Here is a 135,429-nt window from a genome sequence, read left to right on the forward strand (position 1 = left end):
GCCCAGAGGTGTCGCACACCACATCTCGACTTCGCCGAGCAGCAGCGCAGAGCAAACAGAAACATCGTCAGGTGGGAAGGTGTGGTCGGCCACGACAAACACCGGATTAAATTGTGGTACATAGTTCAGCGAAAGGGTTTCTAGGTCAGGGCAAAATGCCATCAGAGGAGGTTTGCTGAGCTGTTTTCACTGGTAGTCAGCACTCAGACAAGTACCCTGTATTTGGAGCGATAGTGGGCATGGAATTTACAGCAAGTCCTTTATCACATCAGTATCTTGTTTTGGCAGTGGGACAAATAGTGTTTAGAAAACAACCTGTTATCAAGTCAATCAACAGCAATCTTTCCAGCTCGAAAAGAGGAGCGGTTCACCGCTCCACGGGCGACACTAGGTCTCTCTGTGACCGGCTTGGCCGAAGAGAGGCAACCGTGCCCAGCAGCACGCCTAACACCCCTGTAGCACGCAGCACACGAGCGCAGAATCCAAACCAAGAGGCGCAGGCCGCTAGACACGGTCTCTGTCCACACGTTATCCAGACACACTTCATCCGACATCAATGAGGATTGCTGTGAAAAACCATGCAAACGTCTTTGATTAAAGGATGTGACTTACCATCAAATGATAAGATCCACACCATCTACTGTCACAACAAAGCCTGATCCATCATTTAGGATCCCAATCATCCAGGCCACACACTGTTCTCCCCCCACACACTATGCAAGTGGTACCTCATCATTAAAGCACAGACCACTAGGCTAGAATAACCTCTACCCTACAGCGGTGCACATGCTTAACAGCTGACTGCGCAATGCCTCAGAATTCCATGCACCTCTGCACTCTGCACTTTTTACTTTTTAGTTTGTACCACACATTGTCCTGTGTGTTCATGGGTCTTTACTGCCTATTGTATGATATTGTGTTTTGTTGTATATTATTATTATCATTCACAGTTTTGTTATGTACTGTGCACACTTTGTGAAAGTGTTGTCTATTGTACTGTGCAGGGGAGAACAGCGCGAATACGAATCCCAATGTACATGTACATATTGCAAATAAACTCCTCTCTCCCTCGATCGCTCCAAAAACCCTCTTTACTCGCTTCGCCCAAACACGGCAGTGCGTTAAGATTAAGGCCAGCCAAGGGCATGTGCAGAGAAACAGGCACATATGGGATCTGTTTAAAAATAAAACTGACAGGAGAAACCCAGTGACGTGCTTATGAAGACACCCCCCAGTCTACAGACACAGCCATCCACAAGCGGGAGTCGTGTGCAGATGTGTTTAAGACGCAGACGTGTGTCTGAGTGTGTGAGGGCAGGCGTCTCTTGTCTTCCCCAGCGCCCTGCAGGCTGTGGACGTCAGCTCAGATGACATCCTGTCCCCGAGATAAACATCGCGTAGTTGATCTGAGCAGCAGAAACAGGCACCTGCTGGAACGGCCTGTGTGTGCGCTCAGCCCCTTATCACAGCTTGTCATGGTGCGTTTGAAGTGTTTGTACAACTTTCCCAGGGTTTCTCCCTGCTTATATTGTGCTTTTACTTTGCCCTGCCATGGCTGTCCCAAGTGTGAGCCATAATTCACCACCCCCTCTGCCATTTCCCACATTTCCTCAGTCCTTGTTCTATTTAAGACTTTCTTCTTTTTTTTCTTGGTCATGATCGTCTAGTCCCGGTTTCCAATCCTAGTCTTCGTCCTGTGTGGACAGGTTAAAGGAACTGATCCTGTTTTACCTTGAGCAGGAGAGACTCTGAGAGGACCCGACACAAGTTTTCAAGCCTTAAAGGTTTAATGACAGAATGAAACTAGATGATGGCTGCAGGCCTTGCAGTGAAACGGGGTCACCAGGATGCATGGATTCATTGTGAGGATATGCATTAAAAAAGGACTGAATACAGGACATGCTTGTCTGCACAAAGGGTAGTGGGTGTCTGAAAAAGGTTACCCAGCCAAGTAGTTAAAGATGAACTCTAGGATTGTTCCAGACTTGACATAATCTGAGGATGAGATCTGCATAACATTTATCTACTAGATCAAATGAGCAAGACGGACTGACTCTTTTTATTTGTAACCGCTCTTAACTTCCTGTTTCTCGTGCTATATTTATTTCTATTTCAATTCTTGTTTTTACTTTCAGGCAGCCTGAATGGTTGTTTACTCTTCCAGAGCCGGCAGACTGATGGGGATTTAGAAAACAGAGTCAGATTTAGAAAGTGTTGATTAACAGCTGCTCGCTACAGCGCTGGGCTGCTCTGTAAATCCACAGGTCTGTCTCTTGCCCAGAGGTTTGAAAGAACTGGGATATAATGAACAGAAAAGTAACAGCCTGAGGGGTGACCTTACTAGAGCTCCATTAACTTATCTACTTATTACGATATTTGCTATTCATAATTAGCATTAAGCATGCTCAGACATTCTTAGATGAAACAATACACTGTATACTATACTAACATACCTGGGTGACTTTGCACTTTTAAATGGATTACGAAATGTTCTCTCTGTAGGACAGGAAAGCCAATAGAAACCTCCCAGCCACCAGCATTGCATACATGAGGTTTTAACTAAAAAAAATAGTGCAATTAGAAAAAATATTTAAAAAACCAAAATGAAAATAAGTAAATCTTGAAATCACACACTTTGAATATCCTCTTTATCCTCAGAGGGTTGGAGTGAGACAGCCTAAACCTAAACGCCTACACGCCTATCTTAGGACACACACGTGGAGGGAATTAGAGACACCAGTTCACCTAGCTGAGGTGGGAAGAGCTGCAGCACTCAGAGACCACCATGAGGACACTGGGAGAACATGCAAACTCCATATAGAAGTCCAAGATCCTGTCTGTATCCATCCCGTGGTTCGTGGAAGATAAAAACAGGGGAATGTGACAGAAAAACAGTGGATGGGTTTCCTCTCTGTAGCTGTTCCCCATCACTCGCTCAGCACAGACCTCGGCCAGCCTGCAGAGCTGCAGCTGTGGGATTTCGGCCGCTGCTTGAGAAAGAAGAGTGTTGTGCTGCTGTCAAGTGGCACTTCTGAAGCAACGAATAAGACATCATTCATGACACAAGCCGAAGTTACACACAGCCTCTCACAGGGCAGGCTGATAGCTACCTCTGTAATCCTTCAGCCACAAGCAATGCAGGAATTTTAGTTTTCAAATGACTATGTAATCCATCTGTAAAGAGATGACATGCCATCCATAAAACGTCACACCACGCTCAGCCTCGGAGGCCTGCTTCTTGCTCACATTTCCAGATTTTACTGCAAACAGTTTTGTTTGTTTGTTCATACTTTTGGCATGGGAGACTGCTTCGCAAGGCTAACCTTAGCCCTGAATGAGCAGAGTTCAAGCACATGACACTTTGACAGCTCTGCTGCCCTCACTGCCGAACGTGCAGTGCTCTCCTTCAAGGATGTCAGACTCCAGCACCCTAAAATTCTTCAGTATGAAGGGAAAGGTTATATTGATGGATGTTACAGCAGTGATGTTGCTGTACTGGTTTGCTAGCATTGTGTGGTCGGTCAACACAGCATTACCAGAATTAAAATCCATTGCATTCCTGTTTTTGCATGGGTTAATTACTATTTTCCCACTCTGTGCTGCCGCTTGGTCTGCTCTACAGCACAGACGGGCATCACAAGTGTGAGCAGAGAAGGAACCCAGGCATCAGCCTTTCACCTTCAGAGCCCCTTAAACTGATCTGCCACTGTGTACAAAGGAGACTCCTTCTGCTGGTGTTTTTAAAGCTAGATTAAAAATGTATTTTAATATTTTAATAACATTTAGAACTTTGCTATTGCTATCCATTATCTTTTTCTTTTGGTTACTTATCTTTCCATTTTGACGGATTATCCCTTTTTTACAATCTTGTCTTCCAGTTCTCATATTCCATGTTTCTGTTCAGCACTTCTGAAGGGATGTTTTGTGAAAGGCACAATGCAAAAAAACACTGAAAGCAAAAACCACTGGGCCACTTCTCCTCCTGCTGTCCCATTAAAAATCGCTCACTCTCTGTGTTCACAGTTTCTCACCCCCAGAGCTGGAGGTCCTGACAGAAAATCCCCTATTTCTCTGTTAATGCTTGTCCTGATCTTTGGGATATATCCTGCCAAGCCCTCTCAAGGCTAGCAAATTATTCCCCTTTCTCCCAAAACAATCCACTCCCAGCTTCTAGAGTAATCCAGGGGAAGAGGTTGGGGATTCCCCACGCACAGCAGCTATGCAAATGAGGTCAAAGTCTGTGCGGCTCTGACAGAACCCACACCACTGCCTGGAGCTGGACAGGATATTGGGAAAGAGAACCCGTCTATTCAGAGGCCTCCTCTTGAACTCAGAGCACTGCATTCCGATACTGCTGCAGGCATCAACAAGGTGTTGGTCCCAGCTGTGCCAGGCTGGAAGGGTACAGTGGAATTGGTTTATAGGTGGAGATGCAGGGCAACACCTGCTCAGAGACATTCATGCTCATGCACTGGGCCCAAAACCAGTTGATCCAACTCATCACACCATTCAGAACCAGCATAGAACCTCATCCCACCTGCGTGTCCAGAGCTGTTTCAAGAGCTGTGAGTAGTTCAGACAGCAGGACAGCAGGCCTGGGGAGCCCTGTGTGTGGTTCCGATGGGTCCTGCTCTGGTTCAGTATCCCATTTTAACCCCAAAGATAAACAAGGGAGAGATGTGGCACAGTTTTTCGGGGAGCACTGTCTGTTAATGAGCATCTTTCCCAGGACATCTGGATGCCTTTGCACATTTGCAGGCACACAAGAGTACACCGTCCATAGAGTACTGAACAACCTGCAGCTTCTCCTATACAAACCATTACAGAAGGGCTATCAACACCTGCTCGGCTAATTAATTGATAATTAGTAGGATCGATTTCCCGGTGAAGGGACCGGAGGTGTTACTGCAGCACAGCAGTGGATCTGATTGAAAACTGATCCTCACAGGTAATGAAAGAAAAATCCCAAACTGAAAGTCACCGCGACAGGTGCTCTAACAAACACATTAAAACCTCCAAAGTTATTACTGTTAACAGAGACTCACTGAGCGCAGCTTACAGTGTTAGTACTATGAACAAAGAGAGAATTTTGAAACCACAGGCGCAAACCACAGCAACACTCCTTAAGAAGGAAGAAATAACGGGAAAGAGGTGTGCAGGCAGGTGAGGGCTGATGGAACAGGGGAGACTCTGGTCGGGGAGTGGACTGCACAGGCTGAGGGGTCAGCTCTGAACGAGACATGTTTTGCAAAACGACCCAACAGCGCCGTTTCACCCATGACAGGGCTGAAGGAGGTTCTGATTTCACAGAGGTGTGTGCCAGCAGGGTGACACTACAGTTAACTCCTTCCAGGTTGGACAGCGCTGGCTGGTAGGTTTTTTAACAAAATCCAACAGTAAAAGAAAGTGCAATCTAAGCTGGGCGAGGGTAGCTTTCCGTTTCTGATGGACAGGTGGTCTACACAGTTCAGGAAGATTTTAGATTTGCATGAATTGTGCAAGCTGTTTTTGGCACAAATGATTAATGCATTAGGCAAAAAATCAAACCACTGGTTCTGGGACATAAACCGCCTTTGCATACCTCTCCAAGTGGAATTACGAGTAGATTTAGTTTGTCATTTTTTCCTCTCCGGCATACTTTTAAACCTGTTGAACAATCTCCCGCTCTGGTTTTCAATCTGCGTCCCTCCTGATTAATGTGGCATGACCTCGCTGACATGTTTGTGTTGGTAATATTCAGGGAACTGGCAAGGGCATGATTTTTAAACAGCGATAAGCACATACCAGTGAGCAGCTCTAAAGTCATTAGCCTCCAGCTGCATCAGTGTTTGCTGTGCTCAAAGGCCACGTCCCTCACAATCGAATACTCACTGATACTAAAAATGGTCCGACAAGCAAGATCTTGGAGACCACTAGCCTGGATCGGAACTAACGAGAGCAGAGGCCTAGCCTGGCATGACCCAGTCTTAATGGGGTGGAGATTAGAGAAACACAGGCACAGCAGGTCTAGGGTTTTCACAATGCGTCGGTCTAGTATCGCTGAGAAAGGATCAAACACTCAACGAAGGCAGCCGAGAGAAATATAATAAACCTTTATTTGTCCTGCGGTCTATGTCTCTTAAAGTTCTTGTTAAAAATAAGAACTGTGAAACACAAAAAAAACATTCATAGTGACACCTAGCCTCTGAAACATGATCCCAATCACAGAGGGACACCTGGCAGGAGTAATTGCCCAGCTGAGAGCTGACTAACACTGAAATGTCACCCGCTGGTACACATGGAAAGCTTTCTTGTTTTATAGCCACACAAGAAAGAAATCTTTGAAAAAGCCCTTAAACAAGAAATCATTAGACAACCTTTCCGAAGTCTAATTATTTTGCGACAAAGTATTTTTGAAATGTCTTCCAGCCTCTCCCAACGACAGAGGCTCCCTGTCACCCTCAGTCACGCAAGCAGGTGTCTCTGCAGCTCTGTCTGGATGCCTGTGGGCTCCTGTTTGCTTGTGTGGTGTCTGTTTTCAGCAGGCCTCTTGAACAGCTCTGTTGTCTGCGCTGTGTCACGGGGGGGGCAGCGTGCGTCTGATGTTTGTGCCATGCTGAACAGTTTCCAGGGCTGGCAGGGCACAGCGCCGTATTGTGTGAAACTGCTCAGGTGGCCATCAAATAAAACTGTTGTGCCGCTGTTCCAGTAACGGCAAACAATCCCTCCAAGAGAACAATGGCAAACACAGGCAGTGGACTTTGGAGCCCTGGAACAGGCTCGCTTTTCCGAGAAATCGATTCAGCGATTGTCTTTTTTTTTTTTGAGCCTGTGCAAATAAGGGCTCAACAATTCCCCCTGTGCTTGCAGCTGAGGGTCACGTCTCTCGTGTTGATGATGATGGCACAGGCGGACTCAGACCTGCAGACAGCGTCCCGACGCCAATCGCCACAGACCCCACGCAGGGGGGTGTGGCACAGGGCTCCCCAGTCCTGCTGCCTGAACTGCAGACAGGGGGGTGTGGCACAGGGCTCCCCAGTCCTGCTGCCTGAACTGCAGACAGGGGGGTGTGGCACAGGGCTCCCCAGTCCTGCTGCCTGAACTGCAGACAGGGGGGTGTGGCACAGGGCTCCCCAGTCCTGCTGCCTGAACTGCAGACAGGGGGGTGTGGCACAGGGCTCCCCAGTCCTGCTGCCTGAACTGCAGACAGGGGGGTGTGGCACAGGGCTCCCCAGTCCTGCTGCCTGAACTGCAGACAGGGGGGTGTGGCACAGGGCTCCCCAGTCCTGCTGCCTGAACTGCAGACAGGGGGGTGTGGCACAGGGCTCCCCAGTCCTGCTGTAATGGCACCGGGCTCCTCAATCCTGCTGTCCTGCTGCTTGAACTGCACACAGAGGGCTGTAGCACAGGGCTCCCAGGTTCTTCTACATGTGGCCCTGAAGTCTGCAGGCATTCCTTGTGACCAGGACTCCAGCACGACCTTTATTTGCTTGAACCCTTCATTTGCTCTAATGAGAACGTCTGCACACACTTCTGCTGCTGAGAAGTGGTTAATTTTATCTTCCCTGCACACTACTTAAAACTATGTGCACAAGTGGATAAGGGACAAGCAAACATAATGTTGTGCTGTAGAACTTTCTAATGAGGCATGTTGTGAAAGGCATTAATTTACAGTGTTCCCAGAAACCATATTTCAGTAATACCTCTGATATCCATCATCACCTTTGGCACTGTCTTCTTATCTCTTGCGTGAACAACTAGTGCTCATTACCCAACAGGTTTTATAAGTGTCTTTAAATCTACAAAGACTTAACGGTTTTAACAGGAAAAGGGTTACATTAAACATATAATTAGTCAAATTGTGTAATTAAGAGCATGGGTGGAAAGCAAGCCAAAGAATGAGAATAGGAGAGGAGCAACCACTGCTCTATGTCAGAGCAACGTGAGGCTGAACTAAGTAGTCGGTGCTCATCAAGGATATGAGCTTGTCTGCACTCTGCTGCCCCCTACAGACCGACTCCGAGTGAATATATCCAAACACGCAACGATTCTGCATTTGCCCCATGCAGGTTCCAGGTTGTGCCACTCTTAAATGGGCCGTTCTCCCAAGAAACATCTGGGGTATGGTATGGAGAGACAAAATCGCTTTTATAGTTTAAGAAACGGCACCTTGGAAAATGAAGGACAAGTGGACATTATTGGACATTTAAGAACATCGTTATTATTTGACAGGCTCAATCTCTTTCACTGTGAGACTTGTCTTTCCAGTTCTCCCAGTTATCAGACAGCCAGGTAAACCCCCAGGCAAATTCGCATGTTGCTCCCCAATTTACTACGCACACATTTTTAAACCTCCACAAATGTCGGAACACCAGTATGTTAGGCTGCACGGATAATTATGCCACACTTTCATATAATTGAATTAGCAGTTTAAATTGTTATACATTGCTGTCGGAATTTTAATGCTGTACTTTTGTTTTCTAACACCTTCACGCTCTGAGGTGAAATAAGTCAGAGCGCCGCTACAGCAATCGCGTAGCCTAACATCAGTCTAAATCAACTTCAATTTGCGGTGACATTAATGAGGAAAAAGATCTGAAATCACTGAACAACTGATTAAAAACGTTATTTACACACACTCTCAAAGCACCTTTCTTCTTGTCTTCTGGAGAACCATCAAAATCCTAGGACTTATGAAGCAAGTCTCAGTCGTTAATAATGCTAACGCTTTACATTTTCCTCCTTCTCCGTTGATCGGGGGTCATTTTTCTCACGTTCTATCAAGGAGCTCGACAGAACGGCTCTGTTGAGAGTGATACGGATTTACAGTACAAACTTTGTACGGTCCACATATGTACAAGCAGGCCTCAGGGACATTGTCTCTGTATTTCGGAATATATTTTCAATATTCTACCCATAGACGAATGTCGAGAATCTTCAAAGAAATAATCTCTGGACCAAAGCTTTTTACTCTTAATTCTCCGTAGGATTCGTTGTGGTTCAGTTATGCTGGCAGTCACAGACGTATTAACACTCACAGTGTTTAGACACTGAACACTTCTCGACGAATTCAGTCTGTGAGCTGCCCATTCATTTCCCTTGTTGTCTGTATGAGACACTGTTTCTAGTTGAAGCCCACAGTGAACAAAGTGACCAATACACTGTGTGTTTCTCGCTGTAGCTAATAAAGAACCGGAAGTGGCGCAGCCTTCATGGCGGGCTTCACCAGCAGCACGCAGGTCAGTTCGCAGGTTTACGTAAATAAAACGCAGCTCGGTTCTAATCAATCTATCCATCCATTATCTAAATGCCTCTGCTAACTCAGTGTTACAGGGGTGTCAGACCCTGTCTCCACAAACAACAGGCACAAGGTGGGGTACACCCTGGACAGGGCACTAGTCCAACGTAGTCCATCATGCATAAACACAGACACACACACACTCACACCAGGCCCAGTTTTCCCAGTAACCAATTAACCTACCAGTGTGTTATCGGACTATGAGAGGAAACCCACTGAACAAGGGCAGGGGAGAACAGACAAACTCCACACAGATACCACTCTAGCAATGCTAACCACTGCACCACCGTGCCACCCCTAGCTTGGTTCTAATGACATGCCAAAAATCAAATCTGGAAAGATTTTAAATAAGTCAAAAGACTTTCTTTAAAATAAAAAAATATATTTTATTATAAAATTAAAAATAAACTATTAGCACATCCGACAGGGCCACTCCTAAACCTATGAGCCCTAGGGACATGCCTTTGTGGAGGCAGGATTCACAGAAGCGAGTTTCCTTGTGCCAGTAAGCAGCAGCTTGAGACAAAGAGAGGGGAGTTGTGAGATCAGAAAGCAGGGTGTAACACACTACACTCAGCTCAGGCGATTTTCAGAGCACTACACCAAAACTGTGCCCCCTGGACAAGGAACACACCTCCCTGCTCCAAATGCAGGCTGTCATCACCTGTCAAACTCACAAAGATGGTTGAAAATAAATCTCCCCTCTTTTCTCTTTGCGTTATTCCCAGAGCCCTCCTTTCCTAATGTGAGCTGGCTGCTGCGCCAATGGGGTACAGTTCCCAAGAGAGGGCGCTGTGGAAAGGGTCTTCCCGGGGCTCCTGAGCACAGACCTGCATTTAAGTAGAAGTTGAAACTCGAATCCAGACGTCTGCTCAGAGTTTAACTCTTGGGGGTTCCTGTAAAAACCACACCAGAGCCAAAACATTCCCCCCCAATGGAACAAACTGATTTGGTGAAACTCGAGCGAGAGGCGCTAACCAGCTCTCCTTCAGCTGGCAGGCTGGCACACACCCGCTGTGGCTCAGCGCCCCCTCTTGTGCTGTAGAGGACCCCCGTGCTAGAAGGGGTCAGCAGATGGTGAAGGAGTGAAACTCAGCGGGCAGGCCAGCATGGGGCCAGCTGGCACCTGCTTCTCCACGTGGGCACCCCTGAAGCCCAGAACACATGCAGAGATGATTCCATACCCGGAACTCTATCATGTGAGCTGGCTGCTTCTGGGTTTCCGGGAACAAGGAAAGATTTCCAGGAGAAGACCCTGTCACGATCATAATCCCTCCTCTTAAGGGTGCTCTGGATCTTTCACATTTTTGTTGCTGGAAAACCTGTTTCCTCTGGGTTTTGGTCCAGCTAGACTCTTAATTACCAAACCTAATTGATCCCTTTAATTGAGCCACATATTTTATTAGACTTTTATGACCTATTTTCTCCACACTCAGCCCTGCGTTTCAAAAACACTTTCCTGCAGGCGTGTTGTGGCCAAGAGCTGTGAGAACGCAGCTCAGTCTCTCGCCCCAGGTGGGTTCTTCGCTTCTGAGCACCTCCTAACGCATGAGGAAGTGATGATGCCCAACCTCAGTGATGGCACAGTACCGGGCATTCCCTGGACCAGCGCTCTCAGTTCAGACACCTTGAACTCTGAAACCTAGTGATGATGGCAGTGCAATCGGGTATCAAGATGCCACAAGCGGTGCCCTTATGGGGTGTGGCCGTAGAGTCCAGTCCCTGCCTGACTGCTGCTCTCCAGGGCGCCTGGTATGCTGCCGTGCAGCAGTCGCTCTTCTGGTTACTGAAAACCTGCCGCCTACTTCTTGCCACCTGTGGGGAGATGCTTCAGTATCTCAGGAATGAGGACCAGAGCTTTACTGGAAAACCAAGAGAACTGGTTCAGCTTGCCAGCCACCTTCCTTCCAGGACATTTTTTTTTTAATCAGCTGATCAGATTAGGTCCCTGAGAAACTCATTGAACTCCAGCACTTTCGGCTGAGCTCCTATCTCAAGTGGAATTAATTTTTGCTTGCCGACAGGAGAGTCAAGCCTTCAGCCCTGGAGCATGCCGGATATTCCCAGAGGATAGCTGCTCAGGCCTCATGGTCACAGGAGGTGTCTAAAATCCATAGGCTCTTCCAGCAGGAAAGCTTCCCAGGCCAAAGATAACAGCAGATCTCTCTCCCTGCCGCTTATCAAGCTTGTGATCTGCAGGAGATTCATGGTCTTTCCTCCCCAGGCCCATTGTTGCTCGGTGCTCCTGGCAGAACCTGGCACATCCTCACTGAAGTGGTTCAACAGTCAGCTGTGGCAAACGCGCACTGCACTGCTGGACTGACTTGCCTTGAGTGTGTTCTGCCCTGCCACGCTCTCACGTGCTTCGTACCCCGTCACTTCAGGCCTGCGGACAGCTCCACTGCACTCCGCACTGCTGTCCTGCTGCCCCCAGGGCTGAGAAAAGCCCACGGTGAGAAACGGCCATTCTAAGGAAACTGAGAGGATTTGGGGTGTCTGTCCCCAAAGAGGTAAGACCCGGTGTAGCGGAGCTAGTTTGGACACAGTGACGTCATCGCCCTCCCTGCGTGTAGCAGGGACCTCAGCCGCCTGGGCTGAAGGAGGTCTCCTTTAGCTCATGTGGCTGATTCCCTGTTGTGTTATGCCAGAGACCTAGCTTCGCACCCACGAGCCCGCCGCTCCACCCCGCCGGTCACACCTGCAGGGCTACTTGCCCCAGGACTGCAGTCGCAAATTGTGAGAGGGAACCATTTCCCCCCAAAATAACTAAATCGACATCATCTGACTCAACAGCCGGCAACACCAGCAATAACAACCCCCCTCGGAGTGCCCCTTGGACTTCGTCAGTGCGCTAATACTGAGACACAACAATTTTTACACACGGGAATTCTATCGCTTATGTATGGATACACATGTAAAGGACCATGTAATGGTGAATTATTTACTCCGACATGTGACTGTGTTTACTCGAGTGTCCGTAAGCACCAAGCCCTTGTCGGGCGGGAAGATGTTCAACTAGGGCTCATATTTACAAAAACACTAAAGCTTCCGCTTGCCTCACTGGACGGACAAGCCCCTCAGAGGAATATTTTTTTTCTTTCACGTGTTTTGCCATTACAGCTGAGACTATAAACATGAAATGGAAAATGCGGCCACGAGCCGAGGAATGCGCGCAGGGCTGCAGGCGGTTATATAACTCATCACAGCAGCCGGTCGGACCGGCTGGACTGAGAGCGGGAAGCGAGGACAAAGCCGGGGTAGAGTTAAGGAAAACAAAGCCGATTCGTGTCGCGTAGTGCCAATTTTATGTAATACAAGAACAGTGGAAGGAGTCTGACGGCATTCCCACCTCGTTAGGTATTTAATTAAAGCCTAATCTAATGTTGAAATAGCCTTTTCTGGCAACTGTACAAATACTTTTCTGTAGCGGATGAATAAGAGCTTTAAAATTATAAACACCGGGGCTGTCCGGTTCAGGTCCTGGAGGGCTCGTGTGTCTACAGATTTATTTTTTTATTCTGAAGAGCTGGACAGTGAGCGGATTTAGCTCTTTTTTAGAGGAGGCTCGGTTGAAATGAAAGCTTGCAGACGCACTGGCCCCTGGTCCAGGATGCGACAGAGAGGTCGAGTTCATTCTTAAGACAAGCTAACAAAGTGCCTATAGTCGTCGTAAAGGAAAATTTGACATAAACAAGAAACATATAAAGTACTGCTTTTCACGTAATGATAGGGCAAAAAAGCAAGAGCAAGAACAATAACAACGTAAAACAGTTATGTTTCTCGCGCTCATGCCAAGCTAGACTTACCCTGACCTCCTAAACCACAGTACAGGTGTTCGAAGTCCTCGTCACTTCCAGCTTCGTTCTTTGCTGACCCCTTGCGGCCCTGTATGAGAGCTGCAGCCCGGTCGACAGATTGCTGTACTAGAACCAGCATCGCAGACGGGGGGGGGAAATCTGTGGAAAACGGGTCCGCGGGAGTAAAGGAATTCATTGAGACGTGTCTGTCTGCTACAACTGGGAGACCCCAGGATCACACTTCTACAGACGGGCATCTTCCCAAGGAGTCTAAACCTCTGGCTTCAGTGCACAGGTGTTACAACCTTGCTTTCAGATTCCTCTGAAACCCCCCTGCGGAACTTCGGAAAATGTTTTGACGGGCATTCCCAGCTGGAGCACTCTGAGTGAAGGAGCTCTCCCAGGGTGGTCACACGCTGGAATCGAACCCACAACCTTCCAGTTCTAAGACCAGAGCCCCTGACTGCTAAAAGCCCGAATGGAGACGGGGGGCTGAGTTTGACTCAAGAGCCATGTTTAATAATAGAACAGTGTTTAAAAACAGCACCTTCTGTAACAGGCCAGACCCCTGGGACTGAGACACACCCGAGCTCGGGTCCCAGGACGTCTCCTGATTCTGTTCATAGCAACTGATGGCCCTCCTGCTGCACCGGTCTGGCAAGGAATCAGACCTGCTAGAGTTGCACAACCGCTGGGATGACATCACTGCCGCCCTGGCACACGAGGAGGAGTCACGTACTGTTTACTCTTGTGTTCAGAGTGAATTTAATTTAAGACGTGAGAGGTTCCTCTGTGGTTTACAGATGACTGATATGGAGGTCTTTCGTTTTATGACCGGCTGGGCATGTGAGACCAGAATAATGGAAGAAGGACGCACTCACTTGAATGTGTGTCAATCTCTTCACTCTGATGTGAATATATACCCTTTTGATTTCAGGCCACAAGGCAATAAAGGCTGAAAACTGTGAAAGATGGTGCAACACATACTGTATATGCAACTGGAACACAACATCCAGAAACAAATGATCTTTTGTGTAGCCAGGGGTGTCAGTTTCAGCTACATGTCTGAGTGGCTTGTTCCACACTCCCACAACCCTTTGTGTAAGAAACACCTCCTGTTCCCAATTTCTAAATGCCGGTATAGGTTCTAGGTATTTTATCAACAAAAAACATTATTAAAACATTCTCAAAAAGGTATCAAAATAAATTTAAAATATAGGGACCAACTGAAAGGGCATCACAGCAAGGGTGTGTGCAATGTTTGAATAAACCCACAAGAATTACGCAGAGAGAGCTCACATCGACCCACTCAGTATCCACAGCACTGGCGACACTGGTTGCCTCGATAAATCCTTAATCACTTCCCAGTGTGGAAACCGTAGCGACCCTTTGCCTCCACCTGCTGCCCTGTCTGTGTCAGTGCACTCGCGGGGAAAGCCGGGATGATGGCGCGGGTGCGTGACAGTGCAGGTGAACGCGCCCAGCGCAGGTGAACGCGCCCAGCAATTCCGGGTGCCGCGCTCTGCCAACAGTATCCCCGGCTGCTGGAGGATCCAAGAAAGATTTTATGTTACAAAAATATAGTTTTTGTTGGGTTGTAAGGAGCGAATTGAAAGAGTTAAAAACGAACAGAATTCATTTTTGGTCTGAAAGGCCAGACACAGGTTATAGCATCTTTATCTTGTGATACAAGTATTCTAAGTCCTAGAAGTGGGCTGGCAGTTTCAGGACCCAGGATTAAAACTAGTTGGACGTACCTTTAGGACTGAAAACAACACTTTCCACAAAGGGTTGTAGGTGTCTCGAACAAGACGGGCAGCTGTTTCCTGAAGCCCTTGCGAGGGACAAAAATAAAACTGCGCACAAGGGCATCCTTTCTCACGTATAAACCGTCTCACCTTCTTAGTTCAGCTTGTGAATAAAACGTTTGCTAGCTTGGTTGACTGATGCTTTTATCCAAAGCAACACCCATTCGGCCATTTAGTAACACACTGTTCCAGCTGCGGTGATCAAGGGAACGTTTCCGCAGGTCCTTCGGGGTGTCTAACACTGCCCTAGGCTAGGACTGCTAGCCCTTCATGTGCTCATCTATGGAAAGCATGTTGCACTCGTGTGCTTTTTGGACACTGCATTAATATACTGTGGTACTTTCAATCTGCATATACCTATGCGCAATTTGCACACATTTTATTGTTAACAGTGACTATGAGCATATTTTGCACACACCTCTTTTTATTTTGTATTGCTGTACTTATTTTAATTTTGAGTTTATTCTGATGTCTGTTTTTGCTCGTCTTGGGCTGGGCTGCTGGGCCCCTCAACTGAACTGTCCCCCCTCAGTTGTGGACAAAACTGATTTTTGTACAGTTTCGCTTACTTAACTTGCGCCCTAAAAATAGTTGTACTTTGTCAATGGTCAGATAACTACACTCAGCCCGAATTCACAGTTACTACATCGGACTGATTCATGTGCAGGAGGGCTGTTCGTCCAGGAACGGCACATATTACATAGTGTCAACATTATTACGATCTTCTTTGTTCAGGGTGACCGATTTCTTGCAGTAGTTTATCCTTATACGTACAATCGTCATATAACTAGGGTTGTAGTTATAGAAGTTTGTGCTTTCTGTTGGTTTTACAACTATTGTTTCTTAACGATTCAGAACCTCGTAACCGTCGATGTCGCTGCAAAACTGAGCTCATATGGTCTTTTGTCGCTCCAGGCAATAATAACCGCGAGAGTGCTGATGAACGTGAAACTGTACATCATCGCTAAATACCAGATTGCTCGTCGTTATCTTCTATCATGAAGCACTAATCAGTGGCATGGTTGCTAGATTTCACTTGGGTAGTTGCAACGGCTCCGTTTCAACCGAAATATCACCGCCCCCCTACAGATTTTTCCCCTGGCGCCGGCCCTGTGGGGCAGCACATCCGCGGGTTCTCCTCTACACGACAAGCACGATATAAAGAGCTACAGAATGCAAGAGATTGTGAATATTAGAATCACAGACTAGCAAAAAACCAGTGGGACATGGGACATTTGTGTCCCCAACGTCTGCAGTGGGCCGGAGCTCCTTGGGTCTTGGGGTGTCTCACTTTGGGGGGGTCAGAGGTCGTCTGTACCTCACTGACACTTGTGGATTAGATCCGCAAAGGTAAAGGTCAACAAACTTGATGTGACATTAGTTAATATAACAAGAGTAGCGCTGGAAACGCAACGCACATCAACAAATGCAAGTGTTATTGTTCGTCCACAAGGTGGCCCAGATGCTGTACGAACTTTCTTCTTTTTCTCGGGTTTTTGGCTGATGAGAGTTCACGGGCTTTTTCTACGCCCCCTTGTTTCTTTTAAAGAAGGGGAGCCAGTCACGCGCGCTGATGACTGCGGCGCAGTCGGGACAGAGGATGGACACCAGGAGAAAATAATCCAGCAGCAGCATCTCTCCCGGGGAAGACGCGTGCCTTTTTTTTTAAAAGACGAATCCATGCTGTCCTGAAGCTTGCGATCTTCCTTAATGTCTTTTATAGCAGTGATTGCGTCCGAGTATTACCTGTGGTGACTCTTTATTTTCTCCAATAAACACAATGATTCCGACGGTAACGTTGATGTTGCTGCTCTGGACAGGCGTTTCCGAGCCCAGGGACGTGGCTGAGAAGTGGGGTGCAGATGCGCCGCCCGTGGGAGAAGAGCCTGAGGAACAGGGGCTCGCAGGTGCTGTGTCGCCTGTCGCGCTGGATGGATCGTCTCCGGCGGCTCACATACCAGAGGATTCGCACAAGCGGGAATCCATCCCGGTACAGCCCGACTCGAGCCTCGGGAGAGCCGGGAAGAGAGTGCCGCGGGGCGCCAAGGATGGGAGCTCGAGAAAGCGGGATCAGCAGTTCCCCTTCAGCTACAGGAACCCGCGCCCCTTCGACCCCAATGACTTCTTCACCACCCCTAAAACCCAGCAGCTGTCCAGCACCTTTCGGCCGGCGGTGAGCGGGGCGGGCACGCCTTTAGACCTCTTCAAGGACGGCTCCCCGGAGGCCGAAGTCTCCGGGAACATCACCTCCGCCGAGAAAGGGACGACCCGTATCCACAACCCCCTGTACCCCGTGACGGACAGCTCGTACAGCGCCTACGCCGTCATGTTCCTGTCGCTGATTGTCTTCGCCGTGGGCATCGTGGGAAACCTGGCGGTGATGTGCGTCGTCTGGCACAACTACTACATGAAGAGCGCCTGGAACTGCATCTTAGCCAGCCTGGCGTTTTGGGATTTCCTGGTGCTGTTCTTCTGCTTGCCCGTGGTCATCTTTAACGAGATCACCAAGAAGAGGCTCCTCGGAGACCTGTCCTGCAAGACCGTGCCGTATCTCGAGGTGAGTGCCCGGGTCATGGCTGCACTGGCGCGTTGCCTTTGACTTCTCTCATCTCGGGCGTGTGTTCCAACACTCTTATTTTACCCGTGAATTACTCAAATCATCGTGGTTTGATCCAAAGGTAGATCAATTTGCAGCGGCACTACATTCAAATCTAGTTTGTGCAGTCTTTTGAAAGTGCTGTTAAATGAGAAAAAACAATTAACCAGGAGTTTTGGAAACGGCAATTGGCGTTTTCGTAATAATAGGCAGGACGGGGACCAAAACGCACGATTTCTGTTGCTGCGTGGATACCTTTACATTGGCTGAATTATCAGGGAGACACAGAGGTGAAACTCAGGTCTTTCTTTATGAAACGTGAGGCTGCTGAAAGGCAGAGATGAGAACCCCTGTCCGGGACTCCTCCCGCCGCCTGCTGCTCACAGCTCCTAATTCCACTCTGTGAAGCATCGAGGTCAAAGCCGTGTCTCCTTCGAGGGAGGGGTGTAGCTTGAAGATGAGTGAGAGTCTAAGGCGCCCCCGCGCTGTCCTGCCTTTCCCACCCTGCTGCAAGCCTGCTCTGGCTTTCTCAAACGGTTTCCTCCTTCCATCGCCAGATGACCTCCCTGGGAGTGACCACCTTCAGCCTGTGCGCCCTGGGGATCGACCGGTTCCACGCCGCCACCAGCACCCAGCCCAAGACCCGGCCCGTGGAGCAGTGCCAGTCCATCCTGGCCAAGCTGGCGGTCATCTGGGTGGGCTCCATGATCCTGGCCGTGCCCGAGCTGCTGCTGTGGCAGCTGAGCCAGGACGCCTCCCCCGTGACGGGCGCGCTGGCCGACTCGTGCACCATGAAGCCCTCCGCCAGCCTGCCGGAGTCCGTCTACTCCCTGGTGCTGACCTACCACGACGCCCGCATGTGGTGGTACTTCGGCTGCTACTTCTGCCTGCCCATGCTGTTCACCCTGACATGCCAGCTCATCACCAGGCGCATCAGCGGCACGGCCCGCAAGCAGGAGAGCCGGGGGTCCCCCAGGAAGGGGGGGCCGTGCGACGGGCAGCTGAACTGCACGGTGGTGGCACTGGCGGTGGTGTACGGCGCCTGCGTGCTGCCCGAGAACGTCTGCAGCATCGTGCTGGCCTACCTCTCCTCCGAGGTGTCCCGGCACACCGCCGCCCTCCTGGCCTTGGTCAACCAGTTCTTCCTCTTCGTCAAGTCGGCGGTGACGCCGGTGCTGCTGCTGTGCCTGTGCAGGGCGCTGGGCCAGGCCTTCATGGACTGCTGCTGCTGCTGCTGCGAGGACTGCGGCCCGCCGGAGCGCGGCGCCGCCCGGCCCGGCGATGGCAAGCTCAAGACCACCGAGGTGTCCTCCTCCATCTTCTTCGACAAGCCCAGGGACACCGCCTCGGTGCTGGCGCTCGGCACGCCCTGCTGAGGCCCGCCGCGCCACGCCGCTCGCTGTGCACCTGGGCATGCTGGGACCTGCGCACGGGGCTTCCCTGTAGCTTTCTCACGGACTTAACCTCCCTCTCTCCTGCTTGGCTTCACCACTGTTTCTTGCAGCATGAATTTCTGGGCGCGCTGCTCAGGGCTGAGAGCTGCGGGCTCAGTCCCCACTCAACACACTGCTGTCAATCCTGAGCAGAGCGGTGGTGCAGCCCGTTCGGAGTGGACTGCTTCTACAGGGCCTTACGGCAGTGCCACAGTAACTCATGAACACTCATTGGGGGGGGGCACAGCTGCCTGGTACAAGGCTGGAAATGGACAGAGGTTTGGGTTAGCAGTCTGGTCAGGATTCAGGATGCTGCGTGTGCGGTCTTCCTGAGTACACACGTGTGCTTCTGAGCCACGCACTGAGACCCCGCAAGGCCACTGTGTCATTTCCAACCATCTCACTCCAAGAGCTATGACAGAAACGTTCGTTTGCCATCTCCCCAGCCACCAATCTGTCCCCCCTGCTGGCGGTGGAGAGTAGCGGTTTTGAGAGTAGGGGCAGTTTCATTGCCCTCTTCACTCTGAACCTGTTTCTCCTTCTTCCACTGCCCACTTCTCAAAAATATGGCGCCACCAGGACCCACCAGGGTCTGTAGAAGAAGAGTTTGCTATTTTAATAACCCAGAAAGAGCTAAAACGGAAGAGGGCCAGACAGAGGCAGAACTGAAACTTGAGTGATTTTAAACTCCTGTTTCAAGGGCTTCTGTCTTTTTGATGCTGTTGTAATCAGTACTTGACACATAGCCATTAAGCATTTGTGCCACTTCCCACAATTCTGTAGTGCAGCCCAGACAAGAAGCACAACTGGACTGAACCATCTGAACTTCCCAGCCTCAGCCTGTCCACTCGGGGGGGTCCGGTCACCCCACCTTCCCAGGCCAAACAAACTGTAAGTGCTCAGCAAACACCGACACACCCACCCCAGCAGGAGGAATCCTGGAATTGTACCTTTTGTTTTAGCTGCAGGCTCTTTATCATTCGTCCGTTTGACTGGTGATAAACTGTGCCTCTGCCCAGCTGCTCCAGCGTGAAGCCTGCAGTCAAAACCAGCTCCCAGGTGCACCTCTTTGGATATATTGACAGCAGCAGGCCCAGGTCAGCAAGCAACGCCACAGCCCAGACAGCACCCGCGGGCACTGAGTTTGTTCCGATCGTGCTTCCTGCTCTCCTCGCCCCACCCCGGGGACAGCCATGGCGCCTGAGGTTCCACACTTGCCCACCAACTTTTAAAGTCTGGGAAATATCTTGAACTGCCTTGCATTTTAAATCTGCTGAAATTTGTGCCCCATGGCATTTTGTACAAAGTCTCCAAATACGGGGTATGTTCCTGCCTCACCCCCGTACGAGATAGCCACACAGTTCGCAGAGGGCGGTGTGTGCTTAATGTCTCAGCTGCAGCTCTGGGCTGGAGATGCCAGGCCAGACCAGACCCAACAGGAGATTGTGATAATACTGTATTTACCTTGAAAGGCTTTGGATTTTGTTAACATTTCTGTCTTCCTTTTATTTCAACTAAGCACTACGTAGATTAGAACTCGATATAAAAGTAGCAAAAGATATATATTTTTCTTTTCCATTTTCTACGGGAGCTGGTTATGTGTTGGTATGTGTTGTAAGGGGAGTGGGGTTTAATTTTGTGAATCGGTAAGTTTTTGTTGTAAATATATTTTGCAGTTTAACAACATGCTAGGTATTACGGCTGCTCCTCTCTCTTTTTTACATTTCTCTGAAAATTGGGATACGGGGATGAAAAGCCTTTCTGTCAGACGATACAACAGCTATAACTGTGACAATTAAAAGTTCTTTCAATCCTCTCCTCACATGTTCTCAATGAAGTATTTGTGGGTTGCATATTGGTATTTAAATACTGTAGGAGTACACACTCAGAAAAATATGTTTAAACAAAAGTTCCTTTTGTTTTTCTTATGAATTCTTGCTGCAGCCTAGCTAATAGTTTGAGCGATGTTATTAACAGGGACACCTGGTACTTGGCCCGTGTTGCGTCAATGTATACAGGCGCCCAGGGGCTGCTGGGAATTCAGAGGGAAGGACACACCAGACTGCAGAGCGAGCGCTCAGGTATTAGGTCTTGTCCAGGACGCTGTGAATTGCCTCTCAGTGCGCCGCTCAGATGGTTGTACACCCACAGAGCCCTGTCTGCTCCAGCCAGGGAACTGCTTTCACAGCGCCTGCATTGTCCCCCCACCCCATCCTGGGGCCTCTCTCTGAATATCAGCCCCTGGGGACGAGAACGGGGTTGCTAGGTTACCCCTCTCTGAAATTCACGCTCGTCTCAGAGAGACTGGGCAAGCACCCCGAAAGACTCTGGACCTGTTGCCAGGCAACTGGGACTTCTATTGTCCTGGGGAAAGGAACTGTGAGCTGAGGAGACTGACACCCTGCAACCCCTTATTCTTTACAGGGCTCAGAAACTCATTACTGTCATTACTGCTCGTTAACAGTCACTATCAGTCCAGCTCCCAGATGGGCTGTTTGCTCCATTTCCTTCCCTGCTCAAAAACAGGACAAAATAAAGCCACATTTTCTTCATATTTTCTCAACATATCCATAAATCCAAACTGTGAAAAACAACAACTTGTGACTGTATGTGCTTTGCTTCTCATTGAAATACAGTTAAGGTAGGACCCCAAGAGACCCCAGGATCCCAGCATTCCAGGTCTGCTCCGAGGATCCCTTGCTCACTAAATTACTGGCTAAAGTCCATGGGAAGCTGAGCTGACTGGGGCAATAGTTGGTTCAATTAAGTGATCAAGTTCTTGGTTAGAATTATTAGCAGACATCTGTATATAGACTTATAAATATATACAACAGGCTGGAGTACTGGTTTAGGTCGCTGGAGCCCACACTGTGGTCTGGAGCCCTAACTCAGGTCAGCGAAGCCCATACCGTGGTCTGTGGTCTGGAGCCCATGCTGTGGTGTAAAGTCTTCCTCAGTGAGGTCATGTTACTCAAACCAGCCACACTGCAGCACAGACACTGAACTGCTAATATTCAGCCAGCTCTCCTGCAGAGCCTCCTGCTGTCTGTTGCCACAGGGCCAGCTGAGGGTCACTGTCACTCCTGCCCCTCTCCCGGCACCAGCACAGCAGCCGGCTGAACTGGACAGCCAACAGCCCAAGAGCACGAGCAGGTAAGAAAGTGCAGTGTCCAGTCAGGGCATCTTCCCCTTCTATACTGTACAGGAGAGGCCACACTCAGCCCCCTGCGTTTGCTACCCAATTCCTCGCCTCCACTTCTCTCTGAAATCCCTGTGCTCCAAACACCTCTGCTGTTGTCTCTCTCGGGCTGTCTCACCTGGCCCTACCCCGCCCTGCTGTTGTCTCTCACGGGCTGTCTCACCTGTCCCTACCCCGCCCTGCTGTCTCTCTCGGGCTGTCTCACCTGTCCCTACCCCGCCCTGCTGTTGTCTCTCTCTGGGGCTGTCTCACCTGGCCCTACCCCCCCCTGCTGTTGTCTCTCTCGGACTGTCTCACCTGGCCCTACCCCACCCTGCTGTCTCTCTCGGGCTGTCTCACCTGGCCCTACCCCGCCCTGCTGTTGTCTCTCTCTGGGGCTGTCTCACCTGGCCCTACCCCACCCTGCTGTTGTCTGGGTTTCACACAGGACCCCTTTGTACAGAGCTCACTCAGGGCGGAGTAATAGGTCCTGAAAGTCCCACAGTCCTGGGGCAGCTCTTCTTCCGCCCATGAATAGGAGCCTTGCTTGTTTCCCTTGAGAGAGCTCCAGCACTAAGACAATGTTTGTCTTGTGTTTTTGTGAGTGGGGGGGGGGGAAAGAGTGGGGTTTTTTGGGGGGGAGGGGCTGGGATTTGCTGGCAAGCAGTGAAGAATGGATCTCGGTGTTGCCATGGCGAGGGTTCGAGGGCCAGGCCAGGCTCCCTGAAGTATGCAAACAACACTGAAAGGGGCTCCCACACTGCACAATGGCCTGGAGGGGGGGGGCGCAGACGAAGTTTCAGATTCGCTCTTCCACTGCGATTGGCATCGGCAGGAAGTGTTCAGCCAGTTCCTGAGGCCTGCTGTCAGGGAGAAAGGCCCTTTTCAGCGCCCACAGTCAGCGTCTGCGCCCCTGGCTTAATCTTACATTCACTGCAGCGTCTCAACAGAGCAGTCAGCTGGGAAAACTGACACATATCCTTTCAGCGCTGTTAATGTAGCCCCATTGTTCCCTGCTCCGGGCCCTGGGAACACCTCCAGACAACCAGCAGCCCCCTCCCGGAAGAACCGTGACCTTTTCAGTGGTGATAATCATGTATCTGCAGTAATGCAGACTAACGCATCGGTGGACAGGAGAAAATAAGTGCCTTTGCAGTTTCTGGCTTCGTCATCGGAACCAGACCAGGCTCGTTAAAGTGTCCCCTTCTCCTCCACAGCCCGGCCCGATTCTCCAGAACCAGCAGCCCTGGCGCCTTGCCATTGCTGGGCCGGTCCCTGTCTCGGGGGGGGGGGGGGGGAGATGGAGCTTTGCTGTTCTCTTCACCAGGGCAAAACAAACAAGCTAGACGGCAGCAGCGCCGAGTCTCCGCAGGACAGTAGGACAGCCTGCCGCGGCTTGGCTCTGCCCAGTTCTGAAGTCAGAAGCTGCTCGAAGTCAGGCAGGCGGGCCGGGGGAGCCAGGAAGACCACCTCCGAAGGACGGATGGCATAGCCCAGCTCCCTGCGATAGGGAGGCACACGGCCAGTCTTTGGGGCTGCATGTTCGGAGTTTCCACATCAGGAACCAAAGCTGGCTGAGAGCTCTGTGCTCACACAGTTCTCAAAAGGCCCCATAACCAGTGGAATAGCTCGGCCACTGCTCTGCTCCTTCTGGATCCCTAAACAGTTAAAAAGTACTGGACTGGTGTAATTATGAAGCAAACAGTTCACTGATAGCTTTTAACCAGCTCATTTTGGATTCGGGCAACATAACTGGTACTAAATTCCCACTGTAGAACACACGTACAGTACAGTGCCTTCAGAAAGTATTCAGACCTCTCCACTTTTTCCACCCTTTGTTGTGTTGTAGACTTATTTCAAAACAGATTGAATTGATTCTTTTTTTGCCAATGATTGACACATAATACCCCATAATGACAAAGTGAAAACATGTTTGTAGGAATTTTTGCCAATTTATTAAAAATAGAAAACTGAAATCTCTCATTTACATAAGTATTCAGACCCTTTACTATGACAGTCCAGATTGAGCTCATTTGCATCCTATTTCCATTGATCATCTTTGAGACGTCTCTAGAACTTGATTGTAGTTCACCTGTTGCAAATTCACTTGATTGGACATGATTTAGAATGGCACACACCTGCATTCTCACAGTTCTCAGTGCATGGCAGAGTAAAAACCAAGCCATGAAGTCCAAGGAACTCTCTGCAGACCTCTGAGATAGGATTGTATCAATGCACAGATCTTGAAAAGGGTATAAAAAAATTGGCAATACATTGAAGGTTCCCAGGAGCACAGTGGCCTCCACCATCGTCAAATGGAAGAAGTTTGGTACCACCAAGACTCTTCCTAGACCTGATTGTCCAGCCAAGTTGAGTATCTGGGCAAGAAGGGCCTTAGTCAGGGAGGTGACCAAGAACCCAATGGCCACTCTAACAGAGCTTCAGAGTTCCAGTGTAAAGATGGGAGAACCTGCCGGAAGGACAACCATCTCTGCAGCACTCCATCAATCAGGTCTCTATGGCAGAGTGGCTAGACGGAAGCCACTCCTGAGCAAAAGGCATATGATGACCCACATAGAGTTTGGCAAACGGCACCTAAAGAGCTCTGAGAGCATGAGGAAAAAGATTCTCTGGTCTGATGAGACAACAATTGAACTCCATGTCTAGCGAAGACCAGGTACCGCTCATCACCTGACTAGTACCATCCCTACGGTGAAGCCTGGTGGTGGCAGCATCATGCCGTGGGGATGCTTCTCAGCGGCAGGGACTGGGAAACGGGTCAGGATGCAAAAGGCCGTCCTACAAAGTACTGAATAAGAGGTCTGAATACTTACGTAAATCAGAGATTTCAGTTTTTTATCTTTAATAAATTTGCAAAAATTCCTAAAAATATGTTTTCACTTTGTCATTATGGGGTATTGGGTGTCGATTAATGGCAAAAGAGAATCAATTCAATCCATTTTGGAAATGTCTACAACACAACAAAGTGTTAAAAAAGTGGAGGGGTCTGAATACTTTCTGAAGGCACTGCAGCTGAAAAAACTAACATTTGGCATCTTATTTACAACACGCAAAACTGAAATATACACAAGACAGTTCATGAACAGATCCAGCTCAGACAGCTGTGTCAATCTGACAGCCAGGCTTAGTGCTCTTCCACCTTTAAACAGCTGGTAAACAAAGAGATTTAAGAAATGCCACCGCGGTTCACAAGGACCTCCTGATACACAGCACCTTAAAATCATTTGTCGGAAGTGGAATTCACAAAGTCAGGAAAAGATTCTTCAAAGGCAGCACTTTTCTTTAAAAACGCCTGCGTTTCAGCAGTGCAACGGGAAACAATGAAACTACTGTGTTTAATTTTCAGGATTTTGGACAAACCAGAAGAGCCCGCCTGAACTTGTTGAAGCCCCAGAATGCAGCCAGGAGCTCCTGGTCTCTGAAGGCAGAATCACAGCCCTGATCTGAGCTCCTCCCTCTCTCCCAACCACGACAATCACACTGCACCTACTGTCCCCTATACGGATAAAAGGAAAGATCAGGAAAAACGGTCTCTTATTTTCACAGCAACTGGAGAACAAAACAGCTCTCTGTTCATTAGCCCTGCTACCCTTTCCCTTAGCATCTGCTGCCCTCTAGTGGCACACACAAAGATTGCACAAACAGAGCCTGCTTGTGCTGCCTACACAGGCGGAGCTGTACACAATATAGTGATACTGTATTGAGACAGAAAGGAGTCTGTTGTACTGTGTGGGAAATCATTTATTTACCATTTTTAATTATTTCAAGATAACAATAGCAACAGTACAGTTACCACTGGCAGGACAATATAAACAGGAGTTAAAACAAACTGGCTTTTTTTCATTTTTTTGCTTTTTTTCTTCAAATATGTAATTACAGAAACACTCAATGCCATTTCTCTCGCTATATCAGACCGTGTTACTGAATTAAAAAGAGATGTTCTTTCATCTTAAAAACCAACATAATCAAAGCCAATAAAATGAAACTGCAGGGAACATTTATCACTGAAATCCATGAACATGTTTAAAAAGAAAACCTGCAGCAGCCAAAAGAGGCGCGACTGCTTTCAGACCAGGGCACAGCCCAGAGTGATGCATGCTGGGGGAATCCAATGGCACCTCTGACCCCTGCCTGCCGCCAAACTGGGGATACGGGGACAACAATCCAATTGTCCGACAGGAACTTGGAGAAAACCTTAGACAAAGCAATCCGAAGGCAGGGGAATGAAACTGGGAGGGAACGCGTCCAGGAAAGATGGTTTGTCTTTGCCAAACGCTTCATGGAAACGTCTTTGTTTCTGAGCTGGAGATCAGTTACTCGCCAGCAGCACTCTAATTCCCTGCCCCAAGAGTGGTCAGTGCAATACCTCTTCTAGCCCTGCATGGGGCAGTGCGGTCCGCGTGTCGACACGGGGCTGGGGCCATCAGAAACTGGGCGGCAGGCCTGGACGATGGGCATGGTGCACAGCAAACCCACTGTAACACTGCGCTGCAGCGGAGCCCCCCAGTCAGGCTTGTCAAGGGAGCATGCATGAAGAACATACAGGTCAGTCTGACACCCCGCTTCCTCGCCCCCTCCCCTGCTTAACAGGCCCAGGTGGGGTGCTCTTCATCACAAAGCTCCAGGCAGCTCTAGCGCCACCTGGAGGGCTGGGCGCTAGTGGCCCTTGATCAGGTGGCTCAAGCGCCATCCCTGCTGCGCGCGCCAGAGAGGACCAGCACGAGCTGCAGAGAAGGGACTCATCTGTGTAAGATCACAAGCTCCCCTCCTCATTCTCCTCAGTCCAGGCCACTGTAAAGATGGCGGAGCATCAGGCCAACAGGACAGGGAGCTGACCCCAGCCCTCTGTCCGAGCGGGAGCGAGTGTCGGCACGCCGTCAGCCATTTGACACGTTCAAGCACCCCAGCGCACTCGCACACGTGCTCACTCTCACAGGAACTGCAGGGACCCCCAGGCCAAGAGAGACTGGCAGAGTACAGCAAGCACAAGGTTTTCTGTGTAACACAAAGTATTAATATTTCTTCTTTTACAGCTATTTGGTTTAAAGTTTGCTATGTACAAGAAAGTCCATCAAAAACCATATAACAATTATCAAACATAACAAAAAAAAAAGAATGTACACATGAATTACTTTACTCGTGATAACAATGTACCATTCTTCCGTACCTACAAAAGGAAATTCGACTGCGCGTGTCCTGCGGAGTCAGGGCAGCGGACATTTCCGAAGTGTTTAACGTGCAAAAATAAACGAGATACAAAAAAAGGCAACAGAAAGACAACAGAGGGCAAGAAGGCCCAGTTCCTGCTGCCCTCGGCTCCGAGTCGGGAAGATCCCTGCCAGGCTCGGACCGGTGTCTCGCAGCAGGGCTGCGCCGAGTGTTCCCAGAGAGGAACGTCGATTTCCCGTGATCTCCTCTGCCGAAACCAGGACAGGTTCGCTCTCCCTGCCTGACACATTTCCCACCCCCACCCCTCTTCAGGATCGAAGCACCAGCCTGGTTTTGGAAGAGCAGCTCACACTGCAGAGGTGTTAAAACATCACCAGCTGTCGGGATTCGTCCCGATGCCGACGGACAAGGGGGAGCTGGAGAGGACAGGCGAGCACGGAAAAGGAAAAGGAAAACCTGAATTCGACCAGCAGCCTGGGAATACGAACTGGACTGGTTTTTATACTAGTAAACAAGACGCTGGCCATGGCAGGAGCTGGAATAGTACAATGTTCAAGAAATGTACCCTTGTAACAGCTTGTATGCTCCTAGACACAGACTTATTACTGCGATTCACCCAACCCAACTTGATTTAGTGTTCAGTGCTCCAGCTGCAGTCTGCTGGCCTTCAGGAATTGAGATGATTCTGCTTCGGACTCGCTCAGCTGCCCGGGCCGGCCCCAGTCCGAGAGGCGGAGGAGCTCGGAGAGCATGGGTTCGATATGGGTGGAACCCCTCAACGCGAGAAAACAACCTCGACATAAATCTGCCTCGAAAATGAAAATACAAAGAACCCTTCCTGGAATTTGAGATATGCTCATCCTGCAGAGCGTGCACAGGAATCAGATCCGCTGGACCAGGTCTTAACTGATCACTTGGTTGTGTTATTAATAAAAGACAGTGGCAGCAGACAGAAGCGTGACCATAGAGCCCAGGAACAGAACAGGAGACTCCAGGCTCAATACGGGTACATATGGAACAGCATCCTGTTTCTTACAGCTTCTAGAGCTTCTGCATCAGGACCAAGCAACAACTACCTAGACCACAGATTTCCAGCACCTGGAATCCACAGACATCCTGTGTCTCAGTCATAAACACTTCCACACCTGGGAGAATGGTGTACCTGATGTAATGAGGGTGAATTAAGGTTAAGCTAGTCTGCTGCCTTGAGCTGGTGATGATGTCAAGAAAGATGCAGCAGTCGCTGAGCTGCGAGGACTGGCACTCCTCCTGCGCAGACTGCCCGTTTCCTGGCAGCTGGGCATCACAGTGGCATCAGCACCGGGAGAGAAAGCAGCCTGCTGCCCGCTCTGGCTCAGGGGCCCACCTGGGTCGAAGGCCAGAGGACCGGCTTGCTGACGGACGGCAATCTTAACCCCACCTATCAATGCTTACTGCAAAAGAATGCTTTCACAAAGGCCTGGAAGTAAATGCACCTAAACCTTCACAACAGGACCAGGACAAAGACAATACCGCAGAGAGAAGCTTGTACTGGGTCAGGGCCAGGGAAAGGCCCTGTGACCCGGAGAACTGCACATGCTGCCCAGCACAGAGCCTCTGCAATCAGGCCAGGCGAGAGAAATCCAACACATCACAGAAAACCTCTCCAGCTTCACCTGAACGCTGCATGTGCAGACACGTGTGTGTGTGTGTGTGTGTGTGTGTGTGTGTGTGTGTGTGTGCCCAACAACCCGCCCACGTGCTCTCCTGTCTCCATGGGCCAAAACCCTGAACACCACATGGCTGGAAGCTTCAGAGTGCAAGACGGGATCAGGAATCTGCCTTGCACATGGCTATCGGGCATCAAAGACTGTCCTGTGCACAGCAGCAGTGGAGCAGAGGCAGCACAGGAGAATAAATACTGTGCAAGGTTAACTATTCCCTTCCTTCTCAATGAACTAGAGATCGCTCTAAGCATGAGAGTCAACAGCACTGAGGATCAGCAGAGAGTCCCTCCAGAGACTCCTCAGTCACACAGCGAAAGACAGCGCACAGGCTCTCCAAGAAACAGCTGCTGGGCGGTCGATCACATTCCCTTCCCACTCACCTACAGCCACAGAACTGTTTGTGGCTCATAAAGCAAAACGTACCATCAAAGTAACTGCTTCATAAAACCGCCACATTGTAAACATTAATTTACACCCATCAGAGGGGCGTTCAAGCTCTGTATGGATACAGTTGCTGGCAAACTCCTAGTAAACTTAATTAACTGATGAAAACAAATAATACGCTTAAAATGTGGGCGACAAGTGCATTATCTCTAATGAGACTTCTAAGTGGTCAGGCCCCGAAGCTCCAGCAATAAACCTTAAATTCCGATAGGCTGAGAGAGATCCGTCCAATGAGAGCAGGATCTAATCACCTGATCACTCAGCTGCTTGATGATGTAATCACCTGCGCGATGATCTAATCTGCTGATCACTCAGTCCACCGGCTCTGGCACAGACATGACTAGCCACCCTCAGACAGCAGGAGTCATCGAGCAGCTCACAAGCGTCATGGAGTCTCCTGCAGGAACGCAGGTCCTGTTTCTACAGCCCCCCTAACCCCCGCCACCAACCCCAGCTCACTCTCATCCTCACCCAACACGCCTCTCTTTCCAGCTGCACCTTGTCTGTCTGTTGTCCTCTCTTTCTAAAGACCTGGGCTTACAAACCAGGGGAAAAGATATATTTACAATTCTTTCTTCACGACGGCTGCGTCACCACTGACCACAGCTCCCATCTTCCTCGACTTCCACACCCGTGGGCTTGTGTTTAACAATACGACGAGAACCGTGACAATAAAAAAAATTAGCAAAGCAATTTCTTCAGTTGACACTTTAACTGATCAAGGTAATATAATACTTAGAATAAAAAGCAGAATATTAAAAAATTAACAGTGCAAATAATGTTGCTCCAACCCTCTTTGTAAGAACTGAGACCTTGGCAGAGGAGAGGGGAAGGGAGGGGCTGCTTTCAGGAGGAAAAGTTTTCAAGAACGAAGACAGACGGAGGGGGCGGGGCAGCGGTTACGGGATGATGTCACCAGGGGCGTCTCTCCGCGGGGTCTCAGCTTCTCCGGGTTCGGGAGTGCTGGATCAGCCACTGTAGTGTGATGTCTGCAGAGAGACAGCGAGCATGAGTGTGGGAGAAGGAAGGCAGAGAAGAAAGAAGAGTCGAAGCTGGGACAGGGGACGGAGCCTCACCAATGTTGTCCTTCTCCTTACAGGAGATGGAGTAGCAGCAGATTTCTCTGTCCTGGATGGCGGAGAGATTCCTGTCACAGAGAGAAAGAGAGAGTAGGATCAGAGGAGTCGGAGACTAACTGGTGCTGAAAAATGACAAAAAAAACAATAAAAAAGACCAACAGCGATACGGAGTTGATTTACAAAACAGACGCATACAAACGCAATATCCGGTCGGAGGCAATAACTTTGTAACGGGTGAGATGCGTCAGTACAGGCACTAAATAAGTGCTGAAGATCCGTGGAAGAGTCTGACACTATGCCCACAGCGATCTTAAATTTATGAAGCAGTGGAAACAAGAGAGGAGTCGAGTAGGGCTGAGGTTTAAAAGATCAAGCAGTGCAAAGCCATACGACTCCAGCCCCTGCTCACAACACAGGCTCGGGATGTACTGCTTGATTGCTTGGATGCTATTAAATGCCCGCCGCAGTTGGACTGGTCAACAGCACCTGGCCTTGATGGCAGAAAATTACTGGAGCAGATTCCGGTCCGTCTCGGGCCCAGGTTGGACCCAGTCAGAACCAGCTGGCAGCCACGTTCAGTACGTCAAGAGGTCCACGGAGATCCAAGTGAGCACATTTAAGAGTTTCAAACCCTCCCCCCTCCCACTCCATACCCCTACTCCCACAGCACAAACACCAAGAACAGCCGAAACGCCAGTGCTCACATTCTCTCGATGAGCTCCTTCTCGTCCAAGGCGCCAGTGAGGTCTCTCTTGTTCCCAAGGACGAGGACCTGGAAGGGCAAAACAGCACGGATCAGAACTCTCCTGCAGGGCTCACGGCATCCTGCCACCCAGTCTCTCAGCTGGCCTGCTGCCTGCACATGATCACCTCCACCAGCTGGATCCCCCTTCACTGCCCGGCAGGAGTTCAGTCTCCCCTTGCCATACTCAGCTGTGACTGTCTCACAGTCCGGTCCAGTCCCCCCTGGTAGTGCTACCACACTTACTGTTTGTAACAGTGGTAAGTGTCCCTGTGGATTTCTGCACATCTACAGTTGTTCCCCCTGTTAATCCCCACAGGGATCACTCCCCATATGGCTTGTGGGATGTTTCCATCACCTAAGAGGACATCTGTGCGCCGCCTCTCCCCACACCCCCTGCAGCTGATTGGACACCTGACATCTCGGAGCAGAGGCTCAAGGGAGAAAAGGAGAGGGGCCTGAGCCCACATGCTGCTGCTGTGTACGTCCCTGCACTTATCACTCAAGAGAGGGCCTGCTGGCCACTGCGGCACACACTTGGAACAGGCTGCCTGGCTGGCTGGCTAACTGATCTGTCAGAGGGCAGTTTAAATTCACTGGTTCAGATCCAGGGGTGGCCTGAGCACTTCAAACCGCTCACTTCCCAGGCCTCACATCCTGTACTAGTATGTCTTGTATTAGATACTGTTTTAATTCTAAAGGGTTGGGCGTTTCGGCTGTCATTTGATCAGTTTTTATTTTACTGTCCTTGCATGCGATTGTGGGTTTTTATGCCTACGATCCCCATGACCTCATGCTGGTGAGATCGAGGAAGTGCAGGCAGGGAGTGCTGTGTGAGAGCCAGGACAGTTGATTATTCCCACCTTGCCCGTAACATAACATAACATCACTTTATTAGCCCTATACAATTTCTTGCATTAGGAATTCGTCTTTTCACATACCCCAGCTTGCTCTCCGTGAGACACACAGACACACATACAGGGAGAGAGAAGCCTGGGGTCAGAGCGCAGGGTCAGCCATTGTACAGCGCACCTGGAGCAGCTGGGGTTAAGGGCCTTGCTCAGGGGCCCAATGGAGTAGGATTCCTCTGCCGGCTGCGGGATTTGAATCGGCAACCTTCCAGCCACAGGCGCAGATCCTTAGCCACAGAGCCATCGCTCCGCCCAGTGGCTCCACTCACAGCTGGGCGGTGACATGACCCAGGCTCGAACCTGCGTTCATGCTTTTTCAGCCGTGAGCCACCTGGGGGAGCCCAGGTGCCAGTTTTCTGCTCATCGTCTTAAGCACTGGTAATGATGGGGTGATAACAGTGTTGTAACTCTAGGTTCCTGCAGAGACCCGATGGCATTAGAGACTCGGGGTTCCGTGCACTACGGACACACTACCACCCTGTTGGCACAAGGTGCCCACCAGCAGACACAGCTCAGCTCCTGCCAGGCCCCAGCCTGCGAGCCGTGCAGAGTCCAGAAGACCCTCTGTGGGTGAGTGTGCCTGTCCTGGGGGCCCTCCAGACGTCGGCAGAGCACAGCAGCGAGGGGTGAAGGTGAAAACCACTTCTGAACAGTGCAGCCAGGACTTACCGGAATGCCCTGGAGCTGAGGTTTGTCCAGCAGGTTGTGCAGCTCGTTCTTAGAGGCTTCGATCTTCTCAGGATCCGCCGCGTCTACCATGTACCTTCACAGACACAGAGGACACCAAAATCAGTCCCCTGTCAAGAAGTCACCTAACACGCACACGGGTATAGACTCCTAGAGGCAGCGTGAGCTCCCCCTGCTGCTGAATCAGTGCCGGTGCAGGACAGGACAGCTAGCAGGGCAGGGATTTAGCACGACGGCACAAGGATGCAGTGGACACCTGGGAACTCACAGCGTCTGGGAACCAGTCCGGATGATGCAAACCAAATGCCTTCTTTTTAAAATCACTCGCAAAATGGAAACGAGCTGTGTGCTCAATTCGTTGCGGTGGGGGGCGGAGAGCCAGAGAAGGTACTCACACGATGGCGCTGACCCCACGGCAGTAACGCTCCCACATGCTCCGGAATCGAGGCTGACCGCCAATATCCCAGAGCTGCACGACAAACACGGGCATCAGGAACACTGTCCCCGGGGACCCCCGATACCCCACGCCCAACAGAGGACACTCATGGCTCTTGCCTGCTTCTCACTACTTGTTGTAGGCTGCGCTTAAGCTTCAGACTGGGCCTGTTTTAAATCTGTGTAACACTAGAAATTATAATTACAATTGCGGAAAATGTGATAGACATTTTCATTGCATTAAGATTAGGCTACAGTAATCTTACTGGAGTATCCACTGGAGTCTAAAATGAAACAAGCCTCCGCCTGTCCTGCAGTGAGCTCAGTAAAGCTACTCTGCCTCAGCACATACAGTAACTCCAGTCCTGGGCACTCTGCACTGGCTCCCTGTGAGATTTAGAGAGCACTTCAAGGTTCTGCTGCTTGCATACACACCACTGCAGGGTCCAACTCCAAGACTTCTCAAGGACATGAGTGCAGTTCTTCATGCCTTCTTATTCTCCCCAAGAACAGGCGCACTCAGTAAGCTACCAGCCTTCCCACGACTCTTAGACACTCTACAGCTGTGCACACCTCTAACGATATTGTTAGTACAAATTTTAATGGAGAAATTTGCTCCCATACTTATATATATTTTCTTCTGCTCTGAGATTTACATGTATTACTGTACAGTGACCAGACCCACTCCACACACACACAGAAGACCCACATGCTTGCCTGCTGACCTTAATGGTGACGTTTCCTTTGGTGATCTTCCTCATGTTGAAGCCCACAGTGGGGATCATGTCCTCACTGAACTGGCCCGACTGCAGAGAGGACAGAGGAGAGAGCAGGAGGCACAAGCAGGGAGAGGAGAAAAGAGAAAGAGAGTTAATTATTTGTAAAATCCCACCACAATAAGCAAACAAGTCATTCAAAAATATGAGGAGCAGCGCTGTGAATCAGCTGGGACTGTCCAGGTCTTTCCCAAAGACTGAGGCCCTGCCAGGGAAACCGCTTGCGATGTACAAAGTGCCCGTCGCTACCGTGTTGTAGAAGTGGTGGTACAAAGAACAGAGCAGGTTTGTATTTTGAGGAAAAAAATAAAACTAAACAGAGGAAGAAAAGGATGTGTTCTCATCCTCAACTTAACAGAATCCCAACAGTCACAAATAATAAACCCAACGTTGTGAGCGCAGAGACAGTCTGTTCTATGTCCTGATGGGGCTGTCTGAGGAGCTGAAGGCCAGGAGGATCCTCCTCAGCAGAGCTCTGGGGCCCAGGTGCAGCTGCACGAATGCAGGGATGCACTGCTGGAAAACTGCAACCGAGCCCTTAAATGAATCAGCTCTCAGTGCAGACGCTGGCATACACACAGGCACTCCGTCGGTGCCATTGAAGAAAAGCACAATCCACTACTTTCACAAGCCATTCCACACCCCTCTGGTCAAAAATACTGTCCTGCTGCACCAGCATCTCCACCCTGCGATCTTCTGCATCGGAACGTCCCTCCCTCTCTCTCTCTAACCCACCTCCCACCAGAGTCGGCGCCTCTCCCTGCCCAGGGTGGCCACTGGCTGATCAGGATGCCCAGCCATGTGACAAGGAGACGGGGCTCCTACCCTGCACTAGCTGGAGCCACTAACACACGAAGCACACAGGCCTGAGACAGACCCCCCCCCGGGTTCCCCTAAACACAGCCCGCCCCCCCCCCCCCCCCACCAATGAAAACTGGGCTGTGCACCTCCTCTCGCACAAACAAAGAATACTACAGCAGTGCACAAACTGGGGCCGGCTGCCCACGCTGCTCTGGTCTCCAGCTCGGGTGCGAGAGCGGTCTTTACTCCCGGGGCCTGATACACGCCAATGAAGACTGGGCCCGAAGCCCAGAGACGTGAGCTAGCTGCCGAGACCAGGACCACCTCAGCCTCCAAGCCATTAAATCAAGAGCTGCTGTTCAAGGCAAATATGTTTGCCTTGAAGACTGGAATGGTCTGCCCTGTGCCGACACACCCTGCCGCGTCTGCAGTCAGTGAACAGCTGCCGGCCAGCTGCCCCCCACCAGCCCACAGCAGGGGCCGACGCTGCAGGCCTGGTGGGGGTGGGGGCACGGAGCTGAGCAGTAGTGAGGCCAGGGACCCCAGGACAGCGCTCAGGCAATTCCAAACCAGGGGTGGAAAGGACACAGCACACCTCCAATTAGGAGGAGGCTCATTCGGCTGTTAGCTTATTCCCAGCTCACTCTTAGCTCCAGCAGCCCCCGGCTGTGCTTGTTCCATACCCCCGCCCGCCTTTGGGTAAAGAAGCACCCCCTGTTCCCTTCCCGCTGGTTTGCATTTCCAAGTACAAGAGGTATTTCCACTAATACCTCTACCGCAGCAGTGGCACTGCAGCTAAGGATCTGCGCCTGTGGCTGGAAGGTTGCTGGTACCAATCCTGCGGCCGGCAGAGGAATCCTACTCCATTGGGCCCCTGAGCAAGGCCCTTAACCCCAGGCGCTCCAGGGGCGTCGTACAATGGCAGACCCTGCGCTCTGACCCCAAGCTTCTCTCCCTGTCTGTGCGTCTCATGGAGAGCAAGCTGGGGTATGTGAAAAGACTAATGCAAGAAATTGTATATGGCCAATAAAGTGATCTTAACTTATTTTCTAGGTGCCAGGCAGCAATGTGTACAAGCAGCCTAACACAGTAGTTGAGTCGCTGCCCACAGAAGAGACAGCGTGCGCACAATAAACACCTCAGTCAGTCAGCAGCTGAGGTGCTTTGTTCACCAGACTTGACCACAGGCCACCAGGGTAACAGAGCTCTTAAAGCACCGGACAGATCCAGTCCTGGAGAGAACAACAATAATAATTATATAATAATGAACTTTATTTTATATAGCACCTTTAAAGGTGGCTTCTCAAAGCGCTTTACAGAATGAGAACAACAATAAAAAAAGAATACACAAGATAAAACACAATTACAATGAATCTGTCCAATTAGGGAGAGTCAGTAACAGAAAGCTGGGATGGAATAATAACCGGGCACCTCTGCCCCCCACCAGGGCTGGAGCTAGCCAGCTCTGATCTAGACTTTTAGTGACTCAAAGTTCATCATTCCGTAAAAAAGAAAAGAACACTGCCAACGAGCCCCTGCCAGCGCTTTGGAATCGCCCCGTGTTTCAACGCGCCTTTGTCCGGTCCAGGCAGCTCAGCCGTCAGGACGGGCCGGAGAGCCTCCTCTTCTTTCTTTGTGTCTCCTGCTCCCCTGCGTCTGACATCACCCCCGCTGCCTCTCCTGCGCGGAGCCCCGCTGTCGCGGGTGGGAGCGGCGCCGGCAGGGCGCAGGTGCGCCTCCTCCAGCCTCACGCGCAATCCGCAGCGCGCGACAAGTTAGTGGGTCAAGAATGCCGCACTGAACCGCAGCACCGCTCCCGTCCCGCAGGTGCGTTCCCGAGCCGCACAGCGTTAGGATTAAAAACTAATTCCGGCAGTGCATCACTCCTGATCATTAAACTCGCAAAGACGCAAGACGTGGAGATGTGAGGATACGCAGCTTTGTAAAAACACACACTTCCAGCAGACAGCGCTTTCCCACAGCGGGCTGGACTGCACCCAGATCCAGACCCCCAGAGCCTCTGATCAAAAGCCTTTATTTTACACCAAAACCTCACAGCCACCAGTGGGCCTAGTCTATCGGTCAATGTAGTTGTCCAGTAACCCCTGCCCTGCCTCACAGCACAGGCCCACTCACTAGGCCAGGATATCCACGACCACCGACCGTGCTCCGAATGTTATTTAGGAGGCAAAAACACCGAGATAATTAAGACTTCGACTTTTCTAGTGCTTGATTTTGGGTTGCCCGTCTCCGCCTTCCACGGGCAGATATCGACTACAAAGTACAGGAAAATGTCAAATACCCATTTTACTGTATAGAAGCAGAAGCAAAATGTGTATAATTATGATTTTGATACAATGGAATTAAAACATATTTAGAAGGCACCTTATGTTCCGTGTATAAACTCGAGACTAAAAAAATCCTAATATTGCAATTCAGGGCTTTAAATCTTCTGGCGATACACTGATGCGAGAGCGTTTTGAAATCCCGACGGGTGACACATCATGTCGTCACTGTGCTACAGGGGTGCCTCAGTCATCATAACGCAGCTACAGTAGCGTAAAACACCCCGGCCACCATTATCCCAAAGACACGGCCGTGCGATCCCTGACCACCAGTGTAGCACAATCACAGCGCACACAGAGCGAGCCGAGAACACGCACAGACATTCACAGTCAGCCATTTGCTCGTGTCCTCGAAAGCATCGCGGTTGTTTGCAGTTTTGCACCAACGAAACGGCCATGATCTGCGCCGCTAAACCGGGGCAAGGAGCTCGGAGCATCCTCCCGGCCGCGCTTCGCCAGCCCTTCAGATCCGCTGACACACACGTACACGCACACGCGCGACATCAGCCACCCGAGCCCCGAATTACCGCGATCACGTTGACGAAGGTGGTCTTGCCGGAGTACTGCAGCCCCACCAGCGTCAGCTCCATCTCCTCCTTCCAGAAGAGCGCCTTGAACCAGTCCAGGAGCTTGTTGAACAGCGCGATCATCTTGGGAGAGTCGGCTGGCGGCGCGGAGCGGGGGTCGGGGGGTGGTCGGAAGATGAGGTTACAGCTTCGGGGTTTTATTGTATGAGCCGGCTGCGGCGTCGCTCCACCGGGATTGCGAAACGGGAGGGAGAAACGAAATATTTATTGTCGGAACACGTAGCCTAAGGATCCCCCTTTTCTTCAATTTCAGTACGCGATTGTTCGTCTTCTCCCTGGCCCGTGTGATCAATATTCCTTCCTTGGTCCTTCTCAGACAGCTCAGCCTCCCTTCCTGCCTGCCCGTCTCTCTCTCTCTCTCTGCGGCTCGTCCTTCCTCATTGGGTGTGGTTTCGCATCCATGCCCAGCTGACTCGGGACTGCGCCTGAAGAAAACCTCGCCCGGGCAAAGAAGGCACGCAGGGGTGACCACGACTCCCGGGTCCACCTGACAGCGCCCTCTGCCGGAGACGCGCTTGCTTACACAGTGGCGTCTATTCTGAACACCATCTCCTCCGCAAAGCGCTTTCAGTCTTTAGTGACTGGAGGACCGAAAGACCAAGTTGGGCGTGAAATCACACGTGAAATGTCTTAAGTCATCACGCAATGAATTGTAAAACATTAAAACCTAATTGCAGGCCAGCAGATGCACCATAAGGTCTGTCAGAACAGATCTTCTGTACAAGACTCGATTTTACACATTTCTTCATTTACAGTCTCATGGCTTGGGGTGGGGGGGGGGCATCAGGCCCGGGACTCTCAGAGGTTTTTTCTCTTGCTAGGTTTTTTGTTTTCCTCACTTGTTGCTGTATTGCTAATGGCAATACCAATCTGTAACGTGCGCTGTGGCAAACTGTTGAACAGAGAACTACTGCAAACACGCCATCCACCCGTTTTCTCACCACGTCACCCAATACAGGGTCAATGGGGAGACAGAGCCTCAGCGCACAACAGGAGCGCAGCAAACACACAACAAATTAATGAATTTTATACCTGCACTGACCTAGGTGAGATACCACTACATGTCTGAGGCTGACCATACAAACAATTCTACTACCACCATCATTAACATCCTTACACTTAAATAGCATACACACTCCACTCAAAGCTCTTTACAGGTAATGGGGACACTCCTCCATCACCATCAGTGTGCAGCATCCACCTGGATGATGTGACAGCAGCCATAGTGCACTAGTACGCTCACCACACACCCGCTATCAGTGGGGAGGAGAGCAGGGTGATGAAACCAGTTCATAGATGGGGATTATTAGGGACCATGATTGGTAAAGGCCAAATTTGTCCAGGACACCAAGGTTACACCCCTACTCTTTTTGAGAAACGCTCTGGGATTTTTAATAACCACAGAGAATCAGGACCTCGGTTTTACGTCTCGTCCAAAGGACGGCGCCTGTTTACAGTATAGCGTCCCCATCACTATACTGGGGCATTAGGACCCACACAGGGTGCAGGGTGAGAACCCCCTACTAGCCCCACTAACCACTTCAAGCAGCAACATTAGTTTTTCCCAGGAGGTCTCCCAGCCAGGTACTGACCAGGCTCACGCCTGCTGAGCTTCAGTGTGGCTGCCAGCGGTGTTGCAGGGTGATGCAACTGAGAATCTTTATCCGCTCAACAGGAAGAATTCTTGTTCAACACTCTTTGACAAAATATTATGATACGATATTAAGATATCACTGAAAGCTATAATTGACATGTTTTAAACCAAAGTAATTTGTGAATGACATTAAATAAATAAATTTAAATAAAAGTGTACATTCTTCTTTTTGTGGTAGGTCAGCATGCGTAGGCTGCAAAGGAACAAGTAATAGGTGTATTCTATGCCGAAAAAAGAGAGAAAACAAAACGTTTCGGCAGTGGAGCCTTCTTCAGCCTGAAGAAGGTGACTTGAGGTCACCTCACTCACACCAAAAGAAGGCTTCACGGCCGAAACGTTCCGTTTTCTCTCTTCTCTTTTCAGCATGGAATAAACCTATTACTTGTTCCTTTGTATACTTCTTTTTGACTGAATCACCTGTCTATCTATTGTATCTGTCAGTCTAAATCATACGGTGTTTAGGTAAATATTAAGAAATACAGTAGTTTGTTCTAACAAATTGAACACAGTGCTCGTTTGTATTTACTGATTTATTTTCATGACGTATCTTGTAGTCATGTCTGAAGTCTCCATGGCACATAAATTCACAGTTCTGAAAATCCTGCGCCTGTGTTGACACCAGGTGAAGTATAAAACATTCTGTTAGAAAAGTTAAAACAACTGGAAAGGCTTCCGGACCACACTCCCCACCCCAGGGGGAACCCCTGTGTTTCGGGGTGCTGGAGTCCCCATGCAGGGTGCCCTGCGGCTGCCGCGTGTGTGTGCTTCGCCACGCCTGGATTTCACATTTCCTCTTCTGTTCCCAAAGACACCTTCCATAGAAATCTTCATGGAAAAACGGAGACAACGTCTCTGCGGCTCTGCAGGTAAAGACATTCAGGTGCTGTTTGTGGAGGTCTGGGGAGGAGGGTTCAGTCCAGGGCTGTCCTACTCGATAAGGACAAGCAGAACAGGCCAGGCGTGATGGGGGGCTGCTGATTACCCAGGGGAGCTGGGTTAGTGTCCACACCGGCGGTATGCAATGGCCAGCCTGTTGGCCCCGCGTCCAGCGATCAGCCTCCCTGCACCCCTTACATGAAACTGACCCCCCGTTAGTACGATCAGAGCCCCGATCTCCCACGTGAACAACGCCCCTCAGCAGCAGCACAGTGGTGAAGGGCGGAGACCCCAGCTCATGGACAGCAGGACAGGTGAAGTGGGTTTTAACCGGCAGAGGAAAGGAGTATAATATCGCAAAAGACCCGAGAGATGGGTGACAGCGAGGGCGTGGGCAGGGGGTGGAGGGAACAAAGTAGCAAAATGAAATAAATAAAAGGAAGCAGTTTTCAGGAGGAAGAGAAGCAGTAACATGATCTCCTGCTGGCGGCTTCCATCCAGGCGCGGACAGCGCAGTGACACGGCCGAGTGCAGTCCTCCCGGTCCGGCCAGGCCAGCGGCCACGGGCCCGGCTGCAGCTCACAGCTCACCCCCTGACCCCAGCCGCGCGGGCCGGGGTGGGGCGGGCCAGAGGCTCAGCGTGGCTCCGGGCCCGTGCCGGTGAGCTGGCGGCTGTGCAGGGCCAGGGTCAGGTACAGGAAGTGGTACTGCTCGCTGGTCTGAATCATCCCGCCCCTGCGGGCACAGAGCAGCTGGCTCAGCCACACAGCCACGGACAGCAAGCCCGCGGGCTTTCAATACACCAAACTTACTTACAAAATGCATATCTTCAGATTTTCTATTGCAATTCCACAGTTTATGTGTTAGCTATACAGGAATGATACACCAGCATCTGGCAGATGAATATTAATCTCTGTATAAAGGCTGACTAGGCCTTGCCAGTGATAAATTACTAATGCATACCCTTCATCCTTCATATTGCACTAATAGGCATTTACTAGCATTTACTAACACAGCAGTTGTCTCCTGTTCTGCAGTGTTACATGTTTCTCTCATGTAAGGTTGGGAGGAAGAGGGTACACACCTGTCAATTCTCAACTGGCACACGATGCCCAAAATGTCAACCTCGCCAGTCTTCTCCAGCTGCTGGCAGCCGATGCTGGTGGCAATGAAGCAGCCTGTCCGTCCGATCCCTGCGCTGAGGAGCACACACACGCACATACAGTGAGATCAGACTGTGTAAGAGTGCACTCTGGTGCACTGACTATGTAGAAGGTGCTGGATGATGTGTAAGTGTGCACTCTGGTGCACTGACTGTGTGGAAGGTGCTGGATGATGTGTAAGTCTGCACTCTGGTGCACTGACTGTGAAAGTTGCTAGGTGCTGTGTAAGTGGGCACATTGGTGCATTGACTGTATAAAAGGTATGGGGTGCTGTGTAAGACTGCACACTGGTGCACTGAATGTGTGAAAGGCGATGGGTGATGTGTGAGTGTGCACGCTGGTGCACTGACTGTGTGAAAGATGCTGGGTGATGTGTGAGTGTGCACACTGGTGCTCTGGCTGGTGGTAGGGTGCTGTGTGATGTGTAAGTATCCGCGCTGGTGCACTATGTGGAAGGTGCTGGGTGATGTGTAAATGAGCAACTCTTGTTCTGCTGTGGCTGTAGCATAGGGAGGGGAACTACCTGCAGTGAACGATGATGGGGCCTGGGCAGCACAGTGCCCGCTGGCTCTCCTGCACTGCTTTCACCAGCTTCAGCACAGACTGGACGCAGGCCGGTGTCTGGTGATCCAGCCAGGAGGAGTACCAGTAGTGCTTCACCTGACGACTCTCTGACTGCACCTGTGAGCCACGTAATTATCGTCAGCTTTCAGGAATGGCAAGATGTAGCCGTCACTGGGGGTGCACAGGGAGCCCCGCGCCCTGACTTACTCTGACAGTGAGGACTCGGAGAGTGTAGCTGTCACTGGGGTGCACAGGGAACCCCGCCCTGACTTACTCTGACAGTGAGGACTCGGAGAGTGTAGCTGTCACTGGGGTGCACAGGGAACCCCGCGCCCTGACTTACTCTGACAGTGAGGACTCGGAGAGTGTAGCTGTCACTGGGGTGCACAGGGAACCCCGCCCTGACTTACTCTGACAGTGAGGACTCGGAGAGTGTAGCCGTCACTGGGGTGCACAGGGAACCCCGCCCTGACTTACTCTGACAGTGAGGACTCGGAGAGTGTAGCTGTCACTGGGGTGCACAGGGAACCCCGCCCTGACTTACTCTGACAGTGAGGACTCGGAGAGTGTAGCTGTCACTGGGGTGCACAGGGAGCCCCGCGCCCTGACTTACTCTGACAGTGAGGACTCGGAGAGTGTAGCCGTCACTGGGGTGCACAGGGAACCCCGCCCTGACTTACTCTGACAGTGAGGACTCGGAGAGTGTAGCTGTCACTGGGGTGCACAGGGAACCCCGCGCCCTGACTTACTCTGACAGTGAGGACTCGGAGAGTGTAGCTGTCACTGGGGTGCACAGGGAACCCCGCCCTGACTTACTCTGACAGTGAGGACTCGGAGAGTGTAGCTGTCACTGGGGTGCACAGGGAACCCCGCGCCCTGACTTACTCTGACAGTGAGGACTCGGAGAGTGTAGCTGTCACTGGGGTGCACAGGGAACCCCGCGCCCTGACTTACTCTGACAGTGAGGACTCGGAGAGTGTAGCTGTCACTGGGGTGCACAGGGAACCCCGCGCCCTGACTTACTCTGACAGTGAGGACTCGGAGAGTGTAGCTGTCACTGGGGTGCACAGGGAACCCCGCCCTGACTTACTCTGACAGTGAGGACTCGGAGAGTGTAGCTGTCACTGGGGTGCACAGGGAACCCCGCGCCCTGACTTACTCTGACAGTGAGGACTCGGAGAGTGTAGCCGTCACACTCCTTCACCTCGTCCACGGTCACCTCAAACCTGCCGAACGTCCCTGTCTTTTCTGGCCAGTAGAGGACGCACTTCTGCAGCACAGCACAGAGAAAAAATAAGACATTATTTGTTTTCTCGGTCATGTGTTTATTAATTCCCTAGTTGAGCGTTCACACTGCGCCAGTTCAGACAGCTGGGTTTGCAGGAGCAGTCGGGGCGCGGTACCATGCGATGTGCAGTTTTCTGCACCGAGACTTCAATTTCAACCCCAGTTAACATCTGTCTGCCTTAATCATTTATTTCTTTAAGAGGATTTTGTATGTTGTCACCGTGGACATCAAGGATTAACCTGCACTTACAAATTGTCATTTATTTTGCTATCTTCTGAACTTTCAAGGCACAAAACAATAACGCTAACATGTGCAGCACTGAGCTATATAACATGAACATTCTTGTTTTCAGAACAAAATTAAAAAGAAAACAAACTACAAGTTAGAAACAAGGAGGGGAAAGGCAACGTTCCCCCACCTCCTTCTTCTCCTTGAGTTTGGTGATCATGACGATGACGGCACTCCTCTCCTGCCACACCATCTCCCAGAAGTCACAGACAGTGTTGACCATGGGGCCCTGGGTGGCGATGTAGCTTTTCTCAGTACCATCATAACCCTGCAGGGGGCGACAGAGCACAGGCTGAGCCAAGGGCCAGGGAGGGGCGTGGGTCACTGAGAGGGTTACAGTGCTGTAATATTAGAATAGATCTCAAATATACTTTGAGTACAGGTTAAGGTTAAGATCTTGACATATGTGGACTCTTGTCCATATGAGAGTACGCATTGTGGGTCTGCCCTGGTCTCAGAACACAATGTGAATGATTATGAACGACCACCTAGGGTGTCGGTATTCCTACAGAAACAAGGTCCGGGGTTCAGGCTGTGGTTACAATTAAGACGGGGGTTAGATTTGGGGTTAGGACTGAGTTTGAGGTTAGTGTAAGATGTAGAATATTTAAACATTCATTAGTGTATTTGAATATATACTCAAATATACAGGGTGCACATAGTGGTGTTGGCAGTGACCCCTCAGCTGATCTCTGTCTGATCCCCCTCCTTCTTACTCGGATGTAGTTAGCATTGATGTAGGTCTCCCCATCTCCTTCTGCGCCCGGCTTCCAGAGACACACCCGCGTCTGGGGGTCTGAAAGAAACAGGTCACAGTGAGTAGACTGTCGGGGGGGGGTACTCCATTCAGACTTTCAGAGTGCCAGACCCTGTGTGCTTCTACAGACACACAAGTGGCAACGAGGGGGGCGTGTACTCAAGACCAAAAACAGGAGGCACTTTACACCAAGGGAGGTAGGGGTCTGCAGCAAGCTGCCCAACAGGGCTGTGGAAGCTGATGCCCTTGAATCCTTCAAGACGCAGCTGAATAGGATTCAGATTTGCAGCTCAGCAAACAATCAATGTGGGCCGAACAGCCTCCTCTCATCTGTAAAGGATGATGAGTAACGAGTTTCATGTCTGGGCAATGCTTAAGGAACACCAGCGCAACAGAAATTAATGAATTACCGTGAAACAGATGTGAAGCAGCGATTGTGATGGAATATCCACCCACGACACACAGCAGAATATAGGAAAGAGACTTCCCAGAGAGTGGGGATTGTTCAGCCACTGAGCTGAAACACAGCAACATGCCTGCTAACAGAGTATTGTGCCCTCCCGACCTCTGACATCAGCCTTTCCACTGTGTCTGCTCTCTTTTGTCTGTAAATATCACCAGAGAATTGGCCCCTTGTTAATGCGGAATGGAGCAGAGAAGGAAACTTCACTGTTGACACACCCTCTGGCCAATATATTAGGAACCTGTGGCACACAACGCTGGCCCCCGTAAACAGCAGGAGCGACTTGACTGGGACGCAGAGTGTATTCCAGGAGTTTCCAAAACATCTGGGCAGCTTCCCTCCAGCAGAAACAGCTTCAGGTAAGGTTGTGATGGGGACCCTGGATGCAGAGCTGAATTCACAGAACCGAGCTGAGAGGCTTGTTGTGGGGAAGTGGGGCTGTGATGAGGGAGCTGCGGGGGCACTGTCTGCTACTGTTGGTCCTCACTGGGGCTCCTAATATCTCCAGCGGGCAGTGAGCGGCATCATTCTCACTCACTCGGCAGTATGGTTTTGTATCTGTCCTTTAAGGCATGGCCAGGGATGTCCAGCTCCGCCTGGTCCACGAAGTTTGGGGGGATTTTCTGTGGAGAACAGAGACATGCGCTTAGCAGACAGGCTGCAGGGCTGGAGGACAGAATCTGCCACCACAGATACACCACGCCTCACTTGTCTAATCCATGCGTGCAAAAACATTGTACATAGATTTCTCCGAGATTTGCATCTTTCAAATTTGGTAATGACTTTCAGAATCAAGAGAAAATGTGAAAATCTGAGGTTAGGTCTGCTGAGGGCAGAGAAGGGGGTGCTGGTGCAGACACACAGCTCTGAATTTAATGCAGACTTGTTCAGGACCACTGCCTATCATGCTGCAACACCTGTTGTTTCTTTTCAAAGGGAGCTGGGTTTCATGGCAGGAAGACGCACTATAACTGTCTCTCCCCTCCACAGAGCAGAGCCTGAGCTCCAGCTGCTGCAGGAGCACCCAGAGCTGCAGGCTGAGTCACTGGGAGAGCCCTACGACTCTCGGTGGAGGAGGACAGACAGGACTGTGCAGGCACAGAGAGACAGGCAGATTTTTCAGAGAGTAGGAGAAGGAAAGAGAAAAAATGCACCAATGCCAGAAGAGACAGAGAGAGACAGAGAGACAGCAACAGAAGGACAGACAGTGACACAGAGAGAGTGAGACAGGAGCAGAGAGTCAAGTAGTGACACAGAGAGAGACACAATAGCAGAGAGACAGACAGTGATACAGACAGACAGAGAGAGAGACAGAAGCAGAGGCACACGGTGACACAGACAGAGAGATAGACAGGGGCAGAGGCACAGTGACAGAGAGAGAAAGTGACACAGACAAAGAGAGATAGACATCAGCGGAGACAGACTGTGACCCAGACAGAGATAGATAGCAGCAGTGGGAAAGAGAGACTCAGGGAGAGCTGTCTGTAAATGTCTGTAGATGTTGTGTTAATTGTATATGCTTTGGCAACACTGAAATTCATTGGTCATGCCAATATAGCTTCTTGAATTGAATTGAGGGAGACAGCAGCAAAGAGACAGACAGTGACACAGCAGCGCAGAGAGTGATCTCAGCGGACAGGAGAGGGTTCAGTACCAGGTACTCCTGGGACAGTTCCTGAGTGTTGGCAGCAGCCTCCTGCAGCTCAGCGGCTGTCAGCGGGCGTCGAGTGTTGCGCAGGAAATGCAGAGTGATCTCTCTCGGTGTGGAGATGGAGCACAGGGGCTCCACAGCACCCAGAGAGCTGACGTCCAGCACCAGCGACACGTTGGAGCCCCTCCTGCAGACACATGTGTGCACAGAAGCAGACTGTCAGGGGGGGGCACCGGGCCTCAGGCGTTTGACCTTCCTACAGCCTGGGTCCCACTTATCCCACCCACAGCAAAGCCTACTGGGACAGGGCCATGAGGCAGGCAGAGGAGAGCACAGGCCAACCACAGCACAGGCGCAGGCATGACGCATGTCATGGGGCACACAGACAGAAAAACCACCTGAGCCTGGTAAAACCATCCAGAAAATACTGCCCCAACACCCCCTGAGCTGTCTGCGGCAACTTTCACAAGAAGGCAGTGACCTACAGGGGGCACTTGCTGGCTGTGTTAATTATTTCTGATGAGCTTACTAATTAACCCCATCCTTTGTCTCTCGATACACAGAGGGTTGTGGGGGTCTTGAACAAGCAAACCAGCCATGCTGTTGAAGCCCATTCCCTGGGTTCTTCCAGGAAACAGTGGGAGAAACCCTGGGATCAGCTAACAAGTCACTACCAAGACTGCGCGGGAGAACTCCGTCCCCGCTGCTCCAGCGGGAATCCGGAACCTGGAAGCAGCACGTCAGGACAGACACTCGAGGTCTACGGTCCGCTCTCGCTGGGTGCTGCCTACGCTAACGGGCTCATTCGCGTTTCTTAACGGAGGCACCACATTATTCTGCCAAGGAGCAGCATGAGACGGGACGGGCTCTCGGCCCGCTGCTCTCCGCCCGCCCCCGGAGTCCGCGCAGGCGTGACCCGCGAGCAGCGGGCCCCGGCTTCAGGCCCAGTGGCAGAGCAGAGCGGACACAGAAACTGCGTCCCTAACGGAGACGCTAACAGAACTGGCGCAGAAGAAGGTGAAACGGGAAGATCTGCGGTCACTGCGACTGTAGCGGCAGGGTGACGGCTCAGGCAAGCTCAAGGGGAGCTGGGCGGAGGCCTGAACTCTCCCATTCAACGTTTCGGTTTCTGTCTTCCGTCGAAATGGGAGCACAGCGCCCACGCTCTGCTGGCTGAGCCACTCCTCTCCCAGCGCCAGCACTTCAGCACCCTGCGGGCTCCCACAGGAGCCTGGCTGCCCCCCGGCTGTGGCCCCGCGGGCCCCTCACCTCTCCTGGAGGCGTGCCTGTCTGCGCGTGGTGGGGGGGGGCGGCGTGGGCTGGTCCATGTGCGCGGGGGGGCTGGCGGGGCAGAGCAGCACCATGCTGTGCGTCCCAGGACGGAGGGGCGGGGGGCCAACACCCAGGGGCACTCAGCTCCTCGCTGCCACGCTGCAGAGAGAGAGGGAAGGAGAGGGCACAGGGCAGGGGTGAGCAGAGGGAGGGATATCATAGACACTGAAACTCCACACACACTTGCAGGTGAGAGAAATCATCCAGGCTCCTCCAAATATCGGTATCGCAGTGTCCCCCAAACCCCAACACAGTTGGCCACAGCCCGAAGAGCTGCCATCTGTACTTAGTCCCGCAGTGAAGTACACACACCGTCCCCACACACAGCCGCACCGCCCAGCGCATTCACTCCTCACACGCCTCAACACAGCCCGTGCTCTTACACGCTTTCGCAATCTGACACGCCGACATTGTTTTGTTTTTTTTATTGAAGTGATGCTTGCCCGCGTGTTTTGTATGTGGTGCATGAATGTCCCGCAGGACTCTGGGGCGAGCCGGGCCGCGGGAGATCAGCTCGCCAGCGGCTGTCCACGGAGGACTGAGCTCAGAGAGGCGCGGTGCACACAGTTACAGGATTTACACGGAGAAAACTATGGTTTCAAATGGTTAATGACAGTTGTAGTTTTATATGTTAAAACCTCGCAGTGCCACGGTTTCTATAATACTTGTATTTTTGCAATGGTATATTTAAAGTTTACCTATAGGCAACGATGTAATTACACTACACTATAGTAGTAATCATACCACTTAATCGCGAAGTAAAGCAGGATAGAGCACCACACGGTATCACAGTAAACCGCGATATTCCAGCGCTCCTTCGCGGGGGATACCGACAGTCCGATGGCCAAGTCGTCTTTAAATTCGTAGAACAGCTGGAATAAATCAGTCGTTTCTGCTTTCGCAGCGCTGTCCTTCCACTGTCCCCAGACCGACACCACGACCTTGTTACAAGGCGAGAGGGGGGCGGAGAGACGACAGGACTCACCTGAGACGAGTCCGCACTGCCATCCCGGCTCCGCGCTGCTCTCCCGGCTCGTGAAGGCGCAGGGAAACACACACGCCAGGAATGCGGCTTCGCGGGGAGCGCGTGCAGGAACGGGCACGCACTGAATACCTCTCTCCGGCTCGCTGACGCTCAGCTCGCTGACGGTGCCTTTCCAGAGCTCCTGAGCCCGAAGACACCCGCGCTGGCGCACATGTCTAAACGCGACTGCGGCGCGTGGAGGAAGGCTCGGGAGGTGAGCGCAGAGGCCAGGAATGTCTGTCACGTCATGCACACGGGAGGCAACCTCGAGCCTGGTGGCACCGCGGCTTTCAGCCCAGCATGTGAAATTAAGTGTTTTGCAGCCGTGCTTAACGAAACATCTGCATGTCACTGAGCGTGAGAAAGAGCCGAGAAGTGACAGAAAACACACTCGTCTTGCTGACATCACTGTCTCTGCACTGGGGACGAGCCGGCACCCGCGGCTCGCTCTGGAGAAGGAAACAGCCCAGTCCTTTTACAAGAATACGTTCGGCATCCTAACCATTCCTCCGAACCTTGGAGGTCAAATGATTTATCCCCGTGCCAACGGCACTGATACATAAGCTGTTAGTACAGTCTTGCGAGTCCGGTGTTTCTGAGCGCTTTCTGACCCCCGCGAGAAAACCCGAGCGCAGAGTTCGCTCTCCCAGCCGCGTGCGGAGCCCCGAGCCACAGGCAGGGCTGACGCGCGCAGGATCGGACCCTCACGTGGCTGCAGGCAAAGCACGCGACGGAACGCAAAACAGGGATGCAAAACAAACCCCAGCAAAGCCAAACGGTAAATAAAAAGATCTGCAAGTTAAATGTCATGCATGGTGTCAGCCGGTGCCTATATCTCTCTTTCTGCTAAAATCCACTTTGAGACAGCTGGAAAAAGGTGGCCATCGTCAGCTCAGTACTAGTACCAGCACAGGGGTTCTGCCCCGGGTGCGAGCACAGCAGGCAGGAAAGCAAGAGACAGAGAAATTGGACTTTTGAGGCTTTTGGATGTAAGCTCTACCTCTGCTTGTGCAGTCAGTGGCAACATTGCGACACCAGTGTAACATCCTGTTAAGCACAGGCTCTTTCCTGCCTGGGCCCCTGTACTGTAACTGAGCCTGTGAGCTCAGACCTCTGCCCTGACCACTGACCAGCGCTGGGCTTCGTCTGCAGGACAGCTGCCCTGCCCGGGCCCTGTACTGTAACTGAGCCTGTGAGCCCAGACCTCTGCCCTGACCACTGACCAGCGCTGGGCTCCGTCCAGAACTGCCATATGATTTCTAACCCAGGTACCTGCCTGCCTGCAGAGGCAACCGGAAAGAGGGAGGGTGTGGATCCTGAGGCCCTGGCTGAATTTCAGTTCATCTGTCCGCTCTATCCCAGCAGTCCCATCCCTGCTCCTGGGCAGCTCCACACCTGCAGGTCCAGTTCCAGCTGAGCTCAGAGTTACACCCCGAGCCCTAAAAACACAGGACTGACTGGAGCTCGTCATTGTCTTCGCTTCAGGAACATGCTGGAAGCTGCCTTTTAACTTTTTTTTAGTTGTTTGTTAACTATTGCATTTCATATGTGACGGTGGTCTCCAGCTCCTTAGTAGATAAGCAACTTGCAAACAGTCCAAATCAAGCGAGTTGCTAATTCAGTCAAGAATTCAACCAAGTAACGAGCTCCACTGGGATGAAAAGCAGCAGTTTCCATTGCTCTGAGGGGTCCCCAGGGCCTGGGTACATGATAGAGGCGTTGTACAGATGTTAGCGGTGTCATAATCGTCTGTACATGTACAGGTAGTTTTCTCCTGTGGTTCGCAAGCCGAACGTTTCGGCTGAAGAGGTGGAACGCCCGGAGAAATCGGCTGGAAGCTGTTTGGGGTAAAAGTGCCTGACTAATGAAGGAGTGTGAAATGTAAGTGTAGACCTCAAACACGTATACAGAGACCATGCAGCCTCCATACAGAAAGGTCCCGTCGCTGGAACTGAACCCCACTTCTTCCAGATACAAGCCGCCCCAACGTTAGTCCCTGACTGTCCCTGGTGGGTTAGTCGGCTCAGTCCCAGTGACAGAGAGCTGCGCCCCTCCACACCCCCTGCTGTCTTCATGGGCTTCCTTCGGCATTAACAACGTCATAATTCGGGACATTTTCATTATGACACTTAAAAAGTCCTGAGGTGATGTCTGACCTCTGAGCAGGGTAAATCTTCAGAGCGGTTCCTGCCCAGAGGTCTTCATCTCCGAGGCGAAGCAAGAGCAGGGGCGTGTCTTACTGCCTCCCAAAGGAGAAAAGCCTGCCAAATCGTGCAGTTTTGCACCAGGACCGTGTGTCTGCAGAACCATCTTAACATGCGGCATCTTCTGCAACACCAGCTGCTGCCCGGGGGAAGAAACGTCCTGGCCTCAATTCCTCTCCTCTTTCACCTTGACCTTTCATTTCTCGCTGGTACTGTAAGCCCTTACACTGCTATAGTCACATCGCAATCACTAGACAGTAAACATAAACTACCGCACCACAGCGTCAGTGTTCAGAATAGACCTCTTCTCCACCTGAGGGCTTACCTTGTCCCAGGAGCTCCTGCTGTCGTCCCAGACCCTGGCGGTTTTCCCCACGCCACTTGAAAGCCAAGTTTGCCTCTTCAGTGTCTTTCTCTTTGTTTAACTTCTCCCCAGCCGCTCTGCGTCTGCTGCTCCTGCTCCGCGCCCAGGGTCCGGTCCGGTCGGGCCTCAGTAGCTTCCTTCTCATCCACCCTTTCCCACCAGGACACACGCCAGCCTGGTATCCGGCGAGCGGCAGGGAGCTCCGTCCACTCCGGGCTAGGGGGGGGTGACAAAACAGAAACGAGTGTTGTGCCGTGCAGCCCCCCTCTCCCCTCCCCATACAGCAGCCCGTCTAAAAGCAAGAGGTGACCTGGGCTGTGTGAGCTGCCCTGAGCCACAGACAGCGGGGTTACAGCTCAGACATGCCGAGGACCAGCCAGCCCTGCTCCAGCTCCGCACTCACCTGAAGGCTGGCCAGTCAGGGGCTCCCCCTGGCACCCCTCATCCCTCGATCCTCTTCGCGAGCAAGCTGCGAGCCAGGAGAGCTCCGACTCTGTGGCACCGGAGCTGAGCCTCAGCGCGAAATGAGTATGCAGTTGAAAAAAAACGCAGGCTGTGTGTTCAGGAAGCTGCTGATCTGATGAGAGCCTCTTCTGGTTCGCCTCTCAGCTGCTTCCTCCCTGTGCCTCCCACACACGCTCCGGCCCACGTTCTGCCAGCCGGCTCTGCGCTGCCACCTCACACACCCGCAGCTGAGGGCTGCCTGCAGCCTGCCAGGGCCCTGCGGGGCACTGGGCACACAGGGAGCCAGAAAACTGCACTGAAAGCTGCAGGGGTCCTCTGCTGTCAGGGCCCCCCAGCAGTTAAGAAAACCACTTCCAACTGAGTAATTAGGAGCAGGAAAATGAAACATAATTAACTCTCTCCCACCCCCAGAATGTGCCGCACTGTTTTAAAGCCTCTCTGTGGAACCTTTGCTCCAGAAAAGCAGGAGACCCCCAGTTACAGGCCCGCTAGACTACCAGAAAGCACACAAGGGCACAGGCCTGCCCAGGACACACAGCACCTCCTGTACATGAGCATACTCCCCCCAGTCTTTTCCCTTGATCACACCCTGTCTGCATCGTCACTTATTTGCTTTGCTATGATTTTGTTCTGTCGCCCTCATTTCACTACAGCTCTCCGAGCCCTATGGTACACAGAGCCAAAGTGTGGCACAAGTGTGTGAAAGCTTTGCCATCCCACATTGCATGATTGGGGCTGGTGGGGTCCGTGCTGTGCCACACTGCCCGGCAATGTAGGGGCATTCCCTCCGGTGGCTTGGACTTTTCTCGAACCTGTGGCAGGAGCTCGGGTCGGCTGCACTCCCCACGCCCAGCTGGCTTGGCAGCGAGAGGCCAGGGAGAAGGCGCCACTTGTTGCTCACAGACAGTCCTGACCAGAGTGTGTGTGTGACACAGAGCAAGTGGGTGTGAGTGAGTAACTGACTGAGTGGGTGTCAGATCACTGGGAGTGTGATAGGGTGCGTGGGTGCAGGACACCTTCCCCTTTTATCTGATCGCCGCACTGAATGTCAGAGCCCAGCAAAAGTGAAAAAAAAGAGAGAAATTTACCAAACCTTCCCAATCAGCACTTCTCTTCTCGTGCACCAGAAGAGCTCGTGCTGGCCCTGAGACCACGCCGTGCAGACAGCCTGCTGAGGTTACTGCTGCTGTGAAAATCAGTGCTGGGTTTCCAGTAAGAATGGTGATTAACTGGAAATGAGCGAGCTCTCTCACTGTCCTGTCATTCTGTGACTGCAGAGACGGAAATGCTGTCGTCTGAGCTGGGTCCTGCTGTGATCAGAGGATATAAGCAGTGAGGAGCTAATTCCACCCAAGTGTCAACAGCGTCTTACAAAAGCTCTGGGAGGGGTGCAGTACTGGTCAGGCCCATTCAGTGTGCAAAGAGGGGCAGTTCTGACTTCATTGGTAATTCATCAGCCATTTTTACCTAGAGCAAAAATCTCTACCCATTTGCACAGCAGGATGTTATACTGGAGCAGTCAGAGCAAGCAGCTTGGGTCACTCCCCTCAGCCAAGAATCTGACCTACAACCTCCCTGTCCTGAGCCCTCGGGCCCCCGGGGCCCCAGCGCTCCCCCACACTGCTGCCCGGGCTTGATCGCATGCACAGTGCTGACAGGTTTGTCTAGAGCCTCGGGCTCTCGTGCTAGGAGCTGACAGAAAACAGGATTATCCTGCTTGCTGCTCTTCAGGAATGAAGAACACAGTCCGGCTGAGCGTACCCTGTGTCAGCCCTATCACGCACTTACCAGTCCCCTCTGCGGCCCGATGTCCATCCCACCCCTGATCTGATTGCTTAATTGAACTATTCTTTGGCTCCAAGGTCAACATGCGCTTTATGTCTTATCAGCTGCTAAATAAAAAGTGGAAATTTGCAGTCAGGCTCAGTTTCATCACTGACTCAACAGAACCAGCAATTCAAGAATGGTCTGCATTCAGTCCAGACAATCTTTTTTTAAAATAATACTCCTCATGATTTATTTTCTTAAATGTCAGTGCTCTCTAGTACAGATTAATTACAACAAACATGTTTCTGGCTTCGGCGGTGACAGACATGTACAGCTTATAACATGGTGACAAAAATTAATATCCAGGACAGTCTCTGGGGTCCCTAAAACCTGTACATTTCTGTTCCAGCTGAACCTGGTATTAACTGAAGGCTTGAATGCCTAATTGAATTCAATCCTTAATTGAATGATCAAGTTGGAGCCTTTGCAAGTTTGGTTTCTGCTCCGGAGCTGGAGATCCAAGTTACATATGAGGGGCCGAGTTCTCAAGCTGCCTGCAAGGTGTTCAGGAACTGAAAACAATGACAGAGCTCAAATTAGTCCTGTTTTTAGGTCAATTCAGTTTATGATGTAACTGAGAGCTCGGCTGGAACGAAAACCAGCAGGTGTGAACCCAGGACCAGGGTGAGGACCCGCGGCTTTGAATCCCCTGCCCTCTGTAGTGATGCGTTTAAAAATGCAAACACCTTCAGTCTTCACCAGAATCATTTTGCAGCGGGTGAATTAATGTCCGGTCAGTCTTGTCACTGGACAGATAAATTAATAAGGAGACCGCATTACTGCAGTAGTGTTACACGTTAGACTCTTTACTGCTGGAGGATAAGGTAAAAGGTTTTTACGTAACGTTTTTACTGGAAGGACAACAAGGACTAGAAAAACAACTCTGTGTACAAGATGTTGTGCAATTCTCTCTGTCAACAACAGGTCTTGCTCAGCCTCTTCAGGTTCTTCTGTGAGTGAAAATGGGAAGGCTTTGAAAAATAGTACTTTGGCCAACATTTATTTACTATGTCTATTTTGTTACGAATCAGGTTAAGTATAAGAATTCATTGCTTGAAAAAATGGTTTTAGTACGTGAAAAATGTAAGTAAATAAATTAGCTTTCATGATCAAAGGACAACCTAATGTAACCATTTTTCAGGACAGAATAATTTTGAGAGCAAAGGCTGTCTGAATGTTGTAGACTCCTCCTCAGGCTCTTCCTGCACACTCAGATTCTACACAACGTGTGCAGCTGTACTTCCTTTAAAGGAACTGGATAGTGATGATCACCAGATAAAATTCTGTTATTTCTTCATTTCCTAAATGCAGTGAAACTCGAGTTTTCTTTCTTGCAGAGACGAAGCTCATCTGGAATGTGAACACACTTTGCTTCTTTTGACAGTGCAAGTGGTTGACATGACTGGTGTCAAACGTACCCAGGAAGCCTGCAGGAGGCTGTGCGGGCTGCTGCCCATCCCTGAACAGCTTGATTAGTAAGTCAGAAACCAGTACATTCGATTGTGCAAAGGATGAAAGGATTTTCAGCCCAGTCCCATGTTGCAGGTAATACTCTGTCTGCCCTCAGGAAATATCTTGATTCCCAGCAGATCGTATTTCCCTACAGATCTTCAGTACCAGTCCACATCTGGGCTGAGGATTAAAGCAATTGAATGAAGGACACCAGGACCACCAGAAAACCCTGCATCCCTAAAGGACAGGAGAGAATTTCCTCTGAAGCCGGACTGGAGACTACTCACCTCCAACTCAGGCAACTGTGCATCTCTGCCAGTCTTTCAGTTTCCCGGAACTGACTGGGATGTCTCCCTGCGGCTCTGGGACAGGCCAGCATGAATGTCATTTGACATGTGCCAAGGAAGCAGCCTGAAAGCAAAACCAAACTTCCCCTTCTCATCATCAAACGGCAGCGACGGAGAAAACAGAACCGATTACCGAAAATGTTAACGAGCCCAAGGCTCATTAGCGAAATTACAGAGCAGGAATACAATATTGCCTCTCTTCCCTTCCGGGAAGAATTACAGCCGAGCTACTGGGAGCCCATGAGGAGAATTCAGCAGAAAGCACACTCAGTCCTGCTTCTTTTCCTGAAATCTTCCCCTTGGCGAGTTCTAATGAGCTTCTGTACACAACTCTTCAATATCAGATCTCAATAGGTGGCTTTTAACAGAGTACTGCTGTGCTTTGAAGTGATATCTGACATCAGTTTTATTTATTTTAATTAGCAGCATAAATGAGAGGGAATTACTGGCAGCCTGGGAGAAGCAGTAAGGTCGTGAAGATGACTGTGCAGTGATAGCAGTATCTCCTGTAATATCTCTCCGCTGTGAGTAATCTGCTCTGCTCTGGACTTTCGCTGTGACACGGCACCGCTGTTCAGCTTATGTGCAGGCTGAGCCTGCGGAGAACCACTTGACAATCAATCTACATTCCTTCTGTTTTCAGCTCCAGGGTGATTATTTTGTTTGGCTCTTGCATCTGTCTAAGGCCATTTACAAGGGTTCTGAAGGAAGTGGATTACATTGCGCAGTTCAGCACTATTTCCGCAGTGTGGTGTGGGATTTGTGCAGTGAAGGGCGCAATGCACAAGTCGACCCAGAAAGTAATGGTGAGGGTTACTATGCTCTTACACGACAAATCCTTCCAAACTAAACTTTACTCCAGTTTCTTGACCGACAAAGCCCCTCCTGGTTCAATGAACCTTATGACATGAGAAGGTCAGAAAGGTCAGGGGCACCTCGTGGCCTGTTTTTCTTGTGCAGTTGCTCGGCAGCTCTTCATTCCTGAATTCTGCCCAACCACTTCCTGAGGGATCCCAGAGAGGCAGGGGTGTTTTACTTCATGTACCTCCGGCATGAGTGCAGACCAGAGCAGCTGACCGAAACCCATACAGACACGGAACTGGAACTGAACCCGGGACCCTGGAACTGTGAGCTGGCCGTGCAATCCCCCACAGCAGGCGTGCTTTCTCTGTGGTCTCAGCGGACTGCACTTCAGCATAGTTAGCTGTTATTCTGCTCTGCATCACAGTGAACTTTAAGAAGAGTACGTGCATCACGGTGCTCAAGTCATTCTAAGCAGTTTCTCTAAGCATCAGTATTGGACTCCAGCTCTGGAGACACGATCAGCCAGAGCAGCTTAGTGCTGAGAGTGTCGGTGCTTGACTGGCTCAGCCTGGGGGTTTGCATTGAGCCCAAGAGCCCACCGGCCACAGGCAGCCTGTTTCTCAAACATGGCCGCTATCCGGCTTATCGCTCACACCTCCGGATTTTTCTTCCACTTGCTCAGACTCGGCACGGGCTGATGTTCTGGTGTTTGTGCTAAACCGCAGAGCGATGAAAGCGATAACCGGCCCTGCACCGAACCACGAACTCTGGTGGTTGCTACGGGGGCAGGCAGCTCCTTGACAACCAGCCCAGAGCTGGAAGTGGGGGCTTTGCAACCACTTCCTGTCTTGGTGAAATTTCACTTCCTGTTATTAACAGTAATAGAAACGGCGAACGCCCGCTGCGAAACGTTGCCATCTGTCATGTCTTTTTCAGTTTATGTTATCTCTGTATAGTATTTCTCCCACGTCTTTCCTACTGAGACACAAATCTATAAAACTGTCCAGGTCTTTGAACTACATCATCCGATTTCTCACAACACCGAGCAACTCCTTCCGCTTTCTGATGAAGAGGCAGTGCAGACGCACAGGGACAGCTCTTCTTGTGTCAAAACAAAATATTGGTCTAATTAGAGATCAGGCGTGGGGGGGCTTATTCATCAAGTCTACTTATAATCCGCCCCTTACAGAGCTCATTTGCTTTAACCAGTTAGAAGCACACTTTGTGACCCAGAATTATCCAGGTCACTCCTTTTCAGACTCTTTCCAGGACAGCAGTGACCAGAACCAAACCAGAACACTAATCCAGCTGAGGTCTCAGATGAAGTCTTTCCTTGTGTTTTGTGAAGAGCTTTGGGATTTTATGAATGAAAGACAGCTCCACACTCTTCACTGTAGACTGAGCAGTCTGCTGGCCTTTTCACTCAGGGTGCTGTGCTGAGAGCTGAGCTCGTGAGCGGCAGGAGGGGCACGTGGCCTGCGCTCTGCTGAACACTCCAAACATATCTGAATTGTTCACTGAAGAAAATGAGAATCGAGAGCTGTGCTCTGCACAGCTCTTCAGCGGCCTTCTGAGGTCTGTGCTGGGTCTGTGATAAAGTCTGCTCAGGTTTGCACAGGTCTGTGCTGGGTCTGCAGAGGTCTTCTCAGGTCTGCACAGGTCTGCTCAGGTCTGTACAGGTCTGCAGAAGTCTGTGCTGGGTCTGCACAGCTCTGCACAGGTCTGCTCAGGTCTGCAGAGGTCAGTGCTGGGTCTGCACAGGTCTGCTCAGGTCTGCAGAGGTATGCACAAGTCTGCTCAGGTCTGCTCAGGTCTTCAGAGTTCGGTGCTGGGTCTGCTCAGGTCTGCACAGGTCTGCTCAGGTCTATACAGGTCTGCAGCTGTCGGTGCTGGGTCTGCTCAGGTCTGCTCAGGCCTGCACAGGTCTGCGCTGGGTCTGCACAGGTTTACACAGCTTGGCACAGCTCTGCACAGGTTTGCTCAGTCTGTACAGTTCTGCTTAGGTCTGTGCTGGGTCAGCCTGCAAATAAGCCCTGGAAGAGCAGTCCTGGCGTCTCTGCGTGTGGCCATGGGGTTGTGGCTTGGTGTGGGCGTTATGCGTAGCTGTGGGTGGACTCCACTTCCTTTCTTGACAGCCAGCGGTCTCCCGGTCTCCTGTGGGGGTGGAACGTGTGAAGGGGGCTTGGGGGAGCACGGGGTGGAGGTAATCTGAAAATGGTGACACACAGAGTTTCTTGAAATGCATCAGCAGATAAAAGAGCGAAGGAGGCAAGGGGGCAGTGAGAGAGGGAGAGAGAGGGAAGGACATGTTGCAGGCCGTGCAGTGAGAGAGGGCGGGGCCGAGCTCCTGCTGTGACTAATCCAGGCGTCTGTGAAGCTGATCTGGACAGAGGCAGCTCACACAATGTGGACAGTAAACAAAAAGCACAAGCACCTTCACAGCGGGTGGGCTCCTGTCTTCTAGAGTAAAGGTTAAGGACTGTTGCTCTAGTATGCAGGAAGGGCGTGCCATGCTCTCAGGGGTGTTACAACTGGAGACAGATCTCATGCTGATGGGAGCTGGGAGGCACTGTCCTGCACGCTGCAGCTCATCCTGTGCCACAACACCATCCTGACACCCTACACGCCTTGGTGCAGCTTAGAGAAAAGCCCAATGACAGTGATACTGCAAGGGAATCCCCTGTTGCTCAGAAAGCAAAGCTGTCATTTGATTGTTTTTCACCTGTGAAAGCCGGCAACTTCAATCTCAATCTGAAACCAAAAACGTCAGACTTCCCTCTGCCACACTGAGCTCCAGAGGAAAACCCTGCCTGATCTTCCAACCCGCTGACGTTGTCTCACTCTGCTAGGGCTCCTCCACAAAAGGAGACCGGATTTCCGCTGCAGGTGGCTCGTCTGGCTCTGCGCAGGCGCTGTGTGTGTGCGAGCGTGTGTCTCGTGTGCGCTGTATGTGTCGATCAAGACACAGATGAGTGTGATTTTCCAGCCACCTTTGACCTGCACTTCAACCCACACTCAGGTCTCACCTACAGTTTCCTGTTCCCATGGTTTCGTCCCCACACACACCAGTCATTTCTCTCTCTGTCACTGCAGGGCAGACACAGCGCTCACAGCCTTCAGGAGGGCCAGAGGAAATGACACCTGTGAAACACAGGACTGAGCCACCACTCCTCCAGAGCTGACCAGGTCACCCGCGGCCTGTCTGGCTGCCCTCGGCCTGACCAGGTCTCCCGCGGCCTGACTGGCTGCCCTCGGCCTGACCAGGTCTCCCGCGGCCTGTCTGGCTGCCCTCGGCCTGACCAGGTCTCCCGCGGCCTGACTGGCTGCCCTCGGCCTGACAAGGTCTCCCGCGGCCTGACTGGCTGCCCTCGGCCTGACCAGGTCTCCCGCGGCCTGACTGGCTGCCCTCGTCCTGACCAGGTCTCCCGCGGCCTGACTGGCTGCCGTCGGCCTGACCAGGTCTCCCGCGGCCTGTCTGGCTGCCCTCGGCCTGACCAGGTCTCCCGCGGCCTGACTGGCTGCCCTCGGCCTGACCAGGTCTCCCGCGGCCTGACTGGCTGCCCTCGTCCTGACCAGGTCTCCCTCAGGTCACAACTCAATTCAATTCAAGATGCTTTATTGGCATGATCAGTGTTGAAAAACAAAACAAGTACAATTAACATAAATAAAAATCTACAGATATTTAAAGACATTTATAATACAGACAAGGCTGTGACAGGAGATCACATACTGGGCTGCCAGTTCAACTCCTCCCTCTCCCAGTAGGATTGGGACTTGATTTTGGCAGGTGTGGGATTTCTGGAATTAGATTTGTGAATATGGGAAAGAATGTTTCTCTAATCACAGAATATCTGTCACAGTGCAGTAGAAAGTGCACCTCTGTCTCTATTTCTTCCCGCTGGCAGTGGAAGCACAGCCTGTCCTCTCTGGACAGCCAGGTCTGCCTGTGTCGCCCAGTTTCTATGGCCAGGCTGTGTCACTGAGCCTGTACTTCGTCAGGGTCTGTTTCTTTTCGCTGTTACTTATGTTGGTCAAATATTCAGCTAGCATGTATTGTCTATTTAGAGTTATGTCGCATTCCAGTTTATGTTGTGTTTGTGTGTGTGTGTCCCAGTGTGTGAGATATTGCTGTTTGATCCATGCTGTGATGTGCTCTCCCTCAGCCTGACAGACTGGGCTATGGACTGATCATCCCTCTCGCAGCCTTCCCAGGTCTCCTGCTGACTGACAGTCTCTTTCTCAGCCTGAGTAGGTCACTCATGGCCCGACTGGCTCTTCCTTCAGCTTGACCTGGTCACCCGCTGTCACGCCCGACATCCCTCCCTAGAGGGCGCTCCACTACTCCTGTTATTGTTCCTGTAATTGTTGCTAACTCCCCCGGTGTACCTTGTTAGGTGTATTATTTAAAGACTAGCTCCTCCAGTCCTCGGGGCTCATCATTAGGGTAAGGATGTCGCGAGGCCCGCCTGGCACCAGGAAACCCTACGTCCGTCTCCTGAGGGCATAGGCCTCATTCCCGACACCTCCCGCTTCCTGAGCCCGGGGCCTGGAGGATCTTGCCCCGTCACCCTTGGACCTCCTGTTTTGTCTGTCCGTGTGTTACCCCCTCCTGGGGATTTAATCCTTGTCGCGTCCCAGGATGGATCACTCGCCGCTGGACTCCCGGACTGTGCCCTGACCTGCCTTTGGACCTGTTTGGATTTGGATGCCGTTCTCTCTTCCCCATTCACTGTCTCACGGATTGTCACTATTATTTTGTGCACTATTAAACTCCCGTGTGTTCTCCCATTCCACGTCTTCTGTTTTCTCCAGCTCTTACCGCATCGCATAGGGTCTACTACAAGGCCCGACACGTACATCTCTCCGTGGTTGTAACACTGCAGTCTGACCGGCCCGATCAGCTCTTTTCTTTCGCCTGAAGAAGGCTCCGCAGCCGAAATGTTGCATCTCTTTTATTTTCGGCATGAAATAAACCTTTACCTGTTCCTTTTCAGCCTGTGCATGCTGATGCAGCTACCCACCTGAAACTCTTTCAATACACAACACAGAGCAGATCAGATCTGATGTACTGATCTACTGACCACAGCATCTCTGAAGGAGGGAAACGGTTCTGGACAGTGTTGTGGTACCTAGCTGGGGTGTGTTTGTTCTGTAAGTATTGTGTGCGCTTCATACAGTATGTACTATGGGTGTATATACAGCACACATGCCAATGTACCGAAGTGCTGTAACCTCTCAACACAAGTAATAAACATGCAGTTCACATAAATTACATGCTGTAATTCAGTCGTTTCTGAATGCCTTATTAGTAATGTTTTATTGATAGCACTTCTGAAAGACTTTCTCCCTTCAAGCAAGAATACGTAAAGGATACTTACAATACTTCGAGGCGATGGAATCGGTGGATATAAAGACTGTAAGTCGTTCCAGCTACGCTCGAACACACAGCTGCCTTTCATTTTAATGGCCCGTGCAACAAGGGGCTGATTCTCAGAAAATCGACACTGTTGCTTAATTAAGTACGAGTAGGTAGCTGCGTCAGCATGCGTAGGCTGAAAGGGAACAAATAAAAGTTTATTCGATGCTAAAATTTCGGCTGTGGAGCCGCTTAACGCTTAATGGCTTTGTCACCGACATCCTCAGTGGAGCTCCGTGAAGTTGCCCCCCCTACAGACAGCACAAATGATGAAACACACCTCATTCGTTAGTGCTACGTTTGTGCAGTTGAAAGTAGCGTTTGTGCTGCTTTCGGTTCCGAGATATAGCGCCTTGTTTTTACGGGGTCGTGACGTCACTCAGCCCACCTACAATGTCGTAGGGTAATCAATCCGTTCTCATTCGTTAGTGCTACGTTTGCTGCTTTCGTTCCCGAGATATAGCGCCTTGTTTTTCTGGTGATCGTGTGACCATGCACGGTGACTTTGACCTCCAGTGACCCCGTCTGCCGAGTTCAAGCGCTCTGTTACAGTTTAGCTCGTACCCTTAACATTCAATATCCATAAACATATGAGCCTCCTTAGATGTGAATAATACTAAGACATGACGCATGCCAACAAGTTAACCAGTTATGACATAAACCCGTGGTTATAATGTATGTAAAATCACCGTGATAGTACGATCTATGGTTTTTATTTTCTAAGACACATGACACGCTGTTGCCCAACACGTAACTGTGGGATAGCATCGCGACAAGACCTCCGCTGCATATCATGATAGGGACCCCATGTATATCGCGGCAGTGTATATCACGACAGGCGCCTTGCTTCCATGCCAGCCTGGCACCGCTGTGGCAACAAAGGTCTCATATCAGGACATTATATACCCAGCTAGGACATGTCGCGATATATGGACTCCATGTCCTGACCTGGGGGCGGAGCATTTTGTCAGGGTATGTCATATCGCAATATAGGGGCTTCATGTCGTGACATGGTCGTGATTTTTTTTTGTCATATCGTGATATATGGACTCCATGTCGCGACATGGGGGGTGGGCGTTTTGGATGGGCATGTCATATCCCGATATAGGGCCTTTCATGTCGCGACATGGGCGCGGGGTATTTTTGCAGGGGTATGTCATATCGCGATATGCGAGCTTCATGTCGCGACATGGGCGCGGGGGCGTTTGTCATATCGCGATATGTGGACTCCGTGTCATGACATGGGAGTTGGAGTTTAGTCGGGGGTACGCCATATCGCGATATGCGGGCTCCATGTCGCGACATGGGGTTTGGCATCTTGTCAGGGGTACGCCATATCGCGATATAAGAACAGTGATGCACCAGTCGCAATGGGTATCCCGATGTGATCGTGATGCGCGCACTCCTATCGTGACATACTATCGGAGTCGTGAAAGCGCTGTGGATGCCATGATCATTATTTGTCTGCTATTCAGTTTTGACCTTAGTGCGGCTTATCTCAAGATTGATTAGTAATTGGAAACCAATGGATGTGCAACTGTCCAGCATGCTCATACAGCACACACGGTTAACCGGGGCTACAGTACATCCATCACCTATGTATCCACATGTTCTCGGAACTTCCGCTGTGGCGCTTCACCCAATCAGAGTGTCGGTTCTCACTCTTCACCCAATCGCGGCCCGAGCTGTTCGGGGGTTTAGCCAATCACGGGTCTGAGAGCTGTTCAAGCTAGCAGCGTCAGGTGGATCGGCTTTTATACTGTCAATGAGAATCTATTTCTAAAATCCTTTACTTATTTGCAAAATAACTACATCGGCTTATTTTAACGCCTTTATTGAGTCACAATGTCCCGTACTCTTCGAAATAAATACATGTTTTATTTGCTATATAACTGTCTCCGCTGCTTTCTGTAATACATGGAATTTGAACAATTTTAATCCTATATTTAAGGTAGGGGAAACACCTTCTGCTTTATACTTCAAAAATGAATAGAAATGTAAAGTCTATGATAATTATATTATTATCCTCGTGCTTTCAATTTTGTTTTTTTTATTGTTAAATTAGATCGATCTTGAAACTAATACCTAAAAATGTGAATATGGGCTCTCGAGTTGTAACAGCGGTAATTTGGAAACTGGTGTCTCTTCACCAATGAAAGGAGTACACAAGCAATATATTTTCGAGAACATGGTTAAAAATGAAAAGAAAACACCTAACCCAATGAACTAACATAGTAACTCCTCCCTAAATGTAAGACTGTTTATTCCCGTAAAAGCTGCAAAGTACCGAATTTGCTGGTAACAATCCTTGAAGATTGTTACGTGATTACCTGAAAAAAACAAGGCGCTATATCTCGGAAACGAAAGCAGCACAAACGTTATTTACAGCGACAAACCGGCACTAACGATTGCGGTGCGTTTCGTCGTTTGTGTTGTTCGACGGGCGGGTGGGCAACTTCATGGTGCAGGACAAGCAAACATGTCTGGGTCATTACATTGCAGACTGCAGAAGACTCGACTTCACCTGAGGATCTAACACAGGCACCCATACCGGTGTCTTCAGAGGGCGGGTGTGTGTGCTGTATTCTACACCAAGGACTGGCCGGAAACACAAAGGTAAATCGCTTCATGTTTGCGCATAAGACCCCTGTAAATATTGTAACGCCCTCGCCTGGTGGTGAGGAGGAAGCGCCCCTAGGCGCTCGTAGTACCGCGGGGCATGCTGGGAGTGGTAGCCGGGGAGAGTATGAGGGTCAGCACGATGACCAGCGGCTGACCCTACCTGTGTAAATAATGTCCTAGTAATTCGAGTGCCCTGTGTAGTCCTGTAAAAGTGTAGTGTGTTGTTAGGTAATTACCACCCTAAATATGTGTACGTGTTCCGTCAGTCTCCTCATGTGTGTGTAGATCCTGTGTTTGGTTTTGGTGTGGTTGTCAAATAAAGTCAGTGTTTTGGCTGGTTAATCGCGTCTCCACTGTTCTTTAGTTCTGAAAAGAACCTGCAACGCTACATTTGTCTGGCCCCTCGGCTGACTCGGGAGCAGGATCCGGCACGCTCGCTCCCCGGCTCACAGGCCTGGTCTGCCCCGGCGACTGACACCGCCGCCGCCTCTTGTTCCCCCGGCTCCGGCAAGCCCGCGTCCCTCGGCCTTCGCCGGGCCTGCCCTCCACCAGGTGCAGTCGCTCCCCCTGCCACACCAACTCCTGCCGGTCCAAGTCCAAACTGGCCCCCACTCGCTGCAGCAGGTCCAGCCCCAGAATGCAGTCCTCCTGGATGGGTGCGAGGTAGCAGGGGTGGCGCACCGTCGCTGCACCCAGACGGAAGGCAAGCACCTGTTTCCCCCGGACTGCAGCGAGCTGTCCCGTCACGGTCCTTAGCCGCAGGCTGGAGGCCTCCCATCCTGGGGGGTTGGTGCCCTCAGTGTCGGGGAGGACGCCCGGTCGGAGTAGGGTCACCGAAGAACCGGTGTCGAGTAGGGCCAGGCAGGGTTGGTCCTCGATTCGGCATTGGAGGTACAGGCCTCGGCTACAGCCGACTCGCCCCACGGTGGCGTGAGGGGCACCGGTTTTTACAGCGCTCTCCGGAGCGGGGGTTGAGGTGTTCAAGGGCGGCCTTCCCCGCGCTGAGCCGCCCCGTTCCCGTTTCCCGACGCCGATCGGGGAGGACGAGGCTCGGGTGCCCGGCAGAACCGGGCTCGGTGTCCTCTCTTCCCGCAGCGGTCGCAAATCAGCGTGCGGGGCTGTTCCGCGGGGGTCGCTGCCCGGGCTGGCTCCTCTTCCCCCTCGCTGGATTCCTCCGTCGCCGTCTCGGTCAGCCGGCAGGGCGCACTGCGTCTGGTGGCGCTTCCAGCCACCCCGAACACCGCCTCAGCCCGTGTGGCAAGGGCCAAGGCCTGCTCCAGCGATGTTGGCGCGGTCAGCTGCACGTGGCGCCGCAGCTCCTCTGGCGAGAGGGCCTTGAGAAAGGCCTGGAGAGCCATCTCCTGCTGCGCCTCCCGGGGGAAAGTTGGGTATCCTCGGCGGGCAAGGAACATGACATCCGCGGCGACCGGGCCCAGTCGCTCTCCTGGTCGGCGCCGCCGCAGGGCCAGCCTCTCCCGCATCAAGTCCGGCGCCTCCTCTACACCGAAGCGCAGCTGGAGGGCTGCCGCCAGCGCCGCGTAGTCGCCTCTGTCTTCCTCCGGGACGTCCAGGAGCACCTGGCAGGCCGCTCCTTCCAGCGCCGCCGCCAGGTGGCCGGCCATCTCCGCCCGGCTCCAGCCATTCGTCCGGGCCGCGAGCTGGAACTGTGCCTCATAGGTTTCCCAAGGCGCTTCACCATCGTAGCGACCTGGTCGCACCCGCGCCGATGGGTGTGGGAATCGCTGATCGGCTCCGGCAGGGAGGGCATCTTCTCTCCGGGGCAGCCGCCCCAATTCTACTGGCGGGGCCACTACTGGGTAGCCCTGGTAAGGGCTGTGGCCACCTGTCGCACCCAGGAGTTGCTCAGGCTCCCTATGTGTGCTGCCGATGGGTTCTGCGTCTGTCAGCGTCAGCCGGCGCTTAACAGAGTCGGGTAATGTCTGCCACGAGTTGCTCATTCATCCCACTGCTGACACCAATGTAACGCAACGGGGGCTCAGGCGGGCGCCCTTGCCGCATCAGGTCGGCCCCACACTGTCCGGGGCTCGAACCCGGGACTTCCGCGTCTCTCTGCAGCGACCTAGCCCCGTGAGCTAAAGAGAGATCTCTCAACAGCCCAGTAGCTGTAGTCCTGCTATCACAGGGAAGGGCGGTGACGTCACCTGCTCTGGTACGCCGGCTCTTACACAGTGTCTGTCGGCCGTAAGCGTTACAATATAAACACACGGATAATGACAGTTTATTTAAGAATTCAGATATATGTCCACTTCTGTTATGTGAAAATAAAAAAGATGTTTCCAAAATTGCCGCAAGTGTGAGACGGTGGACCTTCCAGTGTTGCTTCTCGGATGTGTTATTTACTACCCGCGACAACCTTGTACGTAGTGCCCCTTAAAAACACCCTGGTTCTTTTTCACGTTAAAGAGTGCGCTTTGCATGAAAAGTGCAACAGTGGTCTTCGTAAAGTTGCATATTCAAGCCTTTTTTTAAACAGGTGGCTCGACTAACGGGTCGAATCTTTACACGTCCCTTGGTGCGCGTGTTTATTTAAGAAGGAGACATTAAGAACCTGATCACTTCTTCAGATTTTTTAAAAAAGCACACAACTACGAAGTATTAAGACTTTAGGTTAAAGCCTCTTAGTAAGAACATACAAGTGTTTGCTAGTGTTCGCCTTTTGAGACTACACCCGCCACTCTTCTTATTAGGGTATGTGCTATTCGTGACAAATTTAATTTTCCTGCTCACACAAACGCACAGAAGACACTGATATTAAATCCCGGCCTCTACCCGGGCAAACAGAGGAACACAATTGCAGAACTGTTATCTCGCACCGGTAACAGACGCCTGAACTCGGCAGACAGGGTCACTGGAGGTCAAAGTCGCCGAGCATGGTCACGTGAACACCGGAAAAACAAGGCGCTATATGTCGGGAACGAAAGCAGCACAAACGGTACCTTCAACGGCACAAATGCAGCACTAACGATTGAGACCGGTCCGGTTCCCCTACGACGTTGTAGGGGGGCTTAGTGATGTCACACCCCTAAAAAGAAGGAGCTATATCTCGGGAAAGAAAGCAGCTTTGAATTACTTTCAACGGCACAAACATAGCACTAACGAATGAGGTGGATTTCATCGTTTGTGCTGTCTGTAGGGGGGGCAGCTTCACGGAGCTCCTCAAGCTCAGTGGAGCTCAACTACTTTAAAACTAGTGCTAGACTGCCCTCTGCTGGAGATAAGTGGGAATGCAGTACAATTGTAAAAGAGCAAACCATAAACATTGTGCATTTCGAAATACCACGAAGTTCAGTGCAGTGGTTGACTAGTTTTAAAGGAGCCGTTTTTCTGTCTTAGATTATCTGTCCGTATTAGTCCAGCTGAGTTCAGTCCCAGAGCAAATGTAGTTGAACGAAAGTTGAAGCTAGTAAGAATGACACAGAAACTCACAAACTCAACCTCAGAAACACATTCTTTTTGTGAAAGTTCACAGCCTTCCCACCTCCTGTGTGACGACTTTCCTCACCACTCATTGCTGAAACACATTTACCAAGGACCAACACTATTTTGAGGCTGATGTGTGGCCTCTTAATGTCGACAGGAACAGAGGTTTTTAATGGGAAGAACATGGTTCTCCTTTCCTGCTCACAGAGAAACTTGCCCGAGTCTGGACTCTGCTCACGTGTGACCACACTGAGCCCCATCAGGAACACAGTCTGCTCTGTGTGGAGGGGACAGGAGCTCTGGGCTCAGGAGTGGAGAACCCTTGACCCTTGTTTGTTTCTCACAGAAGAATTAAGAACCTCAATATTTGTTGGACGATTTTATTACAGAGTTATGAGGTAAACAGATTCATTACAAATCACAGAAGAGAACCCCTCTGCCTGTAGTGTGTCGTACATCCACAACAGCAAGCACTATTACTGCAGCCATTAAGGGAATTAACATGAAAAAATACTTGAAAAAAGTGCATGAAAATTTCAATAAATAAAGGAATGTTTTTCTCCTTATTTCTCAGGTTACAGTTCAGATATCAGTTTTGACAGTTTATTATAAACAATCTATGAACATGGTATTAGTTACAGAATACTAATCACTTCACATATTCAGGACCTATATTAAGGGATTATTCTGTATCCAGCAGACCTGTGTTCATTCACACACAGAGGGATATTCTGCTACAGTCCAGTGGTTCATTGCCATCACTTTCTGAAAACCCAGCATCCCATGATCCCTCTTCCAGCCCATCTCCAGCTGTGTGGCTCTTCCTGGTCAACTCCTGACTCCCTCCTCCGACAGCCAGGTGTTTAACTCTCAGTCAAGTGGGTTAAAACAAGGATTCTCAGGTCCTAATCCCTCATTAATATTCCTAATTCCGTTTTATTTTACTGGGGATTATTCCCACATTCCCTCTGAATTCCACTGTGAAGTTAAACCAGTAATTAGACAAGCTGTGTGACTGAAGGCTTGGGTGGAACTCTAACCAGAAGACACTGGGCACTCTGGACTCGGGTCCGACAGCCTGCTCCAGACACAGCTGTACTACAGACCAAACGGCAGAATGGCCTTCAGCACCTTGAGATCCCTGCAGGACTGGAGAAGCGGAGTCCTCCTCCCTGTGTGACCAGACTGCAGCCGCTCAATGCCGACAGTAAGTACATGCACATCCTATAGCCACAATAGTGAGGAACTGTTCAAGACTTCCTGTTGTGCTGGTCCAGTTTTCCCCTCAGTGTTCAGCGCAGTAGGAGCTGGCACAGGGGGCTGAGGTACTCCAACTGGTCCCTCTGAATCTGGTCTTCCTTTGACAATGTTTATATTCCCCTGTGATCTTGCCGTGACTAGGAATGTGTGTTTTATGAAGTTTGCTTGGCAGAGTTGGGATTGGGAGCTTGTCTGGATTTCTTTTTCCACTTTGACATTATAGAGAACTTTGTGTTGATGAGTAGCAACAATTCTCACTCAGTTAATTACATCATGGTTCCATGCCGTAACACAATAAAATGTGAAAAAGTCCAAGAGGGGTGAATACTTTTGCAAGGCACTGAATTTTAGAAATATCTTTTTGAAAACCCTTTTTTTAAGAAAACCACTATTTCTATACATTACAGAAATAAAATCCTTAGTCATATTTCCTGGAGCTACCACAGGTGAGTGGTAGAGTAAAATCTCTATTTTACTATTTCTCTGTTATTTATTGATTACTACACTAATATTGTCCAGGTTAAAAAAATGTAAGGTATTATTAGCAGCATTTAATGTTTGGGTAATGAATATTTGTACATGTCTAATTTTGTAACAATATTGTGTGTCAATATTGTTGACAATATGTTATTACAATTTTTTTATACCTGATATTCTACTTTAGATTACGTCTGGAAGACCCTATTTATTCAGAATACATTTTCCTTTCTTGCCAAGCAAGTATCCCCCTCAGTGTCCTTCACCAGGTAACTCCTGCGCTTTGCTAGCTGAGCTGCAGAGGCTTCCCAGGACGAGCCCCCTGCTCTTGACATTCAAGGTAGAGGTCTGTGTGCCTCCACATAAACTCTCCCCTGACAACATGTATGTGTATAGGAGTGTGTATGGAGGAAGTGTGTGTGTAAGAGAGTGTGTGTGTGTAGGGTTTTGTACAGTCCAGACTGGACCTGGCAGGATAAAAATGCAGGGCTTTTCTTCAGAGAAAACCTTCGGAGTTCCATTAACAGAACTAAGGGTGTCTGGCCAGTGGTTGAGAACTTTTAAGAAACGGTTGGAAGGAATTTCACTCAGTTGCCTTAGGTGTCTATAATACACAACAAAGTCCTCAGAGCTTTTTAGGAATCCAGCTCAAACAGTGTCCAGATTCTTAATCTTCTGAGCACAGCCACTGTCCTTTCTTGAGTCCTCCAACTCCTCTTCATTACATATTTACCCTGGGTTCTAAATAAATCAAACAAATCAGGAATTGTTCAATAGCACTTCATTACTTTCAGCACGGAAAGAGTGAGATTGAAGAGGGGGCATGCAAATCAGGAATAATTCACTCCCACAGAAACTACAGAACACTGTCCCAGAGTGCCCAGCGGGCAACAGGAAGAGAGCTGTTCCGTATCTGCAGAACTGGGTTACTACCTTTTATTTCAGTCACACTTACCATCTATTGAATCACGCCGATGTTTTCTTCTGATCAGTGGCTCTTTGTCATCAGCTCCAGCAGCACCTGAGCCTGAAACACAGCAGCACCTGTCAGTGATCCAGCCTGTCTCTCTGCAGGAGTTTCTCCACAGCTGGGTTAAGACAGTGGAGTCACTGATCTGTGTTTAATTCAGGGCAGTTACAGCTCACACTGGCACAGACACAACACACACTTCCAGCTCCTAATCTTTGTTCCGACAGGTTCAGAGGAAACATGTCTGTCCTAATAACACAGGAGCCAAATCAGAGACCCCTAACAGCCTTAATGAAGGACTCTTAATGAGGACAATAGATAATTCAGTAAATGACAGAGTTGGGCTATGTTTCTACAGCATGACACTGTTAAAGGTGGGAGCGGTAGTCTGTGGTGCTCATGTCAGAATGGGGCTGTTAGGGGTAATGGATCCAGTGCAGGACTCAGGAGACAGAGAAAAACACTAAGCCGAATCGGCAAGCAAAAATGAATACCAGGAAGCAGGCGGGTAGGTCAGAACACGGAGAGACGACGAGGAAGCAACAACCGAAATCACAAGGCGAAGTCGAAAACGAGGAGCAGGCTAGGAGATCAAATACCGAAGTTTAAGCAACAGAATAACGCGCACTTAGGAGCTCGATGAGTATCCGCAATAGTGAGCAGGGAAGTGAGAAAAGAGGAGAGCTAAAATAGTGAGGGGAGTAAACGGTGATAGGTGTATTATTTGCGGCGTGACCGTTTGTGAAAGGGTGTGCGCGTCGGAATGCAAGACGGGACTGAGACGCGAGTGGAATGCGTAACAGTTTATTTCAGTCACACTTACTGTCTGTTGGCTCATGCTGGTCATTTACGTCCAGTGGCTCACTGTCATCGGCTCCAGCAGCATCTGGGCCTGAAACACAGCAGCACCTGTCAGTGATCCAGCCTGTCTCTCTGCAGGAGTTTCTCCACAGCTGGGTTAAGACAGTGGAGTCACTGATCTGTGTTTAATTCAGGGCAGTTACAGCTCACACTGGCACAGACACAACACACACTTGCAGCTCCTAATCTTTGTTCCGACAGGTTCAGAGGAAACATTACTGTTCTGAATGACTGTAAAAATGACACAAATATTTCAGTCCTAACAGCTTGTATGAAAAACTCCAAATTACTCTACTAAAACTGTGCAGGTATGATGTGCACAATTGTTTTTAAACTGAGATATCAATTTAAAGGTCATTATAGTTCGGTGCACTCACTTGGATAACAGTTAAACAAAAGGGATTGTGAGACTCCAGGCAGATTTGTGGCCACAGCAGAGCCCAGTCCAGTGCTGAGGGTTAAACCTGCTGCCCCTGACACAGCAGCACTGCCTCTCTGTAACCTGCTGCACTGTACCTTGTATTTACTGGAATGTGTCACTACAGCACTGCCCAGTGATGGGTCTGTTACTGACTGAGCAGACAATGTTGTTCCTTAGGAACAAGAATCATGTTCTTGCTGGGACCCTGTATCCTGTCTTGATGAGGTGTCATGACAGTAAGTTGCTGATAAAGAGGCTGCAGATACATTTCACTCCCCCTTCCTGCTTTAGTGGTCAGAGCTCATGTCCTTACCTTGTCTGGAGCTGTCCTGTCTCCATTTGTTACAAACTCCTGCAGTGATAACAATCCCAACCAGCACTCCTGCAACTGCTACTGCTACATCTATATAAACACTGTGGTCGGGACGCTGGGGAGGACCTGCAGGAACAGAGCCAGCGTCACTGACAAAGAGACACTTCAGTCTGTTTCTATATAACTGCAATAAACTCCAGACCAGGAGTAACAGACTCAGTTCCTGGGGAGCCTAGATTCTTGTCATGTGCTCCAGCCTGAGTAATTCATTGTACAATAAACCTAATCATTTTCATATTTAAACATGCATAGTAATTTTTCTTAAAGTCTCTTACAACTACTTACTCATAACACTCATGTCACTTAGTCTGGTTAGTAAGTTGGTAAGTAGCAGGGTTTTTAATTAAGGTTCAGGATAGATGAGAGCAACCAAGGTCTCCTGCACCTCTGCTACTCTCTTTCTCATGACATCCCTTCCTGAAAATCCAGCATCCCATGATCCCTCTTCCAGCCCATCTCCAGCTGTGTGGCTCTTCCTGGTCAACTCCTGACTCCCTCCTCCAACAGCCAGGTGTTTAACTCTCAGACAAGTGGGTTAAAACAAGGATTCTCAGGTCCTAATCCCTCATTAATATTCCTAATTCCGTTTTATTTTACTGGGGATTATTCCCACATTCCCCCTGAATTCCACTGTGCAGTTAAACTAGTAATTAGACAAGCTGTGTGACTGAAGGCTTGGGTGGAACTCTAACCAGAAGACACTGGGCACTCTGGACTCGGGTCCGACAGCCTGCTCCAGACACAGCTGTACTACAGACCAAACAGCAGAATGGCCTTCAGCACCTTGAGATCCCTGCAGGACTGGAGAAGCGGAGTCCTCCTCCCTGTGTGACCAGACTGCAGCCACTCAGTGCTGACAGTGTGGTGCAGAGAGCTGGACTATGAGTCTCGAGATACAGAAACACATACAGACAGAATCCGACTCACACAGCATCCCTGACTTACTATCACACATCGCAGACTTCTTACCTGCAGTGATCTGCTGAAATACCACCGTCTCATTCTGGCCAGTCAGCGGGTTGATGTGATTAACATGAATCCTCATAATGTCGAACACATTGTGCAAGAGAAGTGTGGAGTTGATGTCGTAAAGGCCGTCAGCTCTGTGAGTGAAGCTGGTGCTGCTGCTGTTAGTGATGTTTTTGTTGTCCCCATCAGTCCAGAACACCACCGGTGCAGGAAACCAGCCAGAGGAGAGATAGCTGAGACTGTTGTAATCTTGGAAACTGAAGGTATAGTTCAGTGGCTTTGCTGAAAACACAGACAGGAGAATATCAATTTTATTTAATCCTCACTGCACACTCTTTGAATCATGGAGAACTGTGTGTTATAAAGGTTTTTTAAACTTTTTAAAAATGATTATGGGTTTCTTTTAAATGATTGAGCACTATCTATTTGTAGACAAGTCCCAGGAGAACAGAAATTCTTTTTATAAATATAATATTGATTAATTTTGATATCTTAACAAATCACTGATCCTTCAGCAACATGACAAACTCCTATTCAATACATAAAACATACCAGCCACAGAGAGGGTGAGCTGTCCTTCCCCGTAGCCACTGTCAGGGCTCCCCACTCGACAGGTGTATGTCCCAGCGTCACAGAGGGACAGGTTCACCAGCACGATAGAGGCAGCCCCTGCAGTTACATCAGAGAAGAGGCTGGTGCGATTTCTGTAGGCTGGGTTCTCAATATCAGCCTGTTCCTGTCCGTTCTCATAGGCAAATACAGTAATGTTGGGCTGTTTCTCCCAGCGCACTGAGACATTCCCAATGGGGACAGAGTTGTTATTGGAGAAGATACAGAGGAGGGTCACGCTGTTCTGGTAGGGGCCAGTGACTGAGGACTTCGGGACAACAACGCGAACATCTGTGGACACAAGACAAAACAGCTGTTACCACAGCCCAGGATACTGGACTGTCCTGTGATGTTGAGGTGGTGGAGATGAAAGAGATATATTTATTATTATCTCTGACTGTGCTGTATAAACCTGATACATCTGTCTACAAAACTGAAGCCTTTTCCTTCATTTAACACAGTAACAAAGAAACATGAACTCAGAGTAGAGAGAACACAGGATAGTCTGTTGACAATAAGCATATTTCCAATTGGAAACAGTAAACAAGTAGTATTGGGTAAATATTTTAAGGACCAATATTCTTACTAATCCAGCAGTGTCTCCAGTGTACCTCTGTCCAGCAGCACAGTGACCATGAGGGACAGTGTCCTGGGCTGCCCACAGTAAGAGCAGAGAGCCCTGGACAGTGCTGGTCAGCAGGGTCAGGGTCACTGTTAGACCTGCACTATCAGAGTGTCCAGCAGCACAGTGACCATGAGGGACAGTGTCCTGGGCTACCCACAGTAAGAGCAGAGAGCCCTGGACAGTGCTGGTCAGCAGGGTCAGGGTCACTGTTAGACCTGCACTATCAGAGTGTCCAGCAGCACATTGACCATGAGGGACAGTGTCCTGGGCTGCCCACAGTAAGAGCAGAGAGCCCTGGACAGTGCTGGTCAGCAGGACGGCTCTCTTACCTGCCTGGGTCTTCAGACTGACTCTGCAGAGCAGCATATACACAGTCAGGGTCCGTAGCAGCATGGCAGGACCTCAGCCTCTGTGTCTCCTGGTTAATGACAAGAACTGGAGAAGAGAAGAGAAGAGAAACTTGCTCAGCTCATGCCAGAGGGCTGGGTGTTTGACATGAGGTATGATATTTCCCAGTATCACATGAGCTGCCAGTCCTGACCAGCCTCAGACCCCACAGTCCTGTTATGTGTCAACTGCAGATTTCACAGGCTTTGTGGAAACTGCAGCATCAGCCAAATCTGTTTCCTCTTCCTTTTAATGAACTGAAAATGTCTATAAGTATTACGTCTAACAAGTATCACATGCTTGATTGATCCCACCTGATGGCACACTTTCTCAGATCTGTGTTTCTCGTGTTTAGTTTCTAGGAAGAGAACTTTGCATATCTTACAGAAACATCTGGAATTTCTACAAACCTCCTTTGCTCTCACTCAGGAACACGTCCTCACTCTTACTGTACTATTATAGCGACACACAGCCAGTCTGTAACTGGCTCAGACTGGCAGGGCAGGTGCAGCTGGTCACTTCCTCCTGGCCCCTGTCCTGGACACCTGGAATGGGCTGGTCAGGCAGAGCTGTCCAGCCTGCTGCTCACGGGCCCAGTGTTTCACCACAGGGTGAGCTCAGACAGCCGGTAAAACGACAGCACAGGAGCCCAGAAAGAGCCCTAACGAGATCCTCCGGTTTCTACCCTTCCAGAGGGCTGATGACTGAGGTTGTAATGTGCTGAGAAGTTAACATTTTTAATACCAATACTTCCCTTTGCTGTATAATCAGTAGAATGTGAATGAAAGTTTTAGTTTGAATATCTAAAGTACGGACAAAATACAGCATTAAGAAGGAAGTCTCATTCTGTTGGAATTCCGTCAAGATTTAATATGTAACTGAAACATAAAATTGCTCAACAAGCCGCGGTGAAACTACTGGAGCCTGCAGCGGCGTGTCCCTCGGGCGAGGAGCCGGGTCTGATTAACGACTTGAGCACCGTTAGAACAGAAGGAGCACAACGACTTGAAAAGTAGAGCTAGCCCGCCCTCTGCTGGACATAAACGGGAATACTGTCTGTAAAACAGCGAACAGCATAATAATACACTTACATAGCACTTCTCTGGATACTCCATTCAGAGAGATTCGCTGACAATGGGGACTCTCCTCCACCCCACCTAGATGATGTGGTAGCCAAAGTGCGCCAGTACTCTCACCGCACATGAGCTATCAGAGAAGAGGAGAACAGAGTAATGAAGCGAGTTGATAGTGAGAATTATTAGGAGGTATCATTGGTAAAGGACAGTGGGAAATCCATCAAGCAAACCAGGGGTAACACCTCTGTTCTTTTCAAGAGACACCCTGGGATTTTTAAGGACCACAGAGAGAAAGGACCTCTGTTTTACATCTCATCCCTTTTAAGTTTATTGTCCCCTTTACTATACTGGGGCATTAGGATTGAAACAGACCCCAGGATGAGCGCCCCCTACTGGCCCCACTAACTCCTCTTCAAGCAGCAACCTTAGCTTTTCCCAGGAGGTCTCCCATCCAGGTACTAACCAGGCACACACCTGCTGAGCTTCAGTAGGTTGCCAGTTGTGAGTTGCAGGGTCATTTAGCTGCTCACATAAGTTGTGTATTTAGGAACAAGGGTTTAATCTATTGGTTTTCATCAGTTTTCTAAATAGCTTTATTTAGTACAGTCACACGGCCATAGTTTAGTCAATGGGTGGACTATTTAGCTTTAATGGAGATGATTTTACTGTGTGCGGAATTATTTTGTATGAATCAGTCCAGATCAAGTTTCATCCAAGAGCTCTTGCTCTGGTTTGTGAGGCTCGTGAAAAAAGTTGAAGCTTTTGGCAGGAACGATGCTCCTGGGCTCTTCGAACCTCTTTCACCCCATTGAAACTCACAAACCCACCCCTGGAAACACTTTCCACCTTCCTGCATGGTGCTTTTCATCATCGCTGTCTCCGAGTTCGAGTCCAGATTGTGCCTGTGTGTGACCACACCGAGCCCCCTCAGGAAGAGAATCTGCTCTTTGTGTTGGACCCCTACTCATTTCATTTCATGACCCTACTCATGACCATGGAGAGTCAGCTCCTCGATTGTAAATCTCATTCAAAGGATTACAACTCTGCTTAGAGGAGAGAGGAGCTCTGGGCTCAAGAGTGGAGAACCCACAACTCTTATTAGTTTCACAGAAGAATTAAGACTCTCAAGACTTAACATAGACCAGTTTATTACAGAGTTATAAGTTAAACAGGCTCATTTTTTATCACATGAGATCCTCTCTTTATCTCCCCTCTGCCTGTAGTGTGTCCTACAGCCACAACAGCAAACACTATTATTGCAGCCATTTAGGCCTGCAACCTAGACCTTCTGAAGACATATGTACTGTACATGGACATTTCTATAAAAGAAATCAGGCCATGTTTTATCAATCTAATTCTTGGTCAAATCCATTCCTGATGTACTTTCAGACTCTTGTTGGTCAGTGGAGACAAGTAGGTAACAGTTCAGGTATTTGATTCAGTATAGTTAAGCATCTACTGATCACTGTTCCTCCACACTCATAAGTCTGATCCTAGATTCCAGAGTTCATACCAGGGATCAGATCTAGAAGTTCCTCCTCCTTTGAGAACCATATAGGTTGAAAAGCAGTCCACAGCGGGAAACCATTCACTCAGTTATGTTACTGGAGGCCACAGCAGGGTCTGTGGATCAGGGTTTGAGAACTGTGCCCAACAGACACACAAGGGCTGATATTACAGTCATCATCATAACATGTAGGCCAGGGCTGGGCAGCCATTGGTTTCTGGACTCCAGCTACTGCAAGTCTTTTTTTCAGCTAATCCTTAAGTACCTGGGTTAATTAAGCAATTAAGGATCGAATATTGGAAGTGCCACAGTAGGGAAATGGTGCCCAGGATCAGCAGGTCTGGGAGACACCGCATCAATGATATGCTAAAGGATTCATTGGGAAAGGTTTATTAGGGAATATGGGAATTTTACAGTGTGAAAGAAAATTAAATATATTCCAAAATAAACTGGGTTTTACAGACCCAGTGTGAAGTAGAATACCATGCACAAATGTACAAATATGCTGGAAGAAATAACAAAATATAAAATGTTATATTTTATGACACACCTGAAGAAGGCTCCAAGGCTGAAACATTGTGTTTTCTTTCTTCTTTTTTTCAGCATGGAATAAACCTACAGTATTACTTGTTCCTATAAAATGTTATATAAAAATATTAATTCCCCAAACATTAAGTGCTGCTAATACTCTAGTGCATCTTTTTATAAGTTGGATAGTATTAGTGTAGTAATAAATAACAGAGAATTACAGGAAAATAACTGATAACCCACTTGAGTTAGCCCCAGGAGATAGTTTAAGGAATTTATTTCTATTAAAGTACAAAAATAGCATTTTTCTTTAAAAACAATTCAAAAATATATTCTAAAAAATGCTCCCAATCCTAACTTTGCCTAACATACATACAAAATTACAATATGAAATCACAGCAAGATCAGTGTATAGGTGTGTCTGTGTGTAAGAGTGTGTGTGGAGGAGTGTGTACAGTCCAGACTGGACGTCAGTACAAAGTCAGGGATGTGACATTAGATTTTTCTACAATCACATCTACAAACATGTTTAACAAATTCTATTCAACAAACACACTTAATCACAGACAATAAAAAACAATCACCAAAGTATTCCGAGTTTCATTAATAGAACTAAGAGTTGTGGGTGTCTGGCCAGTGGCTGACACCCAAAGCCTGAGCACTTTTAAGAAACAGCTGGAAGGTATTTTAAATTCACTACATTACCAGAAAAGCAGAAAGCTTTCCTCTCCTTCCAATGGATCAGTGATGTTTTCATGCTAGGTAACCTGCAACAGTACAGTTCCACTGAGCTTCCCAAGACACTGGACTTTATTCCTCGTCATCGTGTAATAAAGTGTTGTACAAGGGGGAACAGCCCAGCATTCTGACAGCAAGGGACCAATGGGCCATAGCATTAGTCTATAAAAGCACAAAACTCCTCAGATATTTCCAGAAATCCAGCTCACAAAGTGTCCAAATTCTTAATCTTCTTCTAAAATACTAACACAGCCACTGTCCTCTCTTGAGACCTCCAACTCTTCTTCATCACATATTTATCCAGGGAGCTGAAATAAATCAAAAAGGAATTCTTCAATATTTGAATATTCAATAAATGAACAAAATATTTCATTATTTTCAATACAGAAGGAGTGAGATTCAAGAAGCCAAATCATGGCTTCTTGAATGATTTGGGGGCATGCAAATCAGGAATAATTCACTCCCACAGAAGCTAGAGAACACTGTCCCAGAGTGCCCAGCAGGCAACAGGAAGAGAGCTGTTCCGTATCTGCAGAACTGGGTTACTACCTTTTATTTCAGTCACACTTACCATCTATTGAATCACGCCGATGTTTTCTTCTGATCAGTGGCTCTTTGTCATCAGCTCCAGCAGCACCTGAGCCTGAAACACAGCAGCACCTGTCAGTGATCCAGCCTGTCTCTCTGCAGGAGTTTCTCCACAGCTGGGTTAAGACAGTGGAGTCACTGATCTGTGTTTAATTCAGGGCAGTTACAGCTCACACTGGCACAGACACAACACACACTTCCAGCTCCTAATCTTTGTTCCGACAGGTTCAGAGGAAACATGTCTGTCCTAATAACACAGGAGCCAAATCAGAGACCCCTAACAGCCTTAATGAAGGACTCTTAATGAGGACAATAGATAATTCAGTAAATGACAGAGTTGGGCTATGTTTCTACAGCATGACACTGTTAAAGGTGGGAGCGGTAGTCTTTGGTGTTTATTTCAGTCACACTTACTGTCTGTTGGCTCATGCTGGTAATTTACGTCCAGTGGTTCATAGTCATCGGCTCCACCAGCATCTGGGCCTGAAACACAGCTAGCACCTGTCAGTGATCCAGCCTGTCTCTCTGCAGGATTTTTTCCACAGGTTAAGACAGCGGAGTCACTGATGACTGTAAAAAAATAATTCTTCCACCTAAAAAATGTCACCAGACTACATCCTATGCTGTCACTAAGTGTTGCTGAAAAACTAGTCTACACTTTTGTCTTCTCTCAAATTGATTACTGTATCTAAATCCACATTGAACAAACTTCAGTATGTCCAAGGTTTGGCAGCCAGAATCCTGACCAGTTCTAGTGCAAGTGATCACACTACTCCTATCCTGGAGTCCTGGCACTGGTTCCCTGTCAGATTTCATATGGACTTCAAAATGCTCACGCTCGCCTGTAAGGCTCTGCATGGCTTGACACATCAGTACCTCTCTGAGTTTCTATCGTCCTGCTCCCCAGCTCACAACTATCATTTAATTCTAGTCTCCTGTCTTTCCCCTTATCTTGTCTACACTCTATGGGTGACAGGGCCTTCTCCTGCAGTGCCCCAGCATCAGTATTCGGCATCATATACCTACTAGACCTGTACTGTACCAGCTGGAACCTGCAGTGCTGTACACACCTGCCAAGTCTGCTACAGTGGTCAGAGCTCATGTCCTTCTTACCTTGTCTGGGCTTGTGATGCCTCAGTTTTTTATAAAGACCTGCAATGAGAAGAAGCACAACCACCACTCCTGCAGCTACGGCTCCTCCCACTACATAACTGCTGTACTGGGGACGCTGGGGAGGCCCTGCAGGTACAGAGACAGACAGAACGACAGGGATGAAGAGAATTCATTCCTACAAGACTTTGTTAAACTGTTGACCGGGGGTCTCAAACGTAGTTCTTGAAATTAGTGTCTTCTGGTTCTGTCCTAACCTGAAGAGCCATTTAAAAAGTTAACTAAAGAAATCATTCACAAGATTTCTGAGATTTGTGTTGAGGGTTTTCACAACTGATTACTCAAAATATTGCCTTCTTTAAGGACACTGTTATCTATACAATACAAATAATTAGAACAAGTATGTAGTGGAGAGTTCAGGTGCAATGAAACCCAAACAAATCTGGCTGCACCAGTATCTGAGCCTTACTCCCTCGATCTTGACCTGCTGGTACGATAGAATAAACCAAACCACTTCCCTTCTAATCTGAGATCCCCACTGGTTTTAATGAAACAAAACTTCTATTCTTCTAATTATTTTATGTAGTTCACTACTAACAGGACAGCAACCACTCAAGTCCTGTGGTAAGAGACTAACAGGGCTGCAGACACAAGCAAGTATTTCTAAAAACAGGAAAGCATATCAAAGAGACAGTAAAAGAGAAATGCTTCAATGATCTGCATTCTGACCAGGAGAAATACATATTTATTGTATCTATAAATTCATACCTTTGTCTGTTTGCTGGAAGATGTTTATTTCTTGCTCTCCAGTAAATGGGTTTCTGCAAACAATATAGATCTTCTTTTGGGTGTATTCAGTGTGAAAGTACAGGGTGGACCTGATCTCAAACAGCCCATCTGTCCTCTCAGTAATGTTGATGTGGTCCGTGATGTTCCTGTTGAGCTCGTCAGTCCAGAAAACCACTGGCTTCGGATACCATCCTGAGGAGTGGAAGCTGAGGCTTTCATAGTCATCGTATCTGAAGCTGTAGCTCAGTGGCTTTGCTATAAGAACATAGAGAAGATGAAGAACTTTAGGACTGATGTGATCAGTTCAGGGAAATCTCAGACACCTGCACCAGTCTACATAAAACAGGTTATTGGCCTTCTACGAAACACCATAGTTCTGCCCATTTGCTGAAATACAACTTACAGCCTTCCTTCATTTTAATATTGGAGATGGTATACAGAAATCTTTATAAATAAATAAATATAATAATAAATAAAATAGATTTTTTTTTCTGCAACCTATATTCAACATGCTAAAAATGTCCCATTAACAATGCAATAAGGACGCACTGCTATGCAGCCCTGCCTCACAGTCAGCAGGAACAGGCTGTTCTGGAGCAATGAGAGGAACTGTGATAGAATGAACAGGTATTACAATGTAACAGCCAGAGTCATTTCCCAGTATTGTACACGACGCTCAGTGTAGTGTTACATTCTCTTCAGTCTGCCTATGGTTGTGGCCGCCTTCTCAACTCACATACAGAAAGGGAAAAATAAAAACCCATAGAAATCCTCACCAGCCACAGAGAGGGTGAGCTGTCCTTCCCCGTAGCCACTGTCAGGACTCCTCACTCGACAGGTGTATGTCCCAGCGTCACAGAGGGACAGGTCCACCAGCATAATAGAGGCTGAGCCCACAGTTACATCAGAGAAGAGGCTGGTGCGATTTCTGTAGGCTGGGTTCTCAATATCAGGCTGTTCCTGTCCGTTCTCATAGGCAAATACAGTAATGTTGGGCTGTTTCTCCCAGCGCACTGAGACATTCCCAATGGGGACAGAGTTGTTACTGGAGAAGAGACAGAGGAGGGTCACACTGTTCTGGTAGGGGCCAGTGACTGAGGACTTCGGGACAACAACGCGAACATCTGTGGACACAAGACAGAACAGCTGTTACCACAGCCCAGGATAGTGTAAGAGAGTAATTAAGAAAACACATTCAAAACCTTATACTTAATCCTACTTTTCAATTGGTGGAGAACAGAGTTACATTAAGGATTTGATTTGATTCTCACACTGGCTGACTTCACAGTGTGACCTGTATCTGTGTGATAGAATAGGATCTGACCTCATGTGTTCTGAAATCAACTACTTGGAGAATGTAAATCAGACATTACATCTCACTGACAATAAACAGACATTAGTCCCCTGCTATACGAGAAACCGATGTAAGGGTCTTCATTTATACGAGATGTAGTAATTCCTGCGTTTTTATTTAATGAGCAGATTTTCACTCTTATAAGCTGGTCTTCATTTCATGCATTTTCTGATAGGAAAAGTAGAAATTTACCTTTTATTTTTTATTCCATTTTAAGTTGTTTTTATAATGAAGGCTTGTGTGTATTTAAAAAGAATATACCGAAGTACAGGACAGTACTTAATTCTTATGCATTGTCCTGGGCTGCCCACAGTAAGAGCAGAGAGCCCTGGACAGTGCTGGTCATCAGGGTCAGGGTCACTGTTAGACCTGCACTATCAGAGTGTCCAGCAGCACAGTGACCATGAGGGACAGTGTCCTGGGCTACCCACAGTAAGAGCAGAGAGCCCTGGACAGTGCTGGTCAGCAGGACAGCTCTCTTACCTGCCTGGGTCTTCAGACTGACTCTGCAGAGCAGCATATACACAGTCAGGGTCCGTAGCAGCATGGCAGGACCTCAGCCTCTGTGTCTCCTGGTTAATGACAAGAACTGGAGAAGAGAAGAGAAACTTGCTCAGCTTATGGCAATTAAAGCACCTTTGCGCTCACTCAGGAACAACTACTCATACACACTACTATACAGACACATGCCCAGTCTGTAACTGGCACCAAAGAGCAGTCTGAAGAAGATGAACTAGTTTCCCAGTGTGCAGTATCCTGATACAGCACTGAAGAGCAGTTTGAAGAAGATGAACTAGTTTCCCAGTGTGCAGTATCCTGATACAGCACTGAAGAGCAGTTTGAAGAAGATGAACTAGTTTCCCAGTGTGCAGTATCCTAATACTGAAGTCCGAAGATGAACGTATTTCTTATAAACGGGACGCAAGGATTAGGAGCGGTTTATACACACTTTCAAATGGATCCTATCATTTTAAAGACAACATTAAGAGACGTTTAATCTTGAAAACTGAAGTGTTCAAAACACTGAAACAGCGGGGTATAGTTCCAGTGTTCCCCAACAAAAAGCGCAAACTTCGTAATGGATAACATCTTAAAGAGGGACATATGGTATTTTACTCAGAAATATATACAGTATTTCAAAAATAAAGTATTTATTAGTTACTACTGTTATATTTGCTTGCTTCAATCACAGTTTAGCACAGAAAGGACTGACAATACTTTTAAAACGACGTAATCACGAATTACTTTCACTTTTAAAAACCACAATTCACAACACATATTTCTTTAAAAAATAATAGGGAACAGAAATAATGTACAATAAACATTTTTGCGTTTAACAAGGTGTAACAATAGCATTTCAAATACTGTTCTATTCATAATTTATAAATCCACACCAGCGTTATCGTAACTAAAAATGTACTTACACAAGATTATCCTAACAGCTATAGAAGCCCTGGCGGAAACGGGCTTCCATAAATTAGTGGTTAAGTACTGTCCATGAAATTTACGTAAAACCGCTGTGATGACCGATATTCTTTGAACAAAAGCTACAAAAAAACAGGTTGCACATAAAAAGAAGCACCGAAGTATTCAATCAACACAAAACGACCTTTCGAACTTCCTGATTCCTAGAAATGTGTTTGTTACGTTATATCTGCGCCAGGGGGCGGCCCGACACCGCTCAACTCAACTCAAATGCCTCAGTTACCACAAAAGAGATTCCAAAACCTTCCTATAAGGTTATTATAGTTTCTCAATTGCTTAAATGCAATTACTGAAAGGTTATCTAGATTTTCAAAACAGCTCCCCACAATAGTAGCGTGGTTGGCGAAACACTATATCATTTATGATTGTGTTCACTCAAAATGCAAACGTTAAGCATATTGTGCAAACCAAAGGATACAGATCTCTGCAATCGGCACACAAACCAATCGAGTAAGACTTGAGAAGCAGAATGCATTTTTAAATTCACAGTTGAAAGCAACTAATTCAATGTGTGTTCAGCCTGAACTCACAGGTACAAATCCTGACTGCCAATATTGTTCAACAATCAAGTGATACTTAAGCACACTCACAGTGCAGTTACTACTAATTATAGAATTACTTTTATTATATTGATAATAATATTACTATATTATATATTGATAGTATTATTACTATTAATTTTATAATAATCACTACTAATAACAAGGACACTGTACATCAGGAATAAAGAAAAAGACAAAAAAAGGACAATAAAAAGTAAACACAGAAAAATAATAAACAAGACCATACAGATTTTACAGATATAGGCAATCAGACGTAGGCCTTGGTAAAAAAGGTGAGATTTATGTTTAGATTTGAAGAGAATTAAAGATGTTGTCTCTCATTGAGTGTGAGGAAGGTCATTCCACAACACTGGCTCAACAACAGAAAAGGCCCCCTTACCACAAGTCTGTGATTTAGTCCTGGGTAGTGAGCAGAGGACCAGCCTCAACTGATTGGAGCCCACGGGAGGGAGTGTAAACATGGAGGAGTTCAGAGATGTATGATGGAGCCAGATTGTTTAGAGCCTTGAGAGTCAGTAACAGGATCTTGTATTGAATATGTGACTTTACAGACAACCAATGTAGAGACTTAAGCGTAGGAGTGACATGCTGACAGGGTCTGATGTGAGTTAGAAGTCTAGCTGCAGAGATTTGGACATACTGCAACTTGTTGAGAGGAGAGGTAGGGAGAGTAAAAAGTTGGAGAAATCAAGCCTTGATGTTATAAATGCATGAATCAGGCTCTCAGCATCGGACATTGATAGAAATTGCCTAATGTGGGCAATATTGCTAGGATGAAAGCAGATTTCAAGTGTGACTCCCAGATTCCTAACTTTGCCTGACGTGTGAAAGAGGAAGCCATCCACCAATGATCAACCAGTTACCAGTGAGCTGGTGTTGCTGAAAGATGGAGCAGGAACAGGTAGCTGGAAGAGGAAGAGGGTCCAAATGTGAGTGTGTGAGTTGCCGGGTCCAGGGAGTGAGGAAGAGAAAGGCGAAGACAGGCAAATATCTCTAATGAAATAAGGTTCACCAGAGTGCACCATGTTCTAAATCAGGGCTTGACAATGGCAACAGGGCAGGAACCTTATCGCACACAGATCCTCAGTAAATGGACCAGGACAGCCGCCATTCCAGGTGATGGTGCCACTGCCTACATCCTCACCACTCGGCCCCACAACACAGGCCGTCTGTTTTCCCGGATGCTCTGTATGATACTGAACATGTAGTCTGGCACCTGTAGACGACAGACCGCTGGTGAGGGCTGACTCGCCGGTCCTGCAGAGGTGCGGGACAGTGACAGCTCTCTCCACTCTGCTCCAGTCAGGGAAAGGACAGCTGCCCTGCATGGCCATGGAATTCCTCCCTCACCCCATTGGGAAGTTTGTGGAAGGCGTGTGACCACTGGCCTCCCAATCGGATGTTTCTCTTGGATGCTGGCTGTGGGGACAGAACCGCGGGTGATTGCACAAGATGAGCGCGGTGTGCAAAATGGTTTCACGTTCATTGCATTCCTGTGAGATGTGGTTGAAAATCTGTGGTCTAGCCATGAAGAAAGAGATGGGAAGGCCAGTGAGATGTGTACAATTGATCGGTTATGTCTCTTCCTTTTACACTTTTGTTTGGTTTCATTTAGTTGTACCACTCGCCTTTGTTGATTTACTGGATTTATGTACTATAACATTTTGTACAATATCCATTTTTTTCTTTTTTTCTTTTTGAGCTGTGTGATAAATCTGTTTAGTATCTTAGGGCATTTTGCACTGGTAGTGTGTAAATTTGCAAATTAAAATAGAGTTTGTGTTCACTGTTCGCTGTTCAATAGAGTAAAACAAAATAAAATAGTACAATAGATTTGGGTTGACATTGCCAGTACTGCTTCAGGAATTGCATTTAAGCAATCAAGAAAAACTGTGATTTAGATTGAATTAGAGGAAAACTGGAGAGTCTCAGAGTCATTTTGGTTCTTCTTTCTAAAAAACGAAAAGATTAAGAATTTGAGGAAAAACTTTCCTGAAAGTAGTGTAAAAGTAGTTAAAATTCAGACACTCCAGTGCTGGACAGAACCAGTGACAGTGACTTAGAAACTCACACATCACACACAGGATCAGGAGATAGAAGCTTGGAGAGAGTGTGCTGACATAGTGACTTGAAGAGAAGCCTGAGTTCTTGTTTTTATTAACCGACACTGTGAAGTGTTTATGTGCACTGAAACCTACACACCTTCAAGACATTCAATAAGGTTTTGTCTGTGAACCCGACTGAGTTATTTCAGAAAGCTAGACACGAGCCATTTAACAAACTGCTGAAATATGAAATCAATCATAGTGTTTCTCATTTATACACATTCTTATGTTATGATGTTCTTAATATTTTGGCCACTATTCTTCTCATTGCTACAAAAGTATTTGACAATTTAATCTATAATGGCCTACAATGTTGTATGATTGCTTAATAAAAAAGACTTTATCAAAATAAAACAAAATAATCAAAATAATAGAAAATTCGAACAGACAGACAGTCGGTTTGTACGGATGATGTTGGAATGTGTAATACTCAAGACAACTGTCATTGAAAATACAGGTATTCAATATAATTACATTTTATATAATTCTGAGGCTCTTTAAAACCTGTACATTTTCAATTACATTCTGAAGCCTGAAGTCACAAGTTTTCCCACAGCAGAAAATCTTCAAACGTTCAATCTTTAGCCGATCTGATTAGTCTGTAGATGTTTCATGAACCGCAGGATCTGCTTACTATTTGTATTATGGCAGAAAGCACCGTTCTGTATGTTTGACAGTTTCACAGCTCTTCTGTAGCCACCTACAAACTCTAAAGTTTAATCCAGCCAGGGTAAGGGGATCTGTTTTTTCTTCATGACTGGAGAGCAACTTGCTAATGTCTGTAAGACGCAGCAGGCATTGAACAATGACAGAACAGTAAGAACCAGCAACACTATTATACTCCATGCTTCAGGCTTGCTGACACACAGCACTTCTCTCCTTGTGATGGAGCAGGAAATGAGCAGGTGAGCAGAGGAGGTGCTGAGGTTTCCACTGGACAGGCGTGAGCTAGGAATATGGAGAGCGACAGAGCAGGATGGAGGGGAGACCTGCTGGCTCTTATTGCGCAACACATCAAGAGCGTGAGACGTGGGTCCTAGTGTCCCTGTCTGGCTACCTGCACCATGGATTTCCTTCCTCCCCTGGTGGAGGCTGCTGTGAAACCGCTGGAGCCTGCAGTGGCGTCTCCCTGAGGCCAGGAGCTGGGCCTATGGGAAGCGAGGGCTGGAGTTGGCCGGGGTGAGAATGGGGAGGTTTATAAGTCAGCCTGTAACTCCCCGCGGTTAGAGCAGTAACCCATCAGAGCACCCATTGGTTAACCGGGCCGGGCCTGACTGGGTCCATGGGAGTGAGGATCTGGGCTCTGACAAGGGTCATTCCAGCGACACATGTCACCACCTCCCTATAAAGGCCTTGTCGGTGCCAGCCGCCTGGACTCTGGTACAGTACGCGTGCAGGGGGAAATCCAGGAGGAGCAGGCTGAAGCGCTGTGGTGTGAAGGCTGTGCTGCACCAGGACCTGCACAAAGGTAACCGATTGCTGCAATAGAGCGGGCAGGGTGCAGTGGAGTGGTGAGGAGACAGAGACTCCAGGCAGTGGCAGTCTTCTGTCCCTATAGGAGAGTTTCAGTCACATTCCAGTGACTCACCTGCTGGAGCTGATTGTTTATTTCTGTGGTTAGAGCAGGTGGAGTGACACAGATCAGCTTGCCAAGATTTAGTTTCGATATTATTGGTCTAGTTACAGTTTTCATGAAAACCTTTTAATCTTTTAAACCTAAGTTAAATAGCTCAGACTCTGACTGGGAAAAATGGGGCTGAAAATGGACGGATAGTTAAGTTACAATTGCTATGATCATATAAGATCATTGCAAATAATAAATTCACTACTGTCCTTTGTAATAATCTAAAACACTCAGAAGTGTTCCATTGTTACAAAACGCTCTTCGTTGATCCAGTACAGATAATGGGTTTCAAGCATTGACACCTCCTGCTCAGTGCACAAAAAGAGATTCTGGTCCAAAAGGGAGGAGCACAGAGAAAGTAAAGCCCACACAGAGACAAAGGTGCAGCCGTCCAGAACTGTCCACTGTCAGGCTGTGACCAGAAAGCAGTTCACTCTGGGTTGTTCAGAGAAGCCCAGTCTAATTTGGGAGCTGTTAGGTGTGGGCTCGGTGGCACACACTGGCTTTATTAATTTCATAGTGAATCATGGTCAGCAGCTGTGGGACAGCCCTGGAGGGCGGTCATGCCAGCTGCCGAGTTCAGCAGGGTGGCACAGCCCTGCAATGAGCTCCTACTGGCCCCAGCTCAGGGAAGGGGGAGCGATCGAGGCTTTAATCCCTCCCCCTGGTGCCTGCAGCGCCGAGGGAGCCCTGCGAGTTCTCGGTGGCTCCGCCCCACACACTGACACACACATGCACTCACACTGGGACATTAGCACACAACTTCCCACATGGATGATCAGACTCACTGTGCCAGAGGCTTGGAGAAGGAGACAGGGGACATGTTGCAGCTCAGCTCTCTGCTGCTATTTTAACACAGCCAGACTTCCAGCCAGTGAAACTCCTGGACGCCTCCAGCCTACAGCAGGTACTTGCACTGAGCAGGTTCATGTTCTTGTCCATTCTTGTGATTGTTTCTTGCTCCTCGTTGTTGCTGCACTTGTTGCTGCTCTTGACTATTCTTCAGTTTCCTGCTGTGTGGCCGGTGCCTTGACCTTCTTATAGCAAAACTGAAAGCATTGTTTTGAAAACTCGCTTCAGTTCTTGAATGTAGGCCAAAGGTCACAGTCATGAGAGCGTCTTAGCAAGGGGGATTTGCAGAGTCTTTCTCCTCAAGCTTCCTGCCGGAGGCTTGTGTAGATACAAGGGCATTTCTGCTCGCTCTGTATGCTGTGGAGAGGGCTGGCATTTGCTCTGCATGCTGTGGAGTGGGCTGAGACTGGCACAGGAACACGGGCATGCCTGCTTGCTCTGCACACTTTGAAGTGGTTTGACTGAAACTGGCACGGTCCGTTAACCAGTTTACCCCTCTGGTTCTTGATGAGTTGGGTTAGCAGGTGGCCGAGAGGAAGATTACATTGAACATACAAAGCTGAGAGTAGGTATCATGCTTTAAAATGAACACTTTGTGCTGTAGTATTTACAACTCTTTTCTTTCTCTAAAGTACACAATTGCACATCTAAAATCCTGGCTCAGCACAGTGACTAAAAAAGAAGTCAGGATCTTTTAACAGCAGAAATTGCTTGGATATGGACCCCCCTTCCCTTGTGGAAGGATGGGGCTCAGCTTGAACGACTGCTGCATAGACTCAGCTAAGCCCCATCAAAAGATACTGAGCCCAATTTCCAAGATACAAAACCAGAACTGGTAGAAGAAATGTGAGTATACTTCCTCAAGAAAATTAATAGTTATGCCTGCCAAATGCTTTCTTTCTTTTTGAGGTTGCCAGGCAATCTTACCCTGGCTTAAGATTTGGGCAGTGCAGCTTCCCCTGCAGGGCACACAAGAGCTGGGAACACAAACGACGTATTTGAACATCAGGCTGGGTCTCTGATCCTGGTCCCCCGCAGTGCTCAGATAACCTTATCAGGCTGAGTGACAGGGAGGCAGATATCTGCCAGAAGGTAGGGAGGGGAGCCTGAGGGGAGCGGAAATATCTTGTTTTACGTCTTGTCTGCTTCCCTGGCAATTGAAGCTCGCAGGAGTGCTCTGCGGGACACCCCGGAGGAGTGAGCTGGGCAACAGGTGGATTTTCTTTCTGTGTCAGATTTTTCTGTTCTAATTCCACGAAAGCAACCGGTCAGTCACTGTTTTGCTGTGCCTTACTAAATCAGTAAAGAAGTTGACGCCTGCCACTATCACATACATCACCGCTCAATCTCAGCCTCCACCACGCAGCCAGCCAAGAGTCTCCAAATCACGGGGCAGTTCCTGGGGTAACATCCAACCCAGAGGGACAGCTCTGCTAACGTCTGTCCAGAGAGGCGTGCTGATTCACCTCTCCTCTCTGTGCTTTATCGATATTTTACTCCTCTTTACCACACTCAGCGATGAAATTACCATGGTATTCCACAGAAAACACTGGGAGGGTTTTGCGACGGAAGCCACACAGAAGAGCGCATGCTTGATCAGAGTGTTTTCCTGTCTTTTTCCCGCTGCTGTCCTCGGAGCAGTATGGAGAAGAGCGTTGCTGCATCAGCCAGGCTCGATGTTGCCCTGCCCCAGACGGGACAGGAGATCCAGGAGAGGGGCCAGTGGGAAAGCAAGCTGGAGTTCCTGCTGGCTGTTGCTGGACAGATTGTTGGTTTGGGCAATGTGTGGAGGTTCCCCTACTTGTGCTACAAAAACGGAGGAGGTGAGAAGGAGACTGTTAATATAGCTGAGATGGCAGTTTGCAGCGTGCTTAACTGTGTGACTGTGAGCAGCACTGATAGCATGGAGCCTGGCTTTGGGTTAGAATGGCATTACTTTCTATTCTGTATTTACACGCAAGCTACTAGTTGCTGCTTTTCCCTGGTCCCCAGCTCCTCCAGCACAGGAAGGTCAATTTAGTGATACTGGACTAACACTGTATTTTCATCCTGCAGGTGTCTTCCTGATCCCCTATGTCCTATTCCTGTTTACCTGTGGGATCCCCCTGTTCCTGCTGGAGACGTCTCTGGGGCAGTACACCAGCCAGGGGGGCATCACTGGCTGGAGGAAGATCTGCCCCCTGTTTGAAGGTGGGTATCTGGGCTTTCATCCAGATTCACTTGGTACCGGCTGTGTAGAACGCATAGTCCAGGAGTGCTCAAACAGCAGGTGCTTTCAATTACTTCCATGGTTGGGTTTTGGTATGGTCATCCCTAATCAATCTTATCATTATCTGATTGATGCATTTATAATGCATTAATTTGTGTTAGGAAAGGCCTGTTTAAGCCAATTATCTTTACCAGAGTGAACAGAAGGATCCTGTATTAGTTTCTGTAAGTAGGTATTTCACCACTGTCATCTGCACACTGTTTAAGGGAGAACAGGGTGTCCCTCTAACAAGCCAAAAGCCCTAAATTGTGAAAGGCTGACGATCGGAGTCCTCTGCTCACCTGCCTTCCCTTTTGTTGCACTGGGTCATGCTTTGCTTTCCTGCTACATGTTGTTTAGCGGAGATAACAGCTACAAGCTTGCAGGGCTTTTCAAGGGTTAAAGACAAAAAAATGAGTTTTGTTTGTCACACTGTGACCAAGCCCAGACACACCACTCAGCTTGTGGCTTGGCCTGTCAGGCAGTGGAAAACCTTGATCTGTTCACCTTTCACCCATTTACCTGCCACCCCCTGTTCTAAAATCAAACACACCCTTTATAACCTGCTGCAGTCCTGCCTGGATGTTTTTCAAGGCAAGCATTTTACATATTTTAAGCCAATTAAAACAAACTCGTTTTAAATGAATTAGTCATCAGTAAAAATATCTGAGAACTTTAAAATACAATACCTACACATCTGCTGATGTGTTATGTGAATACAAGCCAACCTTTGAGAAGTAGCATGTCTGACGTTTCCAAATGACTGTATTGAAACTAATATTTTATGGGCTAAGAGGATGCCAAAATATCTCATTTTTAGGAGGTGGTATGGATCAGCTACTGCGGACGTATAAAAATGGTAGCTTACACTAAGCAGAAATTAATTATTGCGTGCCGCTGAGCCAAGATTGTACTTTTAATTAACAGAAGCCACATGAGGTGATTTCTCAAGCTGCAGGGTGTTTATTCAGTCATTAAAAAGGCATTTTAAATCCCCTGTTTTCCGTGTCTAGGACTGGGCTATGGGGGTCAGTTGATTGTCCTCTATTCCACCATCTATTACATCATCATCCTGGCCTGGGCCTTCTTCTACCTGTTCTCCTCCTTCAGCTCTGAGCTGCCCTGGGCCAGCTGTGGAAACACCTGGAACACAGGTGTGGGTTGTTTTTTCAAAATTGAGAACCACTGATCTGGAAGTAAGAGGCACAGAAATCAAGGGAGTCTACAACACCATCTCGAGAGAGAGTGAGATCTAGAACCCAGTCACTGAAGGGGGGGGGGGGGGGGTCTAGAACACCATCGCCAGAGAGAGAGAGTTCTAGAACACAGTCACTGGAGAGGGTCACTTTCACCAGAGGGATTGGGAGGTCTGGAACACCGTCACCAGAGAGATGAGGAGAGAGAGTGAGGTCTAGAACACAGACACTGGAGGGGACTAGAATGCCATCACCAGAGGGATTGGGAGATCTGGAATACAGTCACTAGTAGACAGGGAGTCTAAAACAAGGTTACAATGACTCATTCCTTCTTCCTTGAAACCAACAGACACCTGCATGGATTTTGACAAGCAGAACCAGACAGCTAACTGGACGGCCCTGGACAATGCCACCTCACCCGTGAAGGAGTTCTGGGAGTAAGTATTGACAGAGCGCAAAGCAGTTCCAGCCCCTTAATAAAGGTGGAAAGATGGTCCTGACCTCTCCCCTCCCTGCAGGAGGAGGGTGCTGACTATCTCCGGTGGGATTGATGAGGTGGGCAGCCTGCGCTGGGAGCTGGCCCTGTGTCTCCTGCTGGCCTGGGTCATCTGTTACTTCTGTGTGTGGAAGGGCGTGCGGTCCACAGGGAAGGTGAGGGCTGGGAGCCCACTACCTGCTGTTCGAGGGGGAGGGGTGTTCTGGGAAATTCTCTGAGAAACAATCAGGTTTTGTCATGTTGAGGACGTAGTTCTCTCTCCTCCTCAGGTGGTGTACTTCACAGCCACTTTCCCCTATGTGATGCTGGTGGTGATGCTGGCCCGAGGACTCACCCTGCCTGGAGCCATTGGAGGCATCATCTTCTACCTCTACCCTGACCCAGCCCGTCTCGCTGACCCACAGGTAGTCCTGAGCCCATGAGAGCACGCATGCTTATGGTCTGGGCTGAGGAAAGGAACAGCGGTGAGGCTTATCTCAGAAGATTAGTCTTGGGTTGGACTTTATTCTCAGGGTATTCCCAATTCAGAGCTAGTATTGGGACTAGGCATATATCATCTGCTGGTGGTGATAGTTACATTGTGCCCAGAACCTGTCTGTACAACAGACGAGACTCTCCAGAAATGGAACTTCTAGATAGCTGCTTGACTGCTGCCTCTACTGTAGCCTTGCACAGAAAATCCCTAAATGTGATGGTACTGATTTCCTCAAGGTAAAACCTGAAGTAAAGACCTGATGGCGTTGTCTTTATTTCTGTGGCAGGTGTGGATGGACGCAGGGACTCAGATCTTCTACTCCTACGCCCTGTGTCTGGGTTGTCTGATGGCTCTGGGCAGCTATAACAAGTACAACAACAATTGCTACAAGTGAGGGCGCTCATGGACCAAGAGAGGGCTGGACGGGGCAGTTCTGGGCGATAAAATCCCAGAATGCAAAAGAGAGATACATTCAGAATGTCGGCCTGTAATTAAGATCTCTGCTTTGGTATCCTAATTACCAGGACACACTAACAGTCAGATTTTGTTTCTGTTTTTCTATCTTCTCATAAAATACTTTGTGGAAAAAAACATTACAAATTGTTTGTGAACCCCCATGCACCTTGGCTGATTCATGTCCAGAACATGTGAGCAATTTAGGAGGAGCTGTGAAGGATTTCTAATGAATGAGGAGATATCCTCCCCAAAGAGCATTAGTGGGCCTCCAGATGAGCCTCCCCAACACCACCTAAAGTCAGCCTCTCTCCTGTCCCAGGGACTGCGTCTACCTGTGCCTCCTGAACAGTGGTACCAGCTTTGTGGCTGGATTTGCCATCTTCTCTGTGTTGGGCTTCATGGCGTACGAGCAGGGAGTGGACATCTCGCTTGTGGCAGAGTCAGGTAAGGTGCTCCTAAAGAGACAGAGCAGAGGCTCTAAACTAGACTTTACTGCTAGGAGGATCCTGCCTGATGTGCTGTGTGTCTCTCTGCGCACGTGTGCAGGTCCTGGCCTGGCGTTCATTGTGTACCCGCGTGCGGTGGCCATGATGCCTCTACCCCAGCTCTGGGCCGCCTGCTTCTTCCTCATGATCATCCTCCTGGGGCTGGACAGCCAGGTAGGGACACTTGCTGATACTCCTCAGCCTGACAGAGACTTCTGGGTCCCTTCTCGACTCTGATCCTTTTGGCTCAAGACGTGGCCTGTGGAGGATCTGGGATTCGTGTATGTCCACTCCCTCCCTTCGCTCCACACCCTCACCTCTAGCAAGTTCCTCTCCCTGTCCTGTCCCTGTACATGTGTAAGACAGGCCTGGCCTTCTCCTGCATTAGCACCCTGGTCTTGTGCAATTCTCATTGCAATCCCAGACCTGCTAGACAGACAAGTAGTGACTATCAGTAGTCTCTCTGACCTCTGTGTCTCCCTCCCCTCAGTTTGTCGGGCTGGAGTCCCTGGTCACAGCGATCTCAGACCTGTACCCCTCCTTCTTCTACAGAGGGCATCGCCGGAAGGTCCTGCTGCTGGGGATCAGTGTGGTCAGCTTCTTCGCCGGGCTGCCCATGGTCACAGAGGTGAGGGCAGCTGTGAAGGGCGCAGAGCTGTTTGGCCTGCAGGGAGTGGGAAGTGCAATAGTTTGTATCAAGGCATCCCGCTGTGTTTGGCTGGAATTGTGGGTGAGGTGATTACACAGCTCTTATAGATATATAAATATACTCTATCCATGCTTTAAAACGATAGCACATAGCCAAGTTTCTCTATTTACATCTTGTGGGCTGAGAGAACAGGGGAGTGTCTGACTTTATTACCTAGAGGCTGAGTCTAAAATTAGGTTTGATCATTTTAAAAAAGCAAGCGCTGATGGAACAAGGCTGAGCTCTCAGCCTGTGAACTAGGAGCACATGGATACAGAGTAAACAGAAGACATGGTTATAGTTTAAAAACAGAATATTAAAGGCACAAGACAAGCTATTTCCTAAAAACAAACCCAGGATTGTGTTTAAGAAAATACAGTTGACTTAATTATTGGGAAGAAGAGAACACTCTGCAAAGCTGCCCAGTTTCTAAAACAGTGGAAAAGTACACCAAGCTACAGACACGAGGGAAAAGCAGCTTTCAGAATCAACAGGAGGAAACAGATAAGAGTACTGCAGCGCAGACAAAAAAGAATGCCAAACGTCTTTTAAAATAATTTAAATGAAAAAACTATGAATGTTTAACTAAACAGTACACTTGATAAAATAGGATTAATACCAGAAGAATAAAAACTAAAGTGTAAAACTGCTAAATAACAATTAAAGGCTTGTGTTTACAAAGGAAAATGCCAGCAGCACACCCCAGCTTGTTGTGTTGAGTAACCGGCACTGAGGGACCGCAGGAGGTAGCCCACTGGGGCCTGCCAGGGAGGGAGGGGACACTGACCGTGTCCTGTTTTCTCTCCTGCGACAGGGAGGGCTGTATGTCTTCCAGCTGTTCGATTACTACGCCTGCAGCGGGATGACAATCCTACTTATCGCCATCCTGCAGTCTGTGTGTGTCGGCTGGGTGTACGGTGAGTACAGAGGTCACACTGCAGCTCCTGTCTGCTTTTCTTCTCCAGCCCAGTGCTCCTGCAGTCAGGCACTGATCAGGTTAACTCACTGTTGGTGGAACCATCGCCGGCTCAGTTCCTCCCCCTTGTGGCCAAACACTGAATTAAAAAGAATGATCTTTCACCCATATCGCTCTGCCTGCCTCCCTGTGACGGCTTTACCAGGATCCCTCTGCTTTCTTATCTGATCTTGTCTTTTCAACTCCTCTGGTTAACCTTCACAACCTTTGTTAGAGTAATTGTTGGACTTAATTCCACAGGTGCTGACCGTCTCTATGACAACATTGAGGACATGATTGGCTATCGGCCCAGGCCTCTGATTAAGTACTGCTGGCTCTACATCACCCCGGTCGTCTGCACAGTGAGTGTCCCCAGTGGAGCGTAGAGCTGCACAGAGCTCCTGTCTCTCATCTTTCCCCTCTGCACAGAGCTCCTGTCTCACACCTGTCCTCTCCGCACAGAGCTCCTGTCTCTCACCTGTCCTCTTCGCACAGAGCTCCTATCTCACACCTGTCCCCTCTGCACAGAGCTCCTGTCTCACACCTGTACTCTCTGCACAGAGCTCCTGTCTCACACCTGTCCCCTCTGCACAGAGCTCCTGTCTCACACCTGTACTCTCTGCACAGAGCTCCTGTCTCACACCTGTCCTCTCTGTATAGAGCTCCTGTCTCACACCTGTCCTCTCTGCATAGAGCTCCTGTCTCACACCTGTCCCCTCTGCACAGAGCTCCTGTCTCACACCTGTCCCCTCTGTACAGAGCTCATATCTCACACCTGTCCCCTCTGCACAGAGCTCCTGTCTCACACCTGTACTCTCTGCACAGAGCTCCTGTCTCACACCTGTCCCCTCTGCACAGAGCTCCTGTCTCACACCTGTCCCCTCTGCACAGAGCTCCTGTCTCACACCTGTCCTCTCTGCATAGAGCTCCTGTCTCACACCTGTCCTCTCTGCATAGAGCTCCTGTCTCACACCTGTCCCCTCTGCACAGAGCTCCTGTCTCACACCTGTCCCCTCTGTACAGAGCTCCTGTCTCACACCTGTCCCCTCTGCACAGAGCTCCTGTCTCACACCTGTCTGCTCTGTACAGAGCTCTTGTCTTACACCTGTCATCTCTGTCCCTAGGGTACCTTCATCTTCTCCCTGGTCAAGTACACGCCTCTGAAGTTCAACAACACCTATGAGTACCCCTGGTGGGGCTATGCGGTTGGCTGGTACTTCACCCTCTCGTCCACTCTCATGGTCCCCCTCTGGATGGTTTATAAAATGCTTTTGACCCCAGGGACACTGAGACAGGTAAGCTGTGACAGGAGGCATCAAGCACATGTCCATTCCGAAATCTGTGGTACCATGTGTCTGTCATCAAATCTCTGTCATCAGTGGTATGAGCTATCTAACTACAGATCTAACAAAGCAATCTGTCAGCAACTTTTTGCTTATCCTGTTTCATACAACATTGCTTCACATCCTGTGTAGTACAGCAGTGTGTAGGTTTCACAGCGATAAATATGGCAAAAGAGGATCATGTGACTAAGAGCATTTTCAGGGCCACTAGGAGGTATGCAAGGCCCCACCCCCTCCTGTTACCCCGCCCATGCCCCGCCCTCTGATTGTGTGTCTATCCTGGCCCATGCAGAGACTGCACCTTCTCCGCCAGCCCTCTGAAGACCTGCTCTTCTCCAGGAAGCAGCAGGAAGCCTTCCGCCCTCTGACTTCTGACCCCTCCAGGTGTGCTGGGAAGTACATGCCACATGGTGACAGCAGGCCAACAGACTTCACCCAGGACTCTGGACCACTGTAGGGCCCCTGCCTATGACTCCTTACGTGCTGGAACACAACAGGGCTCATCAAGGGTTTGCTGAGGTTGTGTGCTTTAATTCACAATTTTGAGGTGTGGGGTATCTGAGTCTTGACTAGTGCCAAATGATTCAGATGATGTTAATTTTTCCATCCCAGGAAGAGCCAAGGCTGCCGCCTTAATTACGAAAAGTGTATCTGGCACAGTGACTGTCAAACACTAAGACACAATACAGCAAGGCTCACCAGTGGCCATGGAAAGTTGAAAACAGTCCTGTCTAAAGAAAACATCGCTGGCATCATTTACAGCCGAGAGCTTTCACTGCCCTACTCTATTTGCAAACTGTAACTCCAGAATTACAGCTCAGTCAGGCTTATGAGGAGAACGTATTGATCAGTATTGATCGCACAAATCAGACATGATGGGACAGGGAGGAGCGGCCATACTGAAGTTTCCCTGGGAGGCTGACACTGAGCCGAGCCCATGTGGGCTGAGCCAGTGACATCGCTGGAGTCGAGCCCGGCATGGAGGTGTTAAGTCACCTGAAAGTACCTCTGTGCCAAGACCTACAACACTGAAAGGTGCTTTACTAACCTAAATTAAAGAGTTCTCTAGCTGATGTGAATGTTTGGGAGGGGACGGGGAGGAGAGCTCACCTGTGTCTTTTCTTCACTTCACTGCTGGACTGACAGATGGATCAATTCTACAGTGTACGAAACCTGCTTGTACCTCCAGCACCACCCTGAGTGTTACAGCTAGGGCAAAATCAGGGGTGACATCACTCTGGCCCTGGAGTTGCTCAAAAGGTCACAAGCAAGGCTGTATTTTTAGACTGTCTGAAAGTGTAACCTTGACATTAAAGTTGACAAAAAGAGGTATTCAAAAACTCCCTTTGTGAATTCATCCTGCATTGAACTATACAGTACAGTATATTCAATATTTGAATATCTAAATAAAGAAAATCTTTAGAATGAAGGCAATATAAAGACATTCTGTAAAACATTATATGATTTACTGTAATTTGAGTCAAATTACTGTTTCAAGTTTAAAAAACTCATAAATCAGAAACTTTGTCATCTTGTACTGGAAATCTGAAAAAAATCTAGGAGCTTATGATGCTTGTTGGTTCGCAGATTGAGAGAGGTGATCTTAATTAAAGTTCTACACAAATTAAAATGCAGCAGTTGGGCTATAACCACAACTCTCTCCAGATCCTGAATGTGCCTCCTTGTTGTTTCTGTGTAATTACATTTCATTGGCTGTGGGAAGGGGGCGGGGCCTTGTGACTGCAGCCAATCCTGGGAGGCTATGTGCAGTGGAAGGTTAGTCACATGTGGGGGGTTGTGCCAGGCAGAAGGCCAACCTGGGCACACAGGAAGAGGTGGGGGCACGCGGTGAGCTCTACAGACCAGCAGAACCCCAGCTGTAATGGTCTTGTTTACGTTAGGATCCCAGCTGTCAGTCACGTCAAGGGGTTATTCTGTTACCTGTCTAGGATTGCAGCACACTGACGTGACTAGCTTACAGCATGGAGACCCTCAAGGAACCTTGACAATTTCACCATCGCCAGCCCCTTTATACGTGGAAACTATAGGGAATTTAAACCTGAGAACAAGAGGCAACTCTTTACACAAAGGGTTAGGGGTCTGGGACTGCCTACCTAGCCATGATCTCGAAGCCAGTATACTGGAAGGAATGGCTGGATGAGATCCATTAGTTACTGGCAACCAAATGAACTAGGTGGGCTGAGTGGCCTATCTCTCATGCCCAGGCAGGTAAATGTGTGAGCCGTACTGGCTGAGCCTGTGAAAGTGTACAGCAAACACTGACACTGATCCTCCCGTCCAGGTCATTACAGGGCAATGGATCTTTAAAGAAATAATTCAACTAGTCCTCGCAGGGTAATACTGACAAAGAATTTAATGAATGCAACAAATTAAACAAAACAATCAGATCATTAAAATCAAAATAAAAGGCTAACATATTTAGGTGTATTACTCCATAAAAAAACAATCAATGAAAGAAAAAGTAGTTCTGAGTCCCTCTAATACATATATATAATGTTGAGTACTTTCTCCACCCAGAGTTTCTGCACTAATTTCCATCTGGACATGACAAGCAGTACATGGTTGAAGAGGGTCCAGGGATGTGCATGTGTCCCCCCCACCTCTGATGGCTGTGAGTCCACCCCCCCCACAACACACTAATGAAAAGCTTCTTCCCAAACCACGACTACTGCTGGCCTGCAGGTTTGAGTCTCACAACTGTTTATGCGAAGGTTTCACGTTTGGAGATCTTCTCTGCCCCCTGAGCCTTGAAGGACCCCTATCCTGTCCCACAAACCCAAGCACAGTCAGGGGTCATTTCGTCTGCAGAGGCCGAGCTGGGGCAGGAACTGAAACTGGGAGTCTGGAGGCAAATAGAGCCACAGAGCTCGTTTGTGGCAACAGAAGAGGGGAGGGGGAAGCAGAGCAAACCTCCTGGAAGTGTGACTCAGTCTCAGTGGTTTTGGATGTTTCACTTAACGTGCTTAATTAGTGTCCGAGTTTGTGTCCTCTGTGGCAGGGGGTCTGTTTGAGCAGGGAGCAGGAGGACATGAGGAACAGCAGAGAGGTCATGAATGACAGAAGAATGTCCGGCCAGTTCGCAGCCCTTTCCTGTAACAAGCCAGGGTACCGACTACAAGAACAAGCTGGCAGCCATGAGGGCTGAAGCCAGTACCCTGACTTTTTTCAAGAAACAGCCAGATAAGATCCTGGGGTCAATGAGCTACTAACTGCAGAACGGACAAGATTGGCTGAGTGCAGTCTACCTCTTAGTGATCTTTCTCCTGGTCCTTATGGTCCCCATTCAAACCGACGCCCAGCCACAGACGTTCCAAGCTCAGACACAGGGTCTGGAGGTCAGTCAGCGTGCCTGGACAGTGATTTGGAAGAAAAGCTGTACCCATGGGAGCGGAGGAGAGAATGTGGAGAATCTGCTTCCCAGACTCTTCCCTTTGTGTCCCACCTTTACCAATGTCATTTCCATTCCTAGCATGTGGCAACGTTAGAATAGCGCAATCAGGTGCTGGAGTCCCTGGTATCACTTTGCTGGTTTAGGATTATATTTCTGCCTGGCCAGTGATATCCAGGTGTGTTTTGTCTCAATGTTGTTTTATGTAATGCTCTGAATCTGTAACAGGAACAGGTCAGCCGTGTTAGGAAGCAGAGGGAATGTCGGTGATAAAACATTTCTGTGATGCCTGCAGCGGTGAGAGACTGTCCTGTTAAAATTAACATCTTGGGCAACAAGCTTGCAGCACAGACTACTGCATCTCCCCTAGATTCTAAGGTGTGGTTATCCGGATCTGTCCCAAACTGGGAGCAAACCAGAATGAGCAGAAACACAACTGGATAACACTGGTATGTTTTTAAGAAAGGGTGTTTGAATGGAGTTCATAGCGAAGGTTTCTGGATGAGGACAAGCCCCTGTTCTTTCTTATCACAGGGGGTGTCAATGTGGGACTCTAGACCTCTTCTCTCAGAGTCCTCATCACACTCACAGCCCTTGAACTGCACAGCCACCTCTCTGCTGATCTGGGCTCAGGCAGTCGGGTCTCAGCCCAGGAGACATACCACCCATAAACACTCTTCCCCTAATCACTATGCATCTTCTCAACCTGCAGCTTAAACTGCCAGACAGAACTGGACTATTCGGAAACGAATCCTACTCTCAGCTGAAACTCATCTGTTCCAAAAAGGTTTAAAGGCTTTAGGAATTCGGTGCTGCCCCAGGAGAAGGGGGGTTTTAAGTCAGGCTGTGGGCCTCTGCATGGCCCTGATGCACACTACATTGCATGTCCCACTTTTTCCAAAAGCCGCCTCAGAGATAAGGGTTAGAGCTACTTTTGACAAGGCTGTTTCCACAGATACAGCTACAGTACAATGATAAACAGTAACCTCTTCGCCCTTTCCTGGAGGTAAGAAACATAACTGCTTAGCTGAAAATCAGAAATAAATAAACACGACATCAGTCACTCATTTTTCATGACAGACCACGTTTTCAGAGGTAAGAGGGTTTGAACTGCTGGAGGAGACAGCTTTGGGTCAGGGGTCTACTTTCAGTCACGACTGCTGATAACGACCCCTTCCTGTGAGAACTGTAGTCGCTAAAACATGGCGGTTCTGGAGCTGGTGGTGACGTGGCCTCTGCTCCACAGTGGAATACTCAGTCGGCTTGAATGGTGTGTAAAATACATACAGACACAGGATGGACTTAGGTCTTTAACTCTCACAGCTGTGCCCTTTTCCTGGAAACTTGACAGAGGCATGGAGCCGGCCGGACCAGCAGGGAGCTGTCCTGTGGCGGAGGAGGGCTGTTCCACTCCTGAGGGGGCTGGGAGGAACCCCACACACTTCGTGTGAATGGCCCCAGGAGGGGTCGGTGTCTCTGCGCTGGGAGAGAGAGGCAGCGAGGCCTGACCCAGGCCTGACACAGTGCAAACAGTCAAGGGGTTTGGGTCTGCCAGAAAGGTCCTATTGCTCCAGACAGACACTTCCTCTGCAGTACGGAGGAGCCGCAGTCAAAGACAAGGCTGCAGGCAAGGTCCCGGTGCCGGTACTGGTGTCATGCACTTGGCGCCCCCGAGTGGAGCCTGCCTGCACTCTGAAGATAGGCCAGGTACTCAGAGATGTTGAAGGTGGCACTGAGGGATACTGGGAGGGTGCAACAGTGTCCATCCAAAGAGCCCAGCATTCCCACATTGTTCTCTTCCTCAAAGGAAGAGGAGTCATTTATACTTCGGTCCAAGGCTCCTGCAGTGCCCAAGGTGGCAGTCCTGCCACCCTCCCTTGCAGCATGTGTCCAAGCCACCTATGCTTATGTGCCAACATTGCCCCCTAGCTGGGCCGATCTTCATAGCATCCATATCGGCAAACTGCACTGCGGTGCCTGACAAGCCTGCTCTGTGGAGCTCCAGCTGGAGACAGCACAGATGTCAGAGCGTATCTGGCGCCGATCAGCTTAATGGGAACAACATAAACAACAACAATAATAACAATGGTGATGGCAATAAAGTAATTAGGACAAAGCCTTAACAAAAGTAACAAAACACTAGTCAGGAAGTAAGGCCCCTCTGCGATGTGCAAGCTCGTGGCAGTTCTGCCCCGTGTAGGAATGCCAATACAGCCAGGTCTCCCCCTCCCAGCGAGGGCGGCAGCTCGTGCTCAGCGAGCTGTGTCAGCGGGCTGTGGGATTGTCAGTGGCACGTCACCTCTCCTCCCGCGCCCTGCTCTTGCCCGGGGGACGCTGGACACATTGAGTCTGCCCCCTGCCCCCGCCTCACGGGCTCTCCGTGCTCTTCCTGCGGCGCTTGGCTCCCGGGCTACTGAGGCTCTCAACATTGCCAGCTTCTCCGCCCTCTCCGCTCTCGCCAGCCTCTCCACTCTCGCCAGCCTCGCCTCCACACTCCTCCGCATGCTTCTTCCTCCGCCCCACCTGCAGGACATCACAAGGACACACCGCCGTCAGGGTAACAGACACACCAAGCCCCTCGGGAGCCTCTATGTCATCAGTCAGTCAAGACAGATAATACATTGACATCACACCCTGGGTGTCATACTGCAAAGCGACGATGGAATTGCGATACAGGTCCCAGATCCACGTTCTAAATGCTTTATTCCAGTAATGGGTCACAGGAGTGCTGGAGCCTATCCTGGCAAGCTGTTGGTGCAAGGCAGTATACACTCTGGATGGGACGCAAGACAGACACAGACACAAACGCGCTCACACCAGGACTAATTTTTCTAGAAGCCAGCTGACCTACCAGCATGCCTCTGGACTGTGGGAGGAAACCAAGCACCCAGAGGAAACTCATGTGAATGCAGGAAGAACATACAAACTTCACATAGATAGCACCCCAAGTCCAGAATTAAACCCAGGGCCCCCACACTGCGAGGCCTTAATGCTTCCTACTTTGCCACCTACCTTGGCGTCGTGTTCAGCAAATTTCTGGAACATGTTGGCGTAGGTCTTCTTGTCGCGCTCGTGGTGCTCTCGGATCTTGCTCTGGCAGACGGCGATCTGCCCGCGCGCCGCCCGGTTGGCGGGGTTGACCTCCAGCACGCGGTGGAAGTCACTCATGGCCAGGCTGAACTCGTTGCGCAGCAGCCGCGCCTCCCCGCGCCGGTACAGAGCCTTCTCGTTCCCACCGTCCAGCTCCAGCGCCTGCCCATGCGGCCAGACAAACACACCGCGGTTAGTGCCTCTACCTGCCGCTCCCAGTCCTCTAAACACACTGACAGATCGTGCAAGAGAGAGAACACGACTGAACCGCAGAGGACAGAGGACAGAAGAGCCCGACTGAACCACTGCCAGGGACAGAGGACAGAGGACAGAAGAGCCCGACTGAACTGCGGGCAGAGGACAGAGAACAGAAGAGCCCGACTGAACTGCGGGCAGGGACAGAGGACAGAGGACAGAAGAGCCCGACTGAACCGCGGGCAGGGACAGAGGACAGAGGACAGAAGAGCCCGACTGAACTGCGGGCAGAGGACAGAGGACAGAAGAGCCCGACTGAACCACTGGCAGGGACAGAGGACAGAGGACAGAAGAGCCCGACTGAACCGCGGGCAGGGACAGAGGACAGAAGAGCCCGACTGAACCGCGGGCAGGGACAGAGGACAGAACACTTGATGAACTGGATCGAACTGCAGGCAAGGACAGAAACAGTAGGTCATAAACTGGACTGAACTGCACACTGGGACTGATATAGAATATGTGATAAACTGGACCGAACCGCTGTCAGGGACAGAGGCATAACATGATTCACTGGACCGAGCGAGAAGAACTGGACTGAACTGCAGGCTGGGAGAGAGGCATAGCCTGAGGCACAGGCAGTGAGAGACAGAGGTCAGAGTTTGAGCAGAAAGAAAGAGGGCAGAAGCACATGGAAGGGGAGTCAGAGGCCAGCCTGGTACCTTGTTGCAGTTCTCCACAACCTGGGAGTACTCGCGCAGCCGCAGGTGACACAAGGCCAGGTTGAGCTGGGCCACCAGGATGAGGGCGTGCACGGCCTTCTCCTGCTCCTGCTCCAGACTGTACTCCATCTCCAGCCAAGACACAATCTTCTGGTACTGGATCACCGCCTGGAGGTACTTCCCTGCCTGCAGTACAGGACTAGGATCAGCACTGCGTGTCTTCAGATCAGCGTAATCTTGGTGTATTCATTCTATTCTTTTAAAATATACAAAATATCAAAGAAACCTGTGCTTTTATTCGAATTCCTCAAAATTTGAAATGTTTTCTTCTTAAATGTATCTATGTGGTTGAAGACCTGGGATCATCCATTCATCCATTTTCTATCCACTTCAACCAATTCAAGGTCAAGGGAGAGCAGGAGCCCTTTCCTGGCAAGTAACGGGTGCAAGGCAGGGTACAACCCGGACAGGACGCCAGTCCATCACAGGGACAATTTTCTCAGAAGCCAATTAACCTGTCAACATGTCTTTGGACTGTGTGAGGAGATTGGAGCACCCAGAGGAAACCTGCATGAACATGGGGAGAAGATAGACACTCCACACAGATAACACCCCAGGTCCAGAATTGGACACAAGGTCCCAGTGCTGTGAGGCAGCAATGCTAACAACTGCGCCACCGTGCCACCCCGACATGGGACCAGTTACCTTGAAATACTGTGTTCCTTTTTGTTTGACTGTGGCTGACAGCTCCAGCTTCTCTTTGAGGTCCATTTCCCAGGATTCCTTGGCCTGCAGGGGAGATGACAGCATTGTTTGGGTACAGACAGCGCATGCACATCGGTCTGACGCATCTGGAATTCAAGGGTGGGGAAACTAATCAGACTAAATGAGAAACCATATTAATTGCACCACTGGACTTTCTGCTCAGGCAGTGACTAAGCTATATGTTGGAAAGGACTCATATTTCTTCTTCATAATCAGGCAGTTCTCTTCAGGTTTCCTCAGCTAGTACATCATGCAGCTATGCAGCTGGGTTTTCCTCTTCCGCTGGCTCACCTTCTCAAAATCCTTCAATGTTACTTTGTACACCAGCTCCGCGTTCGGCTCGATGCTGAACTCAGGTTTTCCTTCTTTTCCAAACCCATACCTGAGACACAGTTACAAGGAAAGAATGTTACTCCAGCTGGGGGGGAGCCTGATCATCAGCCGTGTTAGTGCAGCCATCCCACACTGCGCCGTCACTCACCAGTGCACGCTGTCACTGTCACCAAAACTCAAACTAGACCAAGTGTCCTCTGGTTCGTTTGATACACACGTTTCAAAATAACTACAGAGAGAAAGTCACTGTCACGCATTAATGAACCAAACATTCCTTAAGAAAGTATTTACTACAGAATTGTGGAAATCAAGCTCCTCAGCAGGGAAAGTGTCAATTGTGCTCCTCTGTTGCCGCCTTATAGGCAGGAACTGAGCCCTGCAGCATGGAGGGGCTCCTGTGAGGCCACTCACTTGGGCTTGAGGTAGAGCAGGCAGCACTCCCCCTTCTGCATCTTCTCCATGGCCCTGTCCACACCCAGGGGCACACCCTTCTCCTCAGCCTCCCCAACCACGAACCGCACGTCACGCGAGTCGAACACACGTCCCCCGCAGCTGCCCTCCAGGTGCACTGTGGGAGAAAACACAGCAGGCCGACGCTTAAAAACACCTCAGCCTTGACTTCCTAGTATGCACAAGTCTCGTCACATGTGAGCCAAGCACTGCGCCTCCTACACACAGGATGAAGCAACCGCTGGGAATGTGATCCGGAAAACCATTAATTTCCTCCTCCACACCCTCCCTGTGAGGAGTGCCACATCTGTCACACCTGCACCAGATAACCCAGACATTTTTTTAGATTTTTCAGGTCAGTCCAGGAGCAACAGATTCCATGCTGCACGTGTCTGAGGCTTTCTACAACACTAGAGACAATTCCAAGTTCTATCACTGACACACAAATGCTCACTGGTGTCCCAGAGCTCTGGCCCATCAACAGACGTGAGTTCGGTATCTCAGCGTCAACATGGCTTTGAAGATGATAGCCTTCAATAGTATCAGTTAAAACTCCAACCCATCCCCGTTCACAAATTGCAATCCCAGTGCTCATCAGTGGTTTTTCTTTGGGCAATAGGAAGCGATCGCCACAGAGAGGCTTGTAAGTTATGATTAGAGGGTGGGTTGAGGTTTCAGTTAAATCTAAACAAGCGTGGGTCTCCCAAGTGGATCAGGCAGTAAGTGTTTAAGAGCTGACTGAGCCTAATGGTCAAGATGTCGCAGGTTTGCATGTGTCAGGTCCATAATGGACTGGGATTCCGTAAGTGGTGAAACACAACTGGCTCCAGCTGTGCAAGACATCTCCTTCCTTCTCCTCTCTCTCATGCTCACCTTCCACAGTGGCGCCTTCATTGGGGTTGTTAAACCCCTCACCTTTCTCCTTGATCCTCCTGACCACGCCCCCATCTGCAGTCAGTTCCTCCCCTTTGAAACGTAGCAACTGCACCTGCGAGGAGAAGCCATGTGATTGGTACACAGAACAGACACCTCCAGTCATCTGGCTGAGGCTATCGTCTACACACCTGCTCAGACTTCTTCAAAACTTTTTTAACTTGAATGAGCCTCAATTTATTCTTTTATTACCATCTTTTAATTGTAAGATTTGAAATGGAGTTTTGGAAGTTATCAGGTGAATGAGTCATTTTAATTTAAAATGTAGGATATGCTCATCAGGCTGACCTTGAAGTATGATGTGTTTGACTCACCTCAAAAATCAGTGTGGAGTTAGGAGGTATTTTAGGGGGGCTTCCAACAGCCCCATAAGCATATTCTGGCTTGCACAGCAGCAGGCACAGCTCCCCCTTCCTCATACTGGCCACCCCGATATCCCAGGCCTTGATCACTTGACCTGTGGTGAGAACACAGGCAGACTGAGCCAGTCATAGGCAAAAGGCTAGTTTCCCAACCAATCAGCTCTCAACACTCCTTCACGGTATCACAGTCCCCAGCAGTGACACCTCAGCTCTCATCTACAATCTGCAGCAGAACAGGGGCAACTATGTCAGACACACGTGCTTTTCATACCTATACTGTGCAAATAGAAATAAGAAAAACTATAGTCATAACACTGTCATACAGCAGGGTTGACCTTGTACCTTTGTAATATTATAATCCTTAATCTATGCCAACAAAGGGTTAATTTTCATAGAAAATTTTGTGAACAAATCCAGTGTTCCACTGCTGTGAGCAATGGAAACCATCAGTCTCCATCTCCAGCTTGTCCTGTGTAGAATACGGCACAGGCAGCTGCCACATGTGCCTCACTCCTGGTACCTTTGCCAAGGTTGAAGACGAAGGGCTCTTTGCGGTCCAGACTGCAGTCGAACTTCTTGCCGTTGAGCAGCCTGCCCGTGTAGTGGACATACACCTTGTCACCGATCATTGGACACTCCCCCTCCTCGCCATGACGTTTGATCACCTGCGGGGGGCACCAGAGACCATAAGGCTGGTGCACAACAGACCCAAAACCCATCTCACCCCACTGGACAGGGCTCAGAGTGGAAATGTCCTTCTCTGCCCAATACAAGAGAGATCTGTGCTTAGTCCGAAAATACACACTCTGAGATCAGTCTTCCTTATCGACACAAACTTTCTGGTACACCTGAACAGGAAATTCCACAAGACAGGGGGTTTTCAGAAGAATAAGACCTGCTACCTGCCCTCCTCACAGGTAACTTTATAGCAGCAATAATAGATCCAACAAGTGTTTAGCAGTTTGGTCAAATCCTAATGAACCCACTGTAAGGATGTGATACAGGTAGCTTTATTGGGGTAATTAAGTTGCCTGAAACCCTTGGAAACCCTCACAAGAAACAAGGGAGACCCCATAATGCCAACGCAGAATTGTTAGATTGTGATGACTAGGGACATAAAATACATGTCCCATCAGCCTAGTGAAATGTAAGAATAGCAGTAGCATTTCCAAATGCACAGGGACATTGCAAAGAAGTTTTCTTTCATGAAAAGAGAGCTTTCAGTGAAGTGAAGATACCATGGGGAAATCTGACTCGTGGAAGCATTGGAATTTTGTAAGACGAGCAGGAGCCATGGGGAGCTGTGCAGTAAGAAGTGGGATGTGTAGAGCAGGTGGGATGAAGGGGGCAAGAGTAGGGTTGACCTCCTCCTGGACTTCTCTTAGAAACTCCTGCAGTCAAAGCAAACTCTGCCATGTCTTTATCCTGGAAGCGGGTCAGGAGTGGACTCTGCCATGTCTTCATCCTGGCAGCCGGTCATTAGTGAACTCTGCCGTGTCTTCATCCTAGCAGCAGGTTAGGAGTGAACTCTGCCGTGTCTTCATCCTGGCAGCAGGTCATTAGTGAACTCTTCCGTGTCTTCATCCTGGCAGCAGGTCATTAGTGAACTCTGCCGTGTCTTCATCCTGGCAGCAGGTCATTAGTGAACTCTGCCGTGTCTTCATCCTGGCAGCCGGTCAGGAGTGGACTCTGCTGTGTCTTCATCCTTTCAGCAGGTCAGGAGCGAACTCTGCCATGTCTTCATCCTGACAGCGAGTCAGGAGCGAACTCTGCCATGTCTTCATCCTGACAGCGAGTCAGGAGCGAACTCTGCCGTGTCTTCATCCTGGCAGCGAGTCATGAGCGAACTCTGCCGTGTCTTCATCCTGGCAGCGAGTCATGAGCGAACTCTGCCGTGTCTTCATCCTGGCAGCGAGTCATGAGCGAACTCTGCCGTGTCTTCATCCTGGCAGCGAGTCATGAGCGAACTCTGCCGTGTCTTCATCCTGGCAGCAGGTCAGTAGTGAACTCTGCCATGTCTTCATCCTGGCAGCAGGTCATTAGTGAACTCTGACATGTCTTCATCCTGGCAGCCGGTCAGGAGTGGACTCTGCCGTGTCTTCATCCTGGCAGCAGGTCATTAGTGAACTCTGCCATGTCTTCATCCTGGCAGCAGGTCATTAGTGAACTCTGCCATGTCTTCATCCTGGCAGCCAGTCAGGAGTGGACTCTGCCGTGTCTTCATCCTGGCAGCAGGTCATTAGTGAACTCTGCCGTGACTTCATCCTCGCAGCAGGTCAGGAGTGGACTCTGCAGTGTCTTCATCCTAGCAGCAGGTCATTAGTGAACTCTGCCGTGTCTTCATCCCGGCAGCAGGTCAGTAGTGAACTCTGCCGTGTCTTCATCCCGGCAGCAGGTCAGTAGTGAACTCTGCCGTGTCTTCATCCCGGCAGCAGGTCAGTAGTGAACTCTGCCATGTCTTCATCCTGGCAGCAGGTCATTAGTGAACTCTGCCATGTCTTCATCCTGGCAGCAGGTCATTAGTGAACTCTGCCATGTCTTCATCCTGGCAGCCAGTCAGGAGTGGACTCTGCCGTGTCTTCATCCTGGCAGCAGGTCATTAGTGAACTCTTCCATGTCTTCATCCTGGCAGCAGGTCATTAGTGAACTCTGCCATGTCTTCATCCTCACAGCAGGTCAGGAGTGGACTCTGCAGTGTCTTCATCCTAGCAGCAGATCATTAGTGAACTCTGCTGTGTCTTCATCCTGGCAGCAGGTCAGGAGTAGACTCTGCAGTGTCTTCATCCTGGCAGCAGATCATTAGTGAACTCTGCCGTGTCTCCATCCTGGCAGCAGGTCATTAGTGAACTCTGCCGTGTCTCCATCCTGGCAGCAGGTCAGGAGTGGACTCTACCGTGTCTTCATCCTGGTAGCAGGTCATTAGTGAACTCTGCCATGTCTTCATCCTGAAAGCAGGTCACTAGTGAACTCTGCCATGTCTTCATCCTGAAAGCAGGTCATTAGTGAACTCTGCCATGTCTTCATCCTGGCAGCAGGTCATTAGTGAACTCTGTCATGTCTTCATCCTGGTAGCAGGTCATTAGTGAACTCTGCCGTGTCTTCATCCTGACAGCAGGTCATTAGTGAACTCTGCCGTGTCTTCATCCTTGCAGCGGGTCACAAATGAAATCTGCCATGTCTTCATCCTGGCAGCAGGTCAGGAGTGGACTCTGTCGTGTCTTCATCTTGGCAGCAGGTCATTAGTGAACTCTGCCATGTCTTCATCCTGGCAGCAGGTCAAGAGTGGACTCTGACTTGTCTTCATCCTGGCAGCGGGTCACAAATGAAATCTGCCATGTCTTCATCCTGGCAGCAGGTCACAAGTGTGATGCAACTCTTATCTTCCACTTAGTGCGGATTTTCTGTGATAAATCCAAGACTAAACTGCTGGATTCATTATGGAAAATCTGAGAGCTGTTTCACTGTTTTGTTTCAGTAGATTTCTAGCTTTGGATCATAACTGAAGAAATGTGGAGAATGCAGTAGTTGAATTTGTAGTGCAGTACAGTGTGTCTGTTTTCCAGCACCTGCAGTGCCCGTGTGCAGGCTGAGACTGTTCTGCTTGTGCTGGGGACAGGAAGAGCTGCTGTCTCCCCTGTCGCTGGATCACCCTGATCTGCTCGGCATTTGGCACTGACATCCCACACAGGCGCCAGCTCGCCTTCTTCCATTAACCCATTAACAAGCATTTACCCTGTGATGATTTAATTATATCTACAGCCTAAATAATTCACAATTATTGGAGATCTAAATCAGATGAAGAAATAAAGCACAGATGTCCATTTTGGAACTGACCGGCTGACCCCAGTGTCAGAAAAAAAATTGATCTCCTTAGTTCTCATACAACAATTTTGCAATTTGCAAACATCATCCTCTTGGATGTTAATATGATGCAATTTTATGCTATAAAGCATATTTACTGAGTTTTTAATCAAAAGAGAAGTGGTCAGCTGTCGATGGAGTTCTGAATCGATTTCATAAAATTTGTGTGTCTGATGTAATTCAGGATAGTTATACCAGGTGCATATTCAGGAGGCTCATTGTGATGTGCCATAATGAAGAACAGGGATCTACAGTGTCTCCTTTGTGTGTTGTATGCCTGTCCTGTTTGTGTTCAGTCTTCAGACACGGATACATTCCCTGCATTCCTGCCGCCACCTACCTTACACACCCCCTGGTCCTGCTTGGGCGTGACGTCGATGCCCTGCGCAGCGATGGTGGCAGCGGGCACCTGGCCGTCCATGAGGAGATCTCTGTCCGTGGTCATGACCCTCCTGCCGGGAGAGACGCAGGGCGTGAGCACGTGCGCCCGCATGCAAACCCACGAGCCGGCGAAACAAGGAGGTGGAAATCACGTCACGTCGCTCGTGTCCCTGTTGATCCTCTGCATTTCATTTCTGAAATAAGCTCCGCCTTCTAGACCTGCGGAGGTGTTCAGTGAACTGTCAAGGCTCACATGCACTAAAATGACCACAGGGACTCAGGAGGTAAACATTCCTGATCCCCGAAGGCGAGGCCTGCGACTGGCACAGGACCTCTGTCTTCCAGCCCTCTCAGTGCTTCATTCGCTTATTTTCCATCCGCTCCAGCCAGCAAACAAACACGCAGGATGGCCAAGTTTCACAGTCTGCCCAATGTTACAGCACAGGAAGGAACTATTAAAAATGCCATTCGCTGACGTACATACATTACAACACAGCCTTGGGAAACCAGTAACACAGACAGAGCCGCCTGCTCGGATCCCTCTGGAGACCTGAGACGACTGCCGATAGGTTTCCGGACTCGTCCTAGAGTAGAAGCCGGACCGACCTCTACGCGCCAATTGCTAAATCAGATTGACCAGTTTAAATTCCGTTCAAGTTCACAATTTATTTGCCATTTGTAACAACTATTTTGGGATTCTTATTCGCGCTTGTTCCCTTAGTCTACAGACAGGGGACGACGACAATTCATAAAAACGCGACAAATTAAACTCACGCTAAACAAATAATTATATTAATATTTAATATCGATATATAATTACGCGCGTTAAATTAATATAAGCAATACGTATTATTTAAAATATGTAACAACAAACACTGTAGAAGAAAGTAATGCAAATAGTATCAGCGAATATACAATATGATACAACATTACAACATAATGCGGCCAACAGCCATATCACCCTGCAACTGACAGCTGGCAGGCCACTGAAACTAAGCAGGTAGGAGCCTGGTAGTGACCAGAATAGGAGACCTCCTGGGAAAACTAAGGCTGCTGCCGGAAGAGCTGTTAGTGGGCGCTCACCCTGCGGGCTGTGTGGGTCCTAATAACCCAGTATAGTGACGGGGACACTATATTGTAAGAAGTCAGATGAGCCGTTAAACCGAGGTTCTGACACTCTGTGTCATTAAAAATCCCAGGGCGTTTCTCGAAAAGAGTAGGGGTGTAACCCCGGCGTCCTGGCCAAATTTCCCATTGGCCCCTACCAATCATGGCCTCCTAATAATCCCCATTTCTAAACTGGTTTCATCACTCTGCTCTCCTCCACACTGATAGCTGGTGTGTGGTGAGCGTTATGGCGCACTATGGCTGCCGTTGCATCATCCAGGTGGGGCTGCACATTGGTGGTGGTGGAGGGGAGTCCCCATTACCTGTAAAGTGCTTTGAGTGGAGTGTCCAGAAAAGCGCTATATAAGTGTAAGCAATTATTATTATAAAGAAAATGAACAAGTGTACAATATACAATAGTAGACAACAGTGTGCGTATGCAGTGCAGAAAATAGTCCAGCCGGTGGTAGTGAATAGTAGTCAGTGGGTCGTTAGTCGGTGTCAGTCTACGCTCTGTTTTCAGTCCTGCTGCAGTGATTTACAGAGAACAGCACAGAATACCTTCCTACAGGGGAGTCGTGACGTCACCAAGTGAGCGCAATTACCGATCACGTGCCAGTTACCCAAAAGGTGACAGCGCGTCTCGTGGTTGGAAAACGCCAGCAGCCTTAAATCCCCTTTATTAGAAGCAATTCGCTTAATCCTTTCTGAGCATCTAAAATTCGCGGAGAAGGTCTGGGTCAGATTTTTAGGCAATGCATCTGAAATCAAGGTTAAAGCGCACTGGACAAGTCGTGTGCGCTCTCACGTCCTACCCGCTGACGTCAAAGGTTTTGTAAAGATAGACCCGCAGCAGTTTCCTGACCTCAGCCCCGGTCACTGCAAAGCGCACAGCGCCGTGGAGAGGAAACCTCTTCACTCTGTTGCTGCACCACCGGGCCCGAACCTGGCCCAGGCCGGCACCGGTCGCGACTCCGTCACTTTCACCATTCTCATGAGTCCAGGCCGCTTTACGAGGCGCTCCAGCGGCTACAGTGCCTTCAGTCTCATCGCCCACCTCTAATGCATCCAGCAAAAAACGATGGAACACACATTGTGACGCTCATTTTTTGTAAATATTCAAAACGTTGTAACGATACTTATAAAAAAATAAATACATTTACAAGACAAGAATAGTAACGGGTATACTCGGGTGTGACAAGTTCATAGTTCTTACATTTTGTTTTACAAATACGGTATGTCGCTTTATTTTACAAGACAGGAAGAGCTTATTGAAAACCCCGAATGCAATAAGTGCCAAATGTATCTGCTTTACATATTCTGTAAAGAAATGCTTGTGATAAATAATTTATTAAATCAACTATATAAGGATTAAAGTAACAAGTAAAGGTTTATTCCATGCTAAAAAAAGAGAAGAAAAGACAACGTTTCGGCTGTGGAGCCTTCTTCGGGTATACTTGAACTATATTATAAGGATTATAATAATGTTGTAATTGCAATAAAAAGATGTAAAATATAGCTCTTTTGCTTTCCGGGATAAAATTAAAAGCCCCTTTCTAATCTGGACACCTACTGCGAAAATAGTAAGTCAATCACGTTTCTTTGAAATATATGACCAGTTATGAAATCCTGGAAATCTGTAACATTTAAGGACAAGCCTCTGCACTACTGAGTTGACTGGCTCAAACACACGTCAATCAGAAAATAAACCACACCGCAGAGCAGCTTCTCGTATATCATTGGCTGTAAGGTACCTCTTATGTCACACCATCCCGCCCACCACAGCACTGTTCGGTTACAAGTGTTGCGAAATGAATTTTCCGCTGGTACTATGAAGCTGTGTGTGCGTGCTTCCAGTAAACATGCAAAAATACCCGAAAATGACATCCAGAAACATGTCACACGCTGCCGGTTATTGTTATTCAAGTCTTCAATACAGTCTCAATTGTCGGGTGTCCTGTAGCGCAACGTGTCGGATCGTTTGCTGGTCTTTATCTTACTGAATTCTAAATCGTCGCATTTTCAACAGTTACCTTTAATGACCTAGAGCTGCGTAATTATGTGTAATGTACTATGGCAGGAACAACTTGATATTAAAATACTGTAAAGCAGGTACATTTCGTAATATAATTTCGTGTTCGGTTGTTGTAAGGACACCACTGTTTTGAACCCAAAAAAGTTTCTGTTCGTTACTTTTTCTTTACAGAGTATCCAGTTGTGTTAATCTGAGAAAAGAGCATATTAACATATTCTTCATATTTATTTTCTTGGAGTACTGTAATGCTCAATTCTTAAACCGAGTACCTCCACAGTAATCAACAGCTGCCAGCCTAGCCCATGAACGCAAATAATTCCGATGTGGATTAAAACGAACGTTTGATTCTAATTCAATTTGATTTATTCACCGTTTTAAGGCAAACCTCTTCCTCTGCTGCAGCAGATAGAATTTGAATCCCGCGTGTCTAAATGTAATAGGCGGATTCTGCACAAACTGTTCCTCCAAGCCGTGCTGTGACACGTCTCTGAGGCACGTCGAGGCCGTCCCGCTGTCTGCGGGCTCAGGTGCTCCTGAACTAGCAGCCCTATCGACAAGACAGAGACAGGTCCCCTTGAGCGCGTGGGCCACGCGCACGTGCACACCGCGGGCTCCCCCGGCTCACTCCTCAGACCCTGAGGTGAGCTGACTATATAAATAAAACAGCAGCGCTTTGTAATAAGACGCTGTTCGCGATTGATATCTGCTGCACGAGCTGAAATAGCGCAAACAGGGTTGGGGAATATGACACCGGCTCGCGCCCCGGCTTCACGTGAGCTCCCTCTGAACTGAGCTGCAGCCCGTGAGCCGCCGTGACGGACATTTAATATAAGGTCAGGAAAATCACCCGAAGATGGCTACAGTTTCAGACGAACGTGGAAGTATTCTCAAAGCGCACACATGGGCAGGACGACAGCCCCGCAGGCCCACAACACCTCATCTCAGCCCTGCTTATACACCTCTAGCTCAAAGAAGAGGCGATTTTTTTATGAACGGGGGAGAGAGAGAGAGAGGCCGACCGAGCGGCACCCCGGCCTCGGAGAATGCGGGGTGCAGGAGGCGGGACGCGGGACCAGGGCCTCCGAGGCGCTGGAGACAGGCGCCGGCAGCGACTGACTCTCTCAGGGCCGTAACTCCGGCGTCAAGGAGGGACTTAGATTTACTCCCCATTCCAGAGAAAAAAAAAGGTGGTGATGACGGAGGATTAAACCCAGAAAATAAATGTACAGCTGACATATTGGAGGTGCGGCAGAGAGAACTAAATATGAGGAACAAGTAATAGGTTTATTCCGTGCTGAAAAAGAGAAGAAAACAACGTTTCGGCTGTGGAGCCTTCTTCGAAGAAGGCTCCACAGCCGAAACGTTTTTTTATTCCTGTTTGCTCCTTCGCAACCTACACATGCTGACGCAGCTACCCACCTGGAGAACTAAATATAGTTTAAATATACATGTACGCATAGAAATGTGCATAGAAATGATAGGGATATCTTGGCTTCAGTGTCATATTCTCAGAAAAGTGCGACAGAAAATGAAGACAAACTGAACTGAACATCCAGAACAAGCAGAAACCTGTGACGCATCAGAACATCGTGTTCCTGTGCTCCTGGGTTTTCCTGGCAGAGCCCTGCGTCTTCGCTGTAATGAACCAAGTCAAAAGAAGGCATCTGGCACAAGTTACATGTGGCTGAGTGCAGCAAGAAGTCAAAAAAACACAATCGGGTTTAGAGACAGAAAATTCTCGTTCCTTCACTAGTGCTCAACACGCCGAGGATGTCTGCGGCATCGGCTGGGATAGGAAGAGCCGAAAATACCGGCTTCTCCCTGCGCGGGACACGGCTCACGCTTCGCGCTGACCCAGAGACTGCACCCCCCAGTGAGGAGGAAGAGGAGGAGCAGAGTAAGAACGCAGAAAATACGCAAGAGCTGAGAAAAACGCAGGTGAATGTGGAGTCATACTGAAAAGCTACAACACTGCGAATCTGGGCACAAACTGGGTACCGTCCCCACGAGAGCTCTTTTCTGTGTGTGGCTCCTTTGTTCTGAGCCTTGACAACCTGCCCGTGAGAACAGACATGGACGCAGGACAGAGACATTCCACAGATAATGGCTTTCTGGAAGGCAAAGGACTTCATGGCCAAGCAGTCTGATACGTAATGCACTGTTTCAGCCCACACAAACACACACCACACACCAACACACACAGACTCGCAGACAAAGACACACACCATACAAACACACACACACTCACACATGCCACAGAAATACACAAAGACACACACACCACACAAACACACACATACAACACAAACACACACATAAATACACACTCACACACACTCACCACATACACAAAACAAATAAGCACACACATACACAAACTCTCACACACGTTTGCACACACCTGCATGAACTCACACTCATGTACACACACGCACGCACGCACGCGCAGACACACTCTCATGCATTCACACACAAATATACACAGGCACACCTGTAAGAGCTCAAAAGCACCTGCGCACACAGAAAGATCACTGCAAAACAAAATCTAATTGGATACAGAGATATCGGAGGACAACATCCTTACAGAATCCTGCGCAGTGTCCTGCAGGATGCCTTCGGGAATTCTTTGTTTGTTCTAGATTAAGCAGATCCACACAGCGTTCCACGTTGGAATTTATGATGGTGCCCTCTGGGCTATTTTCCGAAATTCATTGTAGCCCCAATAACCCGCTCAGTGGTTTCTTTCTTTGCAGAAATCCTGAGCAACATGTTTGTTTGTTTTAGAAAAGGGGTACAGGGAGACTCTCCCAGACAGATAAACCACAGTGGCACTGCCAACAGTGTGTGTTTTTCATCACCCGCTCGTCTCTTACAGGATCTGTCCCCTGTATTCCTCACACAGTAGGTAGGTCCCTTTTCAGGCCACCATTTGTCTTGACCATCCGACACTGGAAGTGGGGGTGATGTGGCCAGCCTATTACCCCCGGCACTCATTTGAAAAGCAGGCTGAGCCGTCTGGAAGGAATCAGAACAAGCTACATCGCTTGCCCCTCCCTGGGATTGAACCCAGGACCCTCTGGGCAGGAGCTAGACACCCCTGCCGTCTGAGCTACCACAGCTCCATTCCTCACACCCTGACTCCCTGAATTTCTTACACACCACCCACATTCCCCTCTTTGTTCCCTTTTCAGTCCTCTATTTCACTGCGCAAAGCTCTGCTTCTGTATTTTTGCCTCTGTTTTCCATTTAAAAAGCAGTTTAAATTTATTCTCAATTAAAAGTCTCAGAGGGGAGAGGGGCCCGGTAAATGGGTAAAAGTGATGTTTGTTCCTTTTTTAAAAAAATGCTGGAACCCGTCTCCAGCCGGGCAGTCCAGGCGGTAAACTGAGAAGTCGCTCTCTTCTCCTCAGATCTTGCTCAACGCACCAGTAAGTGACTCGGAGGCCGGACGGGCCAGGCCTGGGTCCCGGAGCACGTCTCCTTCCGGCAGCCAGAGCACCAGGCTACAAAATGGACTCGGTGCTTTTCAAGCCTATCGACACAAACGATCTGACGTAACAGCCTGTTTACCACGCATTGCTATGTGTATTTGTTTAATATTTCTATGTGTGCATTACTTTATTTTAATCACACTTGTTGAATGAATTTCATTGAGCCACCTATCATTTATGTTTGCGGTGCTGCAGTTTGTACCATATCGCTGTTACCGTCATTTTTTTCACCAAAAGGAATAAAATAATCATTAGAAATTAGTCAGAATACGTCAGAGAAACTGCACGAGTATTTTATAACGTGTTTTTTATATAAGAAAGATTTCGGTCATTTTTGTCAAAGCTAAGGGTTATTTGAACGTCTGCTGCACTTCGGAATAAATAGAAAATGACCAAATACAAACGGGCTGTTATGAACTCCTCGTAGAGAGGGCGAGCTCCGCCGAGGTCTCGGGTCCCAGCGGAGACGTGAGGATCGCGAGGGCCGAGAGGCAGAAGCGCTGTGGCGCGAGAGGACGCACGAGGGTTCCCCTTGTGAGTTCTGGGAACCTGACACGTCGGGCTGTGACGGGAACCACGCTCGCCGGTCAGTCTCCCGGGCGCCGCAGGCCAGCGTGCCGCGGTCAGGAGAGCCTGGACAGAACCTCAGGACCACTGAAACCGACAGGACGGGATCCTTAGCGATTCAGATCCGTTTATCGCAGTCAAGAGCGCGTCAATGTAGTTTGCCAACAATTTGCGCCTTAAGTATAGTAATACAAAAGGCATTTTTAATTTAACTTTTTCTCTTCTTTGTCCTTAAACATAGTTTGAAATCGTTCTATGATCATTAAATCGCACACGCCGCCTCCCCCTGCATGAAGTATATCCGACCTGCGAGAATATCGCTGTATTTCCCATTTTACACTTTTGAATACCGCTCTACCCGCTATCTTCTTCAAAGTGTTTTATCATAGGATTCCGAGAACTAAGACCGTTATATAACCGTAAATCGCTGTTGATGTAGATTGAGAGGTATTTACATTCCCAGTGGCTACGTTGATTGAGAACAGCATGTTCTCTGAGTTTCGTGGATACTGTTTATCTAAATTGGTTTCCATAATTCCAGCAGGCGAATAGAGCTGAGCCGGACTCAGAAATGCTCTCGGAATACAGACACTGTATATTATTACATTATAACATTACAGTGTAAATGAATGTATATTACATGGTTTTCTCTAAAAATACACCGTTACTTTTATGCTTTTATGATTTTTTTTCTACCAGTCAAATTACACAGACACGGCGCTGAATTATTCAACATAACGTACAGTTTGCTTTAGGGAAATAGTTTTTTCTTATTATATTATTCGGTAAACAGGAGTAGTAATTGGTAAAAAATAATCGTGTTGTAAATGTCTTTTACTGCACGGTTATCAGTATCTATGGTGATACCTTTTTTTCCCCTAATGAGCCACAACGACAAAATTGCAACAATCGCTGATCACTGGGATTTTCTGGGCGGCTTCAGCCCGGCGCTTTCTCGTAACAATTTCAACAGCCACACAGCAACTGTGCCTTTTCAGAGACCGCACCGCGGAGACCAGAGATCAGTTACCAACACACGGCATGTACGCCTCAAAAACACAGGCACCAGCCTTTCAGGTACTCATCGGCCCAGGTAACAAATATCTGCTTTGCTAGTGAGCTGGAGTACGCGCAAAGCTACTCACCGTTGTCTGTCTCTCCGCGCTGCAACTTCGGCGAGTCTCGGCTCACGATTGCTGCCCGCTGGCGCGAGGACCCGCAGCTCTTCATTCACTGGCGCTGAGAAGAACGAGCGCCGGGCGGCGAGTCACGGCGGCGGGGATGAGCCCTCTCGCGGGCAGCCAGCCCATCTCCTGCACTGGCCGCGCACGCCGGGCTGCAGGCGCACGCAGGAGGCGGGGAGCGGAGGGCGGTGGGAGGGGAGCCGCCGCGGTGTAAAAAAAAACCCGAGGGCAGGTCTTGGATGGCTGCCACAAAGTAACACAATGTACAGGCTGTACCGTAGCTGCGCTGATGGGAACACTGTGTTCTCATCGACACCCTGACCTGTAACCCTTTGCGTGCCAGCCAGCCAGCGAGCTGCGAGCTGGGCTCAGCGGGCTGCAGCCTGTGCGCCATCAACCTCTTACTTTTAAAATATTTCAAATAGAGCTGGGGTCCCCTGCGCCTCATATACAGTGTGGGGTTTTTTTCGCCTCAGAAAATGGGATCCCCCCCCACCCCCCTCCCAGCCATTCACATACACAAATAAATCACCCCCAATACTCAGAGTCTGTGCTTTGCTTTCTGTGCGGTTTTTTATTTCTGTGCAACTGCACGGGAACAGCTCATTCTTAAGGCTCTGCTTGTTTCTGGCCTGAGAATTAAACTCCTTCTGCTCTTTACTCTGGTGTTGATTTCTCTGGGTCTTACGCCACGGATGATTCAAAGAGGATATCCCTGTAGGGCTGATCTGATTCACAGCCCCCCAGGACTCGGATACACCCCTGACCCCCAGTCAGGTCTCAGATTTTTCCCAGGTTTTTTCCCCAGGCATTCCTACACTGCATTCGTTCCCCTGCTTTTGGAATATAGTCTCCCCATACCAGCCAGCTGCGTAGTCACTGACGCCCAGCTGTGTCCAGTGTGGCTGGAGAAAGAAACGGAGCTCGTCTGGCAGGGCATCGGAGCCCGGACACCGTCTTCAGGAAACAAGCTTTCGACTGTGTGGGCAGGAATGACTGGAACAGGAGTAATATAATTAACTTTACAGGATCTGCAGTCCTTCAGCTGTGCAATGTCCACCATGGTACAGTCTGCACAGTATCTACCCCTAACATGGGAAACCTTGATACTGAGGTGCTGGGAGAGAAAACTGCAGTTGATGATGCTTCGCTGCAGTGCACTGTGATCACTATTCCAGCAGCTCTCCCACAGGCAGGAGAGAGGACAAGAAAGAGACGGGCCCCACACGGAGCTTAAAGCTGAGAGCTCACATCAGGACCGCGATGTTTCTTTTCGGTCTGTGTGTTTATAGTATATAGTTATGGCCTTCAGTGTGCGTGTGTTATCTAAGTGGAATAATTTGGTTTGTGATGGATGATGATTATTATTAAACAGCACAGCTGATTCCTGTTAACACGAGTTTTTGAAGAGGTCAGGGTGTTTTCATTTGTTCTGAAATTCTTCTTCCTGTGGACGTGTTCTTGAGATAGAAAGTTCTCTCCTCAAGGACACACAAGTTCCTGCATGAAGAGTTACTGCTACCAAGCTGAAAGGACACACACGCAGACACACACAAACTCACATACAAACACACATATTCACACTCACACTTACACACAAACACTGAATCACGTAAATATGTTCACACTTACTCACACGCAAACACATCCATTCAAACACACACACTTACGCACAGACACACACTCACTCTTCCCACCGACTCTTATTTTGTTTTGGTTTTATTTCTCCAGACTCAACCCGAGGTGAAAACAGACCTGACACGTATATTTTCGGCACATTCAATTAAGAGGAGACGCCACTGTGTTTCTAAAAACAAGCCGTGTCCATGGAGGGAACACGTTGTGAGCTCAGCTTGGCAGCAGCACGGGTCTGCACTCAAAGAGACGAGACTTTCTTTTCTCCGTGTTCCCCTGTGTCCTCCTCTTTCTGCTTCGCTATATAGAACATATGTTCTTGATCTACACAAAAGTGCTGAAATCTCAGCAGGCGTAGGCAAGCGGTTGGTTGGGGTGCCCGGGTCTGAGTTAGGCCTGTCCCGCTGTCCAGTGCCCATGGACTGATAGCCACCCCATCGATGGGACAGAGGGAGGGGGCCTGCTGCCATGACAACCAGCATGTGTCGGGCCTTTTGCTTCTGGGCTGGGAAGGTTCTGGCTGCTGCTCTGATGTCAGCCCCTGCTCGGTGGCAGACGTTCTGTCCTAAAACCACCAAACGAGCTGCAGATGAGAACGAGCTTCTGCGCAGCTGACGAGACGGTGCTAAGCAGCTCCAGGAGCAGTCCTGCGGTCCTCTGCGTGCTGCTGTTTCCCTTCAGGACATTCCCCTGTCTGCTTCGAGCTCTGCTGGCTGACCTAATTAACCTGGGGGGCCTGTTCGGCCTGGTGAGGAGACCACAGCTCTGCTCCTGGAGCCTGTCAGTCAGGAGGCTCCAGGGATGCCCTGCTTGTCAGGGAGAAGAGCTCCCCACAGTGCTGGAGCAGACAGCCCGCTCTCCCAGCTGAAAGCCCTGCTCGGGCTCCTGGAGAACCCAGATCCCTCCACGCTACCCTCGAGTGTGACAGAGCCCAGGAGGGTCCTTACTGGCCCAGTTTCCTTCAGCTGCACGTTAGAGCTGACAGATCTGTAGCCTGGGCAGGACTTCTTCACAATCAAGGCTGTCTTACTGTGCAGCACAAGCAAAGTCCTCTTTTGTGTGTGTGTGAGTGTGTATGTCTCTGTGTGTGGGTGAATGTGAGTGAGTGTGTGTCTGTGTGAGTTTCCACAATGGAAAGTGTGCTATTAGAAACACAATGGCATCTCTCCTTTTAATTAAATGAGACAAAAATATATGTGTCAGGTCTGTTTTCACCCCTGGGTGGAAACTGGAGTAATGAATCAAAACAGAGTGAGAGTCAATGGGAAGAGCCCACAAACAGAGCAATACAATAGTGTGTGGGAGTGAGTGTGAGTGTGAGAGTGAGAGTGAGTGTGTGAGTGTTAAGTTGTGTAAGTGTGTGACTGTGAGTGTAAGTGAATTTTAAGTGTGTGTGTGTGAGTGTGTGTGCCTAGACACACTTTCTGTTTCTCATCACGAAGCTCATCCTCAGTCTTCAGCTCTTCCTCTCCAGATCACTGAGCCAGCCAGACAGATCAACAGACCACCAGCCGCCGACAGGAGATGTAAACTGCACTGCCCTGTTATTTCCATTTAACAAGCTTGTTTTTATTAAAGGAGTAGAAATTAACTTTACGGGGTTTAATGACAGGCTTTATTAAGTGGAGCATGGCTGGCACAGGCACCTGCCAGGCTTTTACACAGCAAACTGGTCGACAGTGAGCAATTACACAGCCTGCCCTGAGAATAACAGCAGCCTGTCTGCCAGCAGTCAGGTACACCTCATCAGCTCCCATCGCTTTTATCTAGCCTGGTACTCTGGGGGCCGCCCAGGTGGCTTCTCTTAAACACAGGCTGCTTGATTTCAGTTTGACGTTGGGTGTGCTCTTTTCTACATTTCGTCTTCAGCTCTTGAACGGACAAATGAGAACTGAAATTGGTTTCCCCCCAGTACCAATGCCTGATCAACTCAATTTTCTCTTTCTAGAACTGATTACTGCAAACCCGTCCTCACTCTAAATCCACACTGAACAAACTCCAGTACGTTCAGATTTCAGCAGCCCGAAACCTGACCAGGTTGCATGCAAAAGCTCAGATTTCACTTGTCTTGGAGGCCCTCACTTGCTTCCTATAATTTTTCAAGTCGACTTCAAACTCCTCGTGCTCTCCATGGTTTGGCAGCTCTTCCTAAGTCTTCAGCTCTTCCTCTCCAGCCAGCCAGATCAACAGACCACCAGCCACCTGTTTAATTTATGATCTGTCTTCTCCCCACCTCGCCACCTTCATTTGCCTGCTTGTGGGCTTCTATATGTCTACACTGTGGGTGACAGGGCCTTCGCTTGCTGCACCCCAAACCTCTGGAAGTCTATCCCCAAGGATATCAGAGTCTCCTACTCCAAGCTCATTTAAATCTAGACTGTGTTTAAATTAGTGTCAGTCTCCTCCCAGTTTATTAACGACCATCTATCCTCTGCTGCACTTCTAACAGCTTGTGTTTCTTATTTTGTCATTTTCTATCCTTATAACTGTTTTCTTTTTTTACACCTACTGCATTTGCTATGCTACTTTTCATAACACCACATAAAATAAAGTTAATTACTACTACTACTTCTGGAAAAGAAAGAAACGCTTGTTATATGGGCATGTCTTTACAATGCCACTCCCACTGTGGGCGTGTCAGATCCAGTGTCACTCACACTACGGGTGTGTCTGATACAGTGCCAATCCCATTGTGCATGGTCTGGTGCAATGTCTCCCCATGGTGAGTGTGTCTGATACAGTGTCAGATATAGTGTCTCTCACACTATGGGTGTGTCTGATACAGTGCCATTCCTGTTGTGCATGGTCTGGTGCAATGTCACCCTCACTATGGGCGTATCTTATACAATGCCATACCCGCTGTGTGGCATGCCCGATACAGTGCCACTTATACCTGCATCTGTTCTTTGTGGATCGACCAGCTAGTAAGAGCTGTTTTCGACGGAAATTCTCATAACTCTTATTCAACATGCTGGGGCAGATTGCATAATGTTGGGTGTGCTGAAGTGCTTGGAAGAAGCTTGGTATGTTTAAAATCCGGACTGAATGCAGAAACAGGTGAAGAAAACCCTAAATGAGCAAGCAGATCACTTAATGGCATCAATTAGTGTCAGTGATTGAGGTCTCCCTTGAAACACAAAGCAGCAGGCTCCAAAGGTGGGGTTGGGGACCATACTTACTGGGGACTCCAGATCGGAACAAACAGCTATTGCTGCCACTAGCTAGACGAGAGAGACAAACCATCCCCCTGATGAGGGCCTGTCGTGTTCCAGCGAGCTGTTCTGAGCCGAGCTAGAGAGCCACTCTCCGCACTGCTCTGCGCCGCTACACCAAGGGGCTCAAAGGAAAGTCAAGATGTTGCTCTCTGGGCTTGAGTCTTTATAGACAAGAACTGAAAGAACCGAAATGGCTATACATAACAGAGCCATTTCTCTACCATGCTTTCTGTTTCTTCCAATTTTCGGCATGACTGTTCATTCCTCCTGTTGCCATTCCAGACACGGATGTGCTTCCCTGTGTTTTTATATGACATTTAATTCCAGACTTCAGCTTCCAGCGCTGTCTGGTCTATAAACAGAATCAAGGACAGTATGTGCATTATATTCAAATCAACAAGCAAATTCAAGTGTTTCAGGCCTTTGCCTTTCATCTCCAGTGAACAAACTCCAGTGTGAGCTGAACTCCTGTCTCAGGGGGGCAGCAACAGTGTCCCATCTGAACCCACAACCTTCCAGCTGTAAGACCAGAGCCCTGATGGAGTGAGTGCGTGTGTGACTGAGTGTGCGTGTGTGATTGAGTGTGAGAGTGAGTGTGCATGTGAATATGTATATGATAGTGTGTGAGACTGTGTGATTGTGTTAGTATGTGTGTGTGAGAGAGCGTGTGTATGTTAGAGTGAGTGTGTGACTGTGTGTGTATGTTAGTGTGATAGTGAGTGTGGAAGTGTGAAAGTGTGTGTATATTTGTGTATGCGTGTGTGACTGTGAGTGTGTACGTGGGGGGGGGGGGGGCTCTGCAGAGCAATACTCGCCCGGCCAACAGCCCACCCACATGACACCCACCCCGCAGCCTCCTTCACAGAGCACCGCGCAGCCGCAGCCTGCTGTGCAGCGAGTCTGGCCGCGAGCCAAGTGGAGCTGGAACAGAATGTGCTCGTGAAGCACAGTGACGGTACAGGTGGACGCGAGACAGGGGCGGGGCCGCTGGCGCGTGTGTGTAATTTCTATATACAGTACAATGGATATTTATCATGGATATTAAAACACAGATAACTGTAGTACGAATCAGTTTCCTTTAGCTGAAGAACTTTGCAAAATGTTTTGTACATATTGCTGCCCTGTAAATCGTTTTCACGTTTTGCCCGTCTCGCTGTTCTTCCTCTCTGACGGCTGAACGGCAGCGGCGGGCGCTCTTGAATCTGAATCTGAAATAGGAAGAGAGAAACCGCAGTAGAAGGGTCTTGTTTGTGGCGGTTTACCGGCAGAGGATCGTCTCTGTGCCCGCTGTCGGGCTGGAGTTTCTTCCGACTTCCAGCTGTTTCAGAAAGTCCAGCTGAGCCAATTATTTGTTCAGTTAAGACTCCAAGGAAGACCTGAACAATTACAAACCTCTGGTGCAGGAAATACAAAATTAATTTACACTTCTCCCAAAGTTTTACCATGATCGCGCCATGTGTGCTGTGTTTTACCATAATAGTGCCGTGTGTACTGTTTCACCATTATCCTGCCGTGTGCTGTGTGTGTACTGTTTTACCATGATTGTGCTGTGTGTACCGTGTTTCACCGTAATCGTGCTGTGTTTCACCATGATTGTGCCGTGTGTGCTGTGTTTCACCATGAGCGTGTTGTGTGTACTGTGTTTCACCATAATTGTGCTGTGAGTGCTCTGTTTGTAAAGAGGAGTTGTATGGCATGTTCTTCAGCACTGTACAAAGTGTGCAGTGCACCTTTGAAATCTCACTGGTCTCTTGGCACAATATTTGTGAACTGTCTTGGAGGGCATGGGGAGAAAAACGCCTCTGTGATTGATTAATTTAAATGGCTGTGGACACAGACTTAACACATCACCATCACTTTCCAGAGTGAGATCACCGTGGGCAGATGATATTTGACATAAGTTACATTGCGTTCCGTGCATTTACTAACTGCAACCAGAAATAGCTCAGGAGCTTTCATCACAGCTGCGCAGTACATGCTCTGTCTCTTTCTATTGTAACGCAACGGGGGCTCAGGCGGGCGCCCTTGCCGCATCAGGTCGGCCCCACACTGTCCGGGGCTCGAACCCGGGACTTCCGCGTCTCTCTGCAGCGACCCAGCACCGTGAGCTAAAGAGAGATCTCTCTTTAGCTCACGGGGCTAGGTCGCTGCAGAGAGACGCGGAAGTCCCGGGTTCGAGCCCCGGACGGTGTGGGGCCGACCTGATGCGGCAAGGGCGCCCGCCGGAGCCCCCGTTGCGTTACATTGGTGTCAGAAGCGGGGTGGGATAGCCCTTCGCCGGGGACGGCGATTTAAGCGGGGGAGAGTGTAACGCTTACGGCCGTCAGGTACTGTGTAAGAGCCGGCGTACCAGAGCAGGTGACGTCACCGCCCTTCCCTATGATAGCAGGACTACAGCTACTGGGCTGGAAAGAGATCTCTCTTTAGCTCACGGGGCTGGGTCGCTGCAGAGAGACGCGGAAGTCCCGGGTTCGAGCCCCGGACGGTGTGGGGCCGACCTGATGCGGCAAGGGCGCCCGCCTGAGCCCCCGTTGCGTTACACTATGTTATATACAAGTGAGCAAGCTCTCCCCCGACCCCGCCTGCTGTATGGTAAGGGTGAGGCACATTCCTAGTCTAAAAACACAGACAGGTTCTGTCTCTGAGGATCCCAGGCTCGTACCCCCAGCAATTATTCCCATGCGCTCTGATCTATTTGGAGACCAGGCCCAGAACAGGGAGGTCCCAGTGGTGCACTAACCCTGCATCAGCACTGCAGTGACACACAGTGTTTCCACTCAGATGCAACCATAAAGCTGCGACCCGCAGCCCTGCTGATCAGAAACAGTCGATTCTTACCTGTGGCCATGGCGGTCACATGGCCTTCAAGTGTATTGGCCTGAGTGAACACTCAGAAATTCAAATCCATGTTGCACAGACACCCAGAAGCCACTTCTTCATTTATTCCACTGCTTGACAAGATCCCCAGCTTCCCTCCCAGGTGCGGGACGAGGGTGCAGACCATGCATTGCAGCTTCCTTAGTGACGGGCTGCTAGACGACTACTTGTGTGAGAAGGGATGAAATCGGTCCTGAGGGTGTCTGAGAGCCGCACACGCCAGCGCTCATGTCCTTCAAGCAGAGACCAAAGCATGCCTGCATGCAATTGCAGCCCTGGTGCGCCTTCAGACTGGAACAGGCAATTACAGGTTGTCTGCTGGCGCCGAGCGAGACGCAGGGTCCTGCTGCAGACAGTTATTTTGGCTGTGGAGAAGGTCACTGGAACTGCTTCATTGTTATCGTAACTCTTTCATATGCACGCGTGATCGAGGTTTAAAATCAAAACAATCACGGAGTCTGTTTTTCTCGTATCACTTGTGCATTCACAGACAGAGAGGAGGGAAGTGCTCATTATTAATTTCTTCTGACAAATGCAAGCAGCCAGTCTTGCTGTCTGTGGAGTTTTGTTAGTGTGACAGTCTACAGTGCTACAGCTGTGAAATCCAGTTGCAGCACAGCCTGGGTCCTGCTTTGAGCAGCCAGGCCCCCTTCTGTCTCTCTGCAGATAGCGGGGCGCCGCCTGTGTGTTTGAGAGCAAGAAGGACAAAACGTGAGAGAGGAGTTCAGGCCAGGACACCGCAGTGAGGAAGTGAAGTAGTACAACATGTCCTGTACTAATCTGATAAAAAAAAGCAGCCGCGTAGTAGCTATTTGTCTGTGGGAAGTGTGCTGAGAGTTTTCATTCAAAGGCTAAAAATAGTGCCTGGAACAGTGGAAAATACAGTGCGCTAACTCACAGACCGCAGTCCGTACGGGCTCGGCCAGTGCGTGGATGCAAAACCGATACATTCATTTAGATGCCTGCAAAAAATGGAAAGTTAAAGAAGTATATGAACACACACCGTCTCGCACACAGACACACACACTCACACAGACATGCATTCTCACACAGACACACACACTCTCATACACATTCTCACACACAAACACACATTCACACATTCTCACACACACATTCTCTTGCAGAAACACACGCATTCTCACACAAATATACATATTCTCACAGAGACACACACACACACATTCTCACACAGACACACACTCTCACACCAACACACACTCTCACACAAACACACATTGTCAAACAGACACACTCTCACACAGACACACACACTCTCACACAAACACACACTCAAACAAACACGCACTATCACACACATTGTCACACAAACACACACACACTAACACAGACACACACAGACATTCTGCACATGGAAAAAATGAACATGTTTTTTCCATAAACAGCAGATTCCTGCATTATTATTCCTGGCTTCTATAATCCTCTGCAATCCTCTGTGTGACCCTTAGGAAACATGTCATGGTACCAGCGTTCTGAAAGCAGAGGGAGAACAGCAGGAGTGCCACGCAGACTGACTGGAGTGAATGCTTGTAAGGGCACCTCCATCAGAACACAACCCGGCCTTCACATGAAGTACCATAAAAGACACACAGGCGCTTTTTTCTGTAAAAGCCGACAGGTTCCAGGTCTTCACCACACTGCCACGACCTAGCACCAGTGTGAGGCTGAGGCACAGGAAGGCAGAGGGCAGCAGAAGGCGAGGCAAGGAGGCAAAGACAGGGCACCACTCTCAAACTGTGGACAGATGCCAGACTTGCGCCATCACACGCCAGCACTGGGGCCACAGCACAGTCCAGCTCACACAGCCGGAGCCTCACCCGCCTGCAACAGGGCACAACGCCTGCTTTATTCACTGGGTCCGCTGGGGTGCTGGGCTTCGGGGCACAACAAGAGGAGGCAGCAAGGGGTTCCCGTCGCTCTGTCACTTCATACCGACGAGTGTGGCTGCTCCCCCAAGATAAGGCAACAAGAGAACCCACAGACACAGAAAGCTGCTTCAGCATCCAATCTGTTTCATTTCCTTCCACTGGGCTTTATCTTCTGACACTTTCTGAGTAACCCGTTCGGACTCGGCGCCTTCGCAATGTGGTACGAGGAAGGTGATACAGGAAGCTGAGAGAAACAAGAGACAAAAAACTCCTAAAAGACAGGGTCCCAATGCACCGGAAGTAACCACCAGATTTTATTTTTTATCACGTTACCAGACAGTACATATGAATCTTCTTCTGTACAGAATGTCTATTTGCTCGCGCTTGTGTTTCACGCAGGAACGCCTCGTCTGCAGGCAGGGTGAGGGGAGGAAATGGGCACACGGAGCTGTCAGAAAGGTGCCCTGAACTTCAGCAAAGCGGAAGATTTAATCGGCTTGTCAAACCCAATAGAGGTTTACAACAATCCAGCTGTGATTCGAAAGCATCCTATTCAGACAGCGAAGTGTATATGTGTCAAGCAGGAATGTGTAGGGCCTTTTGAAAAAGAAGCTGTACGGAAATCTCAGAGAGTGTTGCTGTCAGCAGCGCTTGCTCTTCTCCCTCCGAGCTCCTGGGGCCCCGGGGCTCTCTCTGAGCTCCTGCAGCTCTCCCCCGAGAAAGCCTCTGGCACAGGCAGTCTTCTCCCACAGCCGCCGTCTACTCCGCCACTTCGTCTGAAAAAGCTGAGGCGGCCGTGCTTGCGACAGGGGACGGTGGACAGGGGCACACGGAGGATCGTGAGCTGAGAGACGGCGGCCAGTCCACAGATCGCCTGGGGTCGCACTCAGAGTGCAAGCAAGTGCGACCCTGGAGGGGGTGGGGGGGGGGCTTTGCTCTCCAGGTCTTTCTTGGGGGTCTGAGCGAGAGAATCAGGTGGCTAGGACGTCAGCCCCTCCTCTGTGCCCGGCGGGCCGCAGAGCAGCACTGGCGGCGTCGCAGTCTGTCTTGTGGCTCGTGCTATACCTGCCTCTGCTTTCATCTCGCTCCAGCACTAAGAAACGTGTGTCAGGGATACGTCACAACACCGAAATCTTCTTTTGCGCTTACCGCTGCACAAGAGAGAGGTCAGAAATCTAAACTAGACCAAATTTATTACCACTGGATGCATGCTGTAAATACAAATATACAAAGGTCTCGGTACAGATCAATGATACTGGCAGCTGCTTGGCCCTGTGGCTCTAGTTCTCTCCGTCTCCGTGCTCCGTGCTGTCCTGCAGGCTGGTGAGGTGGGGTTTGTACAGGGCGCTCCACAGGGCCTGGAGGGAGCCCCTGCCCAGGAGGGACAGGAGCAGTCGCAGGGCCTCCCCCCGGCAGGTGGTGGGTCCGTGCGGCCCCTCTTCAGCAGGGGGGTCCCGCGCCGGGCTGGGGTCGCTGGGGTCGCTGAGGTCGCGGGTGCTGGCAGTGTGCAGACCCCCCATGGCGCTGGACAGCCAGATGAGTCTCTTCAGGCTCTGCATGGCCCGACCCTTGTCGTGCATGTACTGGTGCTCAGTCACAGCCCGCCTGCTAAAGACACACTGATCACTCCCCTGCCTGCTAAAGACACACTGATCACTCCCCTGCCTGCTAAAGACACACTGATCACTCCCCCGCCTGCTAAAGACACACTGATCACTCCCCCGCCTGCTACAGACACACTGATCACTCCCCCCCCCTGCTACAGACACACTGATCACTCCCCCACCTGCTAAAGAGACACTGGTCACTCCCCCACCTGCTAAAGACACACTGATCACTCCCCCGCCTGCTACAGACACACTGATCACTCCCCCCCCCTGCTACAGACACACTGATCACTCCCCCCCCCTGCTACAGACACACTGATCACTCCCCCACCTGCTAAAGAGACACTGGTCACTCCCCCGCCTGCTACAGACACACTGATCACTCCCCCCCCCGCTACAGACACACTGATCACTCCCCCACCTGCTAAAGACACACTGATCACTCCCCCGCCTGCTACAGACACACTGATCACTCCCCCCCCCGCTACAGACACACTGATCACTCCCCCCCCCTGCTACAGACACACTGATCACTCCCCCGCCTGCTAAAGACACACTGATCACTCCCCCGCCTGGTACAGACACACTGATCACTCCCCCGCCTGCTAAAGACACACTGATCACTCCCCCACCTGCTACAGACACACTGATCACTCCCCCGCCTGCTACAGACACACTGATCACTCCCCCGCCTGCTACAGATACACTGATCACTCCCCCCCCCCTGCTACAGACACACTGATCACTCCCCCGCCTGCTAAAGACACTCTGATCACTCTTCCTGTGAAAGACAGATTGATCACTACCCTGACTGCTAAAGACACCCTGATCGCTGCCACACTCTAATATGTAGAGTGCCTTGAGAATGCTCTGGGTTGAAAGAGCAACAATATAAGAATCTAATTGATTGATTGATTCCCTAGTCCTTCACTTCCAAAGTCTTCAGCCCTTCTCTCCTCTTTGGATTTTTAGCTTCCTTTTAATCTGGCTCTACAAAAACAGATTTGGAGCTGCAGACTCACATGTACTCACACAGACTTACATCTGGTTTAAAGTAATTCAATGACTGGCTTCATTTCATTGCCTGCAGATGTTTAAACACCGTTTAAAATCAATCAGGATTAATTAGATAAAGTGTGAAGTGGTTTTGCTTCTCTGAAAACACAAAGATCAGCAGTAGTAGCTATCCTGGTTAAATTAAGAGTTTCAAGTAGAAAAGGGATTGTTTTGGAAAATTCGGAGATGGTACAGGTTATTATAAAAACGGGGGAGATCTGCTCCACCTAGCCCTGTTCTTCTCAGCCTCGGGGTAATGCGCTTAAAAAATCATCTCTGTCGTATTTCTATATCGTTTCCCTGGTTGAACTCGCGGTTTGCACCCTGTCCACGCTGCACTGTGTTTTTACCAACCACGTGTTCCAGGACGTGCAGACCTGTCCGCGCGCCTTATCAAATCGCTGTACGCGCGGGACTGGGCACGGGCTGACTGCGCTTCCCCGCCCTCGAGCTGCGGGGACACGCTGAGCTCGCTCGGGCAGTGCATGCGGCTCGTGCAGCCCGGCCGGGAAGAGCTGGAACGGAGGGGGGTGGGGGGCGGAGCGGGACGCCCATGTACAGACCTCAGTGGGTCGGGCTCTGATTAATAATGTCAGCTCTTGCTTTCATCAATTCAATTAAATTCAAGGTGTTTATTAGCATGTCTCTCGTGCATTTGATGCATCCACCCCCCACCCCGTTCCGCGTTATCTCGCCCTCGCTCCACCTCCCTGTGTCCCCAGAGCCGCGGTCCCAGGCGGGTGCGATAGCGGTTTCGCGGACGGTTATTAGTCGCACTTCAGCTCCTCGGCGCCTGTAGAAGCGGCTGAGGAGGGGCGCGAGAGTGAACCTCCCCTCGCACTGCTCATTTATCGCCCCGTTTTCACCTCGTCCGCCTTGGCATGTCGGGAGTACCCCGTTCCCACTGCCCGCAGCACGGGTCTGCACGCCTCACTCAGCTCAGTACGACTCAACAATATGAGCAAAGGCGGGGAGAGCGGCTGCGGCTTCACAACACCTTAAGACTTTGATTCATTGGACGCCCCCTAGTGTGAAAAGACCAAAATGCACCCGGACTGCTTTCAGCATAATTTCGACAACCCAGAGAAAAGAGCGCACTTTATTTCATCCTCCACCAGAGGGCGCCTATTGACCTAGAACAGCTCTGCAGGGCGTGCTGTCAAGCGCCGAAGCACCAGTACGGAGCTTTGCGACTCACGCAGCGCGTCAGGAACTTTGCCTTGCGATTTTGGTCGTCTCTATATTATATCGCAGTATGTAATCTCCATTTAAAGTACCAGTGAGATTGTAGTTCTCCATGAATTACAAAGCAATTATATTGCAATACATATAAATGACTTGAATAACAAATACACTAATTTCTGGAACGTTATTGTTATAACAAAAAGCTTTAAAACCCTTTTCCAGCTGTTTCTGACTCAAATGAAGTGCAACTGTTTATGCAGCTCCTAAGAAAACTCCCATTAATACAGTTATTTATTTACTTATTAATACATGAATTCATAAGCTAATTAATGGGCCAATCAATGTCTAGAGTCCAGACCAGTAGAGGCCACTGTGTTCCTCCTGCGCAGCTGAAACAGCGCAACACTTACTTCTCGCTCTCCTGGGAGTTTGCCAGAGCCAAGACAATGCAGACCACGGCGATCGGAGCCTGGATTGCCCTCCGGGGCCGGAGCATCTTCCGAGCTGTGAGGAGACCTAGAGCACACAATCAGACAGCCTGCAGTGAGGAGTTCAGCTCAGCACTTCCCTCGCCTGTAATCAATCGCTCTCTAGCTGTTCTCACTGACGGTTTCCTTAGGCACAGCCAGGGGCCCGGTCAGCGAAGCCAGTGTGTAAGAGCACCGCTCCAGGAGAGCCAGCGTCCACCAGGTCGGATAACTCACCCCTGGATCAGCGATTCAGGATCACCAGGAACACGCACGACTTTTGATGACACAGTTTAGATCCCCGAGACTTACAGGATTTTATTTTTACTTTATGGGACCAATTACCTGCTTAAGTGATCAAAATGAAATTCCTCCTTGTGTCCGTTAAGGGTGACGCACAGTGTAAACCCAGCTGGATTGTGGCTCCTCAGAGGCAGGGGCTGGACATAAAGGAAATAAAGCAATTTCTTAAGAAGTAAACACCAAAAAAAAAAAGGAGAACATGCTGGTTAAGACAAGGTACAGAGATCTGTCTTGGTGAAAACTGTATGACTCTACTATTTATCTAGCACCTAAAACCCGTGTTTTAGGTCAAACCAGCAATGTGTTCGTCTAAGTCAGGACTTCACCCAGCTCACTGCGTTCCATACCAGTGGAGTCCGTTAACTACAGTAATTAAACTGGAATAATAGCAGTTAAAATGACAAATTCTGTAGTCAACAGGTTACAACTAACTGGTTTGGAAACTGACAACCACAACAATCTCCAATTAATCCTATTATTAGGCCAATTAAGGGCTCAGCGATGTAACTGAGGGCTCCGCATGACTGAGAACCCCTAGTTTAAGCAATGCAATCTGTGCTGGGCTGCAGTCTCCTATTCTGCAATTGCATAATTGTCTTTCCAACTCATAATAATATAGCACAGGTAAATCACAGAAAACAGATTTTTTCAAATGTATTGTAATTTGCAATGTATTTTTTTCTTTGGTAAAATAGAAAAAACGTGTGTGTGCCAAAATTGTGTCTTTTTTCTTTCTACTTTCCAGTGTGAAACCAATCTCCACTTGTTCCTTTGCAGCTAACAGTTCACATTTCTCTGATGCAAAGACACATTTTCAAGGCTTTAATTCCTCAGAAATCTTTGTGGATGCCAGCCGTCTGAATCACTTGCAGTCACAGATCTTTGATGAGTTACTCCTGGAAGTTC

The 135,429-nt window shown here is 49.4% G+C and overlaps 8 protein-coding genes and 1 pseudogene across 14 annotated transcripts; 2 read left to right on the forward strand and 7 right to left on the reverse strand.

Moving 5' to 3' along the window:
- The first annotated feature begins 16,445 nt into the window (after window positions 1-16,445).
- On the forward strand, window positions 16,446-20,733 carry LOC148831065 (G protein-coupled receptor 37-like 1). Its single transcript, XM_088920375.1, has 2 exons — window positions 16,446-17,439; window positions 18,036-20,733. Exons 1-2 carry the CDS (start codon window positions 16,663-16,665, stop codon window positions 18,852-18,854), a joined length of 1,596 nt encoding a protein of 531 aa, XP_088776501.1. The 5' UTR covers window positions 16,446-16,662; the 3' UTR covers window positions 18,855-20,733.
- A 5,100-nt stretch (window positions 20,734-25,833) lies between these two features.
- On the reverse strand, window positions 25,834-38,178 carry arl8a (ARF like GTPase 8A). The gene is made up of 7 exons (XM_088920456.1): window positions 37,733-38,178; window positions 34,009-34,089; window positions 33,244-33,317; window positions 32,831-32,924; window positions 31,213-31,280; window positions 30,506-30,576; window positions 25,834-30,418 (listed from the first exon to the last, which is right to left on the reverse strand). The coding sequence occupies exons 1-7, from the start codon at window positions 37,853-37,855 to the stop codon at window positions 30,369-30,371; spliced, it is 561 nt and encodes a 186-aa protein (XP_088776582.1). The 5' UTR covers window positions 37,856-38,178; the 3' UTR covers window positions 25,834-30,368.
- Window positions 38,179-39,961: 1,783 nt separating this feature from the next.
- LOC148831067 (tyrosine-protein phosphatase non-receptor type 7-like) lies at window positions 39,962-51,981 on the reverse strand. 2 transcript variants are annotated; one of them, XM_088921324.1, is made up of 11 exons: window positions 51,824-51,981; window positions 51,382-51,636; window positions 47,766-47,927; window positions 46,500-46,683; window positions 45,384-45,468; window positions 44,342-44,421; window positions 43,756-43,893; window positions 43,209-43,319; window positions 42,009-42,166; window positions 41,407-41,520; window positions 39,962-41,057 (listed from the first exon to the last, which is right to left on the reverse strand). In XM_088921324.1, exons 3-11 carry the CDS (start codon window positions 47,858-47,860, stop codon window positions 40,958-40,960), a joined length of 1,065 nt encoding a protein of 354 aa, XP_088777450.1. In that variant the 5' UTR covers window positions 47,861-47,927; window positions 51,382-51,636; window positions 51,824-51,981; the 3' UTR covers window positions 39,962-40,957. The 2 variants fall into 2 exon arrangements, with proteins under 2 accessions (XP_088777450.1, XP_088777451.1); XM_088921325.1 differs by lacking the exons at window positions 51,382-51,636; window positions 51,824-51,981 and adding an exon at window positions 48,814-49,525.
- Window positions 51,982-65,333: 13,352 nt separating this feature from the next.
- Window positions 65,334-68,054, reverse strand: LOC148831068 (uncharacterized; annotated as a pseudogene).
- Window positions 68,055-68,172: 118 nt separating this feature from the next.
- Window positions 68,173-74,767, reverse strand: LOC148831069 (programmed cell death 1 ligand 1-like). The gene is made up of 7 exons (XM_088922035.1): window positions 74,689-74,767; window positions 73,678-74,025; window positions 73,126-73,407; window positions 72,097-72,222; window positions 71,325-71,393; window positions 70,487-70,558; window positions 68,173-70,272 (listed from the first exon to the last, which is right to left on the reverse strand). Exons 1-7 carry the CDS (start codon window positions 74,750-74,752, stop codon window positions 70,253-70,255), a joined length of 981 nt encoding a protein of 326 aa, XP_088778161.1. The 5' UTR covers window positions 74,753-74,767; the 3' UTR covers window positions 68,173-70,252.
- A 2,936-nt stretch (window positions 74,768-77,703) lies between these two features.
- Window positions 77,704-94,950, reverse strand: LOC148831070 (CD276 antigen homolog). 3 transcript variants are annotated; one of them, XM_088920320.1, is made up of 9 exons: window positions 94,890-94,950; window positions 85,701-85,903; window positions 82,920-83,025; window positions 81,859-82,206; window positions 81,062-81,337; window positions 80,297-80,422; window positions 79,598-79,666; window positions 79,167-79,238; window positions 77,704-78,903 (listed from the first exon to the last, which is right to left on the reverse strand). In XM_088920320.1, the coding sequence occupies exons 3-9, from the start codon at window positions 82,981-82,983 to the stop codon at window positions 78,884-78,886; spliced, it is 975 nt and encodes a 324-aa protein (XP_088776446.1). In that variant the 5' UTR covers window positions 82,984-83,025; window positions 85,701-85,903; window positions 94,890-94,950; the 3' UTR covers window positions 77,704-78,883. The 3 variants fall into 3 exon arrangements, with proteins under 3 accessions (XP_088776446.1, XP_088776445.1, XP_088776447.1); XM_088920319.1 differs by lacking the exons at window positions 85,701-85,903; window positions 94,890-94,950 and adding an exon at window positions 83,861-84,220; XM_088920321.1 differs by lacking the exons at window positions 80,297-80,422; window positions 85,701-85,903; window positions 94,890-94,950 and adding an exon at window positions 83,861-84,220.
- LOC148831071 (sodium- and chloride-dependent GABA transporter 2-like) lies at window positions 86,906-98,737 on the forward strand. Of its 3 annotated transcripts, none has more exons than XM_088920316.1 (15): window positions 86,906-88,057; window positions 90,707-90,888; window positions 91,121-91,255; window positions 92,327-92,467; window positions 92,859-92,946; window positions 93,028-93,160; window positions 93,275-93,409; window positions 93,767-93,870; window positions 94,256-94,380; window positions 94,483-94,595; window positions 94,912-95,049; window positions 95,924-96,026; window positions 96,326-96,426; window positions 97,189-97,359; window positions 97,700-98,737. In XM_088920316.1, the coding sequence occupies exons 1-15, from the start codon at window positions 87,918-87,920 to the stop codon at window positions 97,862-97,864; spliced, it is 1,974 nt and encodes a 657-aa protein (XP_088776442.1). In that variant the 5' UTR covers window positions 86,906-87,917; the 3' UTR covers window positions 97,865-98,737. The 3 variants fall into 3 exon arrangements, with proteins under 3 accessions (XP_088776442.1, XP_088776441.1, XP_088776440.1); XM_088920315.1 differs by lacking the exon at window positions 86,906-88,057 and adding an exon at window positions 88,063-89,120; XM_088920314.1 differs by lacking the exons at window positions 86,906-88,057; window positions 90,707-90,888 and adding an exon at window positions 88,063-89,120.
- A 1,026-nt stretch (window positions 98,738-99,763) lies between these two features.
- On the reverse strand, window positions 99,764-120,453 carry fkbp5 (FKBP prolyl isomerase 5). Of its 2 annotated transcripts, XM_088920317.1 has the most exons (11): window positions 120,251-120,451; window positions 111,865-111,976; window positions 108,184-108,328; window positions 107,616-107,758; window positions 107,242-107,356; window positions 106,330-106,486; window positions 105,877-105,967; window positions 105,526-105,609; window positions 104,821-105,006; window positions 103,829-104,068; window positions 99,764-103,339 (listed from the first exon to the last, which is right to left on the reverse strand). In XM_088920317.1, the coding sequence occupies exons 2-11, from the start codon at window positions 111,967-111,969 to the stop codon at window positions 103,184-103,186; spliced, it is 1,422 nt and encodes a 473-aa protein (XP_088776443.1). In that variant the 5' UTR covers window positions 111,970-111,976; window positions 120,251-120,451; the 3' UTR covers window positions 99,764-103,183. The 2 variants fall into 2 exon arrangements, with proteins under 2 accessions (XP_088776443.1, XP_088776444.1); XM_088920318.1 differs by lacking the exon at window positions 104,821-105,006 and having other exon boundaries at window positions 120,251-120,453.
- A 10,732-nt stretch (window positions 120,454-131,185) lies between these two features.
- pth4 (parathyroid hormone 4) lies at window positions 131,186-134,249 on the reverse strand. The gene is made up of 2 exons (XM_088921688.1): window positions 134,164-134,249; window positions 131,186-131,513 (listed from the first exon to the last, which is right to left on the reverse strand). The coding sequence occupies exons 1-2, from the start codon at window positions 134,247-134,249 to the stop codon at window positions 131,186-131,188; spliced, it is 414 nt and encodes a 137-aa protein (XP_088777814.1).
- Window positions 134,250-135,429: the final 1,180 nt, after the last annotated feature.

The sequence above is a fragment of the Atractosteus spatula genome, chromosome 7, assembly GCF_055471065.1.
Source record: "Atractosteus spatula isolate fAtrSpa1 chromosome 7, fAtrSpa1.hap1, whole genome shotgun sequence".
NCBI lineage: Eukaryota > Metazoa > Chordata > Actinopteri > Semionotiformes > Lepisosteidae > Atractosteus > Atractosteus spatula.

What these genes read in the sequence shown, in the direction of transcription:
- LOC148831065 (XM_088920375.1), top strand. Translation starts at nt 16,663, where the DNA reads ATGATTCCGACGGTAACGTTGATGTTGCTGCTCTGGACAGGCGTTTCC. An exon ending in AGACCGTGCCGTATCTCGAG is followed by an intron (nt 17,440 to 18,035) that starts GTGAGTGCCCGG and finishes TTCCATCGCCAG; the next exon opens with ATGACCTCCCTGGGAGTGAC.
- arl8a (XM_088920456.1), bottom strand. Translation starts at nt 37,855, where the DNA reads ATGATCGCGCTGTTCAACAAGCTCCTGGACTGGTTCAAGGCGCTCTTC. An exon ending in CTCAGCTCCAGGGCATTCCG is followed by an intron (nt 31,281 to 32,830) that starts GTAAGTCCTGGC and finishes TTGCCCTTCCAG; the next exon opens with GTCCTCGTCCTTGGGAACAA. An exon ending in TAAGGAGAAGGACAACATTG is followed by an intron (nt 30,419 to 30,505) that starts GTGAGGCTCCGT and finishes GTCTCTCTGCAG; the next exon opens with ACATCACACTACAGTGGCTG.
- LOC148831067 (XM_088921324.1), bottom strand. Translation starts at nt 47,860, where the DNA reads ATGGTGCTGCTCTGCCCCGCCAGCCCCCCCGCGCACATGGACCAGCCC. An exon ending in CAGGCACGCCTCCAGGAGAG is followed by an intron (nt 46,684 to 47,765) that starts GTGAGGGGCCCG and finishes ATGTGTCTGCAG; the next exon opens with GAGGGGCTCCAACGTGTCGC. An exon ending in TCAATGCTAACTACATCCGA is followed by an intron (nt 43,894 to 44,341) that starts GTAAGAAGGAGG and finishes CGCCCCCTGCAG; the next exon opens with GGTTATGATGGTACTGAGAA.
- LOC148831069 (XM_088922035.1), bottom strand. Translation starts at nt 74,752, where the DNA reads ATGCTGCTACGGACCCTGACTGTGTATATGCTGCTCTGCAGAGTCAGT. An exon ending in CAGTCTGAAGACCCAGGCAG is followed by an intron (nt 74,026 to 74,688) that starts GTAAGAGAGCCG and finishes TTGTGTCCACAG; the next exon opens with ATGTTCGCGTTGTTGTCCCG. An exon ending in CCAGCATGAGCCAACAGACA is followed by an intron (nt 70,559 to 71,324) that starts GTAAGTGTGACT and finishes GCTGTGTTTCAG; the next exon opens with GCTCAGGTGCTGCTGGAGCT.
- LOC148831070 (XM_088920320.1), bottom strand. Translation starts at nt 82,983, where the DNA reads ATGCTGCTACGGACCCTGACTGTGTATATGCTGCTCTGCAGAGTCAGT. An exon ending in CAGTCTGAAGACCCAGGCAG is followed by an intron (nt 82,207 to 82,919) that starts GTAAGAGAGCTG and finishes TTGTGTCCACAG; the next exon opens with ATGTTCGCGTTGTTGTCCCG. An exon ending in GCATCACAAGCCCAGACAAG is followed by an intron (nt 79,667 to 80,296) that starts GTAAGAAGGACA and finishes GCTGTGTTTCAG; the next exon opens with GCCCAGATGCTGGTGGAGCC.
- LOC148831071 (XM_088920316.1), top strand. Translation starts at nt 87,918, where the DNA reads ATGTCACCACCTCCCTATAAAGGCCTTGTCGGTGCCAGCCGCCTGGAC. An exon ending in GATCTGCCCCCTGTTTGAAG is followed by an intron (nt 91,256 to 92,326) that starts GTGGGTATCTGG and finishes TTCCGTGTCTAG; the next exon opens with GACTGGGCTATGGGGGTCAG. An exon ending in GGCTGCCCATGGTCACAGAG is followed by an intron (nt 95,050 to 95,923) that starts GTGAGGGCAGCT and finishes CTCCTGCGACAG; the next exon opens with GGAGGGCTGTATGTCTTCCA.
- fkbp5 (XM_088920317.1), bottom strand. Translation starts at nt 111,969, where the DNA reads ATGACCACGGACAGAGATCTCCTCATGGACGGCCAGGTGCCCGCTGCC. An exon ending in CGTCTTCAACCTTGGCAAAG is followed by an intron (nt 107,759 to 108,183) that starts GTACCAGGAGTG and finishes TTCTCACCACAG; the next exon opens with GTCAAGTGATCAAGGCCTGG. An exon ending in CATTGAAGGATTTTGAGAAG is followed by an intron (nt 105,610 to 105,876) that starts GTGAGCCAGCGG and finishes TCTCCCCTGCAG; the next exon opens with GCCAAGGAATCCTGGGAAAT.
- pth4 (XM_088921688.1), bottom strand. Translation starts at nt 134,249, where the DNA reads ATGCTCCGGCCCCGGAGGGCAATCCAGGCTCCGATCGCCGTGGTCTGC. An exon ending in AACTCCCAGGAGAGCGAGAA is followed by an intron (nt 131,514 to 134,163) that starts GTAAGTGTTGCG and finishes GTGTGTCTTTAG; the next exon opens with CAGGCGGGCTGTGACTGAGC.